This window comes from Gopherus flavomarginatus, chromosome 1 (genome assembly GCF_025201925.1).
Source record: "Gopherus flavomarginatus isolate rGopFla2 chromosome 1, rGopFla2.mat.asm, whole genome shotgun sequence".
Taxonomy (NCBI): domain Eukaryota; kingdom Metazoa; phylum Chordata; order Testudines; family Testudinidae; genus Gopherus; species Gopherus flavomarginatus.
In genome coordinates, this window is record NC_066617.1 from 167,809,683 (window position 1) to 167,953,861 (window position 144,179).

The 144,179-nt window shown below is 42.1% G+C and overlaps 1 protein-coding gene across 1 annotated transcript; it reads right to left on the minus strand.

The window, feature by feature from the left end:
- Positions 1–18,913: 18,913 nt before the first annotated feature.
- IMPG2 (interphotoreceptor matrix proteoglycan 2) lies at positions 18,914–120,214 on the minus strand. Its single transcript, XM_050956590.1, has 22 exons — positions 120,123–120,214; positions 111,454–111,543; positions 109,049–109,309; positions 90,885–91,051; positions 67,208–67,303; positions 64,492–64,523; positions 64,368–64,391; positions 50,166–50,215; positions 49,565–49,656; positions 46,358–46,519; positions 43,272–43,330; positions 40,283–40,300; positions 37,855–38,099; positions 36,768–36,853; positions 31,283–31,601; positions 29,097–30,829; positions 27,875–28,094; positions 25,952–26,162; positions 24,548–24,736; positions 23,376–23,574; positions 21,630–21,709; positions 18,914–19,263 (listed from the first exon to the last, which is right to left on the minus strand). The coding sequence occupies exons 2-22, from the start codon at positions 111,530–111,532 to the stop codon at positions 19,251–19,253; spliced, it is 4,335 nt and encodes a 1,444-aa protein (XP_050812547.1). The 5' UTR covers positions 111,533–111,543; positions 120,123–120,214; the 3' UTR covers positions 18,914–19,250.
- Between the last annotated feature and the right edge of the window lie 23,965 nt (positions 120,215–144,179).

Sequence of the window (144,179 nt, forward strand, 5' to 3'; positions counted from 1 at the left end):
TTGTCTTTTCATACTTGGCATCCTCTTTTTTGGGGGGAGGATTGGGATAGCTATTTATGTCAAGTCTGGTGAGCAAAATTGTATACTCTTCTCACTTAAAATTACTTTCGTTATTCCGTAACTAAGTAACTGAGTGCATTGTCCTCCCAACTATGTGAGCACCTGCAAGATAAAGCATAGAAAATAGATTCCTCCTTCCCCCCTCTCCCTAAAAAGTGAGGAGTGGAGCTGGGAGACTGCTTTCCTTGAAGATTCTAGCACAGGGGTAGGCAACCTATGGCACGCACACCAAAGGCGGCACGCTAACTGATTTTTCAGAGGCACTCACACTGCCCGGATCCTGGCAACCGGTCTTGGGGGGGGGGGGCCTCTGCATTTTAATTTAATTTTCAATTAAGCTTCTTAAACATTTTAAAAACCTTATTTACTTTACATACAACAATAGTTTAATTATATATTATGGACCTGAGACCGTCTAAAAACGTTAAAATGTATTACTGGCATGCGAAACTTTAAATTAGAGTGAATAAATGAAGACTCAGCACACCACTTCTGAAAGGCTGCCAACCCCTGTTCTAGAAAATGCATTTGCTGGCAGGAATCTTCACCGAAGCCAGACGGTTTTAAGTGACTAGTACAAAATGTGACTGCAGACCTGTAAAGTTAAGTGTTCATACCAAAAACCTGATTCTTAGTTAATCTTTGCGGAACAAACCTACCATAATATGTAATGTAATCCCAAGTGATGGTGTGGACAAACATTGGACACTTTCAGTGAACTGCTTGTGGAAGGCCAGACTCCGCCACCCTTCCTCATGCTGAGGAGTATTTTAGTCCATTACTAGTCCCATAGAAATCAGTGAAACTGGGGAGTACCTCAGTCCAAACATAACGTGAATCAGGGTAGCAGAATTTCTTCTAAGGAAGCCACATACTAAGAACTTTTTACAGAAATTATTTTACACACACCACCACCAGTAAGCAAGTATGATGACAACAGGAAGTGGAAGTAAATAACCGATTATTCACTCGGCTTTTATATATGTAACTTTTTGTCTCCTAATTATGAGTATTTTATAAGAGGGTTATAGTGGAAGTCTGAGTGTAACCTTAATTAAAGCTTTCACTATAGGAAAAGCTATTTTAAACACTATCATGCTTTTATAAAATACAATTTGTTTTTCTGTTTGCTCTGTGTTATGAGGTACATAGGGTCAATTTTTCTTTGTCTCTTAGGAGATATCTACACTGCAGAGTTAACTTGGGTGATTGGAGCCTGGGTGGGAGCATCCAGCCAAACAACTCTGGTGGAAATTTTTGCAAAGTGTCCTCACTGGGTATGTCTACAGTGCAGTTGAGAGCAAGCCTCCCCACCTGTGTGGGTAAATTCACACTAGCTGGGCTCAGGCTAGGGCTCTAAAAATAGCAGTGGGGATGTTGCAGCTTGGGTGATCCCATGGGCTCTTGAGGGCCCAACTGAGTCTGAAGTCAGGAGGTTAATCCAAGTCTCCACCAGAGCCGCAATGTCCACGCTGTTGTTTTTAAGGTGTTTAGCTTGAGTCCAGCTAACGTGAATCTGCCGACCCAGGCTGGGAGGCGTGCTTCTGACTGCAGTGTGGACGCAGCCGCACTCCCCCATGTGTTATGGCTTCAGGAGATGTATCCCATTGTTCTTTGTGCTGCAGCAAACTGAGCCACTCTGATTCGTTCCCAGTGACTTGTGAGAGAATTTCTGTCGTCCTTGGCATGCAGGGAGTTGTGGGAAGGCTTTGAACAGCTATCAGCAATTGAGTTGTTTTAGCTGTGCCCTCACTGCACAGTGGGTGAGACACCAACCCAAGTAAAAGCCTCATTTGGGCTTTAGTCTACAGTTCTAGACAAGTCAACCAATCTGTAGTGAAAGAACCACTGAACGTGCATGGGAGAGGGGTTAAGAGTACCCGAATAAGAGTCTAGATTAACTCTGCAGTGAAGACATATCCTTGGTTACACCAGTGCAAGCCCATGGTGTTTCATGGTTACACCAATGTAAGGAGTATCTGATCATTTATCTGTTTTCAGGAGTCCATTACTGCTTCAGCCAGACCAGCTTTTTTTTTTTTTTAAATCTTCCTTTCTGATGATTAAGACTTTGTTTTGCCCTTTCACTTCAGAATGTGATAAGAGTAGAGCCATGTAATGAGTGAATGGAGAGGACCCATTCCTTTGAACTGGAGGCTGGACATGCATTACAAAGTGGGAATCTGAATGTGAAGGAGGGTGTCTTGCTGTTTGTAAAGCAAATGTACAGCAGGCTCTCAAGGACAAAGATTGGAGATTAAGATCTTAAAGATGGATAAGTGCCAAGCAAACCTTAAAATATGTTTAATCTTTTCTAACAGACAGACATGATGGCAGCTGAACCTTTGTGCTGCTGTCCATTAGGAACACTTAAGTGGTATTGGTTCTGCATTGTACTTTCTATGATGCGTAACTCCTTTTGAAATGATAAATCAGAATTCACTGAATCCTTTCTTTGTAGTTCAAGTGCTGTAATATCAGGAGTGTACAGGAATTAGAAACAAGCGGAGGAATTGATGTTCAGATCTGGATGAATATTAAGTTTAGACTAAATGTTGGGGTTTAAGGTTGAGGCCAAATCAGAACAATGGTTAAAAGTCAGTTTTGATTTGCTGAAATCTCATGAGCTGTTCTTCACTGAAATTAATGGAATTACACCAGGGATGAAAATGACCCAGGGTGTTTAACTGAAGGAATGCTGCACCTGGTGTATGTTTGGTGCTGGATGACTTTTCAGTGGGAGCTGGAAAAGTCCAGTACATGCACACAAAAGAACAAGAAGGATATTACTGGGATTACATTAGACATTGTAGGAAACCAAAATGATTAGTCTGGGGAAGCAGTGTGGTTGGTCTATGACAACAGGAACTGGGATCCATAACATAATACTTCTGGAAAGATTTTACTTTAACAAATCTATCTTGGTATTATCTAACATCTCCTTATTCGTACTCATGTTAGTGATACTGACCAAGGAGCCAATGGAGGCACAAATGGACAGTGAGACTTTTTAGACTCTGGACTACATTGTCAAACTTTTATCGGTCTCTCTTCAAAGTGTGGGTGGGTGTGGTAAAACAAGAACACCTACAGCTTTTCAACCAATAGGCTTGCAAAAGACACAAATACATAATTTTAAAGAGACCAAACCAGTTATCTAGCAAGTGAGTGGAGTGGTCCAAAATCTCTTTTTACTCAATGTGCCAACCTAACCGAGGAGGGAACGAACGAACGAACGAACGAACACACACACACACACACACACACGAATTCTATTGTCAGGCCAGCTAGATATGAAGGGTATGTCAGGCTATTTGTACATCAGCCATAAATTTTTCTTCATTTTTTTTAAACTAGTGATTAGTGGGCAGGTGTAGCAACTTGTGAGATGAGCTGCACACAGTTTTTGGCTGAAACTTTGTAGGGGAAAAAAATGCCAGTTTGGCAATACCAAAATATTTTGCCTATTCATGTCAGTTTCACCAGCCTGTTAGTGTTGTCCAAAAAAACCCCAAAATCTGAGAAGTGTAAACATTTTGTTCCAACATTTTAAAAACATTTCAATATTTCAATGTGAAGTGACTTTTCATTTTAAAATTTTCTTCAATTTTATTTTTAACCAAAGTTTAAAAGATCTCAATCAAAATGAGACCTCTCATTTTGGGTTGACTGAAATTTTGTTTGATCAAACACACTTTTAAAAAAAAAATTCTAAACTACCGATAAATCCAGAAAATCAGTTATTCACACACCTGTACTTGAACTAAAACCTAAAAAATTACATTTTTTGTAATAAATTAGTTTGTCATGTCCCTGGAAGAGTGTTTGGTTTCAGTGGTTCATTTTAAAACTTAAACAGTATTGTTGCATGTAAAACTTTTAACTGATATGCAAAGTGCAATTCAGTGGGATTCAGGCACTTAACCACTTTAGGGTTTCTTGACAACCAGTCTAAAAGATGACAATTATGAAATCTTCTAGATTAGGAGAACTTTAAGGTAAAATCCTATCATTAATGAAAAGAGATTGAGGCTACATAAAGGTCTTAATGTAGTTTTCAGTGCTGACAGGGGTTACAGCATGGTTAGTAGTTTGCTAAGTTCAGGTCTTTCTCATTTTTGACCTAGAGAGTTTGGGGGTGGGAGGAGGCAGCAGGATTTCAGCCTCTGGGGCCCATTTGGTCCTTGAACACTCTACTGATAGTACCAACAAGATTTCCAATTTTGATGATTTTGGGTATTTTTTGTGATGTGAACAGATGTTCACAGTAAACTGGGCTGGGACCACTGGTTCGTTTAGTATAAACTAGTAAATCACCAGATGGCAAAGACTTTCAGTCCTGCTGCTCTAGCTGGATTTGAGCCAGTAATCAGGAGGTGAAAGGCACCATATGCTATTGCTAATCCCCTGAAGCATTCAGTACCCCTATAATAATTATTTTTCAACAAGCTTTTAATGCCACCATCTTTCTATTACTAATACTCTTTATCCATGTAGGCAATGTTCAAATCAGGCAAGGCTCTATGAGAACACTGCTTTTCATCTCTGGGGCTTCTGTTTAAAATCTAGTATTGGTCAGTGGTGACCAAAAGTCCTTGCTATCTAATGGTGGATTGACGGCCTATGGAAATGAACTAGTGGCCTCAGGCCAGTTTCCAGTGGATAGGTGTCCACCACCACAACTGGTACCCTGAGTGGCAATCTCAGCACCGAGAAACATGATTGGGTAGGCATACCGGTCCAGAAGTGGTGCTTCCAGAAAAGGACTGAGTCATGTTAGTGTGACAGTGTGAGGGAAGGTTACATTGAAACTGCCTGTGCTGTATTTGTTCTTGTGTGGCTCTTAGTACTGAATTCAGTGCTGCTGACTGAAGTCTTCCATGGATCTGTGGAAATAGTTTTTTAAAGAAACTCATCAGTCAACAAAAGACTGTTCTGAAAGAAAAGCAAAATAGATGTATTTGTAGCTCCAAAAACATTTTTGTGACAGTCCTTGTTATGGAAAGATGCCAGTATTATAATAAGCAGCATGGTCCTTTAAATTGGTAGGTTCAGAAATCTAAGTTTAAGATTTACAAATTAGCAGTCAAAGAAAATAATTTAGAGTAAAAGCAAGAAAAATGTAAGTGGTTGATTGAAAAACTTCCCAAACCTATACTGATGAACAGGAGGCATTTATAATCATGACCATATGTTGTTTAAAACAAAAAAAACCCTCTCTTTTTTTATGAGGCAAAGATTATACGAGCTGTTAACATCTTGTGAAGCAGGGTCAGGCTCAGGAACTGTTAGCTTTCCTTAAATGTTTTCTATAGATATCTTCAGACATCTGAAATGAACGAGACAATTAACAGAGCTTTCATTTATCTTTATCACTGAGTTTGAGCTTTATGGTGCTGCCCACACAAGGGACACTCTGGATACATTTCACAGCATTCCAAGCAGTGATTCAGCTCCGTCCGCCTCGGGAGCCCTACAGTATGCAGCCCACTGGTGGCAGCCATCCCTGTTCTAAGCAGGTGTTCAGAACAGCAGCCCATCTATGCTAGGGCACCTAAGCCGAACACTGGTGGTGCTGAACCAAGGTTAACAAAGGTAGGAAATACAGCACAGAGCCCCTTTGAACTCTGTAATCTTAGCAGTCACTTACCTATTTAACAGATACCTTTATCAAGAGTTTGTCATTTATTGCAATATGGAAGCTAAAACACCTTACAACAAAAGGAGCATAAGGCGTATGTTCTCACATGTGTTAGAAAATTCTGCATGAGCTAAACACGGAACTGTAATAGTTCATATTTAGCCTAAGATACGTTGCCCCTAAACCTGAAGTCCCTGCACAGTTCTTACCAGACAAAACTCCAAGCCAGTGGGAGTTATACCAGAACAAGGATTCAATCTCTTGCCTCATGTTCAGAATTCCAGTGTGTGGAGCCTGGGAAGAGCTTCAGATATTGTTGTATTGGTGATAATTGGATGCTTTAAGGGATTTTTATAATACCTCTAAACCAAATAGATTGGTCTTGCTCCACTCTAAACTGGAATGATACCTACTCCACAGGCTGCCAGCACAGCTGGCTCCTTGTTGGTGCTCAGGAGTGACTCAGCCTAGAGACTAAACTATTCTCACCCGCAGAGGTGGGTTCCTTCAAAACACAGTTGAACCTAGGGTTGCCATCTATCTGGGTTTTACCAAGACAGTCCGGTTTTTGGTGTCTGTCCTTGTGCCATTTAGAGTTGTCAGGTGCCTGGTTTCAACTGAAAAGTCTGGCTGAAAAGGGGAGCTAGCAACCCTAAATTGTACCTGAACCAAAAGTCCAGTCACCATGGGATGGGAGGAGGCACAAGGTCATTACCCCGCATCAGCCTCTGATCAGCCAGGGCCACCTCCTAGCTGCAGGCAAGCTCCTTGAGACAAATCCAGTGAGCTACAGGGCCCTGGCAGAAAAGGCGGAGCAGGGGCAGGACCTCAGGAGTCCAGTTACCAGCAATTAGGAATGTGGCAACCCTAACTGAACCATGTAAGAGGAAGGAACTTGCAGTATCACTGTCCTGTGCTGCATCTGTAGAGAAATGTCACTAAGCTCTAAGATTGTCAACCTAGAAGTACAAAAGTTAATTCTGTTTAATTAGAAATATATTCATTCCCTCCCCCCTACCCCAAAAAAGCACCTTCTCCCAGTACAGGTCCATTTATCTTAGATTGCCATAAAAATCATCACAAAAGCAATCCTATATTGTAGAGGTCCTTAACTGTGCTTCTGATACAGTGCGACTTTGAACAGAACTCTCAAGCAAGCTCTCCTTTCATTTTTATGAAAGGAAAAATAGATAAGCTGTGATTGGACAAGGGAGAGAGAGACACACACACACAGCTATTCTCTGTCTTTGAGTTAAGGAAGCATTAAAACAGCAGTAGCTGGAAAGTTTCTCATGACTAAGGATTTGTCAGTGACCTGATTCTGTGCATCTGTGAGGGTGACTTGATTTTGTGTTTCTATTTCAAGCAGTAGGATTTTACATGTTAATACAATGCTCTGTATAGTCTTGTTCATCAGTGGTGCGATTTATAAATAGAAATGCTTAATTATTGGAGCGAGTTAAGAAGGTAGACAACTAAGATTATTAAAACTGAAGGAATATATGTTCTTCCTTTATTTTTTGGTAGCAGAGAACCCAAGTAATGAAAAAATAGACTTTTCAAAGTTCTGAATTTTGAAACCAATCTTAACCTGAACTACTCCTTTTCTCTTTCCCACACATCCCCAAGATCTGACTCTACTCTGATTCACCTCTTTATAGAGAGGTTTGGTTTTAACTTCTATTTAACTCCATGGACAGTTCATTGTAACAGAACAGATGTTTTTAAAGCACATGTTTGCTAATATGGATCTGAAACTGCCCAATTTAGATGTGGATCTGAACTTCCCCCAAAGTTCAGAGGCATTTTGGGTCTGGTATTTCTGTTTTAAGAACACATTTACCTTTTGCCCTTCAGTCAGCAAGGACTGGGAAAGTAATGTTGGATTTAGGGCAGTGAACTAATCTAGGCTCCATCTGTTCTGAAATGGACAACTCAGTTTCTGAGAACAGTGGCTTCTGGCCAATCTAACGCAATACTGAATTTCTGGTTGCTATCACTGACACAAACTCCAGCCAAGTTTCTGGCTGTCGTCACTTTCCCTCTCTAACAAAGTCCCTCTGCCCTCGTACAGAGATTTTTACCAAAGTGAGACAGACCCTAGCAGACCAGTTAGCCCCATGCTATCTCTGCTTGTAAGACTGCCAGCAGAGAGGGATGAGCCTTTTTTAAATTGAATTGTTCAACATTAGGGGCTTTAAAGTTAAACCCCTCTTAATATAGTTTCCCTAATAAGAAGGGAGAAAGTTCAAAGTGGTGGGGTTATGATATAAGACTAATGCAGCTGAACTGATGCCATGTGCCTACTAAGTGACCCTAGTAAGGTGGGAAAGTCTAAGAACTGAAACAATCCTTTAGAAAAGTAAAAGTGTAAATATTGCTTGCATATTAACTGTATTTCTTTAGAAGGAGTTACATATTTTCCATGGCGGCAAGAGTACAGACTAGTATTGAAAATTGGACAGGTAAGCAGGACTCGAGTTCTATCCCTGCTTGTGTCACTTACTTGCTGTGCAACTTTTTGGACAAGTCCTCCTGTTCCTTTGTTTACCCATCTGCACAATGGGTAGTCTACATGCCTACCTCAACAGTGTAGTGAGGCTTAGTTAATTGGTTAATTTATCATTTATCAGAAGCTCTGAAAACTCTGTGAAAGAGGATGTGTAAATGCAAAATATTTTATTATGGGAATTTTCTTTGACTTATTGTTACAATGTTAAATATTGCTTTAGTTTTTCACATCGAGTGCCATTGCACTCTAGCTTTTCGCGTTATTAAATTATCCATTTTGGGAGTTCAGTAAGCTCAGAGAGGGATTTTGCTGCCCATTCAAGAACAATGTCATCCAGCACAGCTGAGCAGTTTGTTTCATGGCAAAAGCTGCATGGAACATTGATTTCTTCCATTAGTGAACTTTTTGTGTAATTCAGTGCTGTTCCTAGAGTAGGCTATGTAATTACAAATTGGTCCCTAGTATTTCAAAACCCAATCAGACTGATCACTTAATAATGCAGGAAATAAAATAAAGGCCATTAGTTGACCACATGTTGGTTGTGGCCTCAATGGAGACATCTGGAACTATTTAGTAGGTCATCAGATTCTTGTATCCAGTTCTCAGTCTGAGGTATTCTGCTTAAGTGGTTTTGCTCAGACATCTCTAAGCAGGTCCTCCTCAGATGCCAAGAATGGCCCATTAAACATTGCATTGAGGAGGAGGAGCTGCAGGAATATTTGCAGTGGGCTTACATATAAAGTATTCCTGTGAGCTTTTGAGGATTAATTGGGAGTGGTTTATGGTCAACACGTGAAATTAAATTGAGAACCCTTGACAACGGCTATTCATCAACTTACAGAGCAACAAGTGCTAAGCAGAGAAGCTGCAAAACCCAGTCAGGATTCAGGTCTAGCACATTCCTTATCACTAATATCATAGGAGTCATAATTTTACCTTACCACCTTCTCCTTCATTCACCTAAACTAGACCCTCAAATCATGCCTTCCCTTTTGCAATATGCAGATATGCAATATGATCACTAAAGGCCTGCAAGGTGCCGAGTACTCCCTCTCAATAGGGTGACCAGATGTCCCGGTCTTTGGGTCTTGTTCTTATATAGTCTCCTATTACCCCCAACCCTGTCCTAATTTTTCACATTTGCTGTCTGGTCACCCTAATTCAATACTTGATGGTACTTTAAATCGAGCAGGGTATTGGGCTTACATTCACATAGAACTACCAGCAACTTGTAAAGAATTGTTTGGAGTGCTCCCTTTCTCATCCTGTGAGACACAGTAAAGGGGAATGACTGACCAGTTAATACTGTGCACTTCATAAATCTTGTCTCCCTTCATTTAAATTTACTCTTCCTCTTTCCAAGCTAAATAATCCCTCTTTAGAAAGTGAATTATTCTGCCTTCAGACTGTGGACTGATTCTCGACTCTGACAGCCATATCAGCAACTACTATTTCTGTTCTTAGCAAACATGCAGAGATGTTACACAGTCCACCCTTCAAAGTCAGTACGATCCTAGGGAAGCTCTGGGGCTCTGGGAGTAGGCCCGAACACTTAGACGACTCCTGGTGGAACTGAAATTATCTGCTGAGTCTGCTCTTATTTAGTTGTGTGTATCGAATATTAAACCTAGTGTCTGTCCATTAACTACCTCTATCTGTGATATAAGCACATGAGGCCAGACTCTCCAAAGACCAAATTCTGCCCTTGGATGCACAGATGAGGTTCCCAGTGATGTCACTGTGAACATGATGAGCATGTCATGGGGGGCAGAAAATGTGGATGGTAAGCAGGAGATTGTATTTCCCAGCAATATTCATAAGGTGAAGAGAAAATCATAGGAGCTCTGTAAGAACACCATAATCCACTTTTCCGCAGCAGGTGCTTATGGCAGACCACTTAAAGAAGCACATGAAAGATGAAGTCAAAAACAAGTAATCTGCAGCTAAGTTTTACTGGAAGTTTTATGGAACTTTAACCAACCCAAAACAGGCCTTTGTTTTTCTGAGGTGCCGTAGTTTTTTTTAAACTATAGAAAACATTCCTGTTAATCATAAACCTCTTATCTTTATATCCATCTTCCCTTCTGACAGGAATAGAAGGGAATAATGGAGCTGCTCACTTACTGAACAAACTATTAGAAATGTAAAAAATACATCCAGCAAATGGCTACCTGCCAGTCACACTAGGGAACTCATCCATTAGCCCTTTACAGGGCGTGAGCCCCCTCCTTCTCTGTGAGGGGCCATTAATCATCTGCAATATGCTTTTCTGTAATCCTCTTTAAGCAAAGCCGAGTGAGTTTCCTTGTAGCTGTTTCTCTAAGACGGCATTGAGAAATGTATGTCCCTTTGCCTGGATGGGATGTACATTCATTCCTGGATGACTCCCTCTTTCCTTAGCCTCTTTCACTCATCCTCACTTTTTTCTACTTGATCTTTTCATCTCTGTTTAAAATGTTGGACTTGATTCTAAATCCATTTGATACTCTTGCTGCTGCTGCCTCAGTTCAGAATTGTCAAGCTTTCCAAAGGGATGGTGTTTCAACTTCTGTGCTTGGAGTAACCAGTTGCTGATGTTTAAAGATAGAATTTAAAGTCAGTTCATTTAACTGAAACAGAAGTGACCCTGTTCTAAATATCAACTGTCTATTGTGTCCTGCAGGCATCAAAAGCGTTACCAGCACTGTGTGGATCATTGCCATTATTCGAGAGACGGGCTGGTCCTAGACCATACAGAAAGCATATTAGCCTGTGTGGTTAAGAACCTGAGCTACAAACTGGGTGACTGGACAACAAAATGGCAGATGAAATTCAGTGTTGATAAATGCAAAGTAATGCACATTGGAAAACATAATCCCAACTATACATATAAAATGATAGGGTCTAAATTAGCTGTTACCTCTCGAGAAAGAGATCTTGGCATCATTGTGGATGGTTCTCTGAAAACATCCACTCAATGTGCAGCAGCAGTCAAAAAATCAAACAGAATGTTGGGAACCATTAAGGAGGAGCTATTAAGACTAGGAAAAGAGACAACTAAGCGGGGATATGATAGAGGTCTACAAAATCTTAACTGGTGTGGAAAAAGTAAATAGGGAAGTTTTATTTACTCCTTCTCATAACACAAGAAGGTAGGCAGCAGGTTTAAAACCAACAAAAGGAAGTATTTCTTCACACAACACACAGTCAGTCTTTGAAACTCTGCCAGAGGATGTTGTGAAGGCCAAGAATATAACAGGGTTCAAAAAATAACTAGATACATTCATGGAGAATATGTCCATCAATGGCTATTAGCCAAGATGGACAGGGATGGTGTCCCTAGCCTCTGTTAGCCGGAAGCTGGGAATGGGCAATGGGATGGATCACTTGATGATTACCTGTTCTGTTCATTCTCTTTGGCTCACCTGGCACTGGCCACTGTTGGAAGACAGGATACTCAGCTATATGGACCTTTGGTCTGACCCAGTATGGCCGTTCTTATGTGCAGTTGTGGTAGGACACAGTTTTTCCCCTTGACTTTAGCAGTAGGTGAGGTCCCTCTGCCTTAGAGGCTAGGAGCATCTTGGGGGATGTAGCTCTTAGCTAGGTGGTGGCACTTAAGCAGGTGGTTAATGAAGAATCCCAAAGTGTGAGTGTGGGAGATCCATTTCTGACTGAGGGTGGGAAGCAGGGGGTTCTAGTTTGGATTCTTTGGAGTTAAGGAGAATGAACTAGTGCTGGGGACACACTTTGTGGCTTGGCTGAGAAGTGCTTTTTCAGGTGGCCAGCATAGCAACGTAGCTATGTTAGGGTTGCCAAGAATGTAGAAAAAAGGATGCTTGTGCTGGAGCTATGAAAGCTGAGATGGGTGTGTGTTGAGAGAGATTGAGGTCCTTGACTCCTGTCGCTATGGGCAGTGGAAGTCAGGCAGGGAAAACAATGTCAAATGGAAACCTAGTGAAAGAAGTCACCTTGGACCTGCTGCTTGTATCCGATATCTCAGTAGGATTGTATTCACTGAGAGCAATAGTCTTTGGTTCATGTTTAATACAATATATTTGGATAAAAAACTTCATGCATCCATTCATGATTTGATAACGCCTCTGACTTCGCTTGTCTAAACAAGACCCAGCTAAGTACCACGGCAGGACAAGTTTTACTGCAGATTGCCCTGTGAATCCAGTGCAGCTGAGACAAAGGAGCATTGTCCGCAATCTGTTTTGCCAGTGTTTTTTCACAGTGGAGCTGGTCAAACATCAGGAAATTAGAATATCTCAATGTCTGTCTCAAATCACAATACGAAGTAGAAATGCCAAATTTTTTGCTGAATGAAAAATCTAGAAGAATTTCCATTTGGATACATGGACATTTTCTTTTGGCTAAGTCTAAAATTAAACTGTGTCTACTTGAGCTACCACAGTACCTCATGGGAGCTTGTGCCTTGTACCTCACTCTCCTCTGTGGGCTGGGGTCTCTGGCTGAGCTGAATCTCCCGTGATGCACTGAATCAGTTCAAGCAGAGGAGAGACTGGAGTGCATTATGAAGGATGTAATCGAGCCTGGGGAACTCACTCCATAGAGGAGAATGGAGACATGAGGGACTCAAACTACAGCTCCCATGAGGCATCAGAGTATTACAGGCAGACACAAATTAATGCAGAGAGTGGACCTGAAATTAATTTTGGTTTGACATAACCAGATTGTTTGTTTGATTTTTGGTTAACCCAACCTAAAATAAAATATTTCATTGAGATTTTCCTGTGGAAAATTTTGATTTTGTAGAAATAGCATTTTCTGTTGAAAAACAGTGACAGAAAATTCCTCATTAACACAAGCTTTACATATTACCTAAATGTAGGGTGCCTGTCTTAAAACTAGGTCAGATAGCATCATCTACTAGGCAAGTGCTGGATGGAATTGGGCTGGTCTACAGACAAACTTGCAGCACCGTGATGCCTGCACGTTAACTACTAACACTTTCACTATAGGAAACCCATTATTATAGGTACTAGACAAACAAAGTCAGTGAGTCTCTTCTGGAGAGTTTACAGACGAAGATGTGGTGCTGTCACACAAACTTATGAATGTGGTTGTGACTTGCACTTTTGTTGCATGTTTTGCTAGGTTTTTGATTGGATGAGTGAACAAAGTTCCCCGGTATTGTGGCAATGGAGGCACAGAACCTGTGTAGAGAATGAGCCACTTCAGTCTGCTTCTAACTTCTTGGTTATAATCATCATCATGGCATTGGCAGGGGAGTTGCTTCTGCCCACTTACTGTAGCTGCATTTTTGGCCCATACTAGCCAAGAAATTTATAGTTGACCTGAAAAGGAATGTGAGTTGAAGTACAAGCTTGAGCTTATGGTGTGTTGTCCTTTCTGTTTATGCTTTTGGTATTTTTTTTTTTTTTTGCACAATTAACTTAGCAATTGATTTATAAACTGATCAGGAAATATAGGTAAAGCCTGGGCTTTTGTAAAGTTGGGAGAAGAAACATTTGTGTTTTTCATCAGCCTCTACTAGGACACTTCAGGACTCTAGTCAAGAGGATGGTTTGTTTAGATTCTTTGTGTTCTGATCTCAGTATTAATAGGAGTCAGGAAGTTCTACTCTGGCCAGCATGTTGACTGCACTGAATTGGGCCCCTACTGACTGGAAAACATGAGATACATCTGTTGCCCAATAAGGAGAATCTGTTGTTAAAAGACTGGGATGAAGAAGCCCTTTCTTGATCATAATCACTGAAGTCTGCCACAGATGGGACTGTAGAGAATGTCTCAGCTACATCTTAGGTTTTTAGTGAGTTTTCTGCAGACCAGTCTTAAAGCAAAGATTCTGCCATCAGTGAGTGGCCCCAAGTATATAGCGTGATGGAATTCCTGCAATCCCAGGTCTATCTCTGAAATTTTAAGTGTGTGGGGAGAGGGGCCCATTTGAGTATGCATCTGTCTCTGCGATTGTAGAGATTCTATGAATGCTAACAATCACCTTGAGATGTAATAGTGGGAATCCATTGAGGCCTTTGGTGACCACTAACTAAGGTCCCAGTCAGCTTAATTCACACCCTTCAGTTTGTTGCGTCTGTAGCTGTTACGTGATCCTTTGGGTATATCTACAGTGCTAGCACAAGTAGCAGTAAAGCTGTGGCTGCATGAGTGCATTGTGCCTACCCAGGACCCGGAGTCCATACTTGAGCTAGCTTTGATCCATCGTGCTCAGGTATGTTTACATGGCTGTAGTCACACCTCCTGGTTGCAGCATAGACATACCCATTTGTCTTTAAATTTCTATTAGTCTGATGTTTGCAGGGGAAGCTGGCATTTTGTAAGGCAGCATTATACAGTTTAGCGCACACTGATCTTTCATGGACTGCCTGATTCTGATTTGACTTTTACTAGTGTAAGTCTTCCGAAGTGTCTAGAATTACCAGTATAAACAGCTACTCTTGATTTGATTTATGCCATTGTGAGACCAGAATGAACCAGCTGCTTTTTTGGTCATCTGTGTTTATTTAAAATGATCATTCAGACTGGAAAAAAATAAGCTAGTCTGTGTGTGACAATATTCATATTATCATAGTATTTTATATATGTGAGTCATAATATACCAGTTAGGTTTCTCAAAATTTACTTAGGCCAGGGACTTGGAGCTTTAGTATGTAAACTACATATTTTGCTACTAAATGTCTATATTTTTGCAAATTTTAATCTCAGGTACATACTCACTATTAGCATTTAATATTATGAGACTGTTTTTAAAGTTAACACTGGAAAAAAGATCAGGTTTTTATTTATTTTCCTATTTACTGGGTTCAGAGTCCCAGCCTCAAACTTTTAACCTCAGCCTCCCAACCCTTTCTTTATGACAGCTAATTAAATGGTTGAACTAAAAAGGAACAAACCATATGTGTTAAATGAATTTCTTACTGATGACAGAAGCTCTAATAGAAGCCCTGGAGCCTTGGGCCTAGAGCTGGATGGAAACTTTCCAATGCAACAGTTTTGTCAGAAAACGGGTTTGTCAAAGCTGAATTGTCTGTGAAAACAGGTCGAGTTTTGATGTGATTTAATTAAATCAAATCACAAAGGGTTCAGATGGAAACCAGGCTGCTAGGGTCCTGGGCTTCCCGGGTTGGTAGCAGTCTTGTCAAGCTCAGGTTTTCAGTCTCTCTGCTCCAGTTTGAGTCAGCCTCCCTGCTGCTGAGCCAGGAAACAGAAGGGCTGTCAGCTAGGAGTGTGGATGTCTTGGGATGTGTGACCTCATACTGCCCTGGCTAGGGGACTCCAGGGCTTCCATGCTCCTGGGCCAGCTAGCCATCTGTATTGCCTGACTTCTGAACAGGGAAGACAGTGAGTGGAAGGGCTGCCCCAGAGTTGCAGACCTTAAGAGCTCCAGCAGCTGCTGAAATAGACATTCCTGTCACTTTCACTGCTGCTATTGAATACTACTGAATAGCTGTATGAAATCAACAACAATGTCAATTACTGTCAGCCCCAGCTTGTCCTGGGGAGCCTGTTTTCTTGCAGAAACACCATCTGTTGGTGTTACTGAAACAAACCCTTTTGGAGATTTCTGGTTTCTGAGGAGTTTAAAAAAAAATTCATTCTGACTAAATTTGAAATTTCCCATAAATTGGAAATCACAAGTCTTAGCCAGCTCTACTTGTGCTGACCTGTGTTTTCTCTCTCCCCCTCCCTGATCAAGATGCTTACAGCCCACAGCTGCAGGGACACTGGCAGCTTTCTTCTGGTGGATTGAAGTTCTTGGTCTCTACCCTCTCCTCTAGACATAGGAGCAGGAGGCTGAAGAGCAGACTCTGACCTCTCTGGGGACTGAAATCTGAGAGTTCTTATTTAATAGTACCTCATACTATAGTGGCTGACTCTCTAAATGATCAGACAGACAAAAGCTAGTCAAACTGTTAATTATACCTTTTTACAAGATAACAAATGCCTGAACTCCGCTTGACTTATTTTAATTACTCATTTGTCAAACTGAATGAATAATTTTCAGACTTTGTGGTCACCTAAGAAACACTTTTCACTCTGATTTCTCACAAACCAGAAACCCCCAAAAGCTTTGTTTGCTATTAAAGAACAAATCTGAAAGAGTTGTGCACTGCCTAGTATACATTTTCAGGCTAATATGGTGCCATAAATCACTGAGAACTATACTTGGCATTTTTATTAACAAATGAGTTTAACAGTTCTATCAGATTTATTAAAAACCTGTTCCAAGTAGTGCAAATGTTCACTTACAACTCTGTAAAATAAATGCCTTTGCCATTCCATCCCAATATGTTTTCATAGTCTCCACATCAATTTTAAAAACTGGTCAAGATTTTAAGGTGGCAAGGGTGTGCTGGGGGAATACAGACACATTCTTGAAACAAACGTTTATTGCAGTGAAAATCAGACATTATATACAAAAAGAAAAATATTCCCTGTATGTACAATGAAATACCAAGTTCAGTGTGACAAGGGCCTCTTCTAGGCTACTGCTTATCGATTGGGTCCACTAGACTAGTGTTTAGCTTTTGCATCTTGAGCCCATCTCTAGTTAGATTCCGTCCCTCATCTCAACCCTCACCGATGCAATTTTGTTTCAGATTTACTATAGGGAAGGGATTAACCACTATGAAATTTAGATCCAGCTTTAGGTTCAAATTTCAACCCCTGCCCCCCCCCATTCCTAAACTTTAGTACTGGTCAGATCCTGGATTCAGACCTGTCGCTCATTTAACCTGAACTTGAATCTGGATTGTGAAGTAAGTTGCCAGTACAGCACATAGGAAGGCATGAATCCTCAAGGTTGAGGGGAGTGGTTTATTCTCTGGGCACCATATTGAAAATGCACCTTTTTAGGGTCAGATTCTTAGTTATAACCCAACCTCAAAGAAACATAAAAGTGCAGGGGTACTATGCAAAGGTATCTTAAAGTTTAATTTTGCATCCATGCTGATTCTGCTACTCTTCTCAACTAGACTAGATTACAGGGGCCTAAAACAGAAGGTGAGGATTGGGGTAACATAGGGATATCCCAGCTATGCCTCCTTTCTGTTCTCCAGCTGGTAGGGAAAGTAGTGCATCTTTACAGTGCCAGAGGATCATCTTTGCAGTAGAGCCACGAAAGTCATCTTTAAAAACAGATTATGCAGACAGTGCAGCACCTAGTGATATCACTACTCCACAGAAGCGTTACTAAGCACCACCCAATTACTGTTCATGGGCTGTTTAAAAGTTGATTTCCAGCTTTACACTTAAGCCATGAGTCCTTACCCAAGCATTGAAATTGAGGATAATTCACCAATCTGGTGAAATGTTCTCCCACACCAGCTAAAAACATTTGGAAGAAGTGTTTTTCTTCACAGGAATCCCCCCTAGCTGTCTAAGTTAGGAAGGTAAGTAGTTCTCACCATGACTAAACTGTAATATGCATTGGAAAAGTGGTGAGGAGGGGTTTGTTGGCACTGGTGGGCCTCTGGATTAACTTCATTGTTCAGTAGGTATTAAATCAGGTGGGAAAATGTTACTGTTTAGTATTAAATACGAAAGATGTGAATATCCCTGAGCTTGGACTTCAAACCTGGATCCAGAGCCAAATTTCATGCTGGCACCCTCCCTCTCAATAAGCCGTACCAAACCCATAGGAACTTTTGAGGGTTCAAAATACAGGTCCAAATTTGCATTGGAAGCACATTTTTAAGAGCAGATTTTATAGAAAGATAAATTTGTTTAAGTAATTAAATCTGGAAAGCAGTTTAAAGGTTTAACCTTAGGTTTCCCCTAAGCCAGAAGTGAGGTCACTTTTTTTCCCCAGTAGAAGTTGCTGACATCTGAAAGGGGGGAGGCAAAACTATAAACTGTATTGACAGGTAATTACTACAATATCTGACTCAAATGCGGAAGTAAACAGGGTCTGATTTTGAAATAAAGCTAGTGATTGACTAGTGTATTATTCAAATATGTCAGCTGAATTTTAATTGGCTGAATGATGGCTGTATACAATTCTAAGAAGAAAAATTCAGTGCCAAGGGAATAAAGAACAGGAATGGTGTGATAAGTCTTTGTAGCACAATTAAGCCCTTATGAAAATAACCAATCATAGGGAACAAAATAACTGTACAGTAAATACTGCATTCATTAACCTAAAGAAGCAAAAAATAAAAGTTCTCTATATTTAAAATAATTTAGGATGATAGTTAGTAATGTAATATTCTAGAAATGTTCTGCAAAGACGGGGAGGGGGTCTAGCCCTTGTTTTCCCGAGTCTGGAACTGGGAAAGAAGCAGAACAAATACTCATTCTAGTATGTTTTGTGGTAGTGACCACTAAGTACTGCACCATCTCCCCAAGCTAACATCTTGCAGTTGAAAGCCAGCAACATTGAATTTTGTCTTAAAAGCGATTAAAGAGACATGAGATTTGTCATGAGAGCTGCAAGCTGAACATTATGAAGTATGTGACTATTTATTTTAATCGGTGAGCAACAAACAAGGGTAATTCAGCCAGCCATACAAAACAAATTTCTCTAGCTAGACAGTAATACATTTTGTCTGGGATTAGTATTGGGCCATATCAAAATAATGCTAGGATCACTTGAGCAGAACCAGTATCATCCTACAAACCTCTTACCTACACCCCAAATATTTCCCCCGATAATATTTTACTTTTGAAACCTCTAAACATCCACAGTGAGGGAGGAAAAGACCAGAGTAACATTAAAAATTTGTATTTCAGTTTAACTTTTTCTTTGCATACCAAGCAAAAAATCTTTGAGATTAGAAAATACATGCACAAATTTTCAATGTCCAGTTCAGGAACTGCTTTTTCCCTGCTAAGTAAAAGTGAATTTTCATGACCTTGTCACCTATAACTGTACTCAGAAAAGCCAGAGATAAACATTCTTACAGTTAATCATTCATTTAGAAAACATCTGCATCCAACCAGCAGTGTTTAAGATAAAGACTATACGTAACTTTGCAGTTACATCTGTGCCCTGTTACTAGGGCAACAAAGTCATCTTCCACAAAACTTCTTCTGGTTTCAATTTTTTTTTTAAAGCAGCTTCCTGAAATGAAAAAAAAAAACCAGACAAGTAGTGATTACATTTTTCTCTAGGCTTTGTTTCAAAGCTCATAATAGGGCAACCCTTCTTACTTTCCAGCTGTGGAAAATTTAAAAGATGTTCATTTTAAATACAGGCCATAGTTATTCTAAATTAAAGGAATTTCAGCATTTGAAATGCCTGACTTGTTGGTCCCACAACATTTTGCTTCTGTAGCTGACAGATCTTTACTTTTAATCTATTCCCTGAAATATTTTACTCCAATATTCTTAAATTACAGCTGTTTTAAACAAACATTCAGATAGCTACAATAGCACTAATGCAACAGGTAGAAATTCATAATCTATTAACTGCTTGCATCAGATCTCTATCATTGTAAGCCCTCTTATGTGTTTACACTAATTAGAAATCTACTGTATCTTTTATGAAGGTTAAAAACTCCTGCAGTAATAAATTGAATTGCAAGTATTAGGGTAGTAGTAGATTATCAGAGTAGTACTTGCCTTCCTGAAATTCCCATAGTTTTAGCAGATTTTGTGTATCTTATCTCCTAGTTTTTGTTGTGGACCAGAAAGTACTATTTAGAACACATTTATAGAAACCTAAAATATGATTATTAAAATATATTTAGAATGAGTTAGATTACTTTTAGCTGATTCTAGTATAGAGCAACCTACTGATTCCTGTCTCTCTAAGAGAATTTCCAGTAGCAGGCCTTGAGTCCCCGAAGCTGTGGAGACTAAGTTCAGATGTTAACATGACAGGTTTATAATTTTATGGGACCCACGATTCCAGATAATACTCTCTGCCAGTGACTGAGTGTTTAGTTCATTGCAGTGCTGAATCTGACAAACTGGTAAGATTTGCTTGTCTGACAGTTTTCAAACTCCAATTTTGAAGAGAAACCACTGAATATTAACCAGAGATCCTGAAAAGGCTCTGTTAATCTGTTCCATAAAACACAGGCATTTATTTCATGTCACATGCCTCTCTGGTACCCATTTGCTTCTGTTGCCTGATCTACTTTTTTTCAGAAACGACTAATGTTTTTGGATGCCCAACTTGATATCTCGGAGGAACTTAAATCTTGGGTGCTGCGCTCCCAAAATCACTAGCCAATCCTGAAAATTTAGGCTTCTGTGCAGATACAGGCAAGAGGCCTGGCTTCACTGTTCCCTTTCTATGAAGAATCTCTCCCTCTAACAGTTGTTTTTCTGGGAGTCTCATCCTTTGACACATCTCAGGAAATTGCACTGGTCAGAGTAAACTGCTCCCTCTGATCCATATATGCAGATCAAATGTACATTTGCAACAAACCAGTTCAATGGGCGTTATGCACAATATGATCTGTGGTGTGGCTCAAGAACTAGTATTTTACCCTGGGACCAGGGCAGCCAAGAGCGGGTTCGAGCCCCAGTGAAAAAAAAAATTTTGGGCCCCCCAGCAAGGGCAGACTGGCTAAACAGCTGATGAAGCTGGGCGCCACTAATTTGTACCCGCTTCCAGCCCCCTCTTGTCAGCCCTGCCTGGGACAACAAGTATATTATTGATTTAATCATTTCTTCTTAGGAATAACAACAATCTTTTGAAGCTGTTTGTGTCTGTCAAGGACTATTCCCCATTAGATATAAGGTCTCACATATCCTGCTCTAGTACCCATGGCTACTTGCAGGGGGGAATAGGCTAGTGTTTACCTGTTTTGAGTATATTGTTAGTTCAAACAAGCTCTATTTACAGTAAGACAATTAATAGATTGCTGGTTACTGAAAAGTACTTGGGTGAAACATTATGAACATAACAGAGCTAGTTATGCCTAATATGAATATGGTTTTTGGATTACAGTATTAGTATCCCTTTTAATGTTGTCTATTTGCACCTTATAAGATGAATAATTAGTGTAACACAATCAGCTGCTAGCAAAACACTGGAAGAGTTCAATGCCAATGATTAATGACTAAATCTAAGAGGAATTAGGGCTAAATATTAGTCTGTACATGGTATGAAAATACTAAGTCTCAATCATGCCATCCTTATTCAGGTAAGATTGTCACTGAAATTAAGGGGAATCTAGCCTGAAAAGGGAGATTGGATCAAATCTAACTAGCTATGCCATCCGAATGGTGTATAGATCATCATCCTCCTCCTCCTCCCCACTTTTCAGATGAAGAATCTGGGACAGAAATGCCCAACATCGCCAGGTACATCAGCAACGAAACTGTATTTCCCATCTCTTCCCCCTGCCCCCTCCCCCCCCCCCCAGAACAGCCTGCCTTGCCTTGCTTTAGAAAGGAGACTTTCACAGGAAATATAATAGAGACAAGCACATGGAAAACTGCCAGAATGTTATTCAGAGAACACATTTCACTTACATTTGATGTTGTCTAACAAACTCTGCAAACTGCCGATCTTTGGCATAAAGCTCTATAATCCGTATTCTGTCCTGGATTTCCTGTAATACAAGACACACAATATTATAGGAACCAAAATAAAGTGCACAGCTCTAAATACTAAAAAATAACACTGAAAAGTTGGACCACTTTTACTCTGCATTACAGCTGACTTGTATACTTTCCTAGTAAAGGAACAAACACTGGAATTGGGCACATTTTGTAAATTATTGGGCATGTATAGCCTTCAGTTTAAATAATTTGCAGAACACTTTAAAAGGGATTCTAGTCATTATTTTCTTAGTAAAATTGGAGCAACTCTTCAAAATTAGTGTATGTCTGCTAATATCGATGGAAGCTATTAATACAATTTAGTAAATGTCAAGAGAGATTAGGAATGGAGAAAATCTTTTACCCGCAAAAGAGGCTACCCTTGCGTGTGTACGCAAACAGAATGTCCAGTAATGTGGGTCTGATTCTCATCTTTACCAGTAAGTATATAGACTTCAATGTAATTATTCATAATTCACAGCAGTGAGAGAATATTATGCCCTACATTGATAGAGACTATAGGAATGACAATTGTCCTTTATACAATACTTACGACAGCCATACAAACTACGGAAAATACAGCTTAAAAAACCCCTTCATGGCAGTGGGTCATTGAAAGTATATTCCTTAAGGTATGTTCTTTTAGACATGACAAAAACAGTTCTTTCTAGAGTGTGTATGTGTGTATATATGTATGTATATGCTTAAGCTGGTCAACACTACTGGTAATCCAAGGTGATAAAAATGGCTGTAGCTTTAATTTTAGACTTATGAAAGTTCTATACAGATTTAAAAACTGGAGGAAATTAAAGTAAAAATAATTTTACTCAATTAAACATAGAAAATCAGTATTTCAGTTCAAGGCCTCAACAATGAAATCAGACTCCAGGATAACATCCTTCCTGGGACCTGCTGTCTCTCACATTTAAATTATAACTAGGACTGTTACAGAGCACCTTTGAGATCTGCAGATGAATATTGTACAGAAGGGCATTAGTAGCATTTCCATCATAGACCCCATTACCCCATCTGTACAGTAGCGACAATGTGACTTGCTCAAGGCTTCAGAGCCAGATTGCCAGCACAACTGAGACTAGACCCCTCATCTGCAGGCTCCCAGATCAGCATCATAGCTGCTGGCTACACTTGTCTGTCTACATATAAATGTGGAAATGCGCCAACACTCCTGAACTTTGCAGAAGATTCTATTAAGAACTAAACATTTAAAAGCATGTGTACATCCATGGAGGAGATTCTAGCTTTTGACAGCTCTGAAAGAAGGCACTGCTTCCTCCAGGGATGGAGCTGGCAGCCAAGACAAGTGGCCTTTTGGGAGGACACCAACTTAAAAAAAAAATGTCCAGTAGTGTGCCTCTGCTAGGACAGGAATAGCTTTAACTGAAGCTCCATTAAAATATTTAAAAGTGCAGCTGCTCAACCATGTGAAACTCCTTACAAGCCAGAATTTAGCTCTACCTGTGTGTACACAAAGGAGGCAAGAAGCCATCTCCCTCTCAAACATCTGCACAGAGTGCAGCCACAAGTCTAGTATTTGTATTCTGAGCACAAGTGCTGGGAGGAGTTGTATAGTTACCAGCAGCTTTAAGATACCTCACAAGGCTCGGTCATAGTCCCACCACTTGGCACTGCGGGGAGCAAAGCTACAAAGTCACTCACCTCCTTTGTGAGCTCACTGTGCTCATAAATGTGCCTTATCTCTTCACTGCTGTAGTCTGTGGATGTCTCTGCACTGGTAGAGCTGTACGAGGTGAGCTGTGGGTATCTCCGATAGTAGTGGTTGTACCCAGTCGTATCACTCTCATACATAGGGTTGTACTTCACTGCATTCTCAATGGAGGAGAGGCTATCACCCTGCCTGTGAGAGAGAAAAACAAGAGACAGAGGTCAAGTATTGCAGTCTTTCAGAGTGCTCTTCAAAACATCTTCAGGGTATTTTAGGAAAGAGCTGTGGAGTTCAACTCATGTCCCTCTGGATTAGTGAGGCCATGGGAGAAGTGGGCGTGCTGTCTGTGTCGACTGCCACTGCCTCCTTTTGGGGGTAGGCTGCTAGGTCTCCTTAACAAAGGCCTCTGCTCAAAAACAGTGTTTTGACAACCTGGTCAGCTAATGACCTTGCATCCAATTTCCATTTGTGAAGGGAGCTTCAGAGGCTGTGATGAGGTAACTTGGAAGTCCTGGGACTTTTTTTGACCTCAGTCAACCTAGTTTCAGGCCTGAAAGTCCAAAAAAAAAAAAAAACAACTATGCAGGAGGTGGTGATGGTTTATCTCATCCTAGGAATGGATGAAGATCAGCTTTTCATGCTGTCTTTGGTGCTGTTGACACATCTGCAATCCCTAGCAGGAGCAGATAGGGTGGATGGCCGTGAGTGGTTACATTTCCTTCTCTACAAGAAATCCCAGAGTGGTTTTTGGACAGTTGCTCACAGGATCTTTGGGTTTGCTCATACAAGTTCAGGGCAAACTCATCCCTCTTGTGCAGATGATGCAGGTAGAAGGGTAAGTGAGGCAATACAGGCTTTGGTTTTTGCCATATACTGATGACATCCAGCTCCATATCCTCTGCCTCATCTGACCTCACTGGTGCTTTGGATATACTTACCCAGTGTTTGTATGCAAATTGAGCTTGGAGGAAAGCTAGCTGGCTGAAGTTAAATCCTCACTTGTAGCAATGCTAGCAGGTTAGAAAATCAACTGGAAGAAGTGGTGATTATGCCTGCAACCCTTGAGCACATCCACCTTTTGTTACTCGGGTTGTAATTTTGGGGTTCGCACTGGAGCTGTAGCTGCTGGCCAATAGTGCTCTAGAACTTTAGATGCTCTACATACCCTAATGAGTCCTCAGTGTCACTTTTTGAGTACTGGTCTCGAAGGGTCCTGGCCAGGAAGAAAATGACAGCGGATGCCACAAGAAGGAAGCCAGCCACTGAAGCAATTGCGATACCCACAACCAATGGCTCCGAGACATACTCTTCACAGTGCTCTCCTCTGTACCACCAGTTCTCACCTACACGACATCTGTAATCCCCCACACCAGCAAAAAAACAAGGAAACATGAAAATTAAATACTAATACCAAGAGATCAATGGGAAAAAAAATGAGATACTTCACTACTATAGCCGCCTTGAGTAATTACTAAGCATTAAACTTTCTGTTGCTAACATGCCAATTAAGGTTGTTTAAGAATTTTACGGGAGTGCCATTTAGCAAATATATGGGGATATTTTTTGTAGGGAATTTTTAATGTTAATTATTTGACAAAAATGTGGTATGTGTGTATATTACAGATTATCTAATTAAATCTATAATACACATCTGTGGTTAAAAGACATGCATTTTAAGACTACAAAAAGGGATGTTTTAAAGCTATTTAATTTCTCTGATGTTGGTTGTTGTAACTCTTATGTGAGTCAAGTATGGATCCTAATTCCTGAGACCTTAATACTTATTGCAGGTGATTTTTTTTCTAGTCAAATAATGATTAGTATGTTGAATTTCCTTTTTCTTGCATCAGCTCTCCCTACCCAACCCCCTGCTTTGAAATCTGTGTTTATTTTTTAATATATTGTCATGGTTTCCCATAAGAAAATTACATATTTTTAATATGTAGCAAGAACACTGGAATTTGTTTGAGGAGCAAAAATCATGATAGTTCTCTTCATACAGTTGTATAAATCAGAGTACTTAGACTTACACCAGAATCAGGCCTCAAGTCTCTGGTAACAAAAATGTATTAAATATCTAGCCTTCATCATCCTATTGTTCGTTTTGCTAGTCACTCTCAATTACCTGGATAATGGTGTAGGTTATCATGCCAGCATAGACTGCCTGTCAGAGTAGGCCAGCATCTTTCAAAAACTGAAAACAAACGGCTCTGTGTGTTTGGGTCTTTGATCATTTGTACAGGATTTTTTCCCCCATCTTGATATTTGTTCATATTGGTTTCTCCTCAATTGAGAGTACTATTTTTAACTCAGGTATATTGGATTTTCCTTACAAATCTGAATTTTCTAAAAGAACCAACGAAGTGACCTTTTATGATGATTTGTAACATTTTGCCACATGAATACATCAAACAATGGATTGAGTGTTAATCATTTGGGACCTCTGTCATTACACTCAACATTATGCCATTTTGTTGTTTCAGTTTTTTGTGGGGATGGGGATATAGAATAGGGAAGCAAGGTTTGTACTTCCTGTTTCTGAAAGCCACTAAGACAAAGGATAACATACCTACAGATGGCCCCTTGTCCTGGGATTATGTCGCACTTCCCATCATTTTGGCAAAAGTCTGGTTGCAGGTCACAGATGCTGTTACAGGGCAATCCTTCAATGCTTAGATAGCCAGGATAACACACACACTCTGCCTCACCACTCCAGCGATTTACTAAGCATTCGGAGAACTCATTGCAAGCCTGGAACTTGCAAGGATCAGCTTGATCTCCTGAAAACAGAGAGAGACAGAGAATGTAGATAACAAGTGGGATAGTTTTTAGCTACCTGGTCTACTCTACATCAATGAGCATTGTTATCTACCATACTGAAAACCAACATGGAGATCATTCAAGACTCCTGGTCATTCTTAGTACAAATATAGCATTTCTAATGCATAGATCTGAAAGAGCTTTGCCAAAGAGCATATGTGGTGTTAACCTCTTTGTACCCCACGTTCCCGTTTATAATATAGGGATAAGTGACTTGCCCAAGACTAGACAGTGAGTCAGTGGAAGAGCTGAGCACAGAACTTAGGTCTCCTACCCCCCATTTTAGTTCTCTAGCCACTGGACTATGCTGCCTCTTTCATGCTTTCCATCATTGGAACTTTTGCCATTTCTCAAAGTTACTCTCTGCTTAAAAAACAGCTGAACTCCAGCACTATTCATTATAGAAGAGCTGTATTATAGCCCTGGGGAGAGCGTAGTGAGGTTTGTATGTATCCTTACAGTACGCACAGTGTGCTAGACAATGTGTGCACACAGAGGAAGAGCCTGCACTTCCTTTGATCCCTGATCTATCACTACATCCACTGAAATCTGAACCATAAATTGACATTAATTATTAAGGACAGTTTAAAAATCAATACTGAAGATTTTCTAACCAAATTAGATCATCTCTCCCCCTTTCTGGTGAGAGACAAGCTACTTCAATGCAGTAATCACCATTTGCCAATACGTATCACAGTTATTTCCTGTTTTTAGTATAGAGAAAAATATTTCTCCGCTGCTAATCTATGCTAACTCTTGGCAAATGCTGACTCTTTAATTGCAAGCATTGTATTATGGTGAGGTATCTCCTGGAGATCATGTGTTTGCACAATTATCTCTGGAAATAGAGGAAGACAAATATAGAAAACAGCTTCTCCCCAACACCCCACCCCATAACCAGAGGAATTGATTAAGGAAAGATCTTTTTCACTGTTACTGAGATCAGACCCAGAATTCCAGAGTAAAAATTCACCATCTTTTGGGAATTAGATTAAAGATGCAAGAATGTGCAGAAGATAGAAGTCCAACTTGGAGTCAATCTACAGTGATAAGTTATATAATATTAGATAGTGACCTGAGGAGTCATGATAATTAACATGTTTGTTATAGTGAAACAGGAGCAGCTGCCAGGACATTAACCCTATCTACACAGTGTGTTAATGCCATGATTCAACATTGTGTTCCAGCGGGAAGCAATTTCCCAGTATATTTACACCCTTGAATGAGTTATTTCTGGGAGGAAGGATCTGCCTAGGAAGAACTGCATGGAATAGTCCAGCCAAATGAGGGAGCCAGGAACACGAGTGTGCTGGAGTGGGAGGGAGGCTGGGAAAAACAGAGGCCAAATTCTATGATCTAACCTTCCCTCTGCCTGCAATCACAGTGAAGTTGGTGGAGTCGCATAGGATGCAAGTCAGCACCAAACATGGCCCCAAACTTCTCCAGGAGGCCGTAAAGTTTTGGTGGACGCTGGTCCCACTTTGCCTTAATCTGCCCCGCTAAACAGATTGGTTTTCACAGTTTTAAAAACTCTGCTGACACCAAGGCTGAGAAGAGTGATGGTGCTCTTCTCTAAGACACTGAGAAAGTCTGCTCAGTTTTTGAACCCCAAGCATATTTGACTTAGCAGTCGCTACTCACTGCACTGGCAGCACTCTCACACTGTCATTACCTGATTCCACGTCCAGGGAGTACTTGTCAATGGCCAGGTTCATGGTCTGGTAGGCAGTGTTGCAGAAGTCTTCCAGAATTATATAGACCGCATTCGTGACATTACGAGGCACAGGTTTTTCAAACTTCATGCGGCTGTTCACCACAATACTGCCGTTCCTGAAGTTCAGGATTTCGAGATTCTGGAAACCTGTTAGATTGGACTGGAGGTAGGGAACCAGCTGCAATGTAGGAAACACAATATCTGAACTGCTATATAAATACAATGATAGAAGATTTATTTCTGAATCTGTCGTCTACGCCAATGGTAATGCTATTACATCACACACAGAGACTAGACATTTCATCCCAATCACATTCAAAAAAAGGTATCAAAACTTTTACTCAGCTAAGGCCTTACTGGCAGCTTATCAGGAGCCTGAGAGATTCACATAATTTTCATAATATAGAGCAAATCACTGCACGCTTCTTGTTCTATAATAGAAGTGCATCCCACTGGATGCAGTGCTCCATCTTGATCCAAGCAAGCTCAGACTGCATAACAGGACTTATCTCTTGGGTATCACCCTTCATACATGTGGTTACTCCAGACAAACTATTTGATTTACAGCTTAAAATCTGATAATTACTCCTGTGGCATTCTGCTACCCATTGGCTATTTAAGAGATCAGTAGATCCATAGGCCGTTTAATTCACTGAGCTACAGATTTAATAAAATAGTTGTTCTAAATAAAAAGCATCTGAAAACAGGTGAGAGCATCCAGTAATGTATGACTCTGCACTCCCAATTATTTTACCCATTGATAGAGCAAATGAAAACACTGTTTGGAAATGTGCGAACACAAGGAGCCAGTGGAGCCAATTAAAATACATGATTTACAGCAGCCAAGCATCTGTCCCACTAAGTATTTAAGAGGCTTATTTTTGCCCTGGTAAATCTTTCCCACACACAAGTGAAATGTCAACATTTGAGACACTAATATTCAAATAAAAGCATTACATTTTCCAACCAAATTCTCCTACAGGATAAAAATAACATCCACTATCAAATATGAGTTACTCTCAACCTGTGGGATGTACTAGGCTGCTGTAATTTTGTTGCAAACACTTCCTCTGTGTGTGTGTCTTTCCCCCCTTTACTCACATGCACTGTGAGAAAAGATTTTAACTTGGGGCTTATAGTAACTGCTAGTAACAGATATTAATGATAAAGTGAATCTTACCAGTTCTAAGAATCGTTGCTCCAGTGCCTTATATTCTGGGGAATTTTTATTGAATAGGTCCTCTGAAAACATCATGTTGGTAACACGGAGGCTAAAGAACACCACTAAAGCTCGTGAGGACCTGGTAGTGTTGCGATTTGCATGCGTGGGCCAAGCTACGCTGGCCATCTCTGTGGAGTGGACGTTAGTAGATATCTCCATGTGACTATCAGTCATACTTCTTTCTTCCAGGTTCATCTCATGAGGATACAACATTGTGCCCACATGATCCAGCTCCACTGAAGTATCCTGTACTCTCGTAGTCATGTCCTCCCCCAGTTTTGTTGAGCTAACAGTAGGCTGAGATACTGTATATTGTGTAGTAGGGAAACTGGACAGAGAACCAATAGGAGTCTTTGTTATAGTCACTGTTGCAAAAGAACCCACTGCCATATTTAAGCTACTAGGGGTACTAGTGTCATGGTCTGTACTAGACAGTCCAGTGAAATCCCCTGAACCAGTGGCCAGCTCCAGTAAATAAGGTGTTATGGTTGAAACTTCAACCCTGGTCGGTGCTTCAGATTGCATGTCTTGATCTGCAGGTTTCTCAGACGCCCTTACAGTGTTGTGAGTAGGCCAAATATTTATTGGTTTCACAGCAAGTGATCCAGAAGCTTGTTGAGTTGTCAAGTGCAAATCTGGAGTTTGCTGCTCCTCCATTAAAACATCAGTGACTATTTTTTCCATCATAGGAGTTGCTGTCAGGACTGTTTCTGGCGTGAGGAGCCCAGACCATGAGGAATCCATGTCTTGATGTCCTATTGAAATAGCTACACCCGACTGGACTATTGTGGATGGTTCTTCTGACTTTGTCCCTTCCCTGTTCTGGTTTCCTACTGCTTCATAAATTATTTGATGATCCTCGCTGGAATCATCAGCTTGTTTTACATTGAATGTCCCTGTAGATGTAAGGAGATGACCTTCTATAGAGCGATCTTTTTCATGTGGTGAGATGGAGGTCTGTTCATCTGCCATATCTAAAGAAGAATAGTCCACTGAGGGCTCATATGCAATGGATGAATAATAATCAGACATGCCTGATGCCTCTGATGTTTCCATGGACAGTTCCATATTCAAGGTTTCTTCTGTCCATAACATAGGCACCTGCTGAGTTGCCATTTCTGAAAGTCCAGGTACGTTTGATTCAGAGTCATCAGTGAATTCCCTTCTTGCATTGGTCATGCCTCCATCCTCAGGATTACCATTTAATTTATCTAAAGAATCAATGATATAATCTAGGATCTGTTCCTCAGGAGTATCCTGTGCTCTGATTAATGGAGAATCATTTTTATCTTTCAGCCAGCTTTCAGGAAGATGGTAGACAACTGGCTCTAATGTTGCTATGCCCCATGGCCATGCCTCTTGACCTGAAGCATCAAATGCTGATCCAGATCCATCCTCATACATAATTTCTCCTCCTGGATACAGATCGGGTTGCAGAGGGTTCACCTCTAAATATACTTCTCCGTCCTCCAGACTGTCATGGGATATAGAGTCTATGTCAATGGGCATGGCTTCTCTTGCCTTCTCTGTAGAGATCACTTCCTCATTATTAGGCTCTGTTTCTGATGTAGAGGCCACTGTTGGTATAGAAGTTGGAGGAACCACAGAAGTGTCTATGGATGGCATTTCTTTTGACGCAAGATGAGGATGTAGACTGGAAGGCAGAAGAAAGCCTTCCGGCACTCCAGCATCTTCAAACACAAAGTCAACAATTTTCATTTAGTTGCAGCTTATGCAATTTTAGCTTGTCAGACTCTATTTCTCTTATCTCCCCAAGGATCAGTAACTCTGTTTTTCCCCGTTAAATACCTTGATCTCCTTACATGCCAAAGTTAGAAGTATCTATTGTGGATTTATCTACTGCTGTATCCAGCTAAAACTACTTGGCAGTGTTCCTGTGAAATGGAATAACGGGGATCATACATACACCATTAATCTCTTTAGGGACAAACAGGCCTTATTAGTTGCTATAAACATTTAAATTTAGAAGTTGGTTCTTTTTCGACACATGCACATTCTGAAGGTGAAACTGACTGAATACATAGGAGTTTCTAGGAAGTTGTTTTGGAGGGCCCTGGCTCCTGAGCACAAGGTAACATTGTCATCCAGGCTTCAACTTTTGTAAATGAAATGAAGTAACTTACCATCTTCTGAAGAAGCAGGGATAGACAGCCATTCCTGAGAGTCCACAGAAGAGTAATTTTCTAATATTGATGGGGTGCCAGAATGAAGAATCTGGCCCCCTTCCTCTAGACTCATCACACCAGGAGAAGAAGTGAGAACAGCCTTTGGTGTTGAATTCAAGTTGTTCTCAGAGTCCAGGTTTTCAGATCTTAACCAGATTTCATTGCCATTGGACTGTTCACTATCAATGGTGAAACCTGGTTTGGTGAAATCAAGTGGCAAAATATTGCTTGTAGTTGTTGTGTCTGCAGAGGGCCACTCAGCTAAAAGGGCATTATCCTGAAAGATAAATCCATAATAACCTATTATTGTATGACTTGTGTCTGCATAAGGACTCCACACAATATGCTAACTAATATAGTAATTGTTAACTAGTAGCAGCTTCTGCTTGATGGACTTCTGTTTCCCTGATTAGGGGATAACATGCAGTATCAAGAGGTTCCAAACGGCAAGGATTAGCAGTGGGTGCCTCTGTTAGTAAGTTATAAGGGCAGGGCTGCATACGCCTCATCATGCATGTGACCTACATTTTAAGTCAGCCCATGTTCATTCCAAAGGATAGGATCATATACAGATTCTTTAGAGGAGAATACTAGCATTCTTTGAAATGATATTCAATAGCAGTGGGATCCTGTGGATTAGAATGTGCACTACTTATGCCCATCTGTTTTCCTTTTACCAACTGAAAGAATTTACTGATATGTTATAAATAAGGTTACGATTTTGTCACGGTTATTTTTAGTAAAAGTCAGGGACCTGTCCCTGACTTTTACTAAAACTAATGGTGACAGAATGGGCCAGATGAGGGATGAGAGCCCAAAGCCCTGCGGCAGGAGAGGTGAGGGCACCCGGTCACCAGTGGTAGATGAGATATGTGGGAGCCCCGTGGCAGTTGGGAGCTCCAATCCCGCCGTCCCAAGGCTGAAGTAGAAAATGTCACAGAAGCAATGACTTCCATGACATACTCTTATCCTTAGTTACAAACCAGTAATATTCAATTAAATTTTTCACAGGTCAGATAAAGGAAGTTGCTTATCTTGGCAGGCTAAAAGTCTCTCTCTAGGGTCACAGGGCTCTCTGGGTGTTTTCTCTCTAGGGAGCCTGCCAGGGATCGCAGACATTCAAAAGTGGTGTGCCGGATTGTATTTATTTATCTCAAAATAAAAGGCTAAGCATGCCAGCATCTTGCAAAAAAAAAATAAGTATACAAATACACCACAATGCTATTAAAACAACATGCTATTCATATTAATTCTATTAAAACTATTAAATTAAAATTGGAAATTAAACTCATGAGAAATTAAGTGAATGGACATCTAATTTCCCTTTCTTATAGCCTGATATTTTGACAGCTGCTCTGTGGGCTTTTTCTTCTTTTTCTGAAAAACTACTGCGCAGGACGCAATCGAGTTAACTGATGAAAGCACGTCAATTAACGATTGCTTTATGTTACGTAAGCACCTGATTAAAAGTGTACCCCTGTAAATCAAAAAGTATCAACAAAATCTAGCTTCAGTGTGTTTAAATATAAATTTAAAGTTTATAAATTAAGTACATAGCATGATAATAGCGGGAAAATAAAATGGATGTGCATCTGCCCAGCCCCCATCAGTTCTGCCTTCTAACTCTTCCATCTGCCCAGCCCCCACAATTAGTTCTTTCCTCTAGCCCCACCCTGCTCTCAGTCCTCCCTCTCTCCTCTCCTCTCCTCCCGCCCATTACCTGTGGCCTTCCCAGCCTCATCTCTCCTCTTACTGGGATTCTTTGCCCAACTCTCTCAGCCCAGGTTGGGGGGAGGCTGCAGCAGGGTCCCCCTCCCACTTCTGAGGCATGGGGGGAAGGCTCCAGGGGTGGTTCACCTCCCTCTCCTCTCTCACATTGGGTATTACAGGGCGGGAACAGGGAGTGGAGCTGCCCTGAGCTGCAAGGCTCTTTCTTGCCCCTCCTGTGAGTGAGTTGGGAGGGCTCCCCTCCTCCTCCCCCCACCCTTCCTACAAGAATAGGCTAGGCTGCTGAAGGGTGGGGAAGAAAGCTGAGCTGCTGCTTCCCAGCAGGCATAAAGGATCAGCTGATGCTCAGTGGTGGGCAAAATGGGAGGTCCTCATGGGTTGGATGTGGCCCGTGGGTCGCCAATTAAACAACGTTATAAGCTATCCATTGGCTGACTCAAGTGCCCCTGACTGTAGAATAGAAACCCAGCCGTCTCCTTGTAGTTCATAGACATATTTGGGTAACAACACACGCTTTTTTTTAAAAGCCTTTTAGAACAGTGGACTCTATAAGAAGAGGAAGAATGCTTAGAACTTACATAGTGCTTTTCATCTCCAAACTGAGTGAAATGCAGAAAGTAAACAAACAACATACATGGTGAAAAGCAAATTTGATTTCAAAGCTTTTCTTTTTATTTCCTACACTATACTAGTGTGTGGGCATCATAACAATCATAATGTTTAGCACTTTTTATCCTCAAACAATCGGTCCACACAGTACCTCTGTGAGATAGGGTAAGTATTGTTTCCATTTAGCACATAGAGAAACCAATGCAGAGAGATTAACTTAACCAAGACCAAAGAGGGGGTCAGCATGTTATCTGTGACTAGAATTGAGGAGCGTGGCTTCCAGTCCTTGGCACAGAAAAATAAACCAGGCGGGCAATGTGCACACCCGTGCTCGTTCCTGTAGCATGAATAATTGTCAAAGACTCATCTAAGCTCAAATTGTCAATTTCAAATTGCATCTTTGGTTGTAAAACTTGCAATCTGATGTGTGGGCCTCTATCCTGCAGTGTAATTCACTAGTGCAGGCCCTTGAACTCCACCAAGGAGAGGCGTAGATGCTAGGAAATTACACTGCAGAACACGTTAGTTATATAATTCATCCAATAAGGGAATAGAAACAATACCAGATGATTTATGTAATGAATCTATAGGTGTGTGAATTGTGAACACCCACAATGGACTCTTCACAGTCTATATCTAAGAATTATTCTGAAGTAATTTGCAAATGCTGAATAAATCTGAGAATTTAATTATCTGTGTTTGAACAATTTGTGAACAGACCAAAAAATGCACATTTCACAGAATAAGCTGTTTTCTTGTGAATTATTTGTTCAGCTCTTTAAGTATTTGCCTTTCCTATTTTTATGACTAGCCGTTATTCCACTCCTGATATCTTTGTAGGCTGTTTTCATTTTAGCAATTGCAAGCTATCAATGAATTGAAAATTAATATACGAGTTATGTGATTCATGAGCAAAAATCATCAATATATGTAAAACTATCAGAGTTTGTTTTGTTTTTTTTCCAAGATTAGCAAAATAAGTATTAAAAAGAACAAACATAAAAACTGGTATCAATAACTTTTCAATGCAAAATTTTTAAATGTTAGCACGCAGGTGCCAGGAACTGCATTTCATCATTTATTTAATGTGGAGAGGTGTTCCTATGACAACTAATGTGTTTCAAAGATTCTTGTAATGGTACAATGTTCTATTAACAAGTTTAATATTAGAGTGGCAAGTTCTGTTTTTGCCAATATCATCTGAATGGCTTACTAATATGACAGATCGCTGCAAAATCAAAAAAATACCAATTTTCCAGTTCTTGCTGCCAGAAAGACTTTACATTCAATAATCCAGCCTATTACAACCACCACCTCTGGTTCATATCTTATCTGCAGGATTTAAGAGAGAGACAGTGATGGGGATTTGTAAAATTTAGAGAGGTGGATCTAAAGTTAATTGATATCTGCTACTGATCAATTTGTGAAGTCAGGATAGTCCCACAAAAATATGATGAAATTAAAATACAGTCCTTAAAATTTTAACTATTTCTACAGAGGGGCTAATACAAAATATAGTAGGACTCATTTTCTCACTGGCACTTAATTTCCCCTATATTGCTTTAGCTGTGAAGAACAGATATTGCAACTAAGCAATTAAAAAAAATTCAGCCTTGTTTTCTGTTTGTAAACTCTCCATAAGCAATTTGATTTCCTTATCGAAATTGTTTCCTAAATAATTTTTGTATCATTCATTGCACATAGCAGCTTGCTGCAAGTATTCAATATCTAAAATTGAAGCTCTTGATTGGAAATGTAGGTCACATGCTATTGTATCTATTTCTTGATTGGATAAACAGAGCTATTGGAATCATGTTTCTGGGAGCAAATACTTGCTTTTACAAGTTCATAATTCCCTTCCAGAAAATATTCTCAAAAATCCAATTAAAGGGAATTGCTGCAAACTTTCCTGTCAATAAATTCATTTGCTAGAATATCTGCAGAAAGTGAACACAGAAGAGATGTAAGCACAGCTAAAGTTATTTCTTTTATTAATGCATGTATGGTACATTTTTAAGCTATTCACTCGTCTCTAGTAAATATAGAAAACCATTCTCTACAAATTAGCCACTGCATTCATGCTGTTCACCATAATCAATCTGTTATGACAATTCCATGTAAATTTCTAGGTTGCATAGGTTTATTTCTTAAGTTTTTATTCAGTCAAAGATTCCCACTGAAGTCAGTGATACTACACATATTAATATAATGTACATCATAACATACACTCATATGAAGTCAATTCAAGTTTTACTTGAGTGAAGACTTCAGGGACTTGGCCTGAAATTAGTTTTGTGAGTCTGGACACACTTATCTGCATAATGGGCCAGATAAAAACATAGATCGGATCACCACCAAATTCAGGGATGTTCAGAAGCGGTGTCTGAATTTTGTGGCTTAATTTCAGTTTATCTTGATACGTATATAGTCAGGTGTTGCCTTAAATGCCTTCAACTTTGGAGCAAGCTTGGACGTGTAAAAATGAAACTACTGGCCAAACTTTTTCTATATTTCTTTTGCTGTTACTGAGATGTAGGTTTGTTGTTATAAAAAAAAGCACTGCACTTCTCAGTGACAGCAGTACAGCTGCAAAGGAGGAACAGGAGTTATATTTTAATCTAATCTCTTCCATGGGCGAAATTCCCCCTCACATCTACCTCTTCTGTTCCAAGAAAAGGCTCAAATGATACTCTTCAGTTGTGAGGACCATTTCCCTAGCCATACATAATCAAAACATTACAAGAAACCAAAAGGGAATCCTAAAATGAAGAATTAGTTAGACAGGCTATAACAAGTACACAGTACTGGCTCGTACTGAAAAGAACAGATCAGCTTCTATTGCAGGAGGCATGCCACTTTCCAAAGACCAAATATTTCCCAAAAGGAACTTTAAAAACAGAGCTATCTCATCAGACTGTATGTGTCTGTATTGAGTGTATTTCTGAGCGTTCATTCTGTATTTCAAACATGGCAGAGAGCTGTGTTTTGGGATTCTGACTATACTTCCACCTTTGAGAGTTAAACTATTCGGTTGTGTTTGTAAGTATGCGGCTGAAGGACAAATCAGAGTTATTAGAATGAGAACGCAGTGCAGAAATGTACTTACAAGATCAATTTCTGGAGACTCAAGAACAACTGGATTTTCAGTAATCCTGGATGTGTCTTCAGGTGCAGGGGAGAGAACTTCTTTCACTGTGGAAACAAAAGATAAGTTGTTAAATCACAGTTCATATGGAATGGTTATTGTAGTTTATATGATGTCAAGTGTGTTTTGTTGTCTTTTTTTTTTTGCTGTCACATCTGGGGGTGCCTGAAAATAATTAAAAGCAGAGAATAAAAAAACATTCAGCATTTGAAGGTGCCCATTGTCCAATTTATCATCCCAATTTGCACTTAGAGAATCCTGTGAAAGGTTACACTAGCACTGCACGAAAGTTGTTTGTAGAAGTATCAGGGTACTCTGGATAAAACCCTCACTCATTTCTTCTCTCTCCATCTCATATTTGCTTCTAGGATCTTCTCAAAGTGCTCACCAGAGTGATTGAGAGTCTGCAATGCCCTTTATCAGTCACACTTAAAGCAAGGATAGAGGAAGGATAACAACCTAGATAGATAACAATTTCCACTGGTAACAGAGAGGACATGGAGAAGACAGCACTTACCAGGCACTGGTCTGTGCTGCCAGGGTCCAAGTCAGCACTACTAGGCTGAAATTCATCCTAGTACAGAGGGCCCTATGCATCACTTGAACTCCATTTAAGTGGCACATAGGGCCTTGTGCAGGCCTTCTGCACTGAGCTGAATTTCACTTTTACAGAATGTCATCAGTATCATCCTGCTGTAAGAGGATATACAATATCATACAAAGTATATATTTTGGGTGGAATTTGTATTTCCTTTAGTTACTGACATATGATTGAAATCATCAATGCACACCTTAAAAATTATACATCACAATGTTAAATTAATTTAAGAGAGGCTAAAATGGTGGGTTAGGGATAGGATCCTATCACTATTGATCTGCTTTGATTTTGATAAAATCAGGAGAAAAGGAGGAGCCCTGTGGACCATACTACTACATATAACTTCCTCCTTTTGAGAGAATAGCTCCTAATCCCCCACACCATATCCTTCATCTTTTTTAAACATAAATTCTGATTAACAGACCACAGCATTTCTTAAGTAATACACACCATTAATGAGCAGGAGAGAGTCAGGGTCCAAGGTCAAAGAGATGTTTTCAAGGAAAGAGTTCTTGTGAAGGATTTCAGCAATATAAGTTCTGAAGTCACTGATTGTGTAAACAACAGTTGGGTTATCCTCAAGTTCTATGAAGGAGTTGTCCTCCACTTTGTTGGAATGAAGGTTAATAAGGTCCCAGGTGGCATTGCTGATGGTTTCCCCAACAAATGTGACAGCGTAGTGGACCTCCACACCACTGTGGTTTTATAAAGAAAAAGGGAATTTAGATCAGAGCTAAACAGTTGGCCAGCTATATCATGCATTCTGGTTGTTTGAGTAGCCAGGTCTCACACTTAGAAAAGATACAACAATTTAAAGGGGGTCTTTGGTAAAAATATATGTAATTATTTTTATGTTTGTCTAACTCTGTAAAACATAAAAATGTAAAATGTATCACAATTGTAGCAAAATCTTCAGAGAGAGCGCCACCCAAACTGAAAATCTCATACTTCCAACACCGTGACAAGACTAAATATTTGGATTTATGTCATAGTTATTAATAGGGCCAACCGATATCCAGAAGTGGAAATACTATGTGTGAGGAGCCCAGGTTTTTACCAGATCTTGTCAACCATATGAATGACTTTGAGACACGGAATCAGCCTGGAAAAATGTAAACAAACAAATATAAAAATTTGAGAGTCCTTGATCATCCCTAGTGCAATTTAAACCTGCTTTAAATGGTGCTCTTGATAGATCTAAAGATGTGTTTATATTATAGACCCAGGAAAGTGCCTGTTTATAAGAATGTAGTTGCTCTCATTTATTTTTCATTAAGAAGCTTATATTTTGTAAATTTGTACAGCTGAATTATTTGTGCCAATCGTACTCTATTTTCTCCTCATGAGCACACTTGGATTTACTTCCCCACAAGACAATGCAGTAATCAGAGTTACCATACACAGAGCGTAAGCACCAGGGAGCTTTAGTTAGTGTTTCACACTTTAACTGTACAAAGTGCACAGTGAGAAAATGGGATTGTCTATGAAGAACCAGGAAACCCTGCTCCAAAGATAGGTTTTCTTCCTGCTGTAGAGCTGGAATGCATTCCTAATCAATGGCTGATCTTAGAGAGAGATGTAAGCACCAAATGAAGCTGCACTAAAACCACAACTCTGCTGGAGTTTTGCTGTTGCCACCTTGGCTGAATTTCACCAATTGTAGGCACATCATGGGCACTAAGTATCACTACGGGGAATGGAAACAGAGCACAACAATGAAAAGACAGGGCAAAAATCAGAACTCAATATGCTGGATGAGAATAATATCCGGATTTAATAAAGCCATGCTGTCAGTTGCAGCTATTAAGTGCAATTAATAACTACTGTCATCCACCTGAAACGGGCCCAAACATCTGTTCCTTGGAACAGAGTTTCTCTGAATAGATTCTTTTGCATCCTTTCTTGCAGAAGTGCATGGGAGCAAGGGGATGGCTTTAATACTCTGCTGTTTTTACAGAATTTTCTTCTTTTCAATCCCTTCTAAAATCAAATGCTGCTTCTCTATAAGATTGTTTACAGAAACCAGTTTTTATGTTAAGATGTGTATTAGAGGGAATTTATATTTGACCTTGAATGGATTAGGAGCCCACGGTTCACTGACTTTTGGGAACTTACCTAACAAAATAGGTATCAAAGAGAGCGCTCTTTGAAGCCCATATTAATTGGAAATTACTTCAAAATTCTTCAAATGAATAAGGGCTTCAAAGAGTGCTCCCTCTTTGATTGCATTTTAGGAAATTTCTAACAAAAGGTCAATAAACTCTGGCCTCCTAATCCATTAAAGGTCAAGTATTAACTCCCTCTAACGTGTATGTGTCTCACTCTTTGATATATGTATAAACATTCCCCAAACAGGCCCAGTCTGATCTTTCCTTCCAGCTGAAGAAGGTTGATTACAACTTCCACTCAGGTTCATATCCACACTGGCCTTCAAACAGCTAAATGGGGTTTGCTTGAGATGTACAATTGTCTTAATGTATTTGGCTTTATACAGTAATAAAAAGGAGGTACGGTACCTATCAGTGGCACTAGGTGCCCTGTCACAAATTGCAATGCAAAAACAGTAAACACCAGTTAAGCTGTAGAGAGTCCTACAAAAAACATAGCTCACTAACCGATTCATGTTTAGGCAGAGTTTCTTCTGTGATTCTTTCTGATTACCAGTTAAATCAGAAAATTGGATTAAACTATCTGAGGCCTAAAACAGATAAGCTACTGGTAGTTTAAAGTAAATCTACAGCAAGGGATACATTTTTACTGGATGTATCCTTAATTCTGGAGCCATAACCACACTGTCATAATAACTGGTAGTCTTATGCGATTAGCACGCCTGTCTAAATTTACACTACAACAATAAATGTACATATGTTGCCTTTACCTGTCATCATCAGGAGACCTAAACATTAAAAAAGAAAAATATGTTAAATGAGAAACAGTTTTGTCGTTCCATTTAAGTCTTCTAGTTCGGCGGTTCTCAAACTGGGGGTCGGGACCCCAAAGTGGGTCATGACCCCATTTTCATGGGGTCGCCAAGGCTGGAGTTAAGATGTGCCTGGGGCCGAAGCCCGAGCTCCATCACCCAGGGCCAAAGCCAAAGTGCAAGGGCTTCAGCCCTGGGTGGTGGGGCTCAGGTTGCAGGCCCTTGGCCTGGGGCTGAAGCCCCTGGGCTTTGGCCCCCCCACCTGGGACAGCGGCACTTGGGCAGGCTTAGGTTTCAGTCTCCCCTCTTGGGGTCATGTAGTAATTTTTGTTGTCAGAAGGGGGTCGCGGTGCAAGGAAGTTTTAGAACCCCTGCTCTAGTTTACTCCTTACAGTGACAGCTCTGACATGATATAGAACAGGCAAATTTAAAAATAAATCAAATTAAATAGCTTACAAATAAAAAAAATGTTATTCCGCTACATAAGGGACCAAATTCTGGTTTCACTCAACTTAATGGGAGATTCACTACTGGCTTCAATGGGACTAAAAGTTGTTCTACTAAGTCAGTGCAGTTGTACTAGCATATATCAGGAAAAAAAGGCACAATAATGTTACTTAGGGCTACTTTACAAACATGTTTATTTATCAGAAATTAGTAGGATATTCTTGCTGGGATATTTTGGCAGAACCAGCAAGGCCTTCTCCACAGATGCAGCAGCACGTAGTGCACATGTAGCTACACATCACAGTGAAAGGTAAACTGTCTATAGTGCAAAAAGAACAGGAGTACTTGTGGCACCTTAGAGACTAACAAATGTATTTGAGCATAAGCTTTCATGGGCTACAGCCCACTTTATCAGATGCATGTAGTGGAAAATACAGTAGGAAGATATGTATGTACACACACACAGAGAACATGAAACAATGAGTGTTACCATACACACTATAGGGAGAGTGATCAGTTAAGGTGAGCTACTATCAGCAGGAGAGAAAAAGAACTATTTGTAGTGGTAATCAAAAAGGCCCATTTCCAGCAATTGACAAGGAGATGTGAGGAACTGTAGGGGGTGGGGAAATAAGCATGGGGAAATAGTTTTACTTAGTGTAATGGCTCATCCATTCCCAGTCTTTATTCAAACCTAATGTCTACAGTGCGGCATTAGCTACATGCAGCAGTGAAAGTCCCTGGCAGGGGAAAGTCCTTGGCAGCTCCCCAAACCTTTCCCTGCTGCCTCCCCAGTGCCAGAGCCTCTCTCACTGCTGGAGCCTTTCGCTGCGATGGGGAAAGGCTCCAGCAGCAGGGAGGCAGTGGGACAGGGTAGACAGGGGAAGCATTGCTTGGGCATGTAAACAGAGAGCTGTGCAGGCAGGGCATATACTCTAGGCTTCTGGCATGTCTTTACACGCCTAAGCTGTGCACACTGCTGCTTATACCCATGCTAGGGGTGTGTGTAGTGTACATAGTCTGCATGCTGCTGGGGCTGATAGGAGGTATGAGAATGGCATTAATGGAGATGGAAGCCATTTCTCTATGGAACTGGTATGACATACGCTGAGACCGTGCAGCTTTTCTATACTGCCACACCTGTGTGTTTTAATTCTGACTTCTGCTAAAAATGAGAACTGAAAGAGTTGTTTCCATGCTCCTGCAAAGCTTAGTTTCCCTGGCAGAGACTGCGAACAAGGATAAATATTAGGGAGAATGTGATGTGGCCATTTATCAACTACAAAACATTTTATGAGACCACCACTTCATTTTACACACCTAAAGATCAACAAATCGTTGCCAATAATTAACAAACCATTGCACACTGGGCTAGATTTGAATTTGTCACTACACAAATGGGCAAATCCTACCAAAAACAGGCCCACAAATAACCTTTTGAATGTTTTATTATTTCATTCTGTAACAGCTTTTCTGTGGCACTCATAACCATAGATTCTGAACTCCATCACAACCCCTTCCCCCCAAAAAGTGTTATCCATGTACACACAAGGAACTGAGGCACAGAGAGGGTGAGTGACTTGCTCAAGATAATCATAATAGGTCTGTGGCAGAGCTGAGAACTGAACCCAGATTTCCTGATTCTCATCTGGTGCTCGAAACACAAAAGTATCCTTTGTCCCTTGCCATTTTTGCTTCTGGTGAGTATTGTAGCAACTGAATTTACTGGCAGGAATATTCAGAGAAACACTGACTTATAAATCAACTAGTGCAAAATGTTAATGGCAGATAAATTTCAGATTCGTACTCCTGAGTATTCACATCAGAAACCTAATCCTAAAAATTATCCTCAATCCAATCAGGAAACAGAAATGTCATGTGACCTGTGCATCCAATCAAATCAGCTCAAATCTCAATTTCAAGCACTTGCTACAAATCACTTTACAAACAATCTTTACAAAAAAAATGACTGTGAATCATTTTGAAGAACAAATAAATTGGAGAAACTCAGTCTTTTCATAGAATATTGATGAACAGAAAGACAGGCATAATACATCAAATAAACAATTTGTTACAAATTATTCATCTAGTTCTTTTTGTGACGTAGAGGTGAAATATTATATATTTAATTATTAACCTTCTGAGCCACTCAATCTTCCCTAATAGACTGGATAAAAAATTAGGTATGCTCAAAGTTTTCCCAAGAGTGTTTGGATTCCTCTGCATTTAATACTAACCTGTGTCAAATTATGAACATTTGAGAATCTTGGAGAATTATCAAATACATATCTTGAATGGCAAAAGATGTGTTTATTGTATTTAAATCCCTAGGACAAAGAAACAGGGGCAGGCATCATGAGAGGGGCTTTAACTGACTTCAGTGGCAGAAGAAAGAACAGCTGATCAAATTTGACCTCTGTGGCAGTGATCAGTAAAAGCTGTGTAGGTCAATGATGAGAGCACAAGCGTTAGGTTTGTATGCCTTTCTAAATCTATTTACCTGAATTCCAGCACATGGATATTATTGTATCCAGGTAATTCTTCAAATGCATTTTTTACCTATTTGGGAAAAATAGATAAATATAGTTTACAAAAATAATACCGTTAATTTTTTCCTATTGACCTATAGCATTAGATAGAAATGGAAAAAATGTTTAGGAAATATTTGCATTATATAAAATGAGTTATGTATTTATAATAGAAAAAGACATAGGACATCATAGAATGCTTTATCTGTATATATAAAATGAGCTGAGATGGCATCTCTTTGTTGTTACAGAAACAGAAGGAAATTGTTAGTACACCCAGTACCAATAGGAAAGCTACAAACATCTGACTGTACACTGAGAAAAGGGAACTATAAATCTGCATGGTCACAATGGAGCTCTCTGGCATCTTAATTCTGTAGTGGACTTTCAACAGACATGCATGAGGTTAAAACACAATCAGATTTTATATGAGCCCATTTAACTGAAGTTCTCCATATCTCCTGACAGCAGTGCACCCATACACTACTATCCTGCTTATCCAACTCAAATTTTTTTTTTCCCCCAAAGGTTCTGACTGCCTCTACAAATTTTTTGGATTAAATGTAGGCCAGATTAAGACCAAAGTCTTAGGCTCTAGGCCACATTGTAGCAGATCCCAAGACACAGCAATGAGTCAGCGTACCAGGTACTAGTGCAGAACGCAGCCAATTGCTACTGGACTACCTAGGTTGCTTTAACTAGGTGGAATTATCAGGGGTTCAGGAGTGGGAGAAAGATATCCACTGGGTGAGGGCACAGCCAGCAGGGGAAATGTGCAGGTGGTAAAGTGCTGGTGTATCCAGACCTAAATAACTAGGCCATCCTGCAATAGTTGGCCACAAATAGGAGAAACCACCCATAATTGTGTTCATGTTGGAACAGAAAATCCCTGTGATTTGTCATCACAAGATTTTTTACTCCCCAGACCTGTTTTTAAATGATCTCTGGTGAGACTTTAAGCATCCCAAGAGCTGCTGATTTTCAAAGGCTTCTTTGTCCAAGCACAAAGAGAAATAGGCAGGGAATCAAAGGAACAGAGCATCCAGATGCCAGGTGGCCCCTATTCCATCTGACATTTCTTCTACATACACTAAGGCACTATTTGGCCACACAGCTAGGAAAATTAATACTCTGACCTAAACCGGCCATACATGACAGTTGTGGTGACACCCTTTGGCTGAAGGATAGAGTACATCTATTTCCCACCTTACTCAGAATGTGGCATAAAGTCAGCCCCAGTATAATGGATTCAACAGACTTCGACAAGAAGAGCTCCAACTAATAAGACTGAAAAGGGAATAAAGCTAGAGAAAAGAATGCCATTATTGTTTGTTATTTTATAGCACCCAAAGTTGTGCTGAGTGTCTTACCTAACACAAAAGAAAGACATGGTCCCTGCTCCAAAGGGCTTATAGTCAAAATGTGGATGTCAATGAGTATGGATGAGAAACAGAGATGGGGTGAGGAAGGTCCAGATTTACAGTGATATGATCTCACACATGCTCAGTTTCAGTGCACACATATATATCGGTGGCCCAGTAACTATTTTTTCTTTCTTTTTTTTTTTCTAAATGATAAAAATACAGCTCTAGGACAGCAAATATTATGGACTCACTAGTTGTGGGAATTGCAGAAGAGGTGCATTTTCAGGAGGATTTAAGGCTCTGATTCAGCAGCCCTTCCTTACTCAGCAAAACACCTTTGTGCTTAATTTCCATTTACTTCAATGAAATTTAAGCATGTACTTGAGTACTTTGATGAATAGGAATAGATTTAGGCAGGTTCTTAAATGCTCTGCTGAGCTGAGGCCTAAGTGAGCAGTGAGTATGGGCTTGGTGGCTCAGGTTACAAATGATGTATTACATGTAAGGGGTGTCCACCCATTCAGGAAATGTCACTGCTCCTAGATGGTACCGAGTAGTGCTCTGTTGTTCTGTGACCTTCATAAACTTTTCTAATGTGTCATTCACTCTCTTTGGAAGAATTCACTGCACTGAAGGTACTTGCTTTTACAGTCATTTGAAGGTTCGTTCCACTCGTTAAGATTATTGAAATTAAGCTGGGAAGTCTTTCTGCTTTAGCAGTTGGGACTCTCTGTTGTCCTTCTCACATATTCTGGATCTTAAAACTGGCTAGGTTATACAGGAGCTCAAACCTGGCCAAAAATTTAGAGAGCTCTGAGGTCAATTTAGGCAGGCCATGCACTAATAAGGAAGCATTAAAATTTTAAACAGCCTTTCCAAGCCCTGAAGTTTTATTAAGATCAAATGGAATTCCCTAACGAGACAATGAGAATCCTGACACTTCTTGAAGCCCTGTCTCCACAGCCCTACCTGTGAGTCACTGAAATATTCAGGAAGAACAGGGCCAAACTAAGTCCTGGGATAAGCAGGTGTGTAAACTGGCAGAATGATACAACAGAACAAAATGCGACTGCTATCAGCCAAGCCTTTTCCACTAAGCAATAATGTTTTTATAATAATAAAGCAAAATATATTAGTAAAAGCAGAAAAGGAAACAGAGAACTTCCCAACTCAGGCTTCAACGGAGTCCCTTTGCCCTGATGTATGGAGCCCAGCCTTCCCAAAAGCACCCTCCCATCTCTACCTGCAAAAAAGACAAATTATAGTCCTGTACAAAGAGATGGAGAAGCTCAGCTACTCACTACTGCAGGAGCTGTTGAGCCAGCATTCTCTCAGGCATTTCAGAAAGCATAATTTTGGGGAGTTCTAGTGTAAAGGGAAAATCCCACAGTGCTACGCTGTCAAAATGGTGAGTGTATGTCCCAGCATTCTCACTGAGTTAGAATCTGAATCTCAAAGCAGCAGCACTGGTTTACCATTCAAGGCAGAGCAGGCTGTTGTAGATCAGGACAGCAACGATATTTGAGGTATCAGATTTGTAATGACTGGATAGTGAGGTGATGGGCATTTCCCAGCATGCCTCAGGCAGCAAAATCCCTAGCTAGCTCATAAGGAAAAGCTGTCCCTAATACGGTTTTCACGTTCTATCATTGCTACCAGGAGTTTGTGGGAAAAGATCAGAGAAGGTAAATTACGTGGGAAATAAACTGTTCTGAGAGTAGCTGATGCTGCATAGTGGATGGGTCACTCAATTCTTCAGTGTATTTCTCTCCTAAAATAAGGATGCTGAACTCAACCATCCGGTCAGGAACAGGTTTCATCAGCTTCACATCTTCCTGCTTTATCTCATTGTTGATCTACGAAAAAAGAAAACAATGGGATTTAGTGACCTATATGATTTGCTCTTGGGTTATTTTTTATATGAAGATCAATCCTTGGGCCATTCTACGCTTTGTGGAATTTATCTATGCAGAGGGCAGGAAACACACAAGTTTCCTATTTGTTTATTGTGTCATTTTGGGAGCAAGTATCCCCACTTTTCTCTCGGTGAAATAGGATGGGATTCAGCTTCTGTAACCAAAGGATCTCATGAGATATGCATGGATATTGTGTGATCTGCAGAGGTCTCTGCAGAACTACCCAATTGTATCCCCTTTGATCTGGGGAGCTGCACTGTAATTTCTGAAGCAACCGTGGTGCCAATGGCTGATGCCTCAGAAGGCTGTGCAGCAGGGGCATTTGCTGGCATTACTGCTGATTCAGAAAGCAAGCAATATCCAATCAAACCTCAACCTAAAATATGCAGGGTCAGCAGGGCAGTATGCCATGAAGAACAGTTGCTTCTTAGCTCTGCCTCACTGTGATCCTACCTACCAGCCCCAGCCTACACATTTTTGGTGTTGTAATGTCAGGGTTCCCACAGGGTCCCAGGGGGAACATGCCACAGGATCAGTGCTCCCTCCCTTTCATGCTCCCCAGCCCAGGTCAACTTAGACTTTAAGGCCAGAAGGGACCATCATGATCAACCAGACTGATCTCCTACCCATTGCAGGCCACAAGACTTCACCCACCCACTCCTGTAACAAACCCTTAACCTCTGGCTCAGTTACTGAAGTCCTCAAATCATGGTTTAAGATGTCAAGTTACAGAGAATGCACAGGTTATTCTAATTTAAACCTGCGAGTAACCCGTGTCCCATGCTGCAGAAGAAAGTGAAACTCCTCCCCAACCCCCCACAATCTCTGCCAATTTGACCCAGGGAAAATTCCTTACCAGCCCCAAATATGGGGATCAGTTAGACCTGAGCATGTGGGCAAGACCTTGCCAGCCAAACACCTGAGAAAGAATTCTCTACAGTAACTCAGAGCTCTCCCCCTCTGGTGTCCCATCACCAGCCATTGGGGATCTTTGCTGCTAGCAGTCGCAGATCAGTGATATACCATTGTAGTCTCATCATACCATCCCCTTCATAAACTTATTATGCTCAGTCTTGAAGCTAGTTAGGTTTTTTGCCCCTGGTGCTCCCCTTGGAAGGCTGTTCCAGAACTTCACTCCTATGATAGTTAGAAACCTTCCTCTAATTTTCAAGCCTAAACTTGCTGATGACCAGTTGATATTCATTGGTTCTTGTGTCCACATTGGTACTTATCTTAAATAACTCTTCTCCCCTTCCTGGTATTGACACCTCTGATGTATTTATAGAGAGCAATCATATCTCCCTTCAGTCTTTGTTTGGTTAGGCTGAACAAGTCAACCTCTTTGAGTCTCCTCTCCTAAGGTTGGTTTTCCAATCTTCTGATCATCCTCGTACCCATCTCTGCACCTCTTCCAGCTTCAATTCATCTTTCTTAAACACAGGAGACCAGAACTGCATCTAGATGACGTTTCACCCATGCCTTGAATAATGGAACTAATACTTCCCTGTCTCTACTGGAAATATCTCGCCTGATGCATCCTAAGAATGCATTAGCCTGCTGTGGCTCCCCTCTGCTGACAGAAACAAAATGGAGAATATTGCCCAATATTAAGTGATAATCACCAGGGGAGAATCCAGTGGATTTGGAGACTTTTTTATTTATTTACAAACCTCTGGGATTACTTTTTTTAGGTTTGTATAACTTGAACATCTTCTTCCTGTTATTTAAACTGTTTTTTTCCCAAGGCAGATTAAAATAATAATTAAAAAACCCAAAGAGACTTTTGTTTAAACTAAAGAGCAGCCTTTGCTATATCTGACATGAGGAACAGAAACCTTCCCCCATCACACCTTCTTCTCCAAAAGCTTCACTGCCATCAGCGAGTGCCTTCTACACTGTTTAGAGCTTGTATTTATTTTTTAGTTCAATTCCACCCTCACCAACCTCTCCTATTCACAGGCTGCTGCTGGTTAAAGAAAAATAGAGAAAGAGAGAGAGAAAGATCTTGTTACCTGGCTTGGGGTGTGTGGCTCCCTAGTGCTCTACAATGTCTTCCCCCAGGGTAACAAAAAGATTGACAATACAGAGGATTTCCCCTCCAGGCAAAACTTTAAAGTTACAAAAACTGGGATAAACCTCCCTCTTAGCACAGGGAAAATTCACAAGCTACAACAAACCTAATGCATTTCCTTACTATTACTTACTATTTCTGCAATATTAGATGCTTAGTTCAGATATGGCTTAGGGAGATGTATTTTCCCTGCCCTGATTCCTTACTGACTCAGAGAGAACAAAGGAACACAAAAACAAAAACCTTCCCCCACAGATTTGAAAGTATCTTCTCCCCTCATTGGTCAGGTACCAACCAGGTTATCTGAGTTTCTTAACCCTTTACAGATATCTAACTTTAGGTATTCAAGTTTGGAGAGTTTTGCCTTAGATAGATACCAAGGTGATGGACGCTTATAAATACTACCATGTAAATGAAATCCATCTATTATATCGGGAGCAGGATTTTCAAAAGTACCAGAGTGACTCTGGAGCACGTGTCACATTGTCTTCTACTAGGAATTGTGCTCCTTAGTCATACAGGTGCTTTTGAAAATCTCACCCAGTGCCCAGTCCTGCAGTACTAGCAAAACACACATTGACTTCTGGGTTGAGTCCATGTTTAGCATTGTGTGGAAGCCTCACTATGAACCCTCTGTGACTGGGATAATCACTTTCTGTAGTGAACTAACTAAACACTTTGCGTAACTCATCCCATTGGTTCAAACGTTACCCTCATCAAGGCAGTGCTTTATCAAGTCCCTCCAGTAATTCCTTATATCCTGCCGACCCTCTGTAATTACTCTCTTTTGTTTGAAACTATTGGAAATCCTGTGGCAGGATCAGAAAGGTGAAAGAGAGAGAGAGAGGCTGGATTAAGAAGCAATGCAAATCAAGGTAATAGCAGTTACGAAGGGCAAATGAAGAACTACTTACGCTAGCATCTGAGTCTTCATTCTTGTTGAAGGTATAATTTGATGGACTCTCAATGGAGACCTCATGAGGGGGTGGGACATTGGCAGCTGCATCTAAGAATGAGAAGAAACTTTTTTTAAAATCATACAAACACCTATGCACACTTCCTGCTAGACTGTTCAACACACTAAAATATGTTTGCAATTATTCCTGCTCCCACCATCCTGAGAGGAACAAAGCAGATGAATCATCTGATGGGGTAGAGAAAAAATAAATCAAATATGTTATTCAGGACTACACCAAAATTTGGTCTGCCTAGCAAGGATGTGATAATTTTCAAAGTATAAAATCAAAGATACTAAAAAGTGTCCCAAGCCAATTTTAAAATTAGGATCTTTCCAGATGCATGCACGTTAGGCATTGACAGCATCATAATTTGTATTACAGTAGCATTTACAGGACCCAATCAGGATCAGCATGACCTAGAGATTAAAGAATCCATGTCTAATTACCAGTCCCAAGCCATCAAGTTCCCCAAAGTGAATGTTGCAATAAATTTAAAACATCAGTTTATACAAGCACTTAGATGGTAGAGATAAATATAAGCAGATGAGAACAAGACCTCTTAATGTGGTAGCATCAGCAGCTGGAGATGGTGTTGGAATTCCAGAGCTGAAAAACAAAATCAGAAACGGGATTAAAAATATGAAATTAAGGTAAGAATGTGAGAGTGAGGGTTTTTTTTAAATCTAGTTACGGTTCTATCACCCAGTTTTACCTGAGTATCTATTATCAAATCAAAAGGCACATTTGCAGAATAAATTCTCCATGTATTACTTTACTGACAACTTCATAAAAAGCAGATTTTACATTTTAATTATCAGCAGCAATTTGGTAATGAGTCACTTGTGTGAGGGTTTGGTTTATTTAATGCACAGATAAGTTATATAAATCAGCCAAAGAGAGAGAAATTCTGCTGGGGAGACCATGTTTAATTTAAAACACACTGAAGTTTATAACAAAGATCAGAACTGGCTTAAAGTCATGCAGCAAAAAAGAAGTTGCTCATGTGTCTTCTGTCCCAGTCGTTTGCGGTCAAAATGATGTAAAATTCATCAGTTTCAGCTGAGTTTCATATTCAAATTACTAGCGGGGTTCAAAACCAAAACCACCCCCGAACAAAATGAGATGAAAATTTCTCAGTGTGAAAGGGAACCAGCAAGTTTGGGTCCAATCCTGCAAGCTGCTGAATCTGTACTGAAGCTAATGAGAGTTTAGGGTATGCTCAGTGTCTCACAGGACTAGGCCCTTAGTGAATACAACAATACTTGATTTGCAGGTAAAGTACTTTTTTGGATAAATACAGAAAATCTTTAAGATTGGGCTATAAGCTCTGAAGAGAGCTTCTAATTCAGTGATCAATTTAGAAAAATCATGAGTGTTGACTGGATTGAAATATTTCTTTCAACTGAAGGGAAAAATCGTATTTCATTGGTTGTAATATTTGTGCCATAAAATTAACATTGCAACAGGAAGAGTTCATCCTGATATACTTCTAAGACAGAAGACGCTACCTGAAACATTTTTTCTTGATCATCTTGCTGTTTACAATTTTCAGTTGAAAAAACTCCCTTCAACAAGAACATGCTAAGAGTTCAAAATTGTGCATCTTAATGCATTTTACTGTTTATTTTGAGAACATCCTTTTTTCCCCCATATTGGTTTTAACTCCAAAGATTCTATGACTTACTTGGGGCTTTATCCTGCAGTCTTTACTCAGGCAAAATTCCCCCTGAAGTCAGTGGTTGTTTTGCCCGAATAAAGACAAAAAATTGGACCTTAGATCCCTCCTCAAAGAATGGCAGGACTCTACACTAAGGCCTAGTCTACACTGGAGGCGGGGAGGTCGATGTAAGATACGCAACTTCAGCTACAAGAATAGCATAGCTGAAATCAATGCATCTTATTTCAACTTACCTCCTGTCCTCACGGTGTGGGATCAATGGCCACGGCTCCCCCGTCGACTCCACTTCCGCCTTTCACCCTGGTGGAGTTCTGGAGTCGACAGGGAGCACATTTGGGGATCGATTTATCGCATCTAGATGAAACAGGTTAAATCGATCCCTGGTAGATTAATCGCTACCCGCCGATCCGGCGGGTAGTGTGGACGTACCTTAAGTCACAATTCCATATAGGCCCTTAATCAGCTAGGTTCTTAAGAATATGAGTAGTACCAGTGAAGTCATTAAGACTCCTCACATCCTTTAAGTTTATGTTAAATATGTATATTGAAGTATTTTGCTAACTTGAGGTCATAATGGACAATTGTAAAACCTGTGATTTTTCTCTATGCCAACCCTCTTCATTGTTCATCCATCTTTCAAACATTTGACAAGAAAAAAATTGAGTTCCGATAAGGTTTTTTTAAAATCAGAACTATAACATGCTCTCTAAATTTAGGGGAATCAGAACAATAGTGGGGCTCAAGTAGTTGAAAAAGAATTGGTCTTCTTTGCAGCAGCCTGCCTGGAACACCATTTCCCATTTAATACCATTTCCGTGGCTGGGGCATCTGCTGGGAATAGTCCTGTGAGTTTGGAGACAATGCTGAAAATTCTCCTACACACACACACACACACAAAATGGAGCCTGACAAAATGCTTCAAATTATGCAGCTATACTCTAAGCTGAACTTTATCAAGATCAAACATGTCTTTGTTGCGAACACTGCTGACCTTTGGATCCTGAGAAGCCCCTGGGTCCACTCACACTAATAAAGGAGGAACTAGAAAGTGAAAAATCCTTGGCTTTCTTCCTTTAATGTTTAATGTGTCTAATACTTTTCCTGGAGAAGATAACCTTGAAAACATAAAACTAATATGAACAGGTTGCTAATGTTAAAAAAACACAAGCAGCTGGGCTTCACCTCTGCAGCAGGAGACTGGAATTAACTGAAGATACACACATGCACACACACAAACACACATGTAATGTTGTAAAATGAGTACGTTGAGTTTGCTGTTTATCCCAAGGACTTATTTCGCTAAAGCTTTCCAGTGTCCTTAGGCCAGCTCTGTGCAGTTGTTGTGATGTTAGCCCAGAAAATGTTAAGCTTGGGGAGTGGCAAAATAACTGTTTCTCATGTCTGTTCAGTAACATCCAGACTGTCTTTAGATGGCACTTCTTAAAAAAATCCTGGTTAGAAAAGCAGAAAATATTATTGATTAAACAAGACTTCAAAATATTTTCCTGAGCAGTAAGCCAATAAGTCTCAGAAAAACCCTCAAAAGTGCAGGTTATAGACATGAGATACAGCTGTTCATATTTGCTTCCAGGTTCTGGTATCTGTCACCTGTTTTCAGCAGCAAGCAGAGGAAACATCCCCACTAGCTACAAATATAGTAGACATTATCACTGAAATTATCATTAATCATATTATAGAAATATTGTGAAATGTTTAAGGGGATCAAATCAATGCACAGTCCAGAGCTGTGGAGACTAGCCAACAAAGTGAGATGAGAGCAGTCTGGTGATGAGAGCAGTAAGTACAGTCATTTGTGGATCTGTTGATTTTGACTGGTCTTTACATAAGGAAGAATTGGACAGATGCCCAGACTAGAGATAACATTTCCTGGTAGAAGTGTAGAAGAGGTGTTACTATAAATAGCCTGCAAGTAACAAAGGCAATGATTAAAGACCAAATGCTCTTGTTTTTAATGTGGACAAAGTCCCAGGTCTACATAATCTATGGATTTTAAATGACTTAAGGCCAGATAATTTGCGACTTCTTTTTGATACATTTAGAATTTCAAGAAAATAAGTGGCAAGGTTCCTGAGATCTGGAAAGCTGCACCTTGTTAGCATACCGAAACTATTCAAACAAAGGCTATAAGATAAATGATTATTAGAGCTGAAAGAATAATATATAACGTAATTTAGTCAACAAATGTTGCTTCTTTTTCTGTTCATGCAATGTCAATGAACAAATTGAGACTTTCTTAATTGCATTTGATAAATTTGAATCAATCAATTTTGTTTATTTAGTTGCTTCCTATTCTAAATCTGAAATCAGAGCTATCTTGTTTCCTGATCAAATGCTTCTAATCTACTCAGGTTCTGACTCAGAGTGACTTTAAAGGGCATTAGAGCAAGTCCACAATCAGGTTTCTTTCTAAGGCATCTGTCTCTATAGCATCTAAATGTCATATTTCTGATGCAATGCTCGCAGAAAGCAAATTTGAAATTAACTTTCCCAAAGTATTGGATGGAATGTGCAAACCAAAAATTCACTTCCCACAAGTGTTCGATACAGTGAAACTCATACACAAAAATTCATAGAAAGCAAAGACAAAAGTTTTGCATTTCCCACTGAAGCACAATCATGCCAGCATAGATTTAAAATAATATTCTGCTCAACTATAATGCTTTCCAGCCAGCGGTTCTCAAACTGTGGGTCGAGACCACAAAGTGGGTCACCACCCCATTTTAGTGGGGTCGCCAGGGCTGGCTTAGAATTGTACTCTTGAGGACATTCTGCACCAAAAAAATAAAAATTCTGCTCACAAAATTTTAAAATTCTGAAAATTGTATTTGTCAAATAAATTTGGAGGCTCCAGTAGGGCATTGGGGAGCACAGGCCACTGGCTGCACAAAGGTAGCAGATCACTGTGCAGCTTCCCCCCGGGACACGGATTCAGTGGTGAGGCTACACCCAACCCTGACACAGTGGAAGGACCAGGCCTGCCCCAGAAACACCCCAGGGCCCTGCCCCTCTGTGGCAGGTGCACCAGGTGTGGGCAGGCAGGCTCAGCAAGGCAGGATCCAAGTGTGGAGGGGTTTAGTGTGGGGGGATCCAGGCGTGGAATGAGAGGGGTCTGTGTGGGGAAATCTCGGTGTGGGCAGGTCAGTGGGGGATCCAGCTGCAAGGGGGATCTGGATGCACAGGGGATTGTGGGGTTCTGGGAGCAATGGTAATGGGACTCTGCAGAGGCGTCCAGGTGAAGATGGTTGGGGCTCAGCGGGGGTGGGGTGGGGATAGAGCTTGGCAGGAGGGTCTGGGTGTGGGGGCTCAGTGGGGAGTCGGGCTTAGTGGGGTGGGGATCCAGACACAGCTGGTTAGGGCTCAGTGGGGTGGTCCAGGTGCAGGGAAAGTTGAGCCCATCAGGTGGGGTTTCTGAGTGCAGAGGGGGGCGAGGCTTATCAGGAGGGTCTGGGCAGGGCTGGCTTTAGGCCGATTCCCCTGAACTGAGCCCTGTGCGTAAGAGGGCCCCGCACCTGAAAGAAGAGTGCCTAACTTAGGCACCTTTTTAAATTTTACTCACCCGGCGGCACTTCAGGTCTTCAGTGGCATTTCGGTGGTGGGTCCTTCAGTGCCGCGAAAGACCCAGAGCGCTGCTGGGTGAGTCATCCCTGCCAGAGGCTCGTCGAAACTATTCGAATCAGGCCCCGCACTTCCTAAAGCCGGCCCTGGGTCTGGGTATGAGGGAGTCTTGTTGCCCGGGGGGTGGGCGGAGACAGGAGCAGCTCCCTGTAGCTGAGGAGTAATGGGTGCAGGAAGTGGGTAGGAGACAGAGTTTGCAGAGCTTCCTGCAGCTGGGAGAGAAATCTCGGGGTGAGTTTGACCCAGCCCCAAATGCTGTGCAGGGGAAGAGGAAGTCCCATCCTCCCCAGCCCAGCCAGGACTAGCAGCTGAGCCCAGCGCAGGGTAGGAGCCACCAGTTGGGTCTTCCCCAGTCCCACCCTCTGCCGCATAGTGATTTCTCTCTCTGCCAGCCGCCTGGGCACCCAAAACATACTGCTGGGGAGGGTCAGATGACCACTCTTGCGGCTCTCCTTTAGTTACCCATCAGAAAGTCATTTTTCTGTGGGGAAGCAAAGAAATTTGTGGGGGACATAAATTCTGTGCATGCACAGTGGTGCAGAATTTCCCCAGGAATAGACTTACTGAGGTCTGAGGCTGAAGCTCAAGCCCAAGCCCCATTGCCTGGGACCAAAGCCCAAGGGCTTCAGCCCAAGGGCTCAGATTATAGGCCAAAGGCCCAAGGGCTCAGATTATAGGCCTCCTGCCTGGGGCTGAAGCCCTTGTGCGTCAGCTTTGCCCTACCCCGCATTCAGGGTGGTGGGGCTCAGGCTTTGCTTTCCACCCCACCCGGGGCAACGGGGCTCGAGCTGGCTCAGGCTTCAGGGCTTCCCATTCTAGGGTGATGTAGTAATTTTTGTTGTCAGAAGTGGGTCACAAGGCAATGAAGTTTGAGAAGCCCTGCTCTAAACCTTTTACAAATCTTAATTAAGCCTCACATCAACCTCCTTTTACATAAAGGAAGCAGGAACACAGAGAGGTGAAGTGACTTGCGTATGGTGACATGGCAAGTCAGTGGCAGAGCCAGGAAATAAGACCATTTTATTACTTTAATCCCCATGATTTACTGGAAGATCATTTTTAGCTAATTTGCTGGAGTTTGTTAAGACCTTTTTTCTCAAGGGAGACCAGAAAAATGCAGAGAATGCTACAGTATAAACTCTACTTCTATTTTTCAGTGGCCAATATTTCCAAATTGCAATTGCCTAAAATTAGGCTTCTAAATGCTTCCATAGGCACCTAAATAAAAGTGGCTTGTTCCAACTCTTGCTACCACCTCCTCTCAACTCCAAGGAGCATGGGGACAGATGGAGCCAGCCGGTGCTGAGAGGAAAAAGCAGCTGGCAGGGAGTGGAAGAGGGGAAAGTCTCTGGTTTTCAGGCACAGGGAAGCAACCACAAGGGGAGAAAACAGGAAGAATGTTGGAAGCCGCCATGGTGGTGGTCACGTGTCTTTCCAAGACTGGACAATTGATAAAATGAGGACCAAACAGACTCTGTAATGTCAAGATCAACTTCTATAGCAATAACAATCTACTTTATGCTACATTTTTTAATTCAAGTGCCCATGACCCAGACATGCATATTGACAAGCAGAGAGATTTGATTATTATAATAGGAAATAAATGGTATTGTTACGCACACAATTTTCACTCATAACTGGCTGAAAACACAAGTCAGGGTCCAAGTATCTCTCTGGTATGACCCTACGGAAATCAATGAAGTAACACCAGGGATGAATTTCGTCCAGTTAACTAATGCGGTTTTAGGAACAATGTTAACCAACCACATTTCATATGCAAATTTGTGTTTCCTGATTGATTTGCCAGTACTCAATACTTATTTCTGGATTCCTAGCTTAAAATGTTAATTTACTCGAGAAACTCCTGGCTACAGTGGAGATATTTCCAGATGCTTCTGATGAAGACATTCAGAATGTACATAACGATACATATATTGACTCAGTGTTTTAGTGACCATCAAATGTATATTGCCCTTCATGGTAAATATAGATGCAAATTCTCCTTTACCCTTTTTCAATCATTGGATCAATACATGCTGAAGTTCACCCAAACATGAAATCACTGGGACAAATTCTATCTTTAGTTATATTCAGGCAACCCTGTGACTTCAGTGGGAAGAATTTAGGCATTTGTTGGGCCATTGTGAACTCGAGAAAAGAACACATGACAAAAATGTAATTTCTGTTGTCCTACCTGCACAAGTGAAGACTTGGACCAGCATGGCTGAGCATTAAGCAAAATATACAAATATATAATATATGTATGGAGAAGCAGGAAGAAGCACACAAAGAGAAGTTTAAAATGAAGGATGAGCAATGCCGCACTATGGTGCCTTCAGAGAAATAATTGGTTTCAGACCATATAGTTCTGTTACCTATTTGATCCTAGGCAGCGATGGTAAGGTCCAAAGGCACAGTCCTGGGGGCATCCAAAGCCTGAACTGGGGCTAAAGAAGGCCCTTTGAAGCAAACAGTTCTCATGAAGAGTGTACCCCCAAGATAGATTCTTTTTCTTTTATGATACATTGTGTATTTATAGATCCTAAACCAGCAAAGCACCTAAACATGTATAGACCCACTGAAGTCATGAGATGCACATACTTGAGTGCTTTGCTGGATCCAGGCCTCTAGTTAACAGCAAAGCAACACTTTGGATCTGTCATATGATGGTGCATTTGTCATACCATTGATGTCTTTTGTGTCATTTTAAAAATAAATTAGTAGTTAAGATTTCTCTCTCTCTCTCTGGGTTTTTTTTTGCTTGTTTGATTGATTTAAGAATAATTATATGTCCCATGTCCCCAGCTCTCTAATATGAAATAAAATGATCCCAATAGCTCTGTAATGGTCTCTGCTCAGGGTCTGGTTGGGAAGCATTGCCTAGTGGTCACGGCCACAACCCTGGACTGCCAATGGGGTTGTGCGGAGGGGAGCTCCGGCCCTCCCCCTCTACCGGGCTCTGAGCCAGGACCCTTCTAGCTACCAGTAACCTGGCCACCAAGACCACTTAAGGCTGTCCTCCCTGGGCCTCTTCCTCTCATCTCCCCCCTGGAAGATTCCTTAATAGAATTATCACAAATTTTCTGACTCATTTTGAACCTCAATTTTAAAAAGTTAAGAAAAAAGGTGCATATTATGAACAATTAAATATATATGAATGAATATGTATATGGCTTATGTTTGTTGCACAAGTTATATATATATATATTACAATTGTTCATAATATACACCTTTTTTTCTTTTTAAAATTATGAGGCTCAAAAAGGAGTCCAAAAATTTTTGATCATTCTATTAAGGGTTGCTGATCTAGACAGCAAAAAAGCTGAATGAACCACTAAAAATAAAAATACTTTCACGTAAAAGAAAATAAGCAATAATGTTTGAAAAGAACAAAAGTTCCCATCCGAGTTTCAATTTGGAAGGATTACATATTTTTGTGATGGTGTATGGGATTTAACCATGGAACTTCCCATTAATAAAGATAGGAGTCATGCAGCTAAACACAGGGAAACAGCAATGGTGGAGTGTTAATGTTGAAAGGACTTGGGCATTTTTACACCATGGTTACATGATTGGGTGGACTCAAGTCCTATTTATTCTACAGTGTGAACCATTGCTACCACCATTGATGGTTAATCTTACATGACTGCAAGCGGTAGTTTTACTGCAACCAACCTTCATCCTGGCATTACATAACTGTGTGTAATACCAGACTGCGAGCTATTCCTGGAAATAAGTTATGCAACAACCATAAGCTACCTTTTCTGTTGGCTCTACTAAACTACGCAAGCACTTAACTTGCTGAAACCAGTTTTTTTCCTACTCATATACCCTCATTTTTTTTTTTGCAACTACAGGAGATTATACAAGGTGTCTTAGGAAATTTAGTAAACTTCAATTTTACAGCTTTGTTTAAAATTTTCTATTAAAGTATATTTTTATTATTATTATTGAATGCTGTCGGAGTTAGACTTGTAGAAGATATTACTGTAGGATTAATGCGATTCTGATTTGAGCTCCATTTTTCTCCCAAAACATGAATGTAAAGCCACAAACACAGGAGCTTTTTGTTTAGTGGAGGGAAGATTGATCAAAATTCACAAAAATATAATAGTGTTTTAGTTTCTTGTCCCCAGAACAATGCTTTGGAAGTCACAATCAGAAGAACAGGAACCAATAGAAAACCTCCTTACATTCTTTGCCATGAGTAAAAATGACCAGATTGCAATTCAGGGGTCAATTCCCTGCTATGCTACGGATTTCCTATGTGACCCCAGGCAAGCCGCTTAATGTCTCAGTTTCCCATCTGTAAAATGAGGATAATAGTATTTCCCAAACTCAGAGGTGTTGTGAGATTAAAGATTGCAAGATGCTCTGATACAACAGTAATGAAGACCATGTAAGTATCAAGACAGATAGAGATCTGGGGTTAGGAAGGAATGTTCCCACAGGTCATATTGGCAGAGATGTTGGGAGGTTTTGCCTTCCTCTGCAGAATGGGGTACTGGTGATTTGCAGGTTTAAACTAGAGTAAATGGTGAATTCTCTGTAACTTGAAATCTTTAAACCATGATTTGAGAACTTGAGTAGCTCAGCCAGAGGTTAGGGGGTCTATGACCTACAGTATGCAGGAGGGGGTGGGTGAGATTCTGTGACCTGCAATATGCAGGAGGTCAGACTAGATGATCATGATGGTCCCTTCTGCCCTTAAAGTCTATGAAGTTATGAGATCCTGGAGTAAAATAGAGCCAGGCACACAGAGCAGTTTATTAAAATACAGGATACTTGTTACGCCCCAGACCTTCAACCTAGACTACCTAGGTTGGTGAAGGAGGTACACAGCCTATTCCTATACCAAAGATGATGTACATGGTGGGAGTGGGGGAGACAGTCCTACAGGTTACAGAGGATTTCAGCCTGTCTGCTTTCCTTCTCCCCCCAGCCAAGAACAAAGTCCTATCAAAAGTCAACAGGGAGAATACCACCACTTCTTTTTCCCAAAGCTTCACGCAAAACGAGGTGCTGCTTATGTCATAATGGCAGGAAGATGCATCCAAAAATCAAGCACACAAGGCAAGAAACCAACCAAGCAAGCAAACCTCAGAGATATCCTGACACATATGTCTGCCCAGAAACAGACTTAACACAGCAAATATACATTTGTATCACAATGCAGGGACTTTGCAATATGATCCATTAAAACTACATAGTGAACGCTCTATGGCTGCTCTGTAGGTTTACACTAGGTACACCTGACCTGAGGCAGGTTACCGGCCCCCCTATATGTATGAGAGTTAACTCAAAACATCTGCTGAGCCTGGGATCAATAGAGAGAAATGTGGGACAATAGCCAACAACACTGGGGCTGGTACCTCAGCCACAGCACAAGACCTTTGAGCAGAAAACATTATGGATAGGGCCCTTCCAAATTCACAGTCCATTTTGGTCCCTTTCAAGGGCATAGGATTTTTAAAATCATAAATTTCATGATTTCAGCTATTTAAACCTGAAATGTCATTGTATTGTAACTGTAGGAGTCCTGACCCAAAAGGGAGTTGTGGGGGAGGGTGGTCACATGGTTATTTTAGGGAGTGTTGTGGTATAGCTACACTTACTTCTGTGCTGCTGCTGGTGGCAGCACTGCCTTGAGAGCTGGACAGCTGGAGAGTGGTGGCTGCAGGCCAGGAGCCAAGCTCTGAAGATAGCTCCACCACCAGCAGCAGTGCAGAAGTAACGATGGCATGGTATGGTATTTCCACCCTTTTTTCTATGCTGCTGCTGGCAGGGAGCTGCCTTCAGATCTGGGTGCCCAGCCAAGAGCTGCCGCTCTCCAGCAGCCCAGCTCTGAAGGGAGCGCAGAAGTAAGGGTGGCAATATCTCTATCCCCCCTAAAATAACCTTGCAACCCCCCTGCAACTCCCCTTTGGGTCAGGGCTCCCAATTTGAGAAACACTGGTTTCCCTCATGAAATCTGGTCTTTTGTGTGCTTTCAGATTTCATCCATGATGCATTTTTCTTGGCCATGAATTTGGTAGGACCCTAGTTTTGCACAAAGGACTTGCACAGAACAACAGTTCCCCTCCGCAGGCAAGATTGAGTCTGCCTGCTAACTACTTCTGAAGGCTGGAGAGGGTTAGGGAATCTGCTCTTCCTAAAGGACCACTAAGGACTCCCAAGATAACCACTTAGCTCCTTATGTGCAGAAGTCATCAGGAGAGCCAGCCAGCTTGTGCCTTCAGTGGGAGACATCAGTGGAGGCATCCCATTTGTCTCTGCAGTGGGAGGTGATCAGCTCTTCTTGTTAGATGCTTATGGGAGCTGGATACAGTGCTATCCTGTCTCTTCATTTGAGCGTTCACATCAAATGTCAGTGAGTGTCCAGGCTAAATCATGGCCCACTTTTCAGAGGTTAACAGCAAAAGCCATTTTTTGTCTTGTGACCAATGGAAACCCAACCAACATTGGTTGAAAATATCTCCATGATTAATATAATATAATACAATAGGCATATGGAGAATGTGAAGAGAAATTGTGTGTTTTGAGATGGGCTTGAATCACAAACCCCATTCCTAATTCCAGGGTTTTGTGGATTTTGAATATACTGAAGTATATTATAGTGAATCTTTTCCTGCTGACACCTGGTCCACAACAGATCTGTCTAAGACAAATTCCAAATGCAAATTCAAATATGTTCCCATTCACGTTATCACCTAGTACAGTGGTTCCCAAACTTGTTCTGCCACTTGTGCAGAGAAAGCCCCTGGTGGCCTGGGCTGGTTTGTTTACCTGCTGCGTCCGCAGGTTCGGGCGATTGCAGATTCCAGTGGCTGCGGTTCGCTGCTCCAGGCCAATGGGAGCTGCTGGAAGCAGCGGCCAGCGTGTCCCTCAGCCCGCGTGGCTTCCAGCAGCTCCCATTGGCCTGGAGCAGTGAACCGTGGCCACTGGGAGCCACGATCAGCCAAACCTGCTGGCGCAGCAGGTAAACAAACCGGCCCAGGCCACCAGGGGCTTTCCCTACACAAGCGGCGGAACAAGTTTGGGAAGCACTGACCTAGTAGTTAGTTGACTTAATTCTTACATCACATTTTTGTTCTGCCAGACTAAGTGTCAATACATTGCATCAGCTCCAAATGCAAAGTAAACTACAAATTTGAGGGAGGGGTGGAATGTTGTAGAGTTAAAATGTTAAAAAAGAAAGTTAAATAAAGAAAGTGCAAAAGGAGAACACTCCACTGATTCCAATAAGAGACATGAGAAAGCCAACTCTAAGTTTCTGCTGTAAACAGCCTCAGAGTAAAAAGAACAGGAGTACTTGTGGCACCTTAGAGACTAATAAATGTATTTGAGCATAAGCTTTCGTGGGCTACAGCCCACTTCTTCACATGCATGCAGTGGAATATACAGTAGGAAGATTTTACACACACACACACACACACACACACACACACACACACACACACACACACACACACACACACACACACACACACAACATGAAACAATGGGTGTTACCATACACACTATAATGAGAGTGATCTGTTCAGGTGAGCTATTAGCAGCAGGAGAGAAAAAAAGCTTTCTGTAGTGGTAATCAAAATGGCCCATTTCCAGCAGTTGACAAGAAGGTGTGAGGAGCAGTAGTAGGGGGAAATAAACATGGGGAAATAGTTTTACTTTGTGTAATGGCCCATCCACTCCCAGTCTTTATTCAAGCCTAATTTAATGGTGTCCAGTTTGCAAATTAATTCCAATTCAGCAGTCTCTCATTGGAGTCTGTTTTTGGAGTTTTTTGTTGTAATATTGCGACTTTTAGGTCTGTAATCGAGTGGCCAGGGAGACTGAAGTGTTCTCCAACTGGTTTTTGGATGTTATAATTCTTGACGTCTGATTTGTGTCCATTTATTCTCAGAGTAATTTACACTGGGTTGACTGCAACATGTTTAGCACACCTACTTTAAAAGAGACACAGTAAATCCATCTGATGCACTCAATTGTATTAGCTAGCCAGCTGGTTATCAGTCTCCTTTACAATGCCTGTGTCACAGAGTGCTGCTTAAGGCAGCTGTTAGTATAAAGTTCACATGAAACAAAACATTACGCACTCCTTTCTGCCCTCAGCAACAAGCAGTGTGAGGCAGAAGTCATCACTGTGCAAGGATTCGTGTATCCCAGGGCAGGATTTAACCCTATTTCATTATAGTTATTTCTAGTCCTCTCACATTTCTCTGCATTTAGTACAGTTTTGTAGAGCAATTATTATGAAGAGATTTTTAATTTCTTTTAAATCAAACCTTCCCATTCAGATTATTTTTCCCTAAAACTTCCAACCTTCAAATTGAGACAAATCCTATTACCTGATTCTGAACTCTTTCAGGCAAGTGTAAATCAGAAGTAATTCCATTAACATAAGAGCTACATTGGGATAAAACTGATGTCAGTGAGAAAAAAATCAGGCCCACAAAGTTTAAGATGCCTCAAATAAATTAAATTGGCCAGAATATTTGTTTTACAAAAATGAAATCTTCAGTGGCACAAGGGAAAGCAGGATGGTAAGCAAATTCTGAACAGATGTACAGCCCCTGAAACATCACTGAAGTCAGCTAATTTTTATGGGGTGTATGTCAGAGCAGCCAAGTGCACCGGGGGGGGGGAGGGCGGAGTTCTTTGAATGTAGAGACTTTCATTTTTAGTTTAAGTACTGCCATTATATTCACCTCTGTGTTATTACATTTTTATGTGTGATATTGTGATTATGCCATCTTTATGAGAACAATTACCTTTTTTTTTAAAAAGTCTTTTCAGTGACTCATTTCCCCATCATGTGCACTATTTATATTTACCATAAAAATGTCATTAGTATTACACAGAGTTTTAAGTGAGAGATCCCCCCATTAAAATCAATGGAAGCCATGCAGCTAATTTCTCTGTAATAACATACTTAGAGCACACCTCTTATGGCATTTTAAACATATAGAAAAATATTAAACAGAACGTTAATAGATCCAATTTTTAAGGGTGCCAGAGCCATCTCTAGAGTTTCAAGTCTCCCAGCATGAAGGGCTCCACTGGCCAAAGTACTATGCTACAAAAACAGGCCACACTGACATGGCTTATTCCCCAGTTCAGATCCTGCACTAATCTCTTCACCTTTCTGGTAGAGACTGTACATTTGCCTGGCTGGACACAACTAAGTATTGTGCTCATTCAAGCAAAAATACAGGCCCTTTACTAGGCAGGCTGAGATGCTCTGAGCATGCCAACCATGCTGGGACACTCTGCCTGTTGCTTTCACAAGTGATGTCCATACTACTAAAGTCCTTCTGAATCCTCTGCACTAGGGTGAATTTCACCCTTTATCACTTAAGACTAACAACAAAATCTGCAGAGTGTAAACTAAATTAAGCAGGATCTGGCCACAAGCTTTAAAAAGTAAAAATGACTCACCCACAGGACCAATCGCTGCAGGCACTAGCGAGAAACCAGAACGAGAGAAAGTTACAAAATGTCACAACTCAGCTTTATGGCTGTTACCAGATAGTATAAAGCGCAGGGCAGTGTAAATACTCACCCGTCCATTGCTTCTTTCATATAGGACCGTTTCTGGGTAAAAAAAGAATATTCCAAGTAAGTTGAGGGAAGAATTAAAATGGAATTTATTTAATATCCAAAAATTTTCTCCAAGAAATATTTTAACATCGATAACATAGACAGCAAGTTGTATATTTATCATTAAAGCAACTGATGAAAATAAACTGGCCAAATTTTTCAAGAGTGAATAGGAATTTTGGGTGCTCAACTTGAATCGCCTTAAAGGGCACTGATTTTCAGATATATGGCCAGTGTTTTCTGAAAATCATGACCTTTTAGGCACTCTCAAGGACACAAAATTACTAGTCACTTTTGAAAATCTTGACCGGTATCTTTTCAACAATCTTGTAGAGATTTTTTTTAATATATACACACTGAATACGACAAAAGTGAATCCAAAACAACATACATTAGATTCAATCTCTGCTAAAGTACATTTATTACAAATAAAAATGATATAGGATCCAAACAAAATATTGTGCACAATCCATGCAAAGGACTGAGGTTTCCCAGCAATGGATTTAATATGGCTTTACCAATGCTATAGCATGACTACACAGAATGGATTCAATCCGAACTCTAACCAATCCAATCCTAGCTCTGTCCCCATAAGCAGAGCTTAACATGGCGCTGAGTAACATGTTGGATACCAGAAATAACATTTTCTAGGTGTTAGCTTTACATTTGTAGGATCTTTCTACTAAATTACTTATTCACAAAAATATTACGCAGACCAAGTCTTTTCTGGTTTTTGTCAGTTTGTTTCACAGCCTTAGCCATTTCTTGTATTTAAATTGTGTTTATGGAATCTTTTAAAGTATCTTTGCGACCTTCTGTCATGCAAACATGAACATTGGTAGTATTTTAAGGTACAGAGAACATTTTATAGATGCAAAATTTGCCATTCTGCGGTTGGTGCAGTACATTAGGAACCTTGTGCAAAGAAAATTGAGTTTTTACTAATGTCACTATGTACTGATTCAGTACATTTCATGTGTTTAAAAAGAGCCAGGTTTTGAAAAAAAAGAATTATAGTTCAGCCACAAAGAAGTGACATCTCTAGAAACAGCTAAGTTAGAGAAGGGTTAGCTAGCTGTTTAAAAAGTCAAGTTGCACTAGGCCATTGCAGCTATTTTGCTTTCCTCCTCCACCCTGCCCTTCATTTCTTCCTAGGGTTCAGAAGCCCTTAAGTGGGACCATCCCTTTAATTCTCTGATCTAGTGCTGAGAAGCAGGGTCACAGCTCCCACCTTCACTTCCTGAACCTTTTGTAGCACCATGGAATGGCAGGTGTACACTGAAGAAGTAGCGCACGGGAAAAGCACAGCAGGTGCTAGCAAGGACAGCTTATACACTGCACACATGCCTCCCCATCACACCTACATAACTAATGCTAACTTCCTATTCCTACATGGACCATGGGTGCACGCTGTGATGTGGGGAGATGGTCTGAGATCAGATGACTCCAAACATTAACATTTCATAAATTCACAGAAAAAATAATTTTCAGTAGCCTATTAATAATCCCTCTCCCCATTCCAAGTGGTGAGGCAGCAGTTCTGCAGAAAAGGACCTACGGGTTACAATGGACAAGATGCTAGATATGAGTCAGTGTGCCCTTGTTGCCAAGAAGGCTAACGGCATTTTGGGCTTTATAAGTAGGGGCTTTGCCAGCAGATCGAGGGAATGATCATGTCCTCTCTATTCAACACTGGTGAGGCCTCATCTGGAGTACTGTGTCCAGTTTTGGGCCCCACACTACAAGAAGGATGTGGAAAAATTGGAAAGAGTCCAGCGGAGGGCAACAAAAATGATTAGGGGGCTGGAGCACATGACTTATGAGGAAAGGCTGAAGGAACTGGGATTATTTAGTCTGCAAACAGAAGAATGAGGGGGGGATTTGATAGCTACTTTCAACTACCTGAAAGGGGGTTCCAAAGAGGATGGATCTAGACTGTTCTCAGTGGTACCAGGTGACAGAACAAGGAGTAATGGTCTCAAGTTGCAGTGGGGGAGGTTTAGGAATGGGTTACCTAGCGAGGTGGTGGAATTTCTTTCCTTAGAGGTTTTTAAGGTCAGGCTTGACAAAGCCCTGGCTGAGATGATTTAGTTTGAGACTGGTCCTGCTTTGAGCAGGGGGTTGGACTAGATGACCTCCTGAGGTCTCTTCCAACTCTGATATTCTATGATTCTCTGATTTAATCATTTATTATAATGTGACACATGAATGCTATATCGCAAAAATGTATTTTACCAGAATGCTTCTCTCTTTAGATCGCTTGAACAGCTGACCTGGTCAAGGCCAGCAGGCTTAAAATAACACCTACCCGCAGTATTTTGATGTGATGGTACATGTACAATATGCTGTCACTCTGGATAGAGCAGATTATGCTCTCTCTCTCTCTCTCTCTCTCTCTCTCTCACACACACACACACTTTCTGATACAGGACTGTAAACAGTTGGCTTTCTCAACCTGCTCTAAAATATATTGCGTACAGTCAAACACTCAACCCTCTCCTGAGATATGGCTTTATGAACAAAACATTTAGGGATATGATAATGAAGTTTTTAGTGCAAGCCCTCTCCACCCCCTCCCCACACCCCCAAAGCTTAGAGCAGTGTTTTTCAGCTGGGGTCTATGGACCCTTCAGGGTCCACAGACTATGTCTAAGGAGTCCACGAAAGATTGTCATTACCGTAGAACAATGGTTTTCAACCCATGGTCTGCAGACCTCTGAGGGTCCAGAGCTTATGTCTAAGATTTCCAAAGGGGTTCGCACTTCCATTTGCATCTGAAGAAGAAAGGTTTTTTACCCACAAAAGCTTAATAAATCTGTTAGTCTTTAAGGTGACACCGAACTCCTTGTAACTTCCATTTGAAAATGTTTAGGGTTCTGCAAATGAAAAAAGGTTGAAAACCATTGGTGTAGAGAGACTGCCCAGCCCCATCCTATATTTTGGTCCCTTTAATTTCTCTAGAAAGCCACTCACACTCCTCTTCTATCTAGGTGGGGAAACAAGCCCCCTGTCTCAGTGAGTCAGCAGAACCCACTTCCCAGCAGGATCAACACATGCTAACAAGGTGAAGTGTTTCAGAAAACCACTGCCAGCATGGTCAACATCCAACCCAATTGTGCAGCTAACATGCTGTTTAAGACACTATATATGTTTTCTAAATTTAGAACAGTAAATAACTGCAGCATGTAAGATACTGCTGTGTAGTAACTAGTGGCAAATTATGACTTTTTAATAGTAATCTCTCGGTAGTTTTTCTGGGCTTGCCATTTCGAAAATCTTTTCTTCCTTACAAAATACAATCATCATCAACGGCTCATAAATGTCAAAATCTAAAATTAGAAGCATACCATGCCATTCCCCCACCTTCATGTTTACATTTTAAAATGTAATTTAAAGCCATTGACCTCTCATTCAATTTTGTAGCAAACTTGTGGAGCTTAATACTGCATGATTGGCTTTAAACTGGAATCTCAGGCCATGTCTACATCTAAAATTTTGCAGCGCTGGTTGTTACAGCTGTATTAGTACAGCTGTATAGGGCCAGCGCTGCAGAGTGGCCACACTTACAGCAACCAGCGCTGCAAGTGGTGTTAGATGTGGCCACACTGCAGCGCTGTTGGGCGGCTTCAAGGGGGTTCGGGGAACGCGAGAGCAAACCGGGGAAGGAGACCAGCTTCGCCGCGGTTTGCTCTCGCGTTCCGCGAACCACCCTGCAAACCGCAGGGAAGGAGACCTGCTTGCTCGGGGGTTCGGCGAACGCGAGAGCAAACCGGGGAAGGAGACCAGCTTGCTCGGGGGTTCGGCGAACGCGAGAGCAAACCGGGAAAGGAGACCAGCTTCGCCGCGGTTTGCTCTCGCGTTCCCCGAACAAGCAGGTCTCCTTCCCTGCGGTTTGCAGGGTGGTTCGCGGAACGCGAGAGCAAACCGCGGCGAAGCTGGTCTCCTTCCCCGGTTTGCTCTCGCCTTCCCGGAACCACCCAGCAAACCTCAGGGAAGGAGACCTGCTTGCTCGGGGTTCGGGGAACGCGAGAGCAAGCCGGGGAAGGAGACCAGCTTGATTACCAGAGGCTTCCTCAGGTATGCTGGGATACCTGCTTATTCCACGGAGGTCAAGAAAAGCGCTGGTAAGTGACTATACTTGATTACCAGCGCTGGATCACCAGCGCTGGATCCTCTACACCCGAGACAAAACGGGAGTACGGCCAGCGCTGCAAACAGGGAGTTGCAGCGCTGGTGGTGCCCTGCAGATGTGTACACCTCCTAAGTTGCAGCGCTGTAACTCCCTCACCAGCGCTGCAACTTTCTGATGTAGACAAGCCCTCAGTATGAAGCAGCTGGATTATCCCTTAATCCACACTTGGTTAGGAGACCCACAGTAATACATACGGGAATATCGTCATGTCATTTCAAAGACATCTGCATATCCACATTTTTATTATAGAATACAGGCATTAAATAACTATTTAGGATCTGATCTTGTGGTTCTTATGCGGTCAAACCCTCCATTAGCTTCAATGGGAGGTTTGCCTGAGTAAGGATTGTAGATTGATGGCCGTAAATTAGGCTACAATATGCTCTGGATGGTTATTTTAAAAATAATAGATTGACCCAGTCAATGAATGTGTATATTCACTAATACATACATTTTAAAATTAGTGAGTTCACTCACGGAGTTTATTACTACACGTCTAGCACATCTACAAAAAAAAAAGCCTACATATTGTCTATGTGGAGATCATTGATACCTTGTGACATTAAGGAGATAGATAAAATCTGAGATTTGATTGTAAATCCTAAGAAGAAATGACCTTACAAATGATATATGGCCCAACCTTCAGCTCCTAAAAACCCATGGAAAGTTCAAGTACATTATTTCACAGAATCATTTTGAAGGTCCACACATTATGTACAGAAAGTAAAGCGTATCAAAGGGCCAAGAAATGTTGTAACAAAGCTTATTGTCTACTTAAGAGCAAGCAGAACACTTATGGTGTTTGGAATACTTTGGGGAGGGGTAGTCTTTTAAAACAGAGATTGACAAAGAAGAGTGATCTCTTAATACAGGTTTTACAGGGTATAACAGGGGTGGACAAACTACGGCCTGCAGGCCGGATCTGGCTTGCCAGCCATTTTAAGCAGCCCTCGACCTCCCGCTGGGGAGCAGTGGCATGGCCTCCTTCCGGTTCCTACACACTCCAATGGCCCAGCTCCAATGGCTCCCTCTGGTGCTCCAATGGGAGCTGAAGGGGAAGTGCCTGCAGGCAGGGCAGCGCAAAGAGCTGCCTGGCCTCGTCTCCACATAGGAGCCGGAGAAGTGACATGCCGCTGCTTCCAGGAGTTGCTTGAGGTAAGCACTGCCCAGAGCCTGCACCCCTGAGCCTCTCTCCATGCCCCATTTACCCCAGCCCTGATCCCCCTCCTGCCCTCCAACCTCTCAATCCCAACTCGGAGCACCATTCTGCACCCCAAACCCTTCATCCCCAGCCCCACCCCAGTGCCTGCACCCCAGAGGTGAAAGTAAGCCGGTACGGGCTGGTGCGGAGGACCGGTAAGAAAAGGAGACTGGCTGAGGGAGGGAGAAGCCTGCCCCCTACATAAGAATAGTTTAAACTCAACTGTTCCCTGAATGGTTCAGCCCTCGGGGTAAGTAGTGGTTTCTGGCATCCTCGTTAATTTCACTCACAGTAGCTGGGGGGAGTGTGGAGGGTATGTTTGACCATGGCAGTGGCAGTCCTTGTCTGCCCCCAGGGAAGAGGGGATCTCTCTCCAATACTAATATACACAACAAATACAAGCATTTGGCTGCACAGCTTAAATCCAGAGCTAATAAAAGCAGGTGGAAGGGGAAAACCCACTGTCACATTGGTTTCTCATCTCCTCCCTCCCCCTCCTCCAGTCAGGCTGCAGACAAGTCTCTGCATTCTTCCCCCCACAGCAGGGGTTCTCCTCTAGGCTTTAGCTTGCAGTAGGGATCCTGGCTGAGATGTCTGCTGCTGCTGCCTGCATAAGAACAGTTTAAACTCAGCTGTTCCCTGCGCAGTTTCTGGCATCCTTGTTAATTTCACTCCCAATTGTTGTGGGGGCGGGGCGGGGAGGAGGGTGTGTGTGACCATGGCAGGGGCAGTTCTTTTCTGCCCCTGGGATGAGGGGATCTCCTATACACAAAAAACATAATCAAAATCAGGAACCATTTCCAAGTTCAAAACTATCCCACTCCCTCCCCAGCAGAGAATCATGGTTGTGATGTCCAAACTGCTCGCAGATTCTCTTTGAAATGTTACTGAACGGCACCGTGAACAGCTGAGTTTAAACTGTTCTTATGCAGGAGGCAGGCTTCTCCCTGCCTCAGCCAGTCTCCCTGCTGCAAGCTAGAGGGAAGCCCCTGCAGCTGCTGCTCGGTGCCAGGCAGCGAGAAAGCACGGTGCCTAGTGTCCGCAGCCTGACTGGAGGAGGAGGGAAGACACGGAGAAAAATGTGACAGTGAGTTTTCACTTTTTCAGGCTTATTCCAATAGTAAAGTTTTATTACAGATATTACTGGTAGTAGTAATAGTTGCTTTATTTTCTCTATCTATGTCATGCAATGGGAGCAATCCATGAAGTACGTAGGAGAGGTGGGTTGCTTGTGATTGGACCATATGGGTAAGAAATGTAAATTACTTTCACCTCTGCCCAAACCCCTGGACTCCCAGCCAACTCTGCAGCTGGTAGCTCTGGGGGTGATTTAAAGGGCCCAGCCTCTAGCTTCAGCTGAAGCCCTGAGCCCTTTAAATCCTGATTTAAAAGCCCTGGGATTTAAAGGCCCCACCTCTTCCAATAGAGGCCACGCCTCTTCCAGTTGAGGCCCCTCCCTCTCTGCAGGACTCTGGATTACCGGCAAGTCCTTTAAATTACTTTCACCCCTGCTGCATCCCCAACTGGAACCTGCACCCCTTCACGCACCCCAACCCCCTGACCCAGCCCTGATCCCCCTCCCACCCTCAGAACCCCTCGGTCCCAGCCTAGAGTACCCTCTCATACCGCAGAATCCTCATCCCCAGCTCCACCCCAGAGCCCGCACCCCCAGCTGGAGCCCTCACTCTCTGCTCCCCTGCCCCAACCCAGAGCCCCCTCCCTCACCTTGATCTCCCCATTTCTGACCCCACCCTGGAGCCCACACCCCAATCCCAATTTTGTGAGCATTCATGGCCCACCATACAATTTCTATTCCCAGATGTGGCCCACAGGCCAAAAAGTTTGCCCATCCTTGGTGTATAAGATAATGAGCATCTTATATTTCTAGGGACCAGTTCTGCAGCATTTAGCTGATTTGACTTTAAGAGTTTTGCCTTAATGAAGACTGCAGTACTGGGTTCCCAGTCAATTAAAAAGGCCTGCCTATTATCAGAAGAAACCCTAATAAACCCCAATTTTAATGAGGAACAAGCACAGAGTTGGAAGTATAGCTAGCTGGGAATTTTCTGTCAGAACAATTTGTTGATAAAAATGCAGTTTCCACAAAATTGAAATCCACTTCTCCCTCTCCCTAACCCCCAGGGAAAATTTCAATCTTACCCTCAAATTTTGATTTTCTGCCAGAAAAAAATATATTTTGCTTTGGGTCAGTTCAACCCAGATCAGAATATTTCATTTTGTTGAACTAACCTAAGCATTTCAAGTCAGTTCAATATTCAACTGCATTTCCTATCGTACACATTGGCTCATGGCAGTTTTAATTCTCTCCTGTGGACTGGCCTCCCTGTAGAAAGACATCTCCCCTCGTGTGATGCAGGCTCCCTTCTGACCAAGCTACCTATTTCAGAATGTCAATGTTCTTTTTCAGCTGAATCCATTGAAACAAAATACTGCAACATTTCTGAATCAATTTTTTTGGACTATTTACCACTGCAAAGAACAAATATCTCCACTTTTCAGCCCTATTTGGGATTAAAACAAATGTTGAAATATCACAGTCTCCTGCAGAACAGAAATTCCAAATTTCACTCCACTTTAGGCATTCTAGGGCTCTAATTTTGGCTCCACTACTGACTGGTTGTGTAGCCTTTGGCAAGTTCCTTCACCTCTCTGCCTAGATTTCTCCATTTGCAAAATGGATATAACACTACATATCTACTTACCTCATTGAGATGTTGTGAGGATTAAGTAGTTAATGGCCATACAGCCCTTTGAATACCTAAAGCGTTACCCAAGTAGTGCAGTACTACAGAAGTAGTAATAGTAATATCGGGGTAACAGAGGATGAGTTTCACCCAGTGGGACTATCTTTGGCAAATGCAATATGTATTTTCTAGGTTAACCTGATGAAAAGATGCTCACATCATGTTATTACACCATTCCTTTTGAAGTGTGGGCTGGATTTTGGCTCCCTTGCTTCAAAGCCTTCTCTTACCAACTGTAATTAATCATATACAATGTAATATAATGCAAGTAAAAAAACCCGTAGTTTAAGATGAACACAAAGATTACAGCAATAATAGAGATTTAATTACATACAAAGAAACACAAAAGACAATGGCCAGATGTATCAAGTTCCACCAATTTCTGCAGCAAATCAGTTTTGTGGGTTAGACCAGCCTGATCCTAACAGTTGATCCCTATGCAATGGTACAGAGAGAAGTGGAAAAAACATGCTCCCTGCCAATAAACGTAGAGGGACTTGAGAAATTCCTTCGTGATCCCACATTAATCTCACCCTGTCCATACAAGACTGACTGAATGTGTGTGTTTTATTCAACCCACATATCCAGTTTAATATGTGGGTAACTGGGTGGTATTGGGGGCCTGTGTTATACAAGAGCTCAGACTAGATGATCTGGGGGTCCCTTCTGGCCTTAAACTCTACAATTCAACATTTTTAAAAATTTAGAAGCTATAGTTAACACAACTGCTATATATTTGTTTTAATGTAGATTTGTCTGTAACAAGGACTTTAGAGAATCTATACCTCTAATTTCAAAGGGTTTGAATGCACATACCTCACTAGGATATATTACTTATCCACTCAAAGGATAACCAAAGATACAGAAGGTAACATAGAAGCTACATTTGATCTGATCACTGATCATGCACTTGGTAAACACCCTCGGGGCTGTTGCCAGGCCAAAAGGGAGAACTGTAAACTGGTAATGGGCGGTCTGCAACGTGAAGCGCAGGAAATGTCTGTGTCCGTGGAATATCAATACATGGAAGTAGTATGTGTCCTTCAAACTGAGGGCGGCGTACCAGTCTCTCCGGATCCAAGGGATGATGGAAACCAGAGACACCATGCAAAATTTCAACTTTTTGAAATATTTGTTGAGGTCACAAGGGTCCAGGATGGGTCTTAGACCCCCCTTGGCCTGTGGGATTAAAAAATAACAGGAATAAAACCCCTTGCCTCTGAAATTTTGGGGGACTTCCTCCACAGCTCCCACCTGCAGAAGGCCCTGCACCTCCTGAGCGAGCATGCTTTCGTAAGAGAGGAGTCCCTGAAGAGGGATGGCGAGGAGGAGTAAGCGGGGGGACAGAAATAAATTGAAGGGTATACTGACCCACAGTACTGAGGACCCATTGGTCTGACGTTATGGAGGCCCAGGCAGGGAGAAAATGGGACAGGAGGTTGGAGAAAATCTGGGAAGCAGGATCCAAGACACACGCTGGAAGGTCGCCCTCAAGCATACCCTCAAAATGCCCGCTTACCACCCTGTTGGCTACATGTGGAGCTCGACTGAGCAGAGGATGCTGGCTGGTGGCCTTGCTGGCACTTATAGGTCTTGCCCTTCTTACGGTAGGGCTGTAACTGAGGTTGACTTCCAAACTTCTGGCTCTGTTCTGGATTGAACCACTTCCTAGCCGGCCCTGGGGTGTAGAGGCCCAGGATGCACAGGGTTGCACTGGAGACTTTCAGACCATGCAGTTGTGTGTCTGTTTGCTCAGAGAACAATGCCAGGCCATCAATGGCGGTCTTGGATGGACTGCTGAACCTCCATTGAAAGGCCCGATGACTGCAACCAGGACGCCCACCTCATGGAGATGGCCAAGGCCATGGTTCGGACTGCAGAGTCCGCTGCATCTGAGGCCGCTTGGAGGGCTGCCCTTGTCACCTCTTTTCCCTCCTCGAGAATAGCCAGGAATTCCTTCCTGGGGTCCTATGGCGGCGAGTCCAAGAACTTGGCCTTGGATTGCCAGATGTTAAAATAATCATCATCATCAAGTAAGGCCTGGTGATTGGCCACTCGCAGTTGGAGGCTGGAAGTCAAATAAACTTTTCTTCCAAAGAGATTGAGCCTCTTTGCCTCTTTGTTTCTGGGTGTTTTTGGGATTGGTCCTGTCTGTCACGCTCCTTGACTGTGGACACAACCAGAGAACTTAGGGCAGGATGCTCATACAAATATTCATATCCCTTAGCCAGGACATAGTATTTATGCTCTGCACTCTTGGAAATGGGGGGCAATGATGAAAACTTCTGCCACCAAGTCTTAGTAATTTTCGCCACTCCCTCATGCACGGGCAATGTCACCCTGGCAGGGGCCACCGAACTCTGCACGTTGAAGAGGCAGTCTGAGGGTTCCACCAACTCTTCATCTTCGAGCCCCAGGTTTGAAGCAACCCTTTTTAAGAGCTCTTGATGAGTCTGGGTGTCATCCTGAGGCACTGGGTGAGACGGCCCCGTAATCGCCTTTTCAGGCGAGCATGAAGAGGAGGTGGGCACTGGCAGTTCTGCCACCTCGGTCATCTCCTGCATGGGCACCTCCACTGTGGCCGGGTGACTGTGGGGTTCTCTCTAGGGTTACATCTGTGTTGGGGGGGCAGGTGGGAGACCATCACTGACTGCTTGTCTGATGCCCCTGAGACCAACCTATGCCCCTGCAAGGGCTGTGGAAACCCCCAGGATGTTTACCAGAGGTGCCAGGGGGCAGGCCACTGGTCCTGAGGCCACACTGCACTAGGAGGTGCTGTGGGGGAAAACAGTGCCTCTGATGGGTGGCCTTGACCCACTGGTAGGGACTCTTCCTCACTATTGGAGCCCAAGGAGGAAGCTCCATGTCCCGGAGACCAGGATGATGCTGAGACTGTCTGTCTACCCTGGTCCTGTCGATGCCAACCCTGGAGCTCCGCTGAAGATTTCCATTAGAGCAGTGACCCTCAGCACTAAAATTCTGGTGACCGATAGTGCCATTTGGCAAATCAGCGATGGTAACCCGGCAATCTATGCCTGACACTTAGCGAGCAGTCCATCGAGTGGCAACAGGGGTGAGTAGGCCTCTGCAGAGGGGACTGTCAGCACACCCAGAGTGAACCATACTGGCATTCTGGCAACCGGTAATGCGGCTCTGTGGACCAGCAGGTTGAACCACCAGAGCAATGCCAAACATAGAGAGTGGCTTGGGCATTTCTGGCACCAGGGATGGGTGACACATGTCTGCAGGTCTGCGCCATTCCACTGGCGATCATCTCCCTGAGCCCGAGGAGTGCTTCCCGGAGTCCGGGGACAGACGCCGTGGACTGTGATGAGTGGGCCAATCCGTGACCAGGGCGTGGTGGCTCTGTGCAGGTGAGCACTGGTGGGACAATCCCTGCGGTGAGGATTGGTGCCACACTGATGGGGACCATTGGAAGGGTCCCCAGGCAGGTTTTCCCCTGGATCTGGGCACCTCTGTGGCCGGTGTGGGTGGCACCGGTATGGACAAAAATGCCCTTCGTGTCCTGAAAGGGCTCCGAGGTGGATGGCACCACCAGGTACTGAATGCCTCTGCCGTTTCCCAGGCTGGGTCCTGGAGTGGGCTAGCACACTCAGCAGGAGCTGGGGCCTGACCTCCATCCAGAGGTGAAGAGCTGCCCCTTGCGGGTCTTTGCTCTCCCCTGGCCATCTCCTTCCTTTTATGAAATGCAGGAGAAGGTCCCCTCCCAGCCTTTGTTTGCTTTCTAGCCGGTAACTGGGGAGGGGGATTGATGCCGGTCCTCAGTTGGCGCCGGCGGCACACTCTGCACCGTGGCCACAGTGCTAGGAGCAGTGTCCGATCTGGAGTCAGTGTAAGTGCCAACTCTATAAGGAGTGCTTGGAGGCAAATGTCCCGCTCCTTTTCGGTCCGAGGTTTAAAACTTTTGCTTGTTGCTGAGGTGGATTTCCCCCAAGCACCTCAAACAGCTACTGTGGGGATCACTGACTGGCATGAGTTTTCTGCAACAGTCACTGGGTTTGAAGCCTGGGGACTTGGGCATGCCCTGTCCCTAGGCTAAGTCCCATCCGGGACTACAACTAACACTAAACTACTAAAACTATTAACTTTTCAATGACTATATACACGGAAGTTCCCAACGAGCAGCTGAGAGGAGAAAGCTTGCTGAGGCAAGGAGACATTCCAGCACCATCACTGGCGGTAAGAAGAAACTGAGGGGGGGAGGGGCCAGTGGCGCCCCTTATACCACGCCGTATGGGTGCCACTCCAGAGGGCGCCAGAGCCAGCCCCCTGTGGATACCACTGAGGGAAAAACTTCTGGCATTGATGCATGTGGCAAGCACACACAGCTACAACGGAATGGACATGAGCAAGCACTTGGAGAACCCATGGTGCACATGCTGTACAAACACAGAATAAACATACAGTCCCTGCCCCAAGGAGTTTCCAGTCTAAGAATAAAACAAGAGACAGACAGAGATACAGAACTAGCCCAGGCAGCAAGAGGAAACATTCAGCATAATAGGGAGTGGTATCAGTACACCATCAGTCTTACCACTGATGATGCTGCAGGCAACATGGCGAAAGAGAGTTTTAAAGAGATATTTGCAGGAAGATAAGGAGGTACCTTTTCAAATGTTTATGGGGAGCTCCTTCCAACCAGGAAGGGCAGCCTGGGAGATAGCACAAAGGTGCTTGTTTTAAAATTTTAACAAGTGGGCAACGGAGGCTGACATCATTGGCCAATTGGAGGCATGAGTTGACATTTTGAGAGTCAATGAGAGATGATAGCTAGGGTGGAGATAAGTTGTGAAGGGCCTTGAAAATGAAGACAATCAGCTTATATTTCATGCAGTATAGAAGGGGGAGCCAGTGAAGGGATGCAACAGGAGGAGTGATGTGGTCAAAGTGACAGGCTAGGAAAATGATCTTTGCAGCAGCATTGTGAAGGAGCAGGGCAAGATGGCATTTGTCAAGACCAGAGAGAAGGAAGTTGCACTAACCAATACGTGAGATTATAGAGCCAAGATGAGAGTTTTGGCTATGTGGAGGGGTAGGAAAGGCCATATCTTAGAGATGTTATGCAGATTTAGACAGTCTGGATGCTGGAACCTAGAAACAGGTCTGAGTTGAAGATGATGCTCAGGACCTGAGTGACAGGTAGGGTGGCGGTGGTGTCCACAAGTGATTGAGAGAAGGGTGGGGGCAGGGCTTGGGGGACTGATTAGGAACACTGTTTTAGCCATGTTGAGCTTGACCTAATGGCTAGATATCAGCAAGGAGATGTTAAAGATATAGGCCAAGATTGTAGTTTGGACAGAAGGTCAAGGAGGAGGATGGAGTATGCATCCTAGCCAAAGCTCAGACAAGGTCACTAGATACCTTGGCAAGAGCTGTTTCAGTGGAGTGCCAGGAACGGAAGCCAGATTGGAGAGGGTCTAAAAATGGAAATGGAGAAGAGGAATTCCAGGCAGCAACTGCAGACTGCATATTCAATGAGCTTAAAGATGAAAGGGAGGAGGGATGGGAGTGGTAGTTGGAATGGCAAGTGAGGTCCAGGGTGGGTTTTTTAAGATGGGAAAGACTAAAGCATGCTTATTTTGTAATGGGAAAGAACCAGAGGAGAGAAGTTTAATAAGGGACGGAATAAGAACGGGTGCAAGGGAGACTAGAAGATGGGATGGAAGAGGGTAACTGGAACAAGCAGAGGAGTTAGTGAAGGAGAGAAGACAAGCGTCTGTGACAGGGAAGGAGGAGAGAATTGTAGGAGGGGAATAGGAAGTTCACTTCTTCTTTTTTAAAGAAACCAGCAAGATCCTGTGCAGAGAGAAATGAGGCAGGAGAAGGGGAGGGTTTGAGGAGTGAGTCAAAGGTGGCAAAAAGGTGGCTGGGATTGCTGGCAAGAGATTCAATTGAGTTGGAGGAATAGAGTTGTTTAGCTAGGAAGATGGCAGCACTGAAAATAGTACTTCCCTACTCTGACCAGAGTTGTGAGAATAAATTCATTAATGTTTGTGAGAGGGTCAGAAACGACAGTAAGTGGATAAGCTGTTAGATATCACCCTCATGAGATACTAAATCCTACATTTGAACACTCAGTTCAGAATTTAGGCAACGTAAATGTACATTTAACATGTCTATGTGTCTATTTTAGCATGCTAATGGGGACTCAGGCACCCTATTAAAGCATCCTGTGACATGTTGCTTACTTCACCAACTGCCGCTTCAGTTTCCCTCATTGTCAGGGCAGTTTATCCCTCTGACCAAACCAAAAAAGCTGCCACCCCTGGAAACGTTAGAAGCCAAAAAACAACTAAATGAACAGCCCTTTCAACAACAAGTTTAAGCCTTCACCACGTGGTCCAGGGGCTCACACAAAGAGTCCTTTACCAGATAAACAACTCTGCCCACTCTGGGATTCCTTGTTTTCCTTCCTGCCTCTTGGGCCTGTTCACACGTCTTCCTCAAACTTATACAGTCCTGCCTCCTTCCCTGACATGCCTTCCTACAGTTACCTGACTCCCTGAAACTACAATTCCCAGAATGCCATCTTCCTGGAACAAAATCTGTAGGAAGGCCTGGCCTGTTGCCTGTTTTTCAGGGCTAGCACACCATGTTACACATATCTACATTTGAAAACTGTGCCCACAAAAAAATATTAAGATAGAGATATTGCAATGCCAGTTACATTTGCTTTATATTCTGAACTCAAAGTGGGACTTCAACCTCTGTTTTACATAAAAAAAACAGAGTTTATCTATCCAAAATTTTCATCACGATCTCTGGATAAAGCTTGAATTTTGAAGAATATGCTTATAAAATTTGCAGATGACACCAAGCTGAGTGGGGTTGCAAGCACTTTGGAGGGCAGGATAGGAATTTAAAATGACCTTGATAAATTGGAGAATTGGTCTGAAATCAACAAGATGAAATTCAGTAAATTAGATGTTTTCAAGTTGGTCAGGCCTGATGGAAACTGCCCTCAGGTACTTAAGGAACTAACTAAAGCAATCTCAGAACCGTTAGTGATTATCTTTGAGAACTCCTGGAGGCCAGGTGAAGTACCAGAGACTGGAGAAGAGCAATCATAGTACCTATCTTTAAAAAAGGGAACAAAGGGAACCTAGGCAATTATAGACCAGTCAGCCTAACTTTGATTCCTGGAAGGATACTGGAAAATTTTTGTAACAATCAACCTGTAATCACCTAAAGGAGAAGCAAGTGATAAGTAATAGCATGGATTTGTCAAACAAACAAACAAACAAACTAATTTCCTTCTTTGACAAGGTTGCTGGCCTTGTAGATCGAGAGGAAGCAGCAGATGTGTTATATCTTGATTTTAGTAAGGATTTTGACAGTCATTCTCAGAAGTAAACGATGAAATTACTATGAATGCACAATTGGTTGAAAAAATTTACTCAAAGAGTAGTTATTAATGGTTTGCGGTCAGACTGGAAGGACACATCTAGTGGGGTCCTATAGGAATCTGTCTTGGTTTCAGTGCTGTTCAGTATTTTCATTAACAACTTGGATAATGGAGTGAAAAATATACTTGAATTTTCTGAGGAGTTTAAAAAAAAATCAATTGGTTAGTTTCAGTTTCAATAAAAACTGGCCACAAAATAAATTCACATTCTGAGTTCCATGATATTTTGGTCCCCTCTATCCCCAAAACTACAAAATATGCATACGTTAGGAGAGGTTTGGGGCCTTTCGTCAGTTCTGTCTCCTGTTTTGTTTTTAAAAGAATGCAAAAATGGTCAGCACTATTCATCATATCTGAATCCTACGTGCTGGGAGAGCAGGAGGTTAACAGCAGCCAGGATCTTCTATGAAGTAGCTGTTGGCTTTTGACAGAGACCAGGAACTGCATGAACTTCCCAAATCTGCATCACTTGACAACACTGTGAAGTGAAGGGACAACAGAGGGGGACATCTGGTCTGTTTGTGATGGAGGTGGATGGATGGAATTTGGGGAAAGGGATGCTGGAAGACTGGTGTTCTTACTGGGTCATAGTTAAGGTTGCGGTGCATTTTTTGTGGTGGATGGGGGTTGTGCTAGTTGTGAGGTGTTCATCTCTGGGTCAGGGTAAGAGAGGGTGTGTACTGTGGTAGACTTCATTTTGCATTGCCTTCCTTTTTAGGTTTTGTGTCAGGTACATTCCACAGAGATCACCGATACACAGCAGTGTTTTTGTGTACTGGTATTATATGTACTTGCAGTGGGCCTCATCAAAAGCCCAATGGAGGGTTCTAAACAAAAGATGCTGACAGCACAGATGACAGTCTCCAAAATTAGGACTCTCTCAGTCAAGATTTAACATTAACAAGTCTTATGTACTAACAGAACTTAATACTTAGTCCTGCCTCAGTGCAGGAGTCTGGACTAGATGACCTATTGAGGTCCCTTCCAGTCCTGCATTTCTATGATTCCATGGCTGCTGATTAGTAACAAATGTTCTGAAATGTAAATAATGCAATTTTCCTGGCCCCTGCAAGTCTGTGGCGCCACCACACACACACCATGCCAGCCCATGCCATACTATTTTAAAATTCCTGTCAGCTACCTATATTCTGGCAACTAACAGAGTGTACTATTGATTTATTTTTAATTGGATGTTAAAATTGTCCACATTCCTAATATGTTGTGCTTCATCACGAGTGTGAGCAGAGACTCCACACAGACACAAGTACAGTTAAGTGCCAGGCTCCACACTTCATGGAAATCAGACTCATGCCTCCTGTCCCTCCAGGTTTCCTACTCTGAAAAGATCAGGGCCAGGCATAGACAGTTAATGATCATGTCTGGGAAGTCAAGGGCTTAAGAGATTCTCAGTCTGCTAATGAGGCATACCCTATCCAGCTACTCTATCCCATCCCATCCCATCTCCTGGTCTCCCTTGCAAATCTCATCTTGCAAATACCCTCTTTGGCCTGCTTCCTGCCACTGGGCAGCAATAACTTGGCAGCTGCACAGAAGTGCTCTCATTAATGCAGGACCAGTCTCCTCTGTTCTCTGTGTCCTGCTCTCAGTCTGCTTTAGCCTAGGTTTATATGTGCAACACTCCACATCTGTGCTTTGCTGGATCAAGCCTAGTGTGAGTTATCGCAGGTCTGGCTCAGGGGTGGGAGTGGGAGGATGAGAGAATTACAGATGAGAGGGGCAGGAGAGAGAGAGAGATTGGTTAACTGACCAAAGTGTAAAGGCAACAAAATCCGCACCTCATTAGCCAAAAGCCACTTTCAGATAAGTGAACATCATCTGGATGTTACAGCAACAAGTCTGATGCCCAGTTCATTACTCCTGCATTTCTCCACAGTAGTCACACATCTACCCCTTTCCACACTTGCTCTGACACAATGTTGGACCAATATAAAAAAATGAAGGTTACTTACTGATTGCTGGAGTTCTTTGAGATGCACTCTGCATATTCACACTTCCAATCCACCTCCCTCTCTTTTACAGAATCGTAACTGACCAATACACTAGACTCTGCATTGGCGGTGGAAGGACCTGAGGTGGAAACCAACACCGTGCTCTCTTTTATACAGGTACCCTCAGCACATGCTCAAGGAATGGGGAGAAGGGGTGTGTGAATGCTCTAACAGGCACTGCTAACAGAAGGTTTCACGTCCAACCTGCACCGGTTGGTGCATCCCACGAATGGGAATATGCAGGGGACACTCGAAGAACTGAAGGTCACAAAATGTTTTTATAAACATTATTTAAAACAAATTATTTCTTCTCCTGGAAGGCAATCTTTTTTTCATCTAACCACCATATATTGATAGTCTGTATTCTTGTGACCAGAGCCAGCCATGTGATTCATGATAGGATCATGGATGTAAATACCACTACTCATTCAGTATCTGAGTCTGGAATGTGCAATCCTAACATGCCACCAAATATTAGACTTAGGTGATGGTTTGAAAAACTGATACTATACTAGTCATAAGCAGATACGAAAAGTTAATAGCACAGAAGTACTTTATATCTCTTTGACTGTAAAGGATTAACAAGTTCAGTAAGCCTGCCTGTCACCTGACCAGAGGACCAATCAGAGGACAGGATACTTTCAAATCTTGAGGGAGGGAAGTTTTTGTGCTGTGCTGTTAGTTTTGGTTGTTGTTCACTCTGGGGGTTCAGGGGGATCAGATGTGCAACCAGGTTTCTCTCCAATCTCTCCAATACAGGCTCTTATAAGTTCAGACTAGTGAGTAGTAGGTAGATAAAGCGAGTTAGGCTTATGGTTGTTTTCTTTATTTGCAAATGTGTATTTGGCTGGAAGGAGTTCCAATTGGTATTTTGCTGAAAAGATTTTAATTTGTATTTGTATACTTAGGCTGGGAGGGTGTTCCCAGTGTCTACAGCTGAAAGACCCTGTACCTATTCCATTTTAAATTTACAAAAATAATTTTTACTGTTTTTTTTCTCTTTAATTAAAAGTTTCTTGTTTAAGAACCTGGTTGTTTTTTTTTTATTCTGGTGAGACCCCAGGGGACTAGGTCTGGATTCACCAGGGAATTGGTGGGGAGAAAGGAGGGAAGAGGGAGAGAGAGGCTGATTTCTCTCTGTGCCAGGATTACTTTCTCTCAGGAAGAGTCTGGGAGGGGGAAAGAGAAGGAGGGAGGAAGGTGAATTGTCCTCTCTGTTTTGTGATTCAAGGAGTTTGAATCACAGTGATCTTCCAGGGTAACCCAGGGAGGGGAAGCCTGGGAGAGGCAATGGTGAAGGAAAGGGTTTACTTTCCTGGTGTTAAGATCCAGAGGGTCTGGGTCTTGGGGGTCCCCGGGCAAGGTTTTGGGGGGGACCAGAGTGTACCAGGCACTGGAATTCCTGGTTGGTGGCAGCGCTACAGGTTCTAAGCTGGTAATTGAGCTTAGAGGAATTCATGCTGGTACCCCATCTTTTGGACGCTAAGGTTCAGAGTGGGGAATTATACCATGACAATACTGAAGTCATGAGGCTAGAACTTTTACACAGATTTCTAGTGTTTATTCTATAGTTTTTACAAGGCCCCGTCTTGTTGTCAAGCATTGTGAAGTAATTGTGGATATAACTGATTGTACATCTATTTTGAATCTCATCTGGAAACATCTTTTTCCCCTTGCGTGTACTTTATTACATTTCTCTCCCTCTCTGTTCTTTTAACTCTGTAACTATATACTTAACACTTCTGCAAAGCATCTTAGGATACAATTTGTATGAAAAAACCATTACAAAATATTGTATTAGTTGCACTGTATATGCTAGAGATGGGAGAGTCTCAAAATGTGTGGATTTCAGTCCAGAAAAGCATCACAAAAGCCTATTGCTTATCTAAACACTCTCCACATCTCTTAAATAAGTGAGCTTTGGTTGGATATCTGACCAGTGTTACAGCATTTCCAGTTCCAGTCCTAACTAGAACGTGGAGTCCATGAAGCTGAAAAATAATAGGATAACAGGACATTTCAGAGCCTTTGAAGAAATTGCTCTGAAAGTGGGAAAAGGAGGTGGGAGATGAGACATTTAGAAAAGGGAAGAAAGAAGAAAAAGCGAGAATGGAAAGAAAGAACATAGGAATTGCCACATGGGATCAGACTACTGATTGGTTCATCTAGTTCACCTTCCTATCTCTGGCAATGGCCAGCATTTGTTGCTTCAAAGGAAGGAGCAAGAATCTCCATCAGAGACAATTACGGCAGCCTGCCCACAAAGAAAGTGCCTTCCTATCTTTTAGCTAGTACAGTAGAACCTCAGAGTTACGAACTGAGCTGTCAACCACAGACATCATTTGGAACCAGAAGTACACAATCAGGCAGCAGCAGAGACCAAAAAAAGAAAAAGCAAATACAGTACAGTGTTGTGTTAAATGTAAACTACTAAAAAAATGAAGGCAAATTAAAAAAAAAGATTTGACAAGGTAAAGAAACTGTTTCTGTGCTTGTTTTATTTAAATTAAGATGGGTAAAGGCAACATTTTTCTTCTGCATTGTAAAATTATAAAGCTGCATTAAGTCATTGTTCAGTTTTAAACTTTTGAAAGAACAACTGTAACATTTTGTTAGAGTTACGAGCATTTCAGAGTTACAAACAACCTCCATTCCCGAGGCATTTGTAACTCTGAGGTTGTACTCTAATTAGCTTCTGGCCTGAAACATGGGGGTTTCTAAAGCCTAGAAATGTTTTATAATACAAGCAAGAAGAGGGAAATGTGTCATTTTTTCTGACCTGGTTCACTCAATCCTATACTATAGCTATAAAATAAAGAATGTTGTGAATCTTATAAGCGTTTAATGGGCACAGTTACAACTTGGGTTGCCAAAAGTCTCTTATTACAAGAGACGTCCCTTATTTTTTCATCTCTGTACAACATCGGGAGTTGCTGAGTGCTGCAAAAAGCAGCAAGAAATACTCCTGGTGAATCTAGGTAAGTACTGCTCATTTATTTATTATTATTATTATTTATTGAGATATGGAGTGGGGAAGGTTGAAGGCTATTATTATATCAGGAGAGGGGTGGGTCAGGCGTGCTAAGAGAACAGTCCAATATCTTTGAAATACAATGTTGGCAACCCTAATTCCAACCTAGTTTTAACCTAGACCCTAAACAGAAGTGAGTTCAGAGGCAGACTGCACATCTCCTGGTCTCCTAGTTGCAGGGCATGTAAGCATGCTCTAACCGTTAAAAGGAGAAATAAGGGAAGTACTGGCAATTAGCTCACCTCTAATCTTCTTAGTATAGGACTGGAGAGAGGCCTGATGTTAATTCAGTGATCCAGGTTCCTTTGCATGCAATTAGCAAATTATAGGGAAGTGAGGAATAAATGCAGAGGAGACACCACATCATCATCTTTTTAGAATAAAAACCAATACTCTGAAGATTCCAAATGGCAGCGTTTATGTGAAATAAGAAATGTCACCTTTGCATGAGAAAAATGAGCCAGAAAGGTAAGAAGGGTCACAACAAGTGGCTAAACCAGCAGCTAACGCTTAGTTATTTTGGTAATTTAAACAGCTAAAACAGAATGCCAGGACAATGTCAACTATCCAGTACAATAGAAGTCACCACAAAGTTTAAGCAGCCAACTTTAAATGTACAGCAACAAAGACAATGATGGCTTATTAGCAGTGTTGCAATTTTGGAGTAGTAAAAGTGTAATCCTCTGGTGGTAGATTTCTGTGACCACAGCTATATTTCCTCACTGCAAAAATGATCTGGTAAGAGAGTCAGTATAGCAGTGAACATGTGTAGTGGCAAATTCTGGCAATCCAGGAGCTCTAGGCCTTCCTACTGAAATATGGGGATATGACATGGGGAAGGATGAAGGCTGTATAGAGAGCTCGGTGGAATTCAGCTACAAAAGGTTAGCAGGGACCTAACGGCAGATAATTCATTTAGAGTACAATGTGGATGGAATAGAGCTTTAGAAACTATATTGTAGGAAACTCTCCTGCTTTGGCAGAGGATGGATTAGAAGAAATTTATTCCATTTCCAATTTTTATAATTCTATTAAAATTTGGAGGAGGAGGAAGAGGAGGAAAAGAAGACATTTAAAATGTTGCAAGCTCTATAAGTAGCGGCATGGAGCTCCAGAGAAAACAAAATCTGACTGGAAGTCAGTTTTCAGCACACTGAATTGTCTATTTATTGAGCTGTGTGGTGGCACAGTCAAATACAGAAAGTGCCATTAAAGAACACAACAGCCATCTTGGGGAAATCAGTTGACAAATTAGGGCCAGATCCAGAACTGGTGTAAGTCTGTATAGCTCTGTTGACTTCAATGGAACTATGCAGATTTAAACTATCTGAGAATCTGACATGGTGTGCAATATAAACCTGATCAGAAGCCCTTCGAAATGAATAGAAAAACTCCCATTGACTTCAATAGGCTTTGGGGCGCAGGGGGAAACCGCGGCCAATGAAAGCTGCAGGGGTAGCACTAAGAGCAGACAGGGCTGCACGCGGAGCCGCCTGGCCAAGCCTCCGTGTAGGAGCTGGAGGAGGGGACATGGTACTGCTTCTGGGAGCTGCTTGAGGAAAAAGCTGCCCGGAGCCAGCATTCCTGAGCCACCACCCCGAGTGCCTCAACCCCCTGCCCCAGCCCTGATCCCCCTCAGTCCCAGTCCAGAGCCCCCTCCTGCACCCCAAACCCCTCATCCCCAGCCCTACCCCAGAGTCTGCACCCCAGCCAGAGCCCTGACCCCCCACATCCTCCCTACTGCAGCCCAAAGCCCGCTCCTGCATCCCAATCTCCTAATTTCTGGCCCCACCCTGGAGCCCATACCCCCAGCCAGAGCCCTCACCCCCTCCCACACTCCAACCCCAATTTCATGAGCATTCATGGCCCGCCATACAATTTCTATACCCAGATGTGGCGCTTGGGCCAAAACGTTTGCCCACCCCTGGGCTAAGTGGTTGAGACACAAGCAGATACACCGCAGAATTACCAACAAAGTGTATGCTGCTTCGCTGTTTACTACAGTGCAAGACAGAAGAGATTCTTTCTGTTAAGCAACTGAGTATGTGGACCATTCACATACTTCATCCTGCAAGCTGCTGAGCTCCTGTGAGATGGGGGGAAAGAGATAGCTCAGCGGTTTGAGCATTAGCCTGCTAAACCCAGGGTTGAGAGTTCAGTCCTTGAGGGGGCCACTTAGGGATCTGGGGCAAAATCAGTACTTGGTGCTGCTAGTGAAGGCAGAGGCTGGACTTGATGACCTTTCAGGGTCCCTTCCAGTTCTATGAGATAGGTATAGCTCCATATATTATTATTATTTTATTATTATTATGCTGAACGCCATAAGAGGAAGTCAAGGGTGAGTATTAAGGTGCTCAGCATCTTGCAGGAACAAGCTGTGACAGTTTGTACCCCTGTGCTCATCCCTTTCACAGGATTATGATATCTTTTGTATCAAGTATGCCTGGTGAGATATCATTTCAAAACTCATGACTGACTGATCAGTTTTGTCCTGCTAAAATGTGTGTGGCAGCATTGTATGTAAAGTTATAAGATTCCTCTGTATGGTATTAGTAAGACATGTTCCAAGTCTGGGGAGCAGCCATAAACCAGTTCCCCACAGACAAAAGGCCAACTGATGCCTCAACCAGGTGTCAATGAAATGAAATGGACCATCATCTGGTAAAGTAGCAGCAAGAAAGAGAGTGTGACCAAAAAAATCTACATTTTGACAAAGAAACAACTTGGAGTTCCCATCCACACAGATTTTCTGTCACCGGAAGCCCAGCTGGAGATACTTCTCAAAGAAGAGGAAGAACTATAAGAAGGGAGAGCAAAAGCCCCAAATTATTCCTCCCCTTCTCTTTGCGGATGGCATCCACAACAGCTGAAGAGCAAAGGAAGTGGCATTAGAGTGGGAGAAGGAAAGAAGTTCAGCCAGTAAGGCTACTGAAGCATGTGGTGAGAGAGACCTTTGCTTTGAAATCACTCTAGGTTGTTCAGTTAGACATTACTTTTACATTGCATTTTACTTTTATTTTTCTTGTAACCAGTTCTGACTTTCATGCCTCATTACTTGTATTTAATTAAAATCTATCCTTTTGTGGTTAATAAACTTGTTTTATTGTTTTATCTAAGCCAGTGTGTTTGGGAAACTCCATTTGGGATAACAGGATTTGTGCATATCATTTTCTATTAATAAAATGATGGACTCTTTATAAGCTTGTATTGTCCAGAGAGAGCTGGGCAGTACAAGATGCACATTTCTGGGGGAAAGTGTTAGACTGGGAGTTTCCTGGTATTGTTCTGCAGTGTAATTCAAGAGTGACTGGCTAAAGAACTCATATAGTGGAACTGGGAGTAATCTTCATGCTGGAGGTTGTGTGTGAGCAGACCAGGAGTGGTTGCTCTCACAACAATGCAGTGTAAAAGGCACCCCAAGTTAGAGAACTGAAGGGACGCACCTGTTCATCAGTCCAGATTGTAACCTGGGTATGTCACACAGCCTTATGAACACAAAAAATTCAAGACAAAGGCCATTAGGGGAGCAAATAATGGACAAGCGTCACAAGAGAAAGCAAATTTCCATAAATATACTAAGGGTTTCACACACAACCGCCATCATCATCTCAGCTGGAGAAAAGGACAAGAGAAACAGGACACAACCCAGTGCTGTAGAAAGTCATCTAGGAGTCATGTAGACTTAGTCGGCCAATGGCTCACGAAAGCCACACTATCCATTCAAGGATGAAGCAGCAACAATTAGGAGGAAAAATGTTATTGAAAGTAAAGAGAATCATAAAGTGTATATCTATGCAAACTAAAGTCCTCATGCTGCCTTAAAATGGATGCATTCTCTGAAAACCAATTGAAAATGGTAGGGTAGGGTTCCATGTTTATTTTATCTCAATGATTTCTACATCAAATGTTCAGGGGGAGCCATTTGGATGTACTGGGAAGGTAGAAGGCAGTGTGGAGCCATGTGGAAATTTCAGGGTGGAGCAAAGTAGTCCAAGAGCTCAGAAGTAAGTGGTAGAAAGCAGCAATGGGAACAGAAACGCTGTGTGAGTGCATGCACGAGAGACAGAATCATCCTTGTATAGGAGAATGGACAACAATTCAACCTAAATTAATTGCTGGACTTAAAGCGCTTCATTCTTTAATGATTTCACATGTAATATTCAATACTCAATCCAAAACATTGAAGCAACAGTGGGCATTAAGATGCATCAGAATGTGCCTGCCTTTATATGTAAAGGCTAGAAGACAACAACCTTCATCTCTCCACTGCCCATACCACTATAATACTTTAGGTAGCTCAACAATAAACTCAAAAAATGTAAATAAAAAACTAGCTCCCTTACAATTTTCCATTAGAACTTTATTCATTATCTAGTTGCAAACTTTTCCAAGGATAGCTGCAACACTACCAAATTTCTTACATATTTATGAAGGTTAACAACAGGACTTTACCAGCATCCATCTACGAAAACCAACAATGAGCACAGATAGAAGCACCATTAGCTGTAGGGCTGTTCAGGCTTATATCTCCTGTGGGTCAGTCACTAGCAAGTGGACCATGACAAATACTTGAGCTGATCTCATATTCCCACCAGCAAAGGAACACACACACACACACACACTAACCAATACATTACACATCCTATAGGCTTGTGTTCCTAAGATTCCTCAAAGTCTACCCAACCATTAACTTACTCATCAGCACACACAAATCTCCAATCTTCAAAAGTAATGGAGATGTTTGGCTTTAAAAAGATCAGAGAATCCACCATACATCTTAGAACAGCCTTCCTCATTAATGAAAAACTGTTCTGTATTAAAGAAAAATGACCTTTTACATTCCACCATCAACTCCCTTCAAATAAGAAATATGTGCCTGGACTGCAAAACCATTTAAAACAAATATTGTTACAGGGACAGATGTCAAACATACAAACTTGCAATGGTTTAGTTAAACCAGTGCAAACCCGTGGGATGACATGCCAATTTGGTTTAAGAGTGGTTTATTTCAGGTTAGTTTAAAGCTGTGCCAAACTGATTTAAGATAAAATAAGCCTGGTTTAAACCAAAATAACAAGTGTTCACACAGGGGTTTGTACCAGTTTAGCTAAAGTGGTTTATAGTCACACCCCTCAGTTAAATCTGTGTAAACACTCCATGTAGACAAGGCCACAGACTTTCTAGGCAGAATATTGAGTCTAATGTCTACAAACACACACATTTGCACATCATGCACACGTGCATGTCTGTGTAGCAAATACGTGGTGACCAGAATGTCAGTGTTGTCATTGTGCTGTTCAGCTTGGTAAGAGCAAGAATTCAACTGAGGCTCCTGCTCTGAAGCCCCAAGTGCCTACCATCTGGGCAGAAATAAAACCTCTATTGGCTGTAGACAGCCTATGATACACAGCTGAACAAGTCTGATTCCATCCAGTAGAAGGCAATGGTCCCACATACACACTAGCCAGGTCATTGCAGTGATTGGCACTGAGGTACTCATTAAAGCAACATCCTCTGTATCATAATGCTCTCCCTCAAGGGAGCATAGTGCCTTATCTTCCTAACACAGTACCTCTACGTTAATAATCCAGGCACCACAAAACTCAGTCATGTACTTTAAAAAAAAATCCATCTTTTTCATTGTCATTTGAAGTTGCACACTGGAGCATAACAATCCATGCTGGTTTTCTGAAAAAGATTTGGTAACCAGACCCCATCCTACTGCACTTACCTTCTTAATCAGGCTCTGGTGCTCTTCAGACTGACTGAAGTTTGTGCCCATTTCAAATATGCTCATAGTTCCTTCCTCACACAAACTCATCCAGTACTGATATTCTTCATGTGCTGGAAGTCTGTCCCAGAATGTCTTGAAGACCTCCCAGACTGCTTCCTGGCACACTAGAGAAGCAGAAATACACAATATAAATACAAGGTGGAGGGTTTCTGTGGGTGTGGATAGCTATAGTTCTATTTTCTGAGTAATATGACGTCTGTCTGCCTGTATGTGAGTGGGCAGGGCTTTGAGGGGGATTCAGAATGGAAGATCTTATGTATTAAAAGGCACACATTGTTGCCTCCCTAATAGAGACTTCATATTTGTTCTGACTTTGCTTGCTGTTCTCTTTAATCTAAAATAAAAGTCACATTGACATGTTGTGTTCTGGAAAATATAAACATCTCCAGTATTGCCAACTCCAAGTATTAAAAAAATCAGAAGTTAGACCCCAGAAACCATGAAATTGACTTAAAAAATCATTTATTTGCCTTCTGGTTTTTGAAACACCAAGGTTCACATTTGCAAGCTTTCACTGCAACCAAGAGAGCTAGAAACTTAAATTAAAGCTGAGATTTGCACGTATTCACATGACTTCAGGAGCCAGGGCTTTAAGAAAAACACCAAGTTTCTCAAGAATAGGCAACATTGCATCTCACATGCTTCAAGGCCTCTAAGTAAAGAGGTAGAAAGTGAAGCAAATTGTCATATTCCCAAAACATGCACAGTCATTCCCATGATGTATTTTCCCCTCCAAAGTTCTGGAAAGAACGATACCTTTTCAGAAAAGCTGGTGGACATTTTCCTTCGAAAACAAGCCCTATCAAAAATGAATATTTGAACATTTTGTAAAAAATAATTCAGTGCAAATTATTGATGAAGAAGTTAGTTTGGTTAATTATTTTGCATTTTTGCCTTTCAGTTTTTGCATCACCAACTTTGATTGATAGTTTAGTGTCATGGCAGAATTCCCCTCATGCATCAAAAATTGAAATTTCAATAACAATTGCAAATTTAAAAATGGAAAAAAACTTTCAATAGAAAAAATTCTGCAGAAAATTAGAATTTGGTCCATTTCTAACAGAATGAGCAGGCATGGTGTTAGTGGGTGGCACTTTGTTGCTGGAGGCAGTGCATACTGGAAAAGAGAGGGAAGGAAGGATGATCCAGTGGTTTAGGTTCTAATTAGGGACTCAGGGGACCCACACTCAATTCCCTGATCTCCACAGTCTTCCTGTGTGACTTGGGCAACTTACTTAGTCTCTCTAGCCCTCAGTTCTCCATCTGTAAAATGGACACAATGGCACTTCCCTACTTCACAGGGGTGTTGTGAGTATCATACATTAAAGGTTGTGAGGAACTCTCGCACAATGGTAATGTAAGCCATTTAAGTACTAGTACAACAGAGGTTCAGGTCACTTTAAGTCATGAAAGACTCCATATTTCTTTTCCCAAGAATATGTTAACCCCAGTGTTCTACCCAAATTCCTACTGCGATAATTACATTCTACCTTCATCTTTCATCTGCATGTTCTCACTCATAAACTATTGTTCTGCTAAACAGCTGCCATGTTGCACTCCAGAAGTAGCTGCATTTCAACTGTGGGTAAAATTATCCCTTGTACACTGTGCTCCTAACTTTAAAAAATGAGCACCTACACAGAAGATATATATTAACTGCAGTATTGTGGTACCAAAGGTAAAGTGCAGCCAGCATTTAAATTTACCAGTATTATATAATGTTAGTTTGTACTGAAAAAAATTCTAGCGGTTCAATTCTCAATACAATTCCTTTGAAGGCAAATGTGTGACTGACTTAAAATAAATATTGGAAGCTATCATTGTGTTAATGGCTAGTGAAAAGCAGGGCTAGAATCATGAGATGAAAATGTGATGTGCTTAAAAAAAAAAGAGCTATTCTAACATTACTGTATCTGAGTATTTCCAAAGGGCTGACTCTGAGCTGTAAGCTGAGAAGGTTTGTGACCACAAGGTTAAATTCTCTTCCTGTACTGTACTCTAATCTCTCTCTGTTTTCCAGTCAGAGCAGTTGGTCACATAATGCTCATGCAAGAACCTCTCTTTGACCCAGGATAAATGGAGGAGAGAGATTTATGAGATTTTCCTCCACTAGCTATATACAGTAGTTTGAATGCTTTGCTTTCAGGGAAAGTCTGACAGACTCAGCCAGACCCTATATTGAACTGATCTTGAATCTTTCTTAAGAAAGTAATTTTCTTCAAGCAGCTTACAAAAAAAACAAAACAAAAAATAAAAAAGCAAACCCCTCTCTGTGCTGCCAAGATCCAAAACTTGGTTACAATTACCTCTAGGTGTCAGATGCATTCTGGGTTAAACACATTGCACTGGTTTAACTAAGAATTTAAAAGGTCTGGTGTCTTTCAGAGATACTGTTGGGAAATTTTTATATGCATATTATGTCTTCTCCATACATGCAGGGAATGGGCATTTCCTGGATGTACTGAGCTTATAAATTATAACTTTATGAAACTTTTTCACAATTTAATGGTGCTCTTAGACATCTGACTGATCATGGAGTCCCAGATGGCACTGGTAAGCAAGAACACCTTTTCCTATTGTCATCTGGTAAGGCATTTTAACTATTTCTCTCTGATGTGGAGCTTGCCGGTTATCCAGATCCTTGTGACTTCCAAGCTGGATTGCTGCAGTGCACTCTACAGAGAAGTAGTTTTGAAGATCACTCAGAGGCTACAGCTAGTGCAAAATAAAGTACTGTATATACTGTATATGCAGTGTTAGCTGCATGAAGTATATATCAATTTTCTGGCAGTTGCAGTGACATCTTACCAGCTTCCAGATTGATTACTTTGGTCTGTAGAGCAGTATAAAAACTGGGTAATGACTACTGAAGACTGCTTCATATATGTTGTGATGTCTATGCAAAAATCAGTCAATTTTTGCTTAGGTTGAAGGGCAAATTGAGAGAAGTGGAACTTAATTTTATCTATTCATAAGTCAAAGTGGCAAATGTACATATATATTTCGAAAAATGTATGTATTTGATTGTGTATGTCACTTGCCTTCTTAGATAGCAAACTCTTTGGTAGGCAAAGATCATCATGGGGCCTGGATCCTGACTGGGACCTCTGGGCACTAACATAGTTCAAACCATCACCACTAACCTCTGCAGTGTTTCCTCCCGCTCTCCCTCAGATGGGAGGGTTTAAGAAAGGCCTGAGATCAGCCTCAAATCCAGAACACTACTCTAATACCACAGGACAGAAGTAACTAATTGATTTCATTGGGAGTTATTTGTATCCTATGGTGGCTTATAGGGACCTCCCAGGTATCCAGTGCAGTGTAGTATCTATCGTACTCCCATTCCAAATGGTTGGGATGAGTTTTCAAACAGGCTGTAATTGTGACATGAAACAGATGGAAGTTGAAGTGCAAAGACACATCTCTTGCAAATCTTTGCAGAGGCTCTGTCTGACCTCACAAGGTTTTCAAACAGCAACAGACCAAGTACTGGCTGCCTAGATGCAAGTAATAACTAGCGGTAATAATCCCAGACAGTTTTCTTTAACAGTCTTAAATATGTTTAATCTCATTTTTAAAATTAATTTGATCAACAGTATTTCCCCTGACTACAAGCTGCTGCAGCATGCACATTTGCTCCCAATCAGCTCCTGTTAGATTAGGGATTTGTTGTGTCTCCTTTCAATTAGAATTAGTCCTCCCCCCAACCAACCCTGAATCCCAATCTCACAGGTGCTGCGCCATCTGTGGGTTCTGATGCCATTAACCAACCTTAGCTGGAAAAATATGGTCACGTTTTTTCCATGGAGGAGGGAAAGGGATGGGGAGTCAAATGCTCCCCTCATTTCTACCTAGTCACTTCCAATGAAACCAATGATATATGGGGGTAACTGTTGGGGAGGATTTAGCCTGTTGAAAAACGCTATTGCATATCTTGATTTGTTATACATTAACTAATACTTATGTCATGAAGCAGAGAAGAGCCTCACGTTACTGACACTATTTAGAAGTCATAGGTCTGTTGACAAGAAATTATTTCTGGCTCCTAAATAGTCTGATGAGAATTCACCCATGTGACCCTGAGGATTTGGGGAGGAATAAAAGTCTTGGACAAACTTGTACTGTGATTTCCAATGGTGTTGATTCCAACACTACGACTGCATATGCTGACTGCCAACCTAAACAAACTAGTCATTCTGCCATCCACGTTCCCACTGAGTAGTACACTTATTCTGCAAATTACCTTATTTATTTCAATGGGTCAAATTGTGAAATAAAGGTCTACTTCCCAATTCCTGGTAACTGGACCCCCGAGACCCCACCCCCACCTTGCCCTTCCCCAAAGGCCATGTCCCTTGCCCCTCCCCCTCAAAAGTACAAAATCATTTTTATGTATAAGTATCCCTTCCTTCTGCCTTTCCCTTGCCTTATGTATTCTATACACTGCACAACTTAATGAAAACAAATTAAAATATAATAAAACCTGAAAAAACTACCCTTTTCAAATTCAAAGGCGATAAAAGCAAATGAGATAGGAGACCAAAAAAGGAAAAAAAGGGTTTAGGAAAAGATAAAGATATGGCCAACAGTCTTCAAAATTAAAAACCCACCTTTAAAGCAAAAGACTTGGGCCCTGTCTACACTGCCAAGTTTCTGTGCAGTAAAGCAGCATTCTGCGGTATAACTCCTGAGGTGTACACACTGCCAAGCCACTTAGTGCGCAGTTGCAGCACTTTAAAAAAAACACCCCAACGAGAGGCGTACAGCTTTCTGCCCTGGGGCTACAGCACTGCGGTGCCAAAGTAGACATCTTGGTCAATTACAGCACTATGACTGGCCTCCTGGAGGTGTCCCACAATGCTTCTCTGGTCATCAGTTTGAACTCTACTGCCCTGCCCTCAGGTGACCAACCTTCATCCCCAACCCGTAATTTCCTTTGGAATTTTGAAAGTCCCCTTCCTGTTTGCAGGTGCCAAGCATCTGCAAATTCCCAGTGAAATCAATGGAAACTGCATATGCTGAGTACCTCCCCGAGTTTAATCCTTTATGAAAAGCAGCCACCACTCATGCATTGCAATCACTTTGCAAAATACAGCATCACAACCCTTTGATGTTGTCCTCTTCCTGTATGTTCCGTCTACCTAGGATACTGTATGGCCTAATTATCAGAGTATCTGATAATCCTCATAAACATTAATGTATTTATCCTGCTATCGTCCCCATTTTATAGAAGGGGAACTGAGGCTCAGAGAGATTCAGTGACTTGCCCCAGGTCCCACAAGAAGTCTGTGGCAGACCTGGGTACTGAACATACTGCAAATCACAGTCCTGTGCCTTATCCCCAAGCTTCCTCCTTTCCATCCACATTCTCAAGACTTTCTGGAACGATATTATGCCATCATTCATATCAAAGTTCATTGTTGAAATCAAAGCCATTTTAGAGATTTGAATGCAAAAAGCAGCTGAGATGACTGAACTTCTTAGTTGTTGCCAACTTTAGTTGCCAAGCCATATTTAAAATGTGAAGTAAAATGAAGAAAGAGAAGTCTGCGCATACACCAAGGCCATGAATGATAAGTTTAGTCAGGAATGAAGTTCTTCAAGCGAGTTGTGAATCCCTGAAAAACCCTGGTATCAACAGAAATGCTGATACAGCATCAGATGCAGTGACGCTGCCAGAAACCATTTGAGTACACATGCTAGCCCTCAAATGGAAAGAGCTTGCCCATCTGGCTAGATCCTGCAGTCTTCATTAGTCCTTGCTCTGGAAAAACATTTACTGGACTTGTATGGGATTATACCTGGTGGTGTTTGCAGGATCAGCCCATGGAGGAGACAGGATTTCTGATCAACCCCCCTTAATCCTTAGCAGATGATACTGATTAAAAACCATCACTAAATCAAGACCAGTCTTTCAAGACAGTTAAAAAAAGAGGTTAGAAGTTGTATGTGGGTGGAAAGGGAAGCTTCTACTGGAAATGGCTTCCATCCATACCTAGTGATGGTAATTCAGAACTCTTGAAAGAGAGAGAAAATATTAAAATAATAATACTTTGCATTTCTTTAGTACCCTTCATCCAAATAACTCAAAGCACTTTACAAACCTTAATGACTAAAGCCTTACACAATACTGCTAAGGAAGTATTACTCTCCCTAATTTACAGATGGGGAAACTGAGGTACTGAGAGGATGTGTGACAATAGTAAATCACACAGCAAATCAGTGGCAGAGCCAGGAATGGAAATCAGATAGCCTGTCTCATCCTCTCAAAATGGAGATCTTACATTTACATAGCATCTTTGATCCACAAGGAGTGGTGCTTCAAAAATCATTTAATGCACCACTGAACTACAGCCCAGCTAGAAGGGGAACAACCAGTTTGCTATACTAGAGGCAAAAGCAGGAATTTTTGCTCAGGACACTGGCGCAAACTCACACTCTAATGAATAAAAGTTCCATGGGCTCTTAATGCCCACGCAGAGCCGACAGGGCCTTGGTTTTAAAAGGCTGTATCAGAAAACCCTATACACACTAAAACCGTGTGAAACTCAACTGATCTATTGTGAAAGAAGGAAGCTGAAGCTACCAGGATTCTAACCTGGGGTGAAGGAGTGCACGTGTTTCAAACCTGATGCTTACACCGCTGTGCATATGTGAATAATACTTACCATTTTTACAATATTTTTCACCGGTAGAATTCAAAGCCCCTAACAAAGGCAGTTAAGTGTTACTATCTCCACTGAAGTTTTACATAGGGTGACCAGATGTCCCAATTTTATAGGGACACTCCTGATTTTGGGGTATTTTTCTCACATAGGCACCTATTACCCCCCACCTCCTGTCCCGATTTTTGACACTTGCTATCTGGTCAGCCTAGTTTTACATCCAGTTTGAGAGTGCACTGACATGACCAGATCTTTTGGAGGGGAAAAAAGTCTTTGTTTAAAATTCCCTTCCCTGCAGGCTGCACTGTTCTTTTGAAAATAACCATTTAAGACTTCCATGTGATCCTCTGTCTGAAATCCTGCGTTGAAACTTCGCCCATAACATGCCCCTCACTCATTCGTATGGGACACACTAATTCCCACGGAACTGTGTGTTTTTGGCTCTGGTTTTAGCATTAGGCTTTCTGAAGAGAGAGAGTCACTTAGCCTATTACATCTCACTTGATACGCAAGGATTTGTGAGGTTAACAGGAGGGACGACATATGACAATATCGGACACCTAGCAGGGGGTGGGGGAGTAGTTTGCTGGTCATTTGTGTAAGTGGGCAGTGCTGGAGTTTTATCCCCATTTAATCCCATTAGTGCTTCTTAAGAGTTGAATCGTGTACAGTTGACTAGGAGTTCTGAATCGGGGAGGACAGTCTATTCTGAAGCAGCAGGATGTCAATATCTTCTCTTGTTGTTTCTGTGGAACTGCATGACTCAGTCTGTAACGATGTGAGATTCAGGGTCATAGTAATTAAAACAATGATTGACACTTCTAAGGTACTTCTCATCCAAAGGTTTCATGAACACTTGCCAAACAGATTATAATATATGTATATGCACACACAGATCCCTTCCTCTGCTGTTGAAATACATACGGGGTTGAACACGGCAACCTTTAGACAGCACACGGAAACAATTGAAGATAGAATTCACAACAACAGCAGCACTAAGTCTTCAAACAGCACACAACCCACCTCCATATAGCACTGCAGTACAGAGATAAAAATATCTCTGGAGAAAATGGAGCTTTTTAGATGCACATGCGAACACCTAAGATCTCAGATGAAGGAGAGGCTGAATCGCTGCTTCCATCACAAACCCCAGAATGTGTTGTCTGTGTCATAAACAGATAGCTAAGGGTTAATGTCTCTTTCACCTGAAGCACCTGACCAGAGGACCAATCAGGAAACCGGATTTTTTCAACTTTGGGTGGAGGGAATTGAGTGTCTGAGTCTTTTGTCTTTTGTCTGCCTGCCTGCTTTCTCTGAGCTTTGGAGAAGTAGTTCTACTTTCTAATTTTCTGTTTCTAAGTGTAAGGACAAAGAGATCAGATAGTAAGTTCTATGGTTTCTTTTCTTTGGTATTTGCATGAATATAAGTGCTGGAGTGCTTTGATTTGTATTCTTTTTGAATAAGGCTGTTTATTCAATATTCTTTTAAGCAATTGACCCTGTGTTGTATCATCTTAATACAGAGAGAACATTTGTACTTATTTTTCTTTCTTTTTATATAAAGCTTTCTTTTAAGACCTGTTGAAGTTTTTCTTTACTTCAGGGAAATTGAGTCTGTACTCACCAGGGAATTGGTGGGAGGAAGAAATCAAGGGGAGATTTGTGTGTTGGATCGCTAGCCTGATTTTGCATTCCCTCTGGGGGAATAGGAAAGTACTTTTTGTTTCCAGGATTGGGAACGGAGAGGGGGAGTCCCTCTGTGTAGTTTCACAGAGCTTGTGTCTGTGTATCTCTCCAGGAGCACCTGGAGGGGGGAAGGGAAAAAGGATTATTTCCCTTGGTTGAGAGACTCAAGGGATTTGGGTCTTGGGGTCCCCAGGGAAGGTTTTTCAGAGGGACCAGAGTGCCCCAAAACACTCTAATTTTTTGGGTGGTGGCAGCAGGTACCAGGTCCAAGCTGGTAACTAAGCTTGGAGGTTTTCATGCTAACCCCCATATTTTGGACGCTAAGGTCCAAATCTGGGACTAAGGTTATGACATGGTGTAGCAGCGGTTACGGGATAGACAGAATCCAGAAGCCAGTGGAAATATTGTATTTTTCTTTTCTCTGCTAAGGGCTTTTTAGCAGAGAGAAGCAGTTGGTTTTAAAAGGGAACCAGAGAGAATTTTTTTTTCTGCTCTCTCTCGCAGTTTGTGGCTTGCATGTTAAGGGTCTTTTGTCATGCAATAGCCCTCCCATTAGGAGGCAAGTACCAGCACTTATAGGCATGCAAATAAAGTGGTTTTTCTGGTTTCCCTTCATTGAACATTAGCTAGAGAGAAAAAAGGAAAATTAGCTAAAGGCACTGTTGCTAGGCAGACTTCAGGAGGCAACAGAGAACCTGCAGTTCAGAAGATAAACACCGGAGGGCACCCCAACACAAGAAAACAGGAATCATAACTTCTAAGGCAAAAATTGAGGCCGAAGAACAAATCAAAGAAGCTGAACACAGGCGAGAGATGGAAAAACACAAACAGGAACTGAAAATAAAACAAAAAGAGATGGAGATGAAAGAAAGAGAAGAACAGATCAAAGAGGCAGCCTACCAAAGAGAACAGGCAGCCTACCAAAGAGAACAGGCAGCCAAAGAGGCAGCCAAGGAGGCAGCACACAAAAGAAAACTAGAAGAAGAAGAGGTGGCCTACCGAAGGAAACAAGCAGAAGAAGAGTTGGCCCACAGAAGGAAGCAAGAAGAAGAGGAGGCGGCCCACCACCGAGAAATGGAAAAACAACAAAAAGAGAATGAAAAGAAGGAAAAACAGAGAAAACATGAACTGGAGTTGGCAAAAGCTGGGCTGCCTGTGCCAGCCAACCCTAACAACCCGGCGCCAAATATTGCTCCACAGCACAGGAAATTTCCCACCTACAAGGCAGGTGATAACACCGAGGCCTTCTTGGAAAATTTTGAAAGAGCTTGTCTTGGGTACAAGATTCCCGAAGACCAGTACATGGTAGAATTGAGGTCACAGCTCAGTGGACCTTTAGCAGAGGTGGCAGCTGAAATGCCTAAGCAGCAAATGAATGACTATAAACTTTTTCTAACCAAGGCCAGATACAGGATGGGGATAACCCCAGATCATGCCCGTCGGCGCTTCAGAACCCAAAAGTGGAAACCAGAGGTGTCATTTCCCAAACACGCCTACTACATTGCAAAAAACTATGAGGCCTGGATAACAGGAAACAACATTCAAACCTTGGAAGAACTGAACCTCCTCATACAAATGGAGCAGTTCTTGGATGGTGTTCCTGAAGACATCACACGGTACATACAAGATGGAAATCCCAAAAATATCGCTGAGGCGGGGGAGATTGGAGCCAAATGGATGGAACTGGCAAAAAGCAAGAAAGCTACTGTCAAGGGGAACGATTACCCCAGGGGGCACACAGACCATAAACCCTACAACCGAGGACAGCCAAAGACCCCACATACCACCCAAGTAAAGCCACAGATACCCTACCCTTCAACCTCACCAGTCTCCAGTAACTCACCTCGGCCCAGTGACCCATCAGATGGAAGATGCTTTAAGTGTAATGAACTGGGACATATCAAGGCCAAGTGTCCCAAGAACACCATGCGAGTGCAATTCATTACACCACCATCACACCAAAGATCCCCAGGCCCGGATGCCTCTCAAATACCCTTGGAGCGAAGGGAAAATTTGAGAGTGGGCGGAAAGAAGGTTACGGCGTGGAGAGACACGGGGGCACAAGTGTCAGCTATCCACCAATCCTTCGTTGACCCCAAATTCATCAACCCAAAGGCCAAAGTTACAATTTACCCCTTCATGTCACAAGCTGTAGACTTGCCTACAGCTCAACTGCCTGTCCAGTACAAAGGCTGGTCAGGAATGTGGACTTTTGCAGTCTATGACAATTATCCTATCCCCATGCTACTGGGGGAAGACTTGGCCAACCAGGTGAGGCGGGCCAAGAGAGTGGGAATGGTTACACGTAGCCAAACCAGGCAAGCTTCCAGACCCATTCCTGTTCCTGAGCCGTCCACAGAGGCCCCGTCTGTGTTACCAAAGACCCAGACAGAGGTAGTGGACCCGGATTCCATGCCTACCACTGAAACAGCCACAGCATCTCCAGTCCCAGGCCCGGAACTGGAACAGCAACCAGCACCAGCAAGTGCAACCACATCTTCAAACTCAACGCCAGAGGGCGCCAGCGAGCCAAAACTGGCAGAAGCAAAAAACAGCCATACCCAAAAGGCTCAGCCAGAGCCTGAAATACCCTCAGGTGCACCAGCGAAAAGCGGTTCACCAGCAACGGAAACAACCCCATCACCTACATTGCTTCCAGAGGGACCAAGCCCAAGTCCACAGTCTGAGGAAGAACTGGTGACCCCAGCCTCAAGGGAACAGTTCCAGACTGAGCAGGAAGCAAATGACAGCCTTCAGAAAGCTTGGGCGGCGGCACGGAGCACCCCACCGCCTCTCAGCTCTTCTAATCGATCCCGGTTTGTTATAAACCAAGGACTTTTATACAAGGAAATTCTTTCTGGTGGACACCGGGAAGAATGGCAGCCGCAAAAACAGTTGGTGGTTCCAACTAAGTACTGGGGGAAGCTCTTAAGCTTAGCCCATGATCATCCCAGTGGCCATGCTGGGGTGAACAGAACCAAAGACCGGTTGGGGAAGTCCTTCCACTGGGAGGGGATGGGCAAGGACGTTGCCAAGTATGTCCGGTCTTGTGAGGTATGCCAAAGAGTGGGAAAGCCTCAAGACCAGGTCAAGGCCCCTCTCCAGCCACTCCCCATAATTGAGGTCCCATTTCAGCGAGTAGCTGTGGATATTCTGGGCCCTTTCCCAAAAAAGACGCCCAGAGGAAAGCAGTACGTACTGACTTTAGTGGACTTTGCTACCCGATGGCCGGAAGCAGTAGCTCTAGGCAACACCAGGGCTAACACTGTGTGCCTGGCCGTAACAGACATCTTTGCCAGGGTAGGTTGGCCCTCTGACATCCTTACAGATTCAGGGTCTAATTTCCTGGCAGGGACCATGGAAAAACTGTGGGAAACTCATGGGGTGAATCACTTGGTTGCCACCCCATACCACCATCAAACCAATGGCCTGGTGGAAAGGTTCAATGGAACTTTGGGGGCCATGATACGAAAATTCATCAACGAATTCTCCAATAATTGGGACCTAGTGTTGCAGCAGTTGCTGTTTGCCTACAGGGCTGTACCACATCCCAGTTTAGGGTTTTCACCATTTGAACTTGTGTATGGTCACGAGGTTAAGGGGCCATTACACTTGGTGAAGCAGCAATGGGAGGGGTTTACGCCTTCTCCAGAAACTAACATTCTGGACTTTGTAAGCAACCTACAAAGCACCCTCCGACACTCTTTAGCCCTTGCTAGAGAGAACCTACAGAATGCTCAGGAAGAGCAAAAGGCCTGGTATGACAGACATGCCAGAGAACGTTCCTTCAAGGTAGGAGACCAGGTTATGGTCTTGAAGGCGCAACAGGCCCATAAGATGGAAGCATCATGGGAAGGGCCATTCACGGTCCAAGAGCGCCTGGGAGCTGTAAACTACCTCATAGCATTTCCCAATTCCTCACTAAAGCCTAAAGTGTACCATGTTAATTCTCTCAAGCCTTTCTATTCCAGAGACTTACAGGTTTGTCAGTTTACAGTCCAGGGAGATGATGCTGAGTGGCCTGACGGTGTCTACTACGACGGGAAAAAAGACGGTGGCGTGGAAGAGGTGAACCTCTCAACCACCCTGGAACGTCTGCAGCGGCAACAAATCAAGGAGCTGTGCACTAGCTTCGCCCCATTGTTCTCAGCCACCCCAGGACGGACTGAACGGGCATACCACTCCATTGATACAGGTAATGCTCACCCAATCAGAACCCCACCCTACCGAGTGTCTCCTCATGCCCAAGCTGCTATAGAACGGGAGATCCACAACATGCTACAGATGGGTATAATCCGCTCATCTACCAGTGCGTGGGCATCTCCAGTGGTTCTGGTACCCAAACCCGATGGGTATGACAGTCTGTGTTTTAAATCAGGCACGAAAATTTGCTTGGCTGGAAACAATGCAGAAAAGGACTAAGCAGAGAAAATGATGCACTGATTTACTAAATTAGCCCCTTTAATTAAAATGCCTTTTATCAGCTTTGGCCACTCAGTAAGGTTGATTAGTTCTTTGTTTTTAACGCTACTTCTGTTCAGGGCCACCCAGAGGATTCCAGGGGCCTGGGGCCGTCGGCGGCAGGCGGTTCCAGTGGACCTCCCGCAGGCATGCCTGCGGAGGGTCCGCTAGTCCCGTGGCTCCGGTGGAGCATCCGCAGGCGTGCCTGTGGGAGGTCCACCGGAGCCACGGAACCAGCAAGCGGCAGGGCGCCCCCTGCGTGGTGAAATGTCTAGAGCTGGCCCTGTTTGGCGGCGGGGGGCCCCCGCCGCAGGTCTTCAGGGCACTTCAGCAGTGGGTCCCGGAACGGAAGGGCCCCCGGCCGCCGAATTACCGCCGAAGACCGGGTTGCACTTCGGCAGCAAGTCCCGCTTCGGCGGTAATTCACTGGTGGGGGGTCCTTCCGCCCTGGAGCGGAAGGACCCCCCCACCAGCAAAGACCGGGAGCGGAAGAAGCTCCAGGGCCCGGCCCCACAAGTGTTTTCTGGGCCTCCTGGAGCGAGTGAAGCACCCCGCTCCAGGGGCCCCAAAAAACTTGTGGGGGCCCCTGCAGAACCCAGGGCCTGGGGCAAATTGCCCCTCTTGCCCCCCCCTCTGGGCGGCCCTGCTTCTGTTCACCTTTAGTTAAGGTTTGAGTAACAAGTTGAAACTTCAGCCTCTCTGTTAGGGTCTTTCAATCAAACATTACTGACAGATCACATGAAACTTTCAGCAGCAGCAAAGAAGTTAATCTTAAAAGAGCATGTGTTAATAATCCCACCATATACTCATATAGGGCCTGATCCTGTGATATGCCAAGTGCCTTTAACTCCCATGTCAGCACCTATTGCATTTTGATTTCACAAACACCCCTTTATCCATGGCTAGAAGCTCAGCAGTTGGCACAGGGCTGGTGCAAGGATGTTTTGTGCCCTAGGGGAAACTTCCGCCTTGCACCCTCCCTCCTCCCCCGCGCCCCCACCAGCTCCCCCTGTTCACCCTGAGGCACCCACAGCAGCTCCCCCTCTCCGCTCTGAGGCGCCTCCCTTACGGCAGCTCCCCACCCCCCACCCTCCACCCTGAGGCACATCCCCCCCGCCCCAGGTCACCCCTGCTCCGCCCACAAGCACCCCGTGACTGCTTCACTTCTCCCACCTCCCAGGCTTGCGGCACAAATCAGCTTAGGAGCCACAAGCCTGGGAGATGGGAGAAGTGAAGCGGCCATGGCGTGCTTGGGCAGCAGGCAGGGCAGGGGTGAGCTGGGACAGGGAGTTCCCCAGCGTACCGCTCCCCCCTTACTTGCTGCCGGTGGCCCTCCCCATGCTCCCCTGCCCCAGCTCCCTCCGCCTAAATGCTGGTGGCGACTGGGGCGGCCGAAGATCCACTACCGCAGTCACTGCCGAAGAAAATGGTGCCCCCCAAATGCCAGCGCCCTCCAAATGCCAGTGCCCTAGGCGACCGCCTAGGTCACCTAAATGGTTGCACCAGCCCTGAGTTGGCAGGATCAAACCCAAACTGTGTATCCATATCACCTCTACAGATATTCATAGATATCTATTAGACCATAAACCTAACTATTCTGTTACATGGTCAGATATTATAGTGACAAACATGATAAAAATGTCTAGATAGGCTGACTTCCATCTGTAAATACTCTTTTTTTTTAAAAAAAGTCTCTTTATGACTATCACTACAAAGAGCACAGAGGGGTATAAAACACTAAGGAGTGCAGAGGCAGCAATAACCCTAGATTGGTCAGACAGTGCTGCTAATGAAAGTAAAAAAAATGCTAACCCTACGACAAGTAGTGGGCTGTTTTGCGATTTAGGTATTTGATTAGAGCAGGGGTAGGCAACCTATGGCACGTGTGCCGAAGGCAGCACGCGAGCTGATTTTCAGCGGCACTCACGCTGCCCGGGTCCTGGTCACCAGTCTAGGAGGCTCTGCATTTTAATTTAATTTTAAATGAAGCTTCTTAAACATATTTAAAACCTTGTTTACTTTACAAACAACAATAGTTTAGTTATATATTGTAGACTTCTAGAAACAAACCTTCTAAAAACGTTAAAATGTATTACTGGCATGCAAAACCTTAAATTAGAGTGAATAAATGAAGACTTGGCACAGCACTTCTGAAAGGTTGCCGACACCTGGATAGAGTGACCACGGCACTGGAATGAGACACAGAAGACCCGGCATGTATTTCTGGCTCTGCCACTGACCTGCTAGCATGACCTTGAAGAAGTCACTTCCTCCCTGAACCTAGCTTGCCTCTCCCATGCTGTGAATCCTTCCTTTTTAGACTGTCAGCTCCTTGGTCTCTTACTATGGAGAGGTACAGCAAAGTACAACGATGCCTGTAATCTTAGATGGACCTCTTGGTATTACTAGACTGCTAATAATAATAGATTTGAAAATGCAGACATAATTAAGTTTAGAGAATACTGATTTTCTATATGCCCTGTTCAGTATCACTGTGAATTTTTCATGTTTCATCATATATTTTTAGCACCTCTTGTGTTGTTCTCTCTGTGAATTACAGGAGGTCTAACACCAGGTGCCACATCATACATTTGATTTGTAAGTAGAATTTCCCCATAAAAAGTAACAGGAAAGTTCTGTTTAAAAATCTCCATGGAGAGATCTAGTCACAAGAGATGAGCACTCAGCTTGTAGCCCATAACAAAGCAGAGGCAACCTCAGCAGCTCTCAGAACCTTACAGAAGCCAGTAAAGCTGGGAGCCATAAGACTGCATTAGGCAAAAAATATGGAATCCTGGTTGGAAGATGCCTTTATAAAATTAAAAGAAATAGCTAAATATATTCCTACCTGTTCCCTTCTAAAGTAGATACAGATAGAATGAGTATGACATGGAAAACAGTCACATCAGCATTAATGTTTTGACTATGGCTAAAAAATAATCAATGACGTTAGAATGACAACTGACTTTTTTCTCCGTTGTAGCAGTATTGACTTTTATGGTAGTCCACATGAAACTAAAGAACCTCCTTTACTGGAATACCCCTTTAGATAAAAAATATAGGAGGAAAGAATATCAGGATGACTATGGTCACCCCCAGTACTCAGGGGACAGATATGGTGAGAAAGAAAGTGTTTTACAGGACTGACAAAATAACAATGGTTAAAACATACAGATCTGAATATTTTTAAGAAACCCAGTAAAATGCTTCTAGAGGGATGTAATGGAAAGTTCATAAAGTTTGGCACATGGCTAACAATCTTTAAAATTCCTCATTTATACTAGGGCACAATTTAATATTCAAATAAGGCTCTGGCTCTACAGAGCATAAATGATTTCATTGTGTTCTCTGAATTTATTATTTCAATGTACCTTCCACTAACATGGCCTTTTGACTAGTGAAGTCAACAGGAGCTTTAACACTGACTTGAAGGAAGCAGAAGCATGCCTCTTGTGCACAATGGGCCTGATCCAAACCCATTTGAAGTCAGAGGAGAGACTGTCACTGACTTTGATGGGCTTTGGATCAGGATCCAGGTCTCTTCAACAATCAGGGTCCTGTCTTTAGTTGACTTGTGAGGCTCATGTTGGGCTCAGATGAGCTTAGCTATAAAAGAAAATGAAGTATTCAGTGGCTATGACCTCTGAAGTGGTCGCTGTGAATTGATAATGAACTAGTAAGTTTCTCAGTTATATACTTAGCAACTGGAGAGTGCTGTGCAGAAACAGAGAAAATCAATGGATCAGATGGGAGCAATGCAAGAGGAGAGGGAGCTAAGGTGAAGAATGGCTAGAGAGCTTCCCAGAGAGCTTCCACATACCTCTCGACAGTCCCTTCTTAAAGGGGGACAACTGTCATTATAGTCCCAGATTTAAATAACAGGAACCTGACATGATCCAGCCTAATTTGCTTGCGTTGGCAATGCCGTATCATGAATCTGGATAGAGTATTTCATTTATGCTGCAGAAGTCATCCCACTGTTCAATGCTTCCGGTGTTTTTTTTTTTCATGCTGGAAGTTTGGCACACATTTAGGCCTCAGGAATGTTACTGAGTGGGAGTTTACATTACCGACTAGCACCACTACTGACTGTGTGTGAAAGGGATTCTGATTCCAATAGGGCTACACTACAGGAAGTCCTTCATCTGGCTACTACTTCAAAAATTGAGAGGGGGTAGGGATGTGAGACTGTTGAGCATAGAAAAAAGAATGATCCAGTGGCTAGAGAGCTAGCCTGGGACTGGGGAGACCCAGGATCCAATGCCTCTTCTGCCACAGACTGTGTGTGACTTAGGACAGAATTTCCAAAAATGTCTAAGGCCTTGTCTACAGTGAAGTGCTGCAGCTGCACCACTGTAGCATTTTAAGTCAAGATATTGTCTACAGACAGGAGGATTCTCCCGTCAGTTTGAGTTTTCCACTTCCTGAGAGGCAGGAACTAGGTTGCTGGGGGAATTCGCCAGGCGTTAGCTTGGTTTAACTGTGTCGCTCAAGGGAATGGATTTTTCACACCCTGAGTGACATATAGATATACTAACCTAATTTCCCAGAGTGTAGACCAGGCCTGTGTAACTTAGGAGCCTAACTTTCCCTACATGGGTAAGTAATACCAGTTATACTGTTATAACTTCCCATATGGACCCCAGAAAAAAAAGTGTCTGTTTTTTCCCAGTTAAGTTTAAACCCCTTTCAAAGCAACATTAATTCAATTGAAAAAGACCCTCCTATTCTGGAATAAGAATGTCCACATAGGAAGTCATACTGGTATAGTTGTATTGGTTATTATGGAGGATCTTTGATTGCAGGGACTGAGATATCTTCACGATATAAATATAATAATAATAGGAGATATACCAATCACCTAGAACTGGAGGGGACCTTGAAAGGTTGTTGAGTCCAGGCCCCTGCCTTCACTAGCAGGACCAAGTACTGATTTTGCCCCAGATCCCCAAGTGGCCCCCTCAAGGATTGAACTCACAACCCTGGGTTTAGCAGTCCAATGCTCAAACCACTGAGCTATCCCTCCCCCTAATAATGTAAGTGTGGCTAGCGGGGGTTGTTAGCTCATACATAATTATTTTGAGTTATCAAGGAACAAAAGCAAAATTTCTTAGGTAATGTACTTAACCTAGGGCCTCTTTGTATGATAAGTATTAATGTTTATAACAAATACTACACTTTTAAAATGAATTTTTAAAATCAATTATTTATTAAGCATGCAATGGTTTCATCTTTACTTACCGTAACACTGCTATAGAGCACTGTGTCAGCTTCCCTGCGCTCACTTACCTCGGAGTCTGAAGTATTTCAGATGGTTGGCAATGACCTGCTCACCAGTCTCATCTGGACAAATTTTAACTCCACTAGGAAACAGGATGGACCTCTTCCTTCGAAACAACACACGCCTGTTGAGGTGTTCCTTTCCTGTGAATTCAGTACGTTGTCTTGACTCAGGAGACAGGGAAGGATTTACTAATTGCCAGCCACTGGGTTGAGTTGTTGGCCTAGCATCCTTACCTTCAATTTCCTCTGCAGCGGAATAAATTTCTGCTGTAAAATTAAACCATATGCAAGACTCAGCTGACAGAGTTACACCATTCTATATAACCCAACACACTGCCCTGGATTTCTGGGCAGCACAGTTATAGCTGATATCCTGCAGTCCTTAACTTGGGCAAACCTCTAGTTGACTTCAGTGGCAGTTTTGACTAAGAACCATAGAATCTGGCCAAAAGGGATTTGGTTTTTCATTAGCCATTTTAAAAGGGTACATTTCTCCTCTCAGATGCACTGGTGCAAGTGGGCAGGGTAGCAGAGAATGAGCTGCATTTATCATAGGAAAGGTGTTTGTGATTTCCCCAGCTCCTCTGAATTTACCACGTTATCAAGGGAATGTATACCTTCTAGCTGAATTTTCATTTGTCTGGTTCATCATGCAATTAGTTTCACATGATCACTTGGCAAAAGTTTAAAATCAAGGTAAGCCCAGTGTTTTACCTCCTATTGGAGTGGTCTCAACTGAAAAACTGCTTATGAATTGGTATTTAAATATTAATTTAGTACTGGCATTGTGGAAAGTGCTATATTGACCACCATGGAGACTCAAGTACTCCATTTACACACAAAACAGGCAACAGCATAGGCCATAGCAGCAAAAGCCTCCCCTGCATTGTTGCTCCAAAAACTTTCACTCCTCACTGGGAGAGACCAGGTGGGGGGAGTTCTGTCTTTACAGCCCATTCAGTCCTTGGTCTCTCTCATGTTGCCAATTAAGGTCTAAATCTAGTTCCAAATAGGTAGGCATCCTTGAAAAAGCTACCACTAGAGCTGGCAACTTTTTATGCCCAGTGGTTTTCTGACATACTACAAGTATTCTACCCCAAATATTCTGTCCTGATGATGGCTGGCTGGACCTATCTGTATTTTAAAGAATTTTAACTTCTTTGCAGCATCTTGATAATGAACTATCAGCACTATCACCCTGATCCTGCAAACACCAATGCACATGTTTAACCTTGTATATATGAGTTGGCCCATTGAAGTCAGCAGAACTACCCCTCTGAGAAAACTGATGTGTGCTTAAGGGCTTGCTGATTCAGAGTCTAAATAAGGAAAGAGAACAATTAAGTTAAGGAGTAGAGATGCACTCTCTATTGCATGCTCCCTTTCTACACAAATCTTGTTTGATCTTCATATCTCTGGATTGAATTGTGAAGCATGTTAACAGTCAGCCATTATACCTCCTTCCCCCATGTAGTTCCAACACATGGCACAGTAAAGAAAGAAAGAAAAAGATTATCCTAAAGGCTTTAATTTGTTTTACTTTTATCTTTAATTAGCGCCCAAACACAAAAAGCCCACAACTTCATGGGGGCTGTGGGGTTGGAAGAGGCCTGTCTAGTGGTAACCACAGTCAGCAAAGTTCTCTATCATATAGTCAAATGACCCAGAACTACAAGTCCAAGGGGAATTCTACAAGTCCAGGGGAATATCGTTAGCAGACAAAGTGAGGTAGAGGAAGAATAATAAGGTATCAGAAGCATTCACTACAGGAATAGTGGTGATAGATAGAGTACTTTCAATCCAAAAGTGCTGTTAAAACCATGGCCCTGACTCTGCACCATTAAAGTTAACAGGAACTTTGCTTTTCATTTCATTGTATGTAGGAGTAAGCCCCGTATGCTGTACATACCCACCAAAATTCAGCCTCCTCTGGGGTGGAAAGCCACAGCCAGATTGTGCATAACCACGAGAAAAGAAAAGAAAATGCTGGCTAGGTTCACGGGGGTAAACCCCTATTCTTTCTAAACTACAACAACATCTTAAACATCTAGGCAAAGCTGCAGGATCTCTGATATTAAGACCTTCCATTGTAAGTTATTAAGAAAAAGCAACAAATAAAAAATGGTTTCATTGGTATTTCATGCTGGTCAAAACCTGGAAAGGGTCACATATGAAAATTTAACAGTCTGTAGCTACATCTACTCAGTTACCACAATGAAAATCTAGAATAACTCCATGGAAGACAATGAAATTACTTCCGATTTACACTGTTATTAGAGAGCAGAACCTGGTCACATGTAGTTCTCCATATTATCATACTTTAAACTAAAAAGCTGTTTTCATGTTCAGATAGTGCTATCATTAAACCATTGAAAACAAGGACATGAGAATGAAGATAAGAGTTGTGTTACCTGTAAATACTTGAAGATCCCCTTCTAACAACACAAAAATCAAGACACCCAGATGGATTTTCCAAGGTAAGTTCAGCATATTTATTTTGGCTAAAAAACAAAGGCAAGGGGGAAAAAAATCCCTTTTTAACACACAGTCAGGTGCCTTCCCTTCTTGAAAATTTACTGACGTCACATGTAATTGTCTTTGACAAAAGGATTATTATTATTAAACCACAACAAAAGTCAGCCAAAATGTCTCCGAGATTATTTTCTTTGCAAAGGAAGTACAGTATTCCACTTCATTTCAGAAATAACAAAAGGTGCTGAAAGCAAGCTCCTTGGAGTTAGCAGATGGATTGAGGAGACAATTTTTTAGTTTTAATCTGGCCAGCTAAGCTCTTTACCGGATCTTGTCATGTCGTTAACAAGGACAGTACCTTTCACACTTAATTACGCACGTTTTTCATTGGCTCTTCAATTTCCTTCCCTTTTACACATGCTAGCCAAACAACATCAATTCACGTTAAGAACAGTTCCTCAATGGAAGGTCTTCGTCATTAATGTCTCTGCTTCTCCTCCACTTGTATTAGTTACAAATATTTGGGAAGCTTTAAAAGAACATGCTGATTGACTTAGATCCTCACCCCCCGCATAGGTAGCAATGAAGCAATGTGTCTCTACTCACTTCTTTCTTCAGGTGACAGAGCTAGCAAAGTACTGCTACATTAGATTATAGCAGACCTTACTCTGTAATACCCCTGTCCTTAGCATAGCAGAACGGCAGCTCGCTCCCAGATTCTCTCCGCTCTTTTTAAACGTTAACCAGCCTATGAATAGTATAAACAAGGCATCTGTACAGACACCAAGTCTAAACAGCTGTTTGGTTAACAAGTCAGCAACTTTAAATGTAATAAGGAACTAGAGTAGAGCAAATTGGGATGCTACCATAGCATGGTGCAATGAGACACCCCCAGCAACAGAAGCCGTTTCAGATTGCCTTCTGGGAGAAATGTGTCATGGAGTGTTAAGGTTCACTGAGAACTTACTAAATGGGCATGACATCACCACCAATCCAAGTATCCTGACCACAATATCAATTGCTCTTAACATGTAAGCTCCCAAACTGTGGTCTGTGGAGCACTTGCTCATGGTCCAAAGAGAGTTGGCTGGTCCTGCTGTGTTGGAAAATTACATAAGTTCCGAATGTCATTTTTTCATATAAGGAAATTGCTGTGATCATCACTAGGATGTTATCCAATCCTGAATGGAAGATCATCAGCATAATTGCAAATGGGAAGAGAGTGGCCCATAAGACAATCTCATTGTTACATCATCATCCACATTATGAACAAATATGAGAAACCCTGTCCTAAGAACATAGTCTACAGGCAGAAAGGAATCAAGAACAGCATATGGGGAGGGAAACAGATGGCTCCTACTAGGGGTATGTGGACAACACACACCAGATAACAAAAAAAGTAGGTTGGTTAGCCTTTCAATCCTTATTTTTATCAGGGCTGAATGATTTTTGACCCAAATGAATGTTAGGATATTGTAGTAAGTTCTTATGGGTCAAATAAGTCACTTTTGCTTTTGTCTGTTCCTTATGCTAACTAACAGAGGTCATGATATTACAAAGCAGTGAGATCTTCCTCATATCTTCCTTTAAAAGTGCAGATTAGAAAATTTCACATTATAGATTCCTGAGGATATTAGACATTTTCTCTTTTTGCAACAACACTGGTGGTTGTTGGCTCCCATAAATACCTTATCTACACGAGAAAATGTTGTTCCCACTATCCACCACTGTACAGTTGGTCCTAGACGATCAACGCTACAAACGCTAATGCAGACAATGGCTCAGATACTACTGCCACTATGACCATCCCAACAAAACCCAGTCTGAGCACATTTTTATGACAGTGGTAAAAACGCCTGAACACTGTCTATGTCTTAGAGCTTGCACTCTGACTGGAAAACAGGTACAAAGTTTTCTCGCACAGATACAGTGGCAGAGGGGCAAATTCTGAGTGGTGTTGAAGAGTGTCAGGTACTCAGCTCCACTCACAGCACTTGGATAGTACAAAGCTTGACTACCTTTAGCCACAGCCTGCCTTAGCATTTCTGATGGCCATTTAAGCTCTAACACGTTTTTTAACTATCTTAGCAGTAACTATCTTTGTGTCACTGCTAAGAAGCAAGTATATGACTTGTGTTACAATTTTTCTGCAGGGCAACAGAAACCTGTCGAATACATAATTTTAAACACACAGCATTAAAATAATTTCTTTATTGGTATTTGTTGTGCATACAGAAAACAAACAAATATATTTTCTGAATTAAACAGACCACAGAAACATAGAAAAGTTTCAACCACAATTTCTGCTGAGCGTAACAGGGAAGATCATTTATCAGAAAATAAACAATGCAAAATAAAGATATGTCCAAGATATGTCAACGATTAACAGTTCTAAGACTTAGGTATCTGTAGAATCTTCCTGTCTTTTCCCCTCTTCCATGGCTCAGATGATAAGCTTCTAAATTGTCTCTTGTGATTTGATTGCTAGGAGTCTGATTACACTTTATGCAACATCTTAATCATACGACAATCTCTTAGCAACATATTATTGTGCATTATTTGCGTAAGCACCAGCAACTCGGAAATGAAATAGTCAACTAAATTAATCTAACACTTCTAAATTTAATCTGCTCACAAGCTTTCCAGTGTAGTAGTCTTAGTCTTCCCTCCTCTTTGAAGCTGTTGATCTAGAGCACACATTTACCTTGCTCAGTAATTTGAGTGAAACCATGAGGCCAGGATGCCTGCACTTATCCTTTCACAATATTTTCAACACCAGTATGGTTGTATAGTTTAAGAAAATTTTCTCCATCCCCGTGAGGCCTTTTCTTCTGACTCTAGGTTGCTGAGCTTAAATCTGGAAACAGGAGGATTTGGATCCCTCGTTGCCTAATGCAGCATCCCCCGCCTCTCCATTATCAAGCTAAGAATGCTGTCTGTCTGATTTCCCCCATCTTTTTCACTTTTAGGGAGTAGCATGTGTCCACTAAAATGAGTTAATTTCTGGGTCAAGACCTAGAAGTTCAGTCTCAGATAAGATAGGTGAATTACTAGAGGTCTATGCCTTCCATTCCAATGAACAAATCCAGGAGCCCACAAAACACTTTTTAAAACACATACTTGATGTATGAGTACCTCAATCCTTTGATGCTTACTGATGGCTAGTCATTTACACATTTTAATCAAGGATTTACTTCCTACAGCCTCTCATATCTTCATCTTTGTTTCTGCTGGGTTGCTCTTGCGGTGAGTTTCTGGAATTGACCTTTCTGTGACTTGGTACCAAAGCATTCTCTTGGTACTCAAGCAATCTTCTGAAACCTGCTTTCACTGCTGGCCTGGCACTACCAGAGTTTGGTGACCTTCAGTTTAAATAGACCAATATTTTGTAAACTATAGGTTTTTAAATAGAGTAAAGCATCCTGATGCCAAAGTTATACACGCAGTTATAAACTTTGCTATGAACTGTAGCTTTTGAACTAGTGTTAAACTCTATGCCCTCAATCCCCTAGTCCACTATACTGTGCTTGACACAGGACCTGGAGGGTTAGGGAACATGTGGGCAAAGTTGGTTGTACCAGTTTGGCCTCTAACGCAAGTCAGAGCAGTCTCAGGGTGGTTCTAATTTATGTTGCCTTCAATGGCCCTGTCAAGGTTCCTTCCCCACTCTGAACTTTAGGGTATAGATGTGGTGACCTGCATGGACACTTCTAAGCTTAATTACCAGCTTAGATCTGGTATCTGTCACCATCCCCCAAGCACTACTTTTTTCCCTGGGTAGTTTTGAGGGACTTCACCAGTTCCCTGGTGAACACAGATCCAAACCCCTTGGATCTTAAAACAAGGAGAAATTAACCATCCCTCCTCCTTTCCCCCACCAATCCCTGGTGAGTCCAGATCCAGTCCCCTTGGATCTAAAAACAAGGAAAAATCAATCAGGTATTAAGAAAAAGCCTTTTAATTAAAGAAAAGAAAGGTAAAAGAAAACCCTCTGGGAGAGATTAGCATACCAGCTACTCTCACAGACAACAGATTCAAAACACAGAAGACGTTCCCCTGGGCACAAATTTAGTTACACAAAAAAATATCCAAATACCCAGTTTAATTCTACCTCTAATTGCATAGGACAGGTTACAAAGAAATAAACATAAACCTGTTTATTCCTTTCTAAAACTTATTACTCTGATAAGAGGCTGATTCCTTGATCTTTTTCACTCTGGCTGAAACTGAAACTCTAAAGCAAAGGAAAAACTTCCCTCCTTCCTTTTGAAACATCTTGTTCCCTCATTGGTTCCTCTGGTCAGGTGTTAGCTAGGCTAGGTGAACTTTTTAACCCTTTACAGGTAAAAGAGGTACTAACCCTTAATCATCTGTTTATGACAGGCCCCCAAAGTGCCACTGCAGAAAGCAGGGATCTCCAGAGCTCAATGCTTTCTGGCCATACCCCCTCCTCCCCCCTCACACACACACAGTGCATCCATCATGCAGGGAAGACAAAGGGGGAGGCAATATGGTTGGTTGAACCAGGTAGAAAACAGACTTGTTGGGGTCAATAATCTGGTTCAAAAAGAATTAAATGCTTTTCACTCAAGGAGTTGTGAACAGCTGTGTTCAAAATTAATTAGATACGTTATGGTACTCAAAAAAACCAAAACAAAACTAAACTAAAAAAACCCACATGGGTTAACAACAGATATGGTAGGTAAGTGACAAGTTGATAAAATACTCCAGCTTATATCGAACTCACTGGTTATAAAAAAAAGGGAATAATCAAGTTCAACAACTTTTAAAGATTTTTAATATCAAACACTGGCATTCTCAAAACACATTTCCATCACCAATTTGTAAGGAAGGTCATAAAAGTGATTTTAAAAGATTGCCCCTTTTTTTATTTTAAAAATGTACAAACAAGCCAATCTAAAAGAGTACTATTTTATGATGAAAACCAATTTTACTGTAGTAAAAAAACCAATTTATAATACAACTTTACCAGGCTCACGAGAAAAAATACCCATCAACTGAAAAAGCTTAGTGTGACCATATACATTTATTTACTTAGCCTTTTATCCATGTCCACAATAAATACAAAAACTTACGTCTATAATCATTCTGCTGCTGTGGCTACGGTAAGGAAAGCAACACATGTTCATGGAGGCTAAGACTGATGCTCTTAACCCATGCAAATAAGAAATGAAGTTGCTATAGTTTAAGCTTGAAACGGTGAACTGCAAAACTAAAAAGGAAATGATGTTAAGCCCAGAAATGCATAATGACTGCCTCCACTAAGCTGGCTGAAGATAGGCAGAAGGTAATGGCACTCAGCAAAGAAACTTGGTTTAAAAATATTTTTCCTCGCCCCATAAAATCATCCAGCACTTCCCGATTTGAGACAGAATGCATTTCTGTGCTGAGTGCACTCCTACACAGTGAAGGCCAGATCCTCCCAATGATATAAATTAAGTCAACTGAGTTGCACTGGTTTACACCAGCTGAGGATCTGGCCCTGGGCCTCAGTTCTAGGAGCATTCAACACATTTCTGGCCTTCCCTCCATTTTCATTTTAGTTCTGCAATTCACTTTCAGTGTTAAAGGCTCCAGCTTTTTCTGGTTCTCAGCTGCTATGCTGCTTTAAAACATAGGCTGGGATGGGAAGGGAAGAAGTGTTGCTGATTAACTGAAATACAATTCTTTCAAAGGCAGCTCTGAAACATGTACTGACTTACCACAGAGAACAGAAGAAAGATCCTTTTCAACACAACCACCTAACTCCCATTAGTGACCATGGGAGAAATACACATATATTAAAAGGTCATTAAACCTTTCTGTGACTAACGTCTCTTTGAAAAACTGGCTAAATATATATACACTCACTTGTTCTAGCTTATCAAATAAAGGCCCAGTTTAAACTCTTAAACATCTGAGTATCTTTACTCAATAGGATTCAATAGGACCAACTCCCACCAGTAAAGTTCTGTACAGACCTAATTGTTTGCAGTAATGGACACTGTAATATGTATGCAGTTTCTTAAGACAAATTACATATATGCATATAATGAGTCTTTTTGAGTGAAGGTATGTGCATATATTTCACATTAAAGCCCCTAAAACTAACATACTGGGCCAAATCTTGCTTGTCTTATACACATGCAAGTCATCCTATCAGAGTCAATAGGACAACCCACAAGAGTAAGATGAGGAGGATTGTATTTATATTTTAAAATCAAGACCATTTTCTAAAAATTTGGTTAAGGAAAAAAAGGATCTAAAAATGTAGAAGAAAGTTCACTTTTGACCTTGCAAGGCTTCAAGCTTCACCCTGGAGCAAATGTTTTCAAATCCTCTGAAAATAAGTTTTATGATGGAAACACTTAAACAGCAATTTCCATTCTCAACAGGCTGATCTCCTGTTGGGTGCAGGTTACTCCTGATTCAGTTTATTACAAAATATACCACAAAAGGCATCTCTAAAGAGATTCAGTACTATATTCTCAAACTAAAAAATACATAGTATTCATACTATACACGAGAATTGCAACATGGGGAAACTTACAATAATAGGTCTGAGATATTATCAGTCAGTCAAACAAGGAGGCATCACATATGACACCTATATGCTTACTCAGCTCCCAGAGTTACATGAATGTAACAAATGGGGAGGAACACACTCCTTAGAATTAAAATATTTTCACATCTTTACGGCACATACCTGTATGCTGCTTCCAGATTCCAAGTGAAAATTCAGTTAGCCAACAAATATTAATTTTAAATTACATATTTATGCTTCATCTAAACCCTACACCCAGCCCTCCCTGCACCCTCTAACCATACAATTCAAATATAAAGCCTCAGAATAAATTTACAACAAATGAACAAAAATACTATGTGGCATTTTTTTTTCTCATAAGGAAGAGTCTAAACGCTCCAAAGCAGCTTTCCAGCAATTTTTTTGTAAATGTTTGTGCCAGGATTGGCTGAACAGATTCATTAGCTGCTGCTGCCGCTTTGCTGTTGCAAGTGCAGTTGCAAGATCAGGTCTCGAATTTCTTCCCGTTTGCTCCTCACTACCCGACGAGGGAACCACCGCTCCAAGTGCATTGGTAGCTCAAAGTTAACAACAGGAGCCTGGTGGCAAAAAAAGTAGTTTTTAAAAGATATCTTTGCAGTTTCAGCTTTTTCACTGGACTTCCATACACACTATTGCTGAGACTGGACAGCACTATCCTAGCTTACTCGCTGTACAATGTTAAAGACTGGAAATGTATAATAAGGCATAAGCTACACACCATAGCAGTTTGCCTCAGGAAACTGAATAAGACCCTTTTAAAGGGTTAGTTTTGGGAGATACTTTCTGTCATCTCTTGTGCCCAACACTCACATAGACAGAGAAAGGGAGGACGTCTCAACTGAAAGGATAGCATCTGTAGAACCATGGCCCTTTGGGAATGTATCTTAATTCACGGAGAGGGAGGAAACAACATTCTGCAATTAGCAAGGAGGGGGAAGACAGCAGGATAGGAGGGGAAAGAAGGGTGACACTGGGGGGCGAGAGAAAGCACACGTGCACATTATGCACTCTAGCTAATTAGTCACACGTGGCCCTGAAAATTGTATGTTGCAGGATGAAGTTTTCTAACAGAATAACAGTCCCACCTATCTCCCCTGCCAGACTGTCTGCTGGTGAAGAAATGACAAGCATGAAGAATGCCTTTACAGGGTTCAGCAGGACACCAGAAGGGCTGATTGCAGGTTAAGCCAGGACCTCTTTCCCTGTGGCTTCAGACAAGATGGCTGGGACAGAATACTTGCTCTGGCACTGGGACCGCTATACAACATTATGCTGGTGGAGAAGGAGAATGGAGATGGGGGCAGAGAACGTGCTTGTTCTAACTAAACCAGATGCTTGGATGCCACAAATCAGCTTCCACAAGCCCAGCCTGTGGGCAGATACGAGATTTTTTTAAACCAACTTCTTTGAATTACTTATTTAAATGATCACACATTTAATCATTCAGAGGAAGAAAAATGTGAAATCTAAACATTAAGTTAAAATGAAGAGAAAAAGGTAAGAATCAGAGTACCTTACCAAGTGGCTAGAAAATGAGCTGTTCAGAAAGATCAGTGCTGAACTTTGGCTCACATCTCCCTAGGAGCTTATCATGCTCTTCTGCACAGAGAAATTTGCCCAGGGGCTGAGGACCCACACAAATCTGTCCATGCACAGGACTTTGATTCAGGGATGTAGGAAAGGGGCACGGCAAACATGCAAGGGTTCCCTCTTCCCCCGCCCCCACATTCCAAAAAAGCATGCTCTGCACAGATGTCAAATACACCAGGAAAGTTGACAGTCTGAGGGTAGAAGCCACACTGGATCAAGTGGCCAGAAAACTCTACACAAGGGAGATAGAAGGGCAGTTGCCTATACTCCAGCTGCAAAGGAAACCAGAGGGGGCGGCCCTGCAGTCCTGCTTCCAGGTTAAGGGTAGATCTTCTCTCCCCTTCCTCAAGTGGAACAATATATTATGCCTCACCATTAGGCGTTCAAAGGGATTTGAGGATTTCACCCAGAAGAAGGTTATAAGCAGACATTTGTAATACTTCTATACTGTACCTGGAAGAAGGTTTCCACATACTGCAATAAATATACCCCACAATCACTGCTGTTATCCTGTTTCGGGACTCTGGGACAGAAATCCATCATTGTTGATTTGCTGAATTCCCGGTATGTTTTTCGTTTAGCTTCCCACTCTATTTCCAGGTACCTGAAATAAAACAGAATAAGTTAAATACTCAAGACGTGGCCTCCTAAAGGCTCCCCTTTTTGGGGTATTGCCTGTTTTAGGACAGTACTGAGTAAACACCACAATTTTCTAACCAACTTGCTTCCACAATCTCTCACAAAAACTCATTTGAAAATGTACAGATAATTCCATGGTTCAGTACTGTGTTATACCCACACGTGTCCATACCAAATAATTTACATCATGCATGAGATAGCCAAGGTAAATTTTAAGGGGAAGGTAATTCTAACCAGCCATCTGTGCAGGGTTTCCTCAAGCCGTCAGGAAGATGCAACAGCACTTCTTAAACTTGAACACTTGAAGAAGCTACAGTTATCTTGCATGATTATTATGCAGAGTGTAAAGTTTGTGAATTAGGTTGATGTTGTCAAATGATTCTCACACACAAAAATAAATAAAAAGCATCTTGTTCACACTAAGCAAACCATAAAACTAACGTCAGAATTTAAATTAGGAACAAATTGAATTACTTGCAGTTAGAGCACAGCAATTTCAACTCGACAGCGTACCCTATCTATGGTAAAGACTAAATGACAGTCTTCAGAAACCACCTTTGTAACATGATGATGCCAGGCATCCACTGGGCTTCAGGGACTGCTCTTACCATTCACTGGAATTTACAGGTGTTTGATTAGCCACCAGATGGCTCCCCTATTGCTCTCTGACTGCAACAGCTACAGATTGAGCCAAATGTTCAAAACTGCCCACTAGTTTTGGATTCCTTGAGACAGATTCCTTCTGAAAATCTGATTTTCAGAAGTACCAACTACCCACAACTTTTGCTGGACTTCAGCTAGAGCTGCAAGCATTCAATGCTTCTGAGGCCTCAGAAATGAATACCCAACGCCCATACTGCTCCTGAAAAGGTAGGCCACTGAGAAGTGCAAGATACACACCCAACTGAATGTAAGAGTTTCAGAGTTCAAATGAAGCCCATTCCCTAGCTAACACAAAGATCTATGGGCTCATATTTTCATTCAGTTTAGGGTTAATTTACCATGGGCACGACCGCCCTCTCCTATGGGAAAACTCATTAGAAAAAGTGAGGGGGAAGGAGAAATCTGCAGAAAGAGAACTTCACCAGGTTCCCCTATTGGAAATTCCTCCAAATTCTAAAATTGGGTGTGAATGTGATGAGCTTTGCCTCCCTTGACTGGAAGAAGCCAAGGATGCAGCTCCCAAACCTCACAGATGCCAGACTCCATTGCACACCTCTTCCACTAAACCAGGGGCTCTCAAACTGGGGGTCGGGACCCCTCATGGAGGGTCATGAGCTGTCAGCCTCCAACCCAAACCTGCTTTGCCTCCAGCATTTATAATGGTGTTAAATAAATAAACAAGTGTTTTTAATTTATAAGGGGGGGGTTGCACTCAGAGGCTTGCTGTGTGTAACGGGTCACCAGTACAAAAGTTTGAGAACCACAGCACTAAACCTACTTCCTGGTCCCCTGCAGCCCTCCTCTGGCTTACTGTCTCTATGCTCCAGTAGAATCATACTTAGAAGATTTGTCCTGTCAGCAGCAAGCAACCCTTGGACTTCCTTGAACAGGAAAATTCCATGCACAAAGGGAGTTACACCGCCAGACATATTCCTGAACAGGAGTCTGACAGGATTGTAGGAGGATATTTGCTAACCACCTTCTCCCTCCACACATACAGATCCCTGGACCTACACAGAACTCTCTGCACAGCCCTCTGCATGTCCCACGACAGGGAGAAGATCGAGAAGATAGTGCTGCAAAATTCACAGACCTTGGACTGCTCTGAACACACTGTGTGACCAGGGACAGATTTACATATGGCAGATGTTCTCTGTATGCTATTCTCAGATTTGTACCTTCCAAGGCCAGAAGGACCATTGTGATCATCTAGTCTGACCACCTGTGTACGGCAGGCCGTAAAACTACCCCAAAATAATGCCTAAAGCAGATCTTATAAAACCTCCAATCTTGATTTATAAAGGGTAAGTGTTGGAGAATCCACCACAACACTTCGTAAATTGTTGCAACAGTTAATTACGGTTTTTAACCACCCGAACAATTTACCAGGGGTCATGATGGAGTCTCCATCACTGACCATTTTTATTAGGTCTTCTGCATTTTCCTCTTTTCATTAAACACAATAAAAAACAAGAACCACATTCCAGTTGGTCCCAAGTGCTTAACATTGTCAATAGGGCACTGATTCAAAAAAGATTTTTTTGTATGCTACATTGAAGTCATTTGCTCTGTACAACACTCCCCAAAGAATGACATTGCAATGCTTGGTGTTGAAAGGGCGACACCAATGATTCTTCATCAAGTTTTCTTCCATACAGATAATTACAATAGTGATTTTGTTCTCACTGAGCTCAAGTTACTACTCCAACTCAACACAACTTAAGAATATGATCATTTTAAAATTATATACGTTTATATTTCCCTTAAGTACTTTTATATACGGGCACTAAGTTTGCATACAACATTTCAGGGCTGTTCTTATTCTTGCCTTATAAAAGTGCTACTAATATTTTAATCTGACTAAATCAGTAATACCAATTTTTTTTAGCCACCTTCAACCAGGTTTCATATTTAATCTGTGTGCAAAAATGCAGTACCTGAATGCTATTGAAATGTTGTAACCGTACACTCACAAAACTGAAGGCTACTCTTTAAAAACTGGCCATTTAGAAAGAACACAATCCTGACCTGCATTATCACAACACCTTGGATAACTGAAATGAAGATTTTTTATTTTTTTTATTTTTTTTAAAGTGTAGCATACCTCTCACTTTTTTCCCTTTTTGCACTACATTTAGTTAGGATATTGAAGCAGGCCTGTAATTGTGTCAATCCTGCACAGAGATGTTTACAACTGAACAACAGACATTTGCATAGCAGGCTGTTGTTTTGTTTTTAAATAAATCATGGAAACTTTTCTTAGGTTTTGCACATTTTTTTGAAAGAATGTAAGTCACACATTTTGAGTCTAAAATCTGCTTTGATAATGTCCCTGTCTAACACAAGAATAAAACTGTTACTTACTCTCTCAAGATTTGAACTGTGTTCTGCAGAGAACCTGCTTTCAAAGAATCCAAGATGAGTATACAAGGCCTGTTGACAGCAAAAACAAAAATCAGCTTAATCTTTCATTAGGGATATCAGTTGAGTGCCAGAAAGAGGTTTTTATTTTGTGACTTAATTTCAGTGGTAATATGAGTAGAAAGGTCAAGGAATCAATGGGGAAACCTGAACAAAGCACCTTTAAAGGTAACTCTTATTATGTGTAAACCTGAATCAAGTGCTCAGTGTTGCTGCCAAATTGCTGAATATGGAAATTTAAGTGTTGTTACATTATGATGAAAGCATAAACTTACCTTTTACAAACTTTCTTTAATTTGCAATCACTTAAAGAGCTCTGAAAAACATAAAATACATTTTGCAAGCTGTATCCAGAAAAAGCATAAAATGACTTTATATTTTTATTAGGTGACACCTGATGGGATAAATTAATATGTAACAAAGAGATCAAGAAACTGAAATACCTATGATATATTCAAAGCAATCAAATATTAATGCATTTCGCTGAGAGAGAAACCAAAAAGTGACTTCAACATGAACTTTGAAATGGTAAATCTCTAACAGAGGACTCAAATAATATTTCTTGTTTTTAAAAAAAACAATGTTTTTGCTGTTCCCCTGTTGATGTTTACAGCCATCATTTCATAAAGAGAGAAATTGACTAGCTAAGTAGTATACTGGGAAATCAATAAAACCCCACAAAGTGCTGTCAAATGTACAAAGTAAACACTGAAAAAAAAGACAAACTTTAGACAAACTTTTTTTTCACTTATCAGAGGGGTAGCCGTGTTAGTCTGGATCTGTAAAAGCAGCAAAGAATCCTATGGCACCTTATAGACTAACAGACGTTTTGGAGCATGAGCTTTCGTGGGTGAATACCCACTTCCTCAGATGCATGTAGTGGAAACTTCCAGGGGCAGGTATATATATGCAGGCAAGCTAGAGATAATGAGGTAGTTCAACCAGGGAGGATGAGGCCCTGTTCTAGCAGTTGAGATGTGAAAACCAAGGGAGGAGAAACTGGTTCTGTAATTGGCAAGCCATTCACAGTCTTTGTTTAATCCTGAGCTGATGGTGTCAAATTTACAGATGAACTGAAGCTCAGCAGTTTCTCTTTGAAGTCTGGTCCTGAAGTTCTTTTTGCTGCAGGATGGCCACCTTAAGGTCTGCTATAGTGTGGCCAGGGAGGTTGAAGTGTTCTCCTACAGGTTTTTGTATATTGTCATTCCTAATATCTGATTTGTGTCCGTTTATCCTTTTCCGTAGCGACTGTCCAGTCTGGCCGATGTACATAGCAGAGGGGCATTGCTGGCATATAATGGCATATATTACATTGGTGGACGTACAGGTGAATGAACCGGTGATGGTATGGCTGTTCTGGTTAGGTCCTGTGATGGTGTCGCTGGTGTAGATATGTGGGGAGAGTTGGCATCGAGGTTTGTTGCATGGATTGGTTCCTGAGCTAGAGCTCCTATGGTGCGGTGTGCAGTTACTGGTGAGAATATGTTTCAGGTTGGCAGGTTGCCTGTGGGCAAAGACTGGCCTGCCACCCAAGGCCTGTGAAAGTGTGAGATCGTTGTCCAGGATGGGTTGTAGATCCCTGATGATGCGTTGGAGGGGTTTTAGCTGGGGACTGTATGTGATGGCCTGTGGAGTCCTGTTGGTTTCTTTCTTGGGTTTGTCTTGCAGTAGGCGGCTTCTGGGTACACGTCTGGCTCTGTTGATCTGTTTCCTTATTTCTTCGTGGGGGTATTGTAGTTTTGAGAATGCTTGGTGGAGATTCTGTAGGTGTTGGTCTCTGTCTGAGGGGTTAGAGCAGATGCAATTGTACCTCAGTGCTTGGCTGTAGACAATGGATTGTGTGATGTGCCCGGGATGGAAGCTGGAGGCATGAAGGTAGGCATAGCGGTCGGTAGGTTTTCGGTATAGGGTGGTGTTAATGTGACCATCACTTATTTGCACCATGGTGTCCAGGAAGTGGACCTCCCGTGTAGATTGGGCCAGGCTGAGGTTGATGGTGGGGTGGAAGCTGTTGAAATCGTGGTGGAATTTTTCCAGAGTCTCCTTCCCATGGGTCCAGATGATGAAGATGTCATAAATGTAGCGTAGGTAGAGAAGGGGCGTGAGTGGATGAGAGCTGAGGAAGCGTTGTTCCAGGTCGGCCATAAAAATATTGGCATATTGTGGGGCCATGCGGGTGCCCATAGCGGTGCCACTGACCTGGAGATATATATTGTCATTAAATTTGAAATAGTTGTGTGTGAGGATAAAGGCACAGAGCTCAGCAGCCAGTTATGCTGTGGCATCATCAGGGATACTGTTCCTGACAGCTTGTATTCCATCTGTGTGTGGGATGTTAGTGTAGAGAGCCTCTATGTCCATGGTGGCTAGGATGGTATTTTCTGGAAGGTCACCAATGCATTGTAGTTTCCTCAGGAAATCAGTGGTGTCACGGAGATAGCTGGGAGTGCTGATGGCATAGGGTCTGAGTAGAGTCCACATATCCAGACAGTCCTTCGGTGAGACTGCCAATGCCCGAGATGATGGGGCGTCCAGGATTTCCGGGTTTGTGGATCTTGGGTAGTAGATAGAATAACCCTGGTCGGGGCTGTAATGGTATGTTGATTTGTTCCGGTGCTAGCGTAGGGAGTGTCCTGAGTAGATGTTGCAGTTTCTTAGTGTATTCCTCTGTGGGATCTGAGGGAAGTGGCCTGTAGAATTTCGTGTTGGAGAGTTGTCTGGCAGCCTCCTTTTGGTAGTCAGACCTGTTCATGATGACAACAGCACCTCCTTTATCAGCCTCTTTGATGATGATGCCAGGGTGGTTTCTGAGACTGTGGATGGCATTGCATTCTGCACGACTTAGGTTATGAGGCAAGTGATGTTGTTTTTCCACAATTTCTGCCTGTGCACGTCGGCGGAAGCATTCAATGTATAGGTCCAGACTGTCATTTCGACCCTCAGGAGGAGTTCATGTGGAGTTCTTCTTCTTGTGCTGTTGGTGGGAGGGTACCTGTGTATCAGTGCGCTGTTCAGTGTTGTCCTGAAAGTATTCTTTGAGTCGGAGACGGCGAAAGTAGGCTTCCATATCGCCGCAGAACTGTATCATGTTGGTGGGGGTGGCAGAGCAGACAGAGAGTCCCCGAGATAGGACAGACTACAACCCATCCTGGACAACGATCCCACACTTTCACAGGCCTTGGGTGGCAGGCCAGTCCTTGCCCACAGGCAACCTGCCAACCTGAAACATATTCTCACCAGTAACTGCACACCGCACCATAGGAAGTCTAGCTCAGGAACCAATCCATGCAACAAACCTCGATGCCAACTCTGCCCACATATATACACCAGCGACACCATCACAGGACCTAACCAGATCAGCCATACCATCACCGGTTCATTCACCTGCACGTCCACCAATGTAATATATGCCATTATATGCCAGCAATGCCCCTATACAAAAACCTGTAGAAGAACACTTCAACCTCCCTGGCCACACTATAACAGACCTTAAGGTGGCCATCCTGCAGCAAAAAAACTTCAGGACCAGACTTCAAAGAGAAACTGCTGAGCTTCAGTTCATCTGTAAATTTGACACCATCAGCTCAGGATTAAACAAAGACTGTGAATGGCTTGCCAATTACAGAACCAGTTTCTCCTCCCTTGGTTTTCACATCTCAACTGCTAGAACAGGGCCTCATCCTCCCTGGTTGAACTACCTCATTATCTCTAGCTTGCCTGCATATATATACCTGCCCCTGGAAGTTTCCACTACATGCATCTGAGGAAGTGGGTATTCACCCACGAAAGCTCATGCTCCAAAACGTCTGTTAGTCTATAAGGTGCCACAGGATTCTTTGCTGCTTTTTTTTCCACTAACTTCTTTTCTACTAATTTTAGGTACTATAACAGGGAAATCTTTTTCAAATTAGTGAGATTTTCAAGGTAACTACTTCCTTTCAAAAAATATTTTCTACTCTAACTGCCACCAACAAGAACTGAAGGTTACTTATCTGTAACTGGAGGTTCTTCGCGGTGTGTGGTCCCTATCTGTATTCTACACATGGGTACGCATGCGCACCATGCGCCTGACTCTGGACATTTTTAGTAAGCAGCATCCTTTGGTCTGCACCTATGTAGTGGAAATCCTCATGTTCTGAGCCGAGGGCATAAAGAACAGTGTGGACGGATGCCTCTCCAGCTCCTTTTCTTACCGTGAATCTAGAGATGGTCTGTAGCAGCAGGAATGAAGGGAAGCAGTGGAATACAAATAGGGACCACGTATCTCAAAGAACCTTCAGCTACAGGTAAGTACCTCCGCAGATGGCAAATTCATTCCTCCCGAGTTCAGGGAGGAGCAGAGAGGCAGATGCTGCACTTGATGGTGATATGAGGCAGAGCTTGTGGCTGTGGATAGGAAAGACAGTTCTTGAACCCAGAAACTCTTGGCATAGTCCCTCTTTGTAGGAAGAAGCTCACTGGAGTGGGAAGTAACTAAACTAACTGTAAAAACACTGAAGTATTGGGCCATTAAACAATTTACAAATTGTATTCACAGGTTTACAGAAGAGGATGGTCGAAGCAGACGTGCGATTCTGACTCAAGTCATGCAGCAGTAAGAAGGAACTGGAGAGGCATCAGTCCTCACTGGCCTTTACACCCTTGGTTCAGAGTACGAGGAATTCCACTGGATGTGTGCAGACCCACAGACACTGCTTACTAAAATTTTCTGGACTCAGGTGCATGGTGCACATGTACACCCATATGTGGAATACACAGAGAGACCATCACTCGAAGAAGCACTAAGGGCTAGATGGAGAGTGTACTCTCAAAGAGGGAGTGAATGGCCCAGAAGAAACTGTGGAAAGAACCGTGACTCAGATGTGCCTCTCTGGGTCATTTCTCCAGAGTTCCTGTTCCAGGTCTGGGAGACTATACTGCATCAGACCATTACTAGCCATACATTATATTACTGTCCCTTGCATCCAACCAGTTCTATTGGCTGGTGCCTGGGGGAGGTACACAGACATGACTCCTACTCCCTTCCCTTCTCATCCACTTACTTTCAAAGAGGGAGTACCAGGCGCTCAGCCTCTGCTTTCCATCTTGTGCCCAGACTCTAGTTCTGACCAAGAGTTATGCAGTCACATGGGGGCAGGGGGAGAATGGGAGGAGTTTACACTCTTTCAATCCTTTCTGCAGCTGCATTAGACTGAGCCACAATCTAGCCCATACCCTTTCTTAAAATCAACAAACATCTGCCTGCCTGCATTTTTCCCCCCTCATTTTGCTCTCCCTGCCAATCCCAGAGGTGATAGTTTTGTAGAACCCAACCATCCTAAAGACACTTCTGATTCATAAAGAAGCTCACCTTCCATTATCCCTCTGTCATCTTTAAAAGAACAAGCAGAGCCCAGCAGCTCAAGATTGGGCTCAGAAGATGCAGAATCAAGAACCTATAGGCAAACATGTCTCAGATACTATGAAAGCAATAACCCAGCCTAAAAACATAACTGGTGCAGATACAGATTGTAAACCTTGCAAAACAGTCGTGCAAATTTACCAGCCCAGATAGAACACATACTCCTTTGCTCTTCGCTAGACATTGATAATGAAACAAATCATAATATTTTATTCAAAGTTCAAAAAAAAACTTGCTCTGTGAGAGTAAAATTTTACAAGGTTGAGCTGTTACCAACATTAATGGAAATTATTACCCTCCTCACATGTAATTCACTTCTTTTGGAAGTCAACCTACTTTGCTAATGAAGAACCTGATGGCAAATATCAAGTAGGATCGGAGGGGTCAAGTCAATTTTACAAAAATGTAGTTTTATTTTAAAGCAGTGACATTCAAGTAGTCTAGTTATTCCAAGCAAAAATAAAACCCAAGCATGTCCTTGTCCAATACAGTCAATATACACCGCTATTTGTTATTGTTTACCTAAAGAGATATTAGCAGATAGTTTTAATCTGACAGTGTCAGCTTGCCACTAAAGACTTCACAGTTTCTTCCTTGTCAATACAAAAAAGTACTTACTTCATAATGATTTGACTCCAAGTTTGGAGACGAAGCATGATGATCTTTACCTAGTGTGAGACAGTAAATTGAAAAATAGAATTATTCTCTGTTTGTTGGCTGAAATATTTGCATCTCTTGATCAATGGCTCTATCTGCATTGTAAAGAAGACGGCATGAGCATAAGCTAGCTTTAGTTCCCTTTGGTACAAGCATGTCTGAATATTGCTGAAGGAATTCACTAGGGTTCTGATCCAACTCGCAATGAAATCAATGAGAGAATTTTTATTGACTTTGATGGGAATTCGACCAGGATCCTAGTATGGAAACCTCACTTAGTACTATATCATGCGCTGGATCTGCACATGCCACTTCCATTCGTGTTTAAGAAAGTTGTACACAGGCATCAAGAACACAAACAGCCCCTAATATATCAGGAAATTTTACTATATATGGTAACCTAAAAAATCCACTACATCAGTCTTGCAAAGGATTAAGTTTTCTTTGATAAGTGCCTCATTAAAGCATTCAGGTATTACTGAAGCTAACTGTTTTTCATCATTTTCTCTTAAAAAACCCCACTACCTTCTGAGTGCAGATTGCTCTTAACATCCAATTCTTCTTTATTCTTCCAATTATCATTGAAGACCAGCACTGTGTTGGTTCTAACTGTTTCTCTCTTCTTTTCGGACTGAAGGGGGGATTCCCGAGTCTGGGACCACAGTGACCCCTGATCTGGACAGTCCTCATATACCGCTTCTTCTAACCAAGGAAAGCAAATTACTGCAATGTACCAGTGAGACCTGCCATAGGGATGAGAGGGGGAAAAAAAAAAAAAAAAGAGGTCAGCAATTGAGTATTCGAGAGTCCTTTAAAAACTGTGGAAAGCCTTTGGTACTAGTGAGCTAATGGAACTAATGCATTGTTGCTCCACTGTAGCGTCTATGAGTTCTGACTTTTATGATGCTCATTTAGAAGAGCACAATGATACACATATCCTCCTACTCAATTTCTCCTCTGCAGCAGGACACTGTTGCAAAGATAATTCTCACTTTCCTGGTTCTCAAGTATTTCTCCTATCTGGTTCTCAACACACACTCTCTGCAAACAAAAGAAAACAAACAACCAAAACAAAAACCTCAGGATCCTCTAATCAAATTATCAGTGCCAGGTATGAAAACATGGATATAGTCCAAAATATATTCTACCAACCTGAACACATTTAGATGACCTCACTCTGCAGCTGCTCTTTTGTATACACAATTTCCACTGACATCACTTATCAAGTTCAATGGGACCTCCATGGTACGGGGCAGTGTAGAATCAGGCCCATATATTGGTTCCGGTACTGCAGTACTATGTAATGTTCTACAGGGGACTGCTTACAGGAAAGTACCCAAGTTCATAGGGTATATAATGTCAACTAAAAAAAAACCTGCCTAAGAATAAAACGCTTTCTGCAATAAAGACCCACAAAGCAAAGTTACTGGAGGCAAGGAAATATCTGTCTTCAGACCAGATGCACATGAAATGCAAAATTTGGAGAACTTTATTTTAACTAATTATATTTTCTGCAAAACAAATAGGACTGCTCTTTATTTTATTTTTAAACCCAGAGTCTATGTAATTATTTTCTTGCTGATCGAGCCAGTATCTGCATGTGGAAAAGCTTAACAGTCCTGGGAGTGTTTGTTCTGACAAACCAAAGCATTTCTAACCCTGGTACATAGTGAGAGCACACCCTAAATCTATTCAGATTACTATTTAGATTACTACTCCACTTCAATTCTGATATTTTATTCAGTCTCCTAAATTGCTGGAGTTAGAGACTAATCTGTTACACCACTGGAAATGCAGGCTCTTAATCTAGATCGGGGTGGGCAAACTATGGCCCATGGGCCGAAGCTGTTTTAAGGTGGCCTGCGAGCTCCCATTGGGGAACGGGATCTGGGGCTTGCCCTGCTCCGGTGCTCCAGCCAAGGCACTGGGTCGGGCACTGCACCATGCAGCTCAGCCCCGTTCTGGTGCTCCAGATGGGGTGCTGGGTCAGGGGCCGCTCTGGCTCTCCAGCCAGGGTCCTGGGCCCCACCATGCGGCTCAGCCCCGCTCCAGTGCTCTAGCTGGGGCACAGGGTCAGGGGCCATCCCGGAAGCCATGGCATGGCATCCTCCAGCTCCTACGCACTCCAGTGGCCACCTCCGGCATTCCAATGGGAGCTGTACGGACGGTGCCTGTGGATGGGGCAGCGTGAAGAGCTGCCTGGCCACACCTCCATGTAGCAACCGGAGAAGGGACATGCCACTGCTTCCGTGAGCCGCCTGAGGTAAGCACCGCTTGAAGCCTGTACTCCTGAGCCTCTCCCCACACCTGAACACTGTGCCCCAGCCCTGATCCCCCTCTCGCTCTCCAAACTCCTTGATCCCAACCGGAGCACCCTCCTGCACCCTTAACCTCTCATCCTCAGCCCCACCCCTGAGCCCTCACCCCATCCCTCATCCCAACTTCGTGAGCATTCATGGCCCACCATACAATTTCTATTCCCCATTGGCCCTCAGGCCAAAAAGTTTGCCCACCCCTGATCTAGATAGACTGTATGGTGTTTAGTGCTTTAAATCTATCTAGGATCAGGAATCCCTAACTTTCTAGTGGCACTTATTTCTATTGCTAGTGGACCATAAAATATTGGATCATGGATATTTCACTGCTCCCTTCAAGAATAAATTTCAAATCTTAGAAATTTTAAGATTCAGAAAATGGCCCCACAAAAAACTGTTTCAAAAGTGTGTGTGTCATACTTACTCCTCATTAACAGGCACAAAGATATAATCTTTATTAAAGATGTTTATATGTCGAGTCCACGTTCTTACTCTTTTATGTCTTCTTTGTGCCACTCTGTGAATACAAAAAAAAAAAAATTACCGTTGGTTTGTTTCTTTGGGTTTTTCTCCTGAAGGACTTCAGTGTTGCCAATATTCATTAACTTATCGCAAGTTTTGCAACACATGGTGTTCCTCATAACTCCACAGGTACTGGAGTCATGCAATTATGTGAGACTCTCAGCTGACACTGAAAAAATATTCCCAGACTTCCCTGTTGCAGAGAAAATTTTGAACATGTGATCTCTCACCCTCACTGTATGCTCAAGGTCAAACCCCACAATGTAAATAAAATGAACTCTTAATATCTTTTTTAAGTGTCATGATTTTTGGGGCCAGACTCATGATTTCTGAATGCTTAGGGTTGGCAATACAGCTGTGTTAACTTAAAACCAAATCAAAGCAAATATTTTGGAATAATTACTTTTTCTGTGTCCAAAAAGAAGGGCATGGCCAATTTAAACATCTTTAAAGGGAATGTATTTAAATGCACTGAACATTATTAATGTGCCCACAAAAGTGGCAGGCTGGAAATTAGCTCTCCAATAAACTCTACTGCTTCCCACCTTAAACAAGTCCATTTTTAAAAAAAAATCTCAAGAGCAATTAGAGAGGGGAGATGCAGAGGCCGGGAAAACACCTCATCAAGAATCTATGAGAAGTCACTTACAGAACAGGTGGACTGAGCTGTAAACTGAGTAATTTTCTGAGTCTTTTCAGTTAAACTTATTTAAGCTAGGTTATCCATAGATTTTAAGGCCAGAAAGGACCTTTATGATCTTCTAATCTGACCTCCTGCATAACACAGGCAATAGAACCTCATCCACTAACTCCTGCACCAAGCAATTACCATGGAAGATGGTGATATTACGGGCTTCTGTAACAATTTCTAACCAAGGATCTTTAATGATTTACAAACAAACATTCATGAACTAAACTTTACAACACCCCTTTTGAAGACCAGTGTTATTGACTAGCTCCATTTTATAGAGGCGAAAATCTAAGCAACAGAATGTAAGTTCCTTGCCCAAGTTCACACATTGTGGAAGAGCCAGGAATAGAACACTGATCTTTCCTGGTTCTGTGCTTCAACTATTAGACTATACTTCCTCTCCAATTTACAGGAAAAAAATAGAGTTTCATTTTTAAGGGAGACTGTCAAAAAAAATTTCAGGTTTTCTCATTTAGCACAGGATGATGTGAAAACTACTGAATGATTTGTGAAGTGCTACATATTAGTTAACTGAGTGAAATACACTCCGTTCCAGAAGTCATCTGTATTACTACCTGAACTGTAGCAGTGTCTGTGCAAAGGTATGGACAAAGTGCTGAGGAAGGGGATGGAACAACTCTGCACTGCCTGCATGTTGCTGTGCTGACTCTGCACAGACCAACGTAAAGAGAAGGTTTGGGGGCAGGTTAAGGGAGGGGCTATAGGATCCACTAATGTGCAGCTCAAAATGAGCACAGGAAGCATGCAGTGGGAAGGGGTCCTACTAAAATCCAAAGGCAGGAATAGTACCTGTGAAGGGTCTACACTGTAGCCTTCCAGTCACCCTAGGATTTGGAGAGGAAGTAAGTTACACAGCAACTTGGCTATTTTGTGCATGGGTATGTTAGGAGAGAGAAATTTCATCCTCAATAAACAAAGAGGGCAATTTCCTCAGCCAGGTACAGCAAATTTCAGAGAACTTGACTTCTCAGGAAAGAATCTGACTCCATATCAGAGAACTGCCCTTACACAATATGAAATCTTCTCTCGCAAAAAAACCATGTGATTACCATGTGAACTTACTAAATAAATGGAATAGCTAATGTGCTATGCTTAAAAAAAAAAAAAAAAAAAAAGAAAAACTGAGGTTCATCCTGCCAAATTGTATGAATCTTCAACAGAGGGTAATCAAACTAAGTGAAGGCATATTAAATTCCAGACTCAGAAAAAATAATCTAGAGGAAAGCGAAAGCACTGTTCGTATTTATAATCAAATGTCCATCACAGACAAACTTTAATAAAATCCACCATTACTATCCTATGACTGCAAACCTAAACTGTGACTTGCAGCATACCTGGAAGATCTGAGAACACTCAGAATACTACATGCCAAAGGACACTTTATTGAAGATTATGAGTGATCCATGGAAAACATTCATAACAGGAGAACATTGTATAATACTAATGTGTTTCTTCCCCCTTCTAATTAAAACCATGACTTTCAGTACTGGTCTGTTAACGTAACAAATCCTTTACTTGTAAACAGTGACATTATGGCATCTGCAAGTGAACTTACGACAGTTTGGGATCTTCTTCGGAGTTCTTTCCTGTCCTGGTCAGGCACTTATAGAAGAAACTGCTAAAAATATGTGACCGCTCAGCAAGCTGTTTTGGTGCTTTCTCCAACAAGAGATATCTACCAAAAAAACAACAAATGCAGCTTTTTACTTTATGTGGAAATGACATGTCCCCTCAACAACATAATGTTCATAAAAATATTAAGATATATCAGGGTTATCTTACATTTTGTAATCAGTTATTTTCATAGCTGCTAGCCATGTCAAAATTTTCTATCTAACCTATTTTAATTGTGTATGGATGGTTATCACATTAGTATCTAAGTGTCAAACACAGTTATTAAGAGCACAGCTACACTGAACCTACCCTCTCCCTGAGATTTGTGCTCCAGTTTCAATGCTTTCATATTTAAATAATTAAGTTTCTACTAAAATAAGCTTGAAAACATGAACCAACTGTCTAACAAGCCTGCAAACAGTATGAAACAACAGGTTAAAGGTGTGTATTGTCCCATTCATTACAACTTTATTATTCAACTTCATAGTTAATTCATTAAGTAAAACCCTTCAGTTTTTTTAAATTAAAATTAAGCTGCTGCAGAATCCAGGTACCCTGCTGCAGAATTTAATTTTAGTTTATCACAGAATACTATTCTTCAGCAAAGCCTTATGTATCAAAATATTCACGTGGATGCTACACTTTGCTTTCCCCGCTCCCCCCCCAAGGTTAGAAATTATTGTTTGCTATGCTCTCGCTTACACACAGTTACTGCAGCAAGACTTTCGCAAAACAAACAAAGGTACGTCTTGAACATGCTCTGCAGATGACCAGGATTCTGCTCAGGTTTGAGTCAGCACTTCAGGGTACTCCAGAAAAAATGGCAGAAGGCAATGTGGGCTTTGTAAAGCATTGCTCTATTTCAGGCAGCTCCTGAAGGTGGCAGGATGCATAAAAGCCCACACTCCCACTAGCAATTCCTGGAAGCTGGAACCTCCAGCAGGGGTGCAGGCTATGGAGTGCAGGAGGGTGCTCTGGGCTGGGACCGAGGGGTTTGGAGGGTGAGAGAGGGATCAGGGCTGGGGCTGGGGGCATGATTCCTTGCCAATGGGAGCTGCGTAGCTGATGCTTGGGGTAGGGGCAGCATGCGGAGACCCCTGGCTGCTCCTATGCCTAGGAGCCGGAATGGGGACATGCCACTGCTTCCAAGAGTCATGAGGAGCCAAGGCAGGCAGAGAGCCTGCCTTAGCCCTGCTCTGCCACTGACTGGACTTTTAATAGCCTGGTCAGCAGTGCTGATCAGAGGTGCCACGTCCCCTTTTCAACCCAGACTTTCTGGCAGCAAATCAGGCATCTGGCAACCCTACTTCAGTCACCATTAAAGTACATCGCTACCTCGATATAACGCCACCCTATATAACACGAATTTGGATATAACGCAGTAAAGCAGTGCTCCGGGGGGGGGGGGGAGGCGCGGCGGCACAGGGCTGTGCACTCCGGTGGATCAAAGCAAGTTCAATATAACACGGTTTCACCTACAATGCAGTAAGATTTTTTGGCTCCCAAGGACAGTGCTATATCGAGGTAGAGGTGTACGTTCATTTCTGGAGTGGAAACACTGCAGCTATTCTGCTCTGTCTAGAATATACAACAGTATCTTTGGGGAGAAGTGAAGAATGAAATCCAGCCAACTTTAACTGCAGGGGAATATAGCTGGGCTAAAAATAACAGCCAAAATTGGAACTAAGCCAAGTCTTTGTTCTATTGTAATCATCACAGACTGTTTAGAGATCGCCATTTTAGGTTTCATTCAAAAACAGATTAAAATCAAAATGATTCTTATTCCTCCCTTTTATTACTTACTTAAGATAGAAGTCAATGATGACATCATTGAGGAATTCTCCATACTCTAGACACTCTAGATCCTCTCTTGTGACACCCAGTCCTCCTTTTGTGGGAGGGGGAGGATAAACAATCAAACTAGAAAGCAAAAGTGATGTTATAACAAGATGAGCTGTGGTTTAACAAGTCACTTACAAAAAATTCCTAATGCCCATGAAATTATGGCTCAGAAGGTGGTGAAATAATATGAGGGTGAATCATAGATGTACATTATCTAAGCAAAAATCTTTATGGACTGTTTTATGCTAGTTCAAGCAGATGTATTGACATGCTCCTAAGATATAAATGCTTCTACTGGTCTAGTTATCCTCACTCCCATCTCTTCACACAGCTACTATGAGTTCACACTTAATGAAGATCTGACAAATCTCCACCTTTTCTTCACTGTTTGAGCCTGACACATTAACCACTGCTTTGGATTCCAATATATGCATCCAAGATCTTTTGTGATCAATACAAAGCATGCAGCATTTGGCAGAAAATTACAAAGAGCTTGAACTAATACATGTTTTAAAAGGGAATGATGAAATAATAGGAATAGGGAATGTGTCATTAGAATGACCACATCCATGGAAGTGTTCTAAATAATGAGAGCACTTTTGCTCAATCTATGTACTTTCACAGTGACTCTAATTTGACACTTGGAATTATATTGGTAGTCTGTTCCTAACACTATCATACATGTGTAAAATTGAGTATTTGCACTACTACAGTAATATTTCACATGACACTGCAAAACCTGAGTCAATAATACACAGAAATGACTGAAAATGATAGCTTCCAAAAATCAGGGGAAAACAAGTATCAGTATTCTGGTTTTGTATGCAGCTAAAGCCATCTATAAAATCTTGTCCCTTATGTGTCCCATGTAAAAGCATATGGCAGGCAGATACACGTTTCTCAGATTTCAGCAGCTTTCTATAAAAGCCGTTAAAACAGTGGCTTTCTAAACTCGCCATTAACCCAGAGGTACAGTGTATGCTCAGTAACTTAGCACAGTTCTGAACTTGAAACATTTCGCCATTACTCTCTCAAATAAAAAATAAATAATAATAATAATAATAAGAGGATCTACATTTCTTCCACCTAAGGACATGGTACACTGATAGCCTAAGGATGTTATTTTTAAATAAATATTTGTTAAAAAGATTTGATAATTGACTGTATTAAGTGGGGAAAGATACAAGAAGACAGATTCACAGGTAATTTAAATCACCACTGATATCATTTACACCAGCTGAAGGTTTAGCTCTGCAGTTAACATTTACAATGTAAAAATTCGATTCCAGGCCAATACTCATGCTACCTGATTTGAACTGTGTACTCAGCATTTCCACTTTTAATCTCTCATACAAAAACAAAACAGTGATAAACTTTCAGCTAAAATGGAGTGTGTGTAGGAACACTGGCCCATGTTAGAAGTAGGTGAACTATGGTTTTAAACTGAGTTGGGATATTAGCATGAGTTACAGGCTGAAAGCCTGTGAAGGAAAAGGATAAAATAATGAAAAAGAAGAACTGTTGTGTTAAGACTTATAGTATCCCTTTGAAATACCAGTATTTAAGTATTTAATGTTATTTAAGGTTTGGACTAAATAAATCAAAATAAAATACTGTTAACTGGGTTCTACATGCAATAAATTAATCGGTTATGTAAGAAACTACTTCATTTGGCCTTAGCTAAGGTCCAATAATTTGCAATGACATCACTTGTTTGTTAAGGGCATAAGCGTAAACTCTTCAAGGTTCATTGCTAATATCTGCCTGACAAAGTTTGAGCTAACCAATATGGGTTGAAGCACCCCAGGGTTAGCCCAAATTGAAGTATCTTAATTAAATGCCTGTGAATGTTTTGTTACTATTTGGATGTAGTAAATTGCTAATTATTTAGGATTTTTTAGGCATGTTTAAAGCAATTATATAAATACCATTTGGCCTTTGGATTTAATACAAATATTTATGGTTGAATTAGTGTCATGGTAATAAACTGCATCAATATTAATAATTCCAACAGTGTGTAAAACATAAGGCCTTAAATGCAATTAACAAAAATCTGCCATTTAATATTGAGAGCAGACATAGATACAGTAGGAGCTTGGTTCTAGTTATCTTCTAATATATTGCTGCATACTGTTTTATAATTGCTGTATTGACTGACAAAAAAGATCTTGTGATAAATAAAGTGGCTTAAGACACTCAGGGAGCTAAATAGCTCAAACGTGACAGAAGGAACAGTGGTTTACAGTGAAACAGAATATTATTTAGAGCCAAATCCTGGTCCCATTGAAATCAATGGGGGTTTTACTGGGACAGGATTTATTAGCCCTTACTTCACATATTAACTTTTAGTGAAATGATCTTAACTTTAATGCATGGAGCATAGACCCGCTTCTCTCCCATTGGTGATGACAGCTGAGAAACTGAAGTAAAGTGCAGATCTGGTTAACTTACAGTAGAAATACTTCACATGTAACAGAGCATCTTTCACCCAAAAATCTCCAAGTGATTTACAAACATCAAGTAAATCATTAATTTATTCCGGCTATTTACTTATGTAATTTGCAATCATGGGCTTTTATTTAACTGATAATTTAAATAAAGCATACATACTTCTGAACTGGTCCAGTTTCTTTTATTTCTTTCCACTCATCATCTGACTTAGATGACAGAGCAATGGAATAACAACCACCATTTTGCTTCTGCAACAGAGCATAACTTGGCTTGGTGACATTTGCTTTTGGTTCCTGCTGGTGGAGAGAAAAGGAAAAAACCTAAACAAAAAAAAATCATCTTTATACACAAGTGAACACACAGCAAAGGCTGGACGTAAAACAAACCTAAGTACATTTTGCTATCTATAATAAATCTTCATTTATTATTCAATTAATTCATTATTCATTAAATCTTCGTATTTTGTCCCCTTTCTTCTCCTGCCAAAACCTACCTGTTGGCTAGCAAAAACAGAATTTTACACTTTTACATGCAACATAAGCAGTTCAGTGATAAATGCACCTGGTAAATGAGCCAAAGCACACACACAGACAACAAGAATAGGTGACACCTATATAGCACTTTTCTCTTCAAAATGGTTTACGAACATTAGTCAGCCATGTGAGTTGGGAAGTATTATCCCTACCTTTTTGAAAAGGAAATAGAAGCAGAAAGGATAAGGCTAGAATGTCAGAGGTGCTGAGTACCCCGTTGGTTTCAATGGGAGCTGCAATTATTGGGCACATCAAGCCTTCAGTGACGTGGCAAAGGCTACAGAGCCTTCACAAAAGCAGGGAGCAAAACAGATGAACTCTTGACTTCTAGTTTTGTACTCAGACCAACCCACCTTTCCTATACCAATATTGTTACAGAATAGAACAAATATGTCTGATTATAGAACTGACCAATCCCCCAAATGTCAGAACTTTCAGCTTCCAATTTTTCCCCTCTAAGAGAGGTGTATCAGGGTCTGACTGCGCAATAAACCCAGTGCCCTACAATGGCTTGCACACCTAGAAGCAGAAGGTGGGAATGGGATCCTTGTGCTTCTCTGAATGCAAGAAGCATGGTCTGGCTGGCTCTTGCACGTGTTTTGTACCATGGCAGAGGGCCCCTTGAACCCTCCTCCTGTGCATCCTAACAGGGGACAATCTAGCACTTAATGCAGAATGCAACTATTGCCTCATTATGAAGGATAAACTAACAAACGTTATCAATTCTTAACTATGGATACAGATACTTTTATTTTCTGTGGGTAACTGAAAATGGCTTGATTTCTCTACCGGCAGTAAGCGACTTGACTCCAATGAATCATTTGAGAGTCATTTTATTAACCTGAGGTAGGGGGTTCACAAGAACTGGAGCGCTGTCTTTCTGAGTCTGCTGCTGAAATGAAGCCTGGCAACAATTCATAAAGGAGCTTTCCTCAGGCGACAAGTCCTTAAGCAAAGGTAATGCCTGCTTCCAAGACAAGAAGTCAGAGAGATCTGGTGACCTGTTTTTCTTGCTCACTTCTGCAATCATCTCATTCAGCTTAATCTGTTCTCGTTCTGTGAGCGGCTGGAAGAGTTCAAGGAAAACAAATTCGCTAGATTTGGCTGTAAGAAGAAAAAAGGCAGAGCATTAACTGAGACTGACGAGACATGGCAGAACTTCAGCAATAGTTGCATGGACTATAATTGTCAGATCACAGCACTGATTTGTTGAAACAAGTTATTATTTACTTTTCAAAGGTTTTTAATTAAATTTAACAGGCACAAAACAGCCAAGCATAAAAAACGTAATAGTGCCTCCTTAAGGTTTCCTATTAAACAATAATGCCTCAAAATAATTTGGGCTGATAGTCACAACTGCCTACTGGATTAGACTTACAATTACCATTAATTTCAATGCATGTGAATTCCCTAAGCGATTTAGCCTTACTAGATCTAGGCATCATGAATGCCTAACTCAATTACAACCCGTACTTGATAGGGACTACATCCTGAAAGAAGTCTTTCCTGAGTCCCCTCTTCTAGCCTTCAAACAACCCCCGCTACTCTCATCATCAGAAGCAAGCTATGCACAGACAGGACACACTAACTCAAAGCAGCACCAGACCTTGCCAGAACAAATGCAAAACCTGCAGACATATTTCCACTGTTAAGATGATCAACACCTCCCATAACACATCCTTCAAGATCCCTGGGTCCTACACATGCCTACCACAACATGTGGTGTACACCTCATTCAGTACACTAAAAGCCCCAACAACACTTATGTGGGTGAAATCAGACAATCACTATGCTCTCAAATGAACTCACACAGGAAAACGATGAGAGACAAGAACACCGTATCACCTATAGGTGAATACATCATAAAGCGATCACTCTATATCTGATATCTGAGTCCTCATAGACAAAAGAAATCTACACACCACCTTCAAAAGAAGAGTTTGGGAGCTTAAATTCATAACTTTACTGGACACTAAAAATCATGAACTGAAGGGAGACACTGGATTTATGGCTTATTACAACAATTTATCCCACTAATAACCTCTACCCTCCATGGTGCTTCCCCATCCCCCCTCCTCCCTTTCTCCCTCACCCCCTTCATGACTGGAGGGATGTTATTGGGCCATTTCACCTTGAATGGCCCCTTGATATATGTGTTAATGACTTATGCTAAACAATCAGTTCTGCCTTCTATGAGCTGTGACACTATGTTTTCTAGAAGAGCTCTGTGTAGCTCAAAAGCTTGTCTCTCTCACCAAGACTCTTTAAACCGATTTCTGTACTCCTCCCCGACGAGGGGAGTAGCGCTGAAATCAGTATTGCCATGTTGGATTAGGGTTAGTGTGGCCGCAATTCGACGGTATTGGCCTCTGGGCACTATCCCACAGTGCACCATTGTGACCGCTCTGGAAAGCAGTCTGAACACGGATGCACTGGCCAGGTAGACAGGAAAAGCCCTGCGAACTTTTGAATTGCATTTCCTGTTTGCCTAGCGTGGAGCTCTGATCAGCACGGGTGGCGATGCACTCCCAAATCCAAAAAGAGCTCCAGCATGGACCATACGGGAGATACTGGATCTGATCGCTATATGGGGAGACAAATCTGTTCTATCGGAGCTCCGTTACAGAAGACGAAATGACAAAGCATTTGAAAAAATTTCCAGGCTATGATAGACAGAGGCCACAGCAGGGACTCAGCACAGTGCTGTGTGACAAGCATAACAGAAAGCCAAAGAATCAAATGGACACTCAGGAAGGAAGGGAGGGATGGGGTACTGAGGACTCCAGCTATCCCAGCAGTCTCTGAAAAGCATTTGCATTCTTGGCTGAGCTTCCAATGCCTGAAGGGTCAAAAACATTTTCCCGGGTGTTTCAGGGTGTATGTCGTCAATTTACACCCTTCTCCCCTCCCTCGAAAGGGAAAAAATCGTTTCTCGCCTTTTTTCAATGTCACCCTATGTCTACTGCATGCTGCTGGTAGACGGGGTGCTGCAGCGGTGAACCCCAGAATCCCCTTCCCTGTGGCAGATGTGCAAAATGACTGGAGCCATCATCCTCATCAACCCGTGAGTGCTCTGGCTGGCCTCGGTGAGGTTGGCCAAGGGCACCTGGGTAAAAATGGGAATGACTCCTGGTCATTCCTGGCAGATGGTACAAAAGGCTTGGTAACAGTCCTCATCATAGCAGCTGGAGGCTGAGCTCCATTAGCCCCCTGCTCCCCCTTTCATGTGTAAAGAAGATTCTGTATTCCCTGGACTATCATAGCCGCTGGAGACTGCGCTCCTCTCCCCTCCACCCTTTAATGTCCTGCCTGGACTACAACAGCAGCTGGAGGCTGCCTCCCCCTCATTTTATCTCACTAAAAACTCAGTGTTTCTTATTCCTGCATTCTTTACTATTTCATCACACAAATGTGGGGGACACTGCCACGGTGGGGAAGGAGGGAAGCAACGGGGGGGGGTTTGTTGCAGGGGCACCCCCTAGAATGGCATGCAGCTTATCATTTCTGTGGGATCTCTGGGGCTCTGACACGGAGCAGCTGTGCTCTCTGGTTCTCTAGTACACTTGCCCCATATTCTAGGCAGGACTGACTATTTTTAGACAAAACATAAAGAAGGGAATGACCCGGGAAGTTATTCCCATTTCTGTCCATGCGCCCCCGGCCAACCTCAGCAAGGCCAGCCGGGAGCACCCATGACAGCAGCAGACGGTACAAAAGGACTGATAACCGTCATCGCCAATTTCCAATTGCAAACGGTGCAAAATGACTGATAACCGTCATCTCATCGCCAATTTACAATGGCAGACGGTGCAACAGGGATGGTAACCGTCTCTGCTACTTTGCAAAGGCAAATGAATGCTGTTGTGTAGCACTGTAGTACCGTGTCTGTCAGCAGCATCCAGTACACATACGGTGGTGACAGTGACAAAAGGCAAAACAGGCTCCATGGTTGCCATGCTATGGCGTCTGCCAGGGCAATCCAGGGAAAAAGGGCGCAAAATGATTGTCTGCCGTTGCTTTCACAGAGGAAGGATTGAGTGATGACATTTACCCAGAATCACCCGCGACACTGTTTTTGCCCCATCATGCATTGGGATCTCAACCCAGAATTCCAATGGGTGGGGGAGACTGCGGGAACTATGGGATAGCTACGGGATAGCTACCCACAGTGCAATGCTCCGGAAATCGACGCTAGCCTTGGTACATGGACGCACCTCGCCGAATTAATGACCTTAGTGTGGCTGCGTGCACTCGACTTTACACAATCTGTTTTAAAAAACCGGTTTCTGTAAAATCGGAATAATCCCGTAGTGTAGACATCCCCTCTGTAAGGGTATGTCTACACTGCAATTAAAAATCTGTGGCTGGTCCGTGTCAACTGACTCAGGCTCGGGGGATTTGGACTGCAGAGCTGTTTAACTGCAGTGCAGGCTTCTGGGCTTGGGCTGGAGCCTGAACTCTGGGACCCTCCCACCTCGCAGGTCCCAGATCCCTCTGGGTATCTCTACACATAGAACACTACAGCGACGCAGTGGCATTGCTGCAGCTGCACTGCTGTAGCACTTCAGTGAACTCCTCCCATCAGCATAGGTAATCCACCTCTCTAAGAGGGGAGAATTCTACTACTGTCTATGGCAATGGTTAGGTCAGTTTAAAAAATGCGTCACTCAGGAGTATGGATTTTTCACACCTCCAAGCAACATAGTTAAACCAACCTAATTCCTTAGCATAGACAAGGCC

Excerpts from the sequence above, each read along its gene's own strand:
- IMPG2 (XM_050956590.1), bottom strand. The coding sequence starts at position 111,532 with ATGCTGAACTTACCTTGGAAAATCCATCTGGGTGTCTTGATTTTTGTG. Across the intron at positions 64,392-64,491 it reads ATGAAAGAAGCAATGGACGG|TGCCTGCAGCGATTGGTCCT; the intron begins GTGAGTATTTAC and ends GTTTCTCGCTAG. Across the intron at positions 28,095-29,096 it reads AGCAACGATTCTTAGAACTG|CTGGTTCCCTACCTCCAGTC; the intron begins GTAAGATTCACT and ends CCTACATTGCAG.